This window comes from Pteronotus mesoamericanus, unplaced genomic scaffold (assembly GCF_021234165.1).
Source record: "Pteronotus mesoamericanus isolate MK-2021 breed Mesoamerican mustached bat unplaced genomic scaffold, CSHL_Meso_final contig_221, whole genome shotgun sequence".
NCBI lineage: Eukaryota > Metazoa > Chordata > Mammalia > Chiroptera > Mormoopidae > Pteronotus > Pteronotus mesoamericanus.
This window is the reverse complement of record NW_026555092.1, coordinates 5,906,113-6,019,954: the sequence shown is the minus strand read 5'-3', so window position 1 is coordinate 6,019,954 and position 113,842 is coordinate 5,906,113. Positions and strand designations below refer to the sequence as shown.

Below are 113,842 nucleotides of genomic sequence, written 5' to 3'. Positions count from 1 at the left end.
CATCCTGAGAATGGCTTTGGGCCCTAGATTACATTTGCTTTGGGCCCAAGAAGCAAGGCTGCCCAACAGTTTCGAAACTAGTCTGCTCCATTCCATTCTGCCTGTCCTGCTGCGGCTGGCCCCCTTCTCAGCATGGATTAAAGATCAGAGGGTACCTCCCAGACCCCCAAGAGAGGAGGTGGGGCAAGGAGAGGACTCTAAATGACACACCATTCCTTCTCCCCTCATCAGAACTGGCTCAGTCATGTTATCACCACTTTGAGCACCTGAGGGTCCCTTCTCTACCCTAGACCAAGCTCCAGCCTTCCCCAGTAATTTTTTTGCAACTCAATCTTATTTTCTTAGTCTCTGTTTTGTTTTGGGTTGTTTTTTTTTTTTTGAGATTTTATTTTTTATTTATTTTATTCTTAGAGAAGAGAAGGGAGGAAGAAAGAGGGAGAGAAACATCAATGCGTGGTTGCACCTTCTGTGCCCCCCACTGGGAATCTGGCCTGCAACTGGGGTATGTGCCCTACACTGGGAATTGAACCAGCAACCATTTGGTTTGCAGGCTGGTGCTCAATCCACTGAGCCACACCAGCTAGGGCTCTTAGTCTCTTTTTACTCATCTGTTAAATGGGGGTAATAATCCCTTCTCAGATGGTTTTCACTGCAATTCAATGAGATCCCTGCCGGTCTTTCATAAATATATATAAGCATTTGTATAAGCAACCTTGGAGTGTCCACCATGGGAGGGGTTACCGTGATGCCTGCTTTCTCCCTCAAGTCTCCTGAAATGGAAGGAGGGTAGCCAACAACATCCTCATCCCTTCCCATCCTGTTCCTGACTCCAACCAAGGATGTCTCTCTAGCCTCCACCTTCCCACCTCTCAGCAGTCCTCACCCCTGGAAGGCATCGAATTTAACTTTCTTTCTTTACTCTTCCAGCTTCGGAATTTCCTTCCTGTCTCTGCTCTCCTGTCTATAGCTCTGACTCTCCTTGACGCTGGTATTTCTGTCCAGCTCCCCTGTCAACTCAACCTGGACTCGGCTCCCCTCCCCAAATGAAATGTCCTCTTATTTCCACCTCTGTGAATAGCCCCCATGTCCTGGCCCCCAGGTCTCCTGCAGCTCCCTGCCAGGCACCAGACTTCTCTCTCTTCCCTCCAGGCTGGCACTTTCCTGCCTGTCCCTTATCTCCCTCTCCCTCCCACTGCCCAGGTCTCAGTCCCTGCTCAGTTCCTCCTCCCTGTCTCCTGGCTTCCACATCCAGCTCCTCTGGCCCTTAATTGCATAGCTATTAGAGGACCCTGTCAACACCCCACTTTGTCATACCTCAGCTTTGGAAGGTGCCAGTTGACAACCAGGGTAACCCTGGGACCCTTTAGCAAATCTGCTCCAAATCAGCCCAGCCTCCCTTAGACACTTCCACTGCCAGACGTCTCAGCACCTCCTAACAGTCTCCCCTCTTTTTGGGCTGTCCAACCCCTCAGCCCCAACCAGGACCCCACCTGTCTCAGACCGTCCTTAGAGCCCAGAGTTAGAATACAGACTCTGCTCCCTGTCCCCTCAGCACCCCTGGCCATCTCTGCTCCCTAGTCCTCCACGGCAGGATGCTTCCCCACCTGCCACCACCCTCGGCCGGTGGGGGAGGCTCAAAGTCTCTGCACCATGGCTAGGCTCTCGGCAGCTTTAAATGGCCAAGGAGCCCCAGACCTGGGTTAAAATTCCCTGGAGGGCCACATGGTCCATCATGGCCTTGGGTCAATGATCACCTGTGGAAGCCTCACTCCCTTAAACAGGGATGACAATAGCAGCCATCTAATAGGGCTGGCATCAGGGCAGCTCCCTTTTTCTGGTCTCAAACATCCCTGCTCTGGGTCACGGTCCCCCAGTCCTTTGGAGAAACAGCCCCTCCCCCCTTCCCCTCCCTGTGCTCAGCGAGGCCACCTTGTAGATTGTTCTGAGTGGGGGCTCCAGGGTCAAGCTGCTTCTGCCTCTGTGACCTGGTTCTACTTTTCCTACTTCTGTGACCTTAAGCAAGGCGGTTGACTTCTCTGTGCTTATTTCATTGGTAAATGGGAACAATACACTTACCTCATAGGGCTGTGGTGAGGGTAAACGAGGTAATGCTTTATGACGAGGCCTGGCACATAGTCAGCGCTCAGTAAGTGCTCGGTGATTTTCGTGGTGCCTGTGTATGTCCTGCTTTTGCAAGGCTAACTGAAAATCCTGCTAGGTAGAAGCAGGCTTTAAAAGTTTTTCTAGCCCTGGTCAGGGGGGCTTGGTTGGAATGCCATCCCACACACTGAAAGGTCACAGGATCGGTTCCATCAGGGCACATACTTTGTGTTATGGGTTCGGTCCCCAGTTGGGACACGTGTAGGAGGCAACTGATCGGTTTGTCTCTGTCACTTCCTCTCTCTCTAAAAATCAATGAATGTATCCTCAGGCAAGGGTTTTTATTTTTAAAATTTTATAAAGCCCAAACCAAAAAACCCCTTTTTCTATTTTGCCATGGTGGTCCTTTGTACTGGAACTCATACCTGCCCCCAACCAACTCTCAGATGGACCCCAATAGGCAAAAAAAAACTTTTCTTTTTTAAAAGAGAAACTTTTATGGAGTGGGGAGGGGAAAACTGCCCTGGAGAAGCTTCAGGCTTGGCAGCCACAGCACTGGGAGGGACGAGGTGATCCAGGGCTTGGAGGGCCGGCAGCCAGAGATGGCCTCGCAGTGAACACAACAGGCCCTCATGATCCAGAGGCCAAATCCTTTGCTAGTTCAATTTAGTGACACATGGTATAGGGCAAGGAAGTGCCTTTTAAGCTGGGCTTTGGGAAGAAAAGCTATGACTTGAAACGGTAGAAAGCACAGGACCAGAAGTGGGAGGTGCTGGAGAACAGGTGCTGCCATCTTGGGGAAGAGCAGAGCATGCGGAGCGGAGCGGGAGCGCGGAGAATGCGGGGTCCTGAAGGTCACAGAGAAGTGGAGGCGCGGGGATGGGAGGGCGGGGGGGTGGGGCGCAGAAAAGTGATAGGATCACTGGGATCTGCAGGAGGAGCTTGGCAATGTGACTTGATACACGCGGCAGGAGCCAGGGGCTAGGTGTCTCTCGGCTATTCCAAACTCTGGCCCCTCGGGCTGTGGTCGCTCAGCCCCAACTCCCAATCCTCCTGCCAGTCCTTCCCGGCAAGGAGTATGGGGCGGGGGGTCGGGGGGGGGCAGGATTTCAATATTCACATCCCTTGAAAAGAAAGCTTTGGGATGGTGAGTGCGGAATGGCAGCAACTTCCAGAGCGTGGGCCCAGGGCGGGACATACCTGAGGGACGCTCCCTCCCTGTAAGCTGGACACTGGATGAGGACTTAACCAGACCCCTGGCCAGGGGCAGAGGTACCCAAGGACACCAAGGAGAATGAGGTGAAGAGGCGAAGGGAGAACTGAAGAGAGAAAACAAGGACAAGGCACTGTCTGGAGTTAAAACTCTTTATCGTCCTGTCCAGGGACCCCACGCACAGGAATCTGTGGGGCAGGGGTGAGGGACAGCACAGGCCCTTCCCACAACGCGAAGGGAAGAGGGAGCCATGGTAGGTGGCAGGAAACAGCTCCCCTTCAGCTCCCTGACGGCACTGGCTGTTCTAATGGCCCCCACATGTCGGACCCAAGGGGCGCCATCTCCAGTGTGAGCCCCAAACCTGGGGCCGGGGCCAGGCTTAGTTTCTACTGCTCTCTGATCTACAGGGTGTCACACTGGACATGTCACTGTCACTCATCTCTCCAGCCTGGCTGGGGGAGCCCACGCCCCAAACTGCAGGGGGAGACGGGCCCAAGCACTCGAATGCCCTGGGAGGAGGGAGGAGATGCATGGCCTGAAGGGCCCCGGGAGACGGGGCACAAACTATCCCTAGTGCAGCTTCTGGCAAAAGGCGGCCTATCCAGCCCTACTGGACGATTCTAGAGGCCAGCGGTGAGGGCTCCAGGGCAGCTTAGCTTATGGAGACTTCCCCGTGTACCCCATCCACTCCAGGACCGTAGCCCCGACAGGAGGACCTGCTTCAAATGCGGTTCTGGCCCCTCTGATGGGTACACATGTCCTCCCCTCCCCCAGCAGGCGCTGAGTGGAGGCAGAGGGAGCCCCGCGGGCAGTGCAGGAGCAGCCCCACAGGGGGGAGACAAAGGCCTTTCCGACAGATGAACAAAGAGGGTCCTCAAGCACGGGGGGTCACAAGCCCGGGAAGAAGGGGACAGGGAACTTCCGTGTGACCAGTGAGACACAACATGCACATAAACACCCCCATTCCCTGCTCATCCTCAGCCCTATCCCATCCCACCAAGCCCAGACCCCTGGGTCAAAACCAGCAGCAGGCCCATCCCTGCCTTTTGGGGTGAGGAGAAAGAATCAGGAACCAAGAGGAATGGTGGGTCCAGGGCCATGAGGCAGCCATCACCGAAGGTTAAAGACCAGACTGGTGGTTAAGATGATGCCCAGGAGGAGGACGAAGGGTAGCCAGGTCTTCACGAAGGCTCCGACGCTGCCGGAGAAGAGAGAGGGGAGTGTGGGTGGGAAGGGCCTGGTGAGTGGGTGTGCCACCCAGAGTCCCATCCATCCAAACCCAGAAGGGGCTGATGCCCTGAGGAAGCTCCTGGAAGTCTCACCGCTGACTTGGTCAACCAAGGGACTGGGCTGGGCCTGGCGCCCGCTACGAGGACTGCCAACCATGGTCCTGGGCAGGAGCTAGTCCAGGCTCCTGGTGGAGATGGCACCTCTCTGAGTGGGTTACAGGAGACCTGCCCACCTTCTCTAGGCCTTACTGCTCTAGCCACAATCCCCGCAGTCTTTGGGGAGAGGTTTCCAGGAACTTGTCTGGACAGGGAAGCCAGGGTCAGCCAGAGTTAGTGGCTGGAGGCGGGGCTCAGGGTACACCACCAGCTCTGCCTCCGTCTCTGTGTGGCCACAGTTAAGGTCTTTTCAGGGGACTCTAAAAGCCCTTGACTATAAAAAGACCCCTAAGAGTCTCCTTTTCAGATGCTCTTAATGATGAGGGCAGCTAGAGAAAAGCTTGGAGAGGTGGCCTGGCTGCCCAGGGCATGCTGGCTGCCAAGTGGGCAAGTCACTCAACCTCTCTGAGCTGCCTTTACCTGTGAATTTGGACTAATGTCTTTGACCTAACAGGTCGTGAGGCTGTGGCTTCCAAGCTCCTCCCGGGCCACCACTGGGGCCCACCTGCCCAGAGGCCTGGGTCAGGTGCTGGGTGCTGGGAAGGGACCCTGTGGGACAGACACCCATCCCCTGTGAGGGTCTAGCTGTTCACTTGACTCGAGCACTGGGCTCTGTGCACTAAAGCGTCCTCGAGGACCCAGAATCATTATCCCTATTTTACCAAGAACAGCGGCAGCTGAGAGGCCAAGGCAGTTCTCTAAGATCTCACAATGAGCAAGTGACAAAGCTGGGCCTGGGACCCAGGCGAAGCTGAAGTTTAGCACAGCTACCTCTCTTTGCACCAAAAACTCAAGCTAGTTGTCCCAGGATGTTCACAGCTCCAAGCGGCATCTGCTTTGTCCCCGTGGGCTGAAAGGCTCCAGAAATGGCCCTGCTGGAATCCTTGGGAGAGCAGCCCCGGGGAGCGCGGCGGGTAGGCAGCTCACCTCACATACTTCCCATAGAGCAGGCAGAAGAAGCAGACAGTCACCATGTTCCAGTTGGTGCTGTTGTTGTAGCGCATCAGGTTCAGGGCCAACGCCACGTGCGAATGGCAGTTGTCACAGCAGAGATTGTGCTGGAGATGCAGGAAGGATGGGGTCAGACTGGGCTGTGGGGTGAACCCCCCCCACCAGTTCCCATTTTCAGGAGCGCCTGACCTACCATGCGGTGCTTGTACTCCTCAGAGGCGTCGTGCACAGCCGTGTCCCACGCATTGGGCCCGCTGGCGTACACCCGAGCAGGGTCCAACTTCCAGTACCTGAGGGGAGAGGGGGGTTCTGGGCACTAGCTCAGCTCCACCAGTGTTCCCTGATGCCCGCTCTGTGCAGGGCCCTGAGCTGGTTGCTGAAACTGCAGGGGTGAGCCAGGTCCAGGAAAGGAAAAGCCACGTCCAGGTCCATGTGACAGTGTGAGACGCCCAATGCCGTGTGGATCCTGGGGAGGATATGAACTAACTCAGCTGATGGTGTGAGAGGCTTTCCGAGGTGACACGGAGTCAAGTTTGAGGGAAGAGGGGTTAGCCGGGCACAGAACGGGGAATGGGCATTCCAGGCAGAGGGGACAGTTTGAACAGAGGAAGAGGCACAAAATTGTGCCGTGTGAAACAGAAATCACGAGAGGAACAGGGTGATGGGCCGTTGGAAGGTAAGGCTGGAGATACAGGTGGAACCATGGTGCAGGGGCCTTCAATGTCCCCCGTTTCCCCACGTGGGACGTTAGGGTGAGTGGGAGAGTGGCTGGTGGAGGAGCTAAAGCTCATAAATCTCAAGCTAGGTGAGACAAAGAGAGTGCTTGGTACAACACGGCCTAGAAAAGGGATTTTGGACTGGTGTGCTGCCGCAGGTACACCAGCCATAAGAATTTCCTTTTTTATCTTTGCTCAAGGGCAATTTTCTCATTGCTTTTAGACAGAGGAAGGGAGAGAGGGAAACATTGATTGGCTGCCTCCCATACATCTGCATCAGGGATCGTATGCTCCAGGACTAGGGATCGAATCTGCAACCTGGGTATGTGCCTCGACCGGGAATGGAACCAAAAGGTTGTGGGACAATACCCCAGTCAAGCCACACTGGCCAGGGCCAGCCACGAGAGTTTTTAAAACATGCAATACTTGACTACTTAGCCAGGGGCACTGATCTTTTTTCCCCTTAGACTGTGAAATAAAACAATGACAACAGCCAACACAACAATATCCATCCAGTGTGAATGAATAAAAAATAGACCTAGTTTTTGATCAGCTCGGCAAAAAATATATTTTTGGTGTGCCACAGAACTTTAGTAATTAGTTTATGTGTGCCGTGAGATGAAAAAGTTTCAAAATCAATGGCCTAGAGACAGGGAGCCAATGAGAAATCAACATGGCCCGGGTGGGGACGGCCCTGAAACAGAGGAAGCCAGACGGCTGCCTCTGCTGTGCGGGACACCAGCTCCTCCGCAGGCCCTGGCTCCTCTGGAACGCGGCCTGTGCAGCAGAGCCCCTGATGGCTGTTGAAAGCATACAGATGAGGGAGGCGTGTTCAGAGCCACACTGGAGATGGGCCCCCCAGGAGGGAAAAAATTAAGTCCAAAAATCCAAGCAAATGAGAAGTAGCTCCCAGAGGGCTTGAACTGCTTTTGTGCTCTCCAATTGCAACTTTCCAGAGGAGTTTCAAACAATTCCCCCCTTACACCTTCAATGGTGTGTTCGCTCCTTGAGGGGCAGGAGAAAGAGTCCAGGTTCTGGAGAGAGACAGACCTGGGCGTGAGTCTCAGCTCTGCCACTTCTGTGTGATCTTGACTAAGTCTCTTCCCTTTCCTCACCCTTCCAATGGAGCTGAAAACATGACCTTGCTGAGCTGAGGCAAGGCCTAGCTGGTCTGTGGATAAAAGACCCAGCCAGGAGGAACATGTCCCCAGGCTCAATCACAGGGGTGTTCATCACTTACTTGGCAGGCTTCCCAAAGGCCATGTTGTCTTCCTGTTGAGGGACAAGAGCAGAGGTCAGTGACTGGAAGACAGACCTGAGTTGGCGGTGGAAGTGCAGCAACTTCGCATGCCGGGAGGGCAAAAGTGGGGCCCTGCTCTGGGGCTGGCCCGGCCTGTTAGGCGCTAGCGGCGACTCATTCACGGGGAGAAGGCAGCACGGGGGGAGTGCACAGAGCACTGCACGCCAAGACCAAAGATCTGCCGTAACTGCCCCTTGCTGTGGCTTCCAGTTAATTCTCTCTCTCTGGGACTCCTTTTCCCCAAGTTCACCTAAAGATGTGGTCAACCTCCCATCTTTGATCACAGGCAGGCAACTTCCTCTGTGGTGTGAGAGGGCACCCTCTGACCTCCTGACCCGACAGTGGTGCCCACACAGAGAGCCCTTCTCTGCAGGTGCCAGTCTGACTGCATTCAGAGCAGGACAGTGAAGGGAGCTGGGGCTCAAGAGGCCTTCCATGAGGGAGGCACTTCGGCCAAGTCCTAGACGTGCCACATGAGATGTGTGGAGCTATGCAGAGACAGATTGTGGGTTCAGAATCTGCTGACAGCTGGTCAAAGATGAATTATCATAAAAATACGACAATGAAAGCAATGGATATGAAAGGCCTTTGTTGTGTGAAGGTGATCATAACTACTATTAATATAAACAGCTTGGTGCTACCCCACCCTTTCATTTCACCTTCTGATGAAACTGCAACCCCAAAGTAGGCAGGATGCTGCCTGCACATCTGGAACAAGCCCACCACACCCACCTTGGGCACAGTCCCTCCAAAAAGACCCGGGAACAGTTGATTCACTGTAGTAGGCCCACCCTCTCTTCTCCATGGCCACCCCCGGGGGACCATGTCAGTCTCCCCTGTGCCCCCACCTTGTGACTCCCACCTTCGGAAGGTCCAGAGATGTGGTTCCCGATGGTCTGACTCTCCACTCTTGCCTCTAACCCCTACCCATGTCTCGGTACCCAAAGGGTGGGCAAAGGGCTGGGTCAGTTACTTAAGAAACCTTCTGGCCACACTGCCCTCCTGGCCTGTCCTGGAGGCAAGAGAAGGGGTAAAGGGGTCAGACACTGGTGAGGAGCAGAGGCCCGGGGCCAGGGCTGCATGCTCTCTGCGTTCTTTTGGCTCTTGGAGAGACAGGAGGCTGCCTGCAGGCAAGACCGACAAACCTTCCACTTAAACCCTGGAACCGTCCAGAGTGGGGAGGAATGGGGACTCACCGAGACAAAGTAGGGGCCAGCGAAGTCCCGAATGATTCCTGTAGATGTGCAGATGCCCATGTGGCCAATGATGGGGAAAAACCACCTGTGAGGGAAAAAAAGACAGGGCAGGAACTGAGCCTAGAGACACCCAATCCAGTGTGAGAGCATGTGACTGGAACACTGTGTGATGAGTGTCAACTGGGTGGCTACAGGGGCTGGGGAAGCCAAGAAGAGGGGCACATGCAAATGAACAGCACAGTGGGATACCACCCACCTACACGGAATGGCTATAACTAAAAGGACAGTAACATCAAGTGGGCGAGGCCCTGGCTGGTGTGGCTCAGTGGGCTGAGCATCACCCCGCAAATGGAAAGGTTGCGGTTAGAATCCCAGTCAGGGCACATGACTGGGTTGCGGACTAGGTCCCCAGTTGGGGGTGCATGAGATAGATGTTTTTCTTCCTCTCTTCATCCCTTCCCCTCTATCTAAAAAATAAATAAAATCTTAAAAACAAAATCGGAACTCTCAATCACTGATAGTGAGAGTATAAATTGTTTCTATTTTGAAAAACCGGTAAGTGCAATACTGTATGCCTCAGCAATTCCACTTCAGAGTCTATGCCCAACAGAAGCAAATGTTCGGCCCTGGCTGGTCTGAGTGCCGGCCTGCAAACTAAAGAATCGCTGGTTCGATTCCCAGTCACGGCACATGCCTGGGTTGGGGGGCCACATCCCCAGTTGGGGGCATACAAGAGGTAATCACACATTGGTGTTTTTCTCCCTCTCTTTCTCCTTCCCTTCCCCCTCTTCTAAAAAAACAAAACAAACAAACAAAAAACATAAAAATAAATAAAATATTTTTTTAAGTTTTTTTAAAAAGGTGGGGAGGCATTTAAACCAAACTGTGGGTGGGGACTTGAGGTGGGGATAGTTTAGGGAAGGCTTCCCCGAGGAAATGATGAAGAAACTGTATGTGCAAAGGTAGAGATTACGAACTAAAAGTTCAAATTCTTAAAAGGGATGGGCATTTTAAAAAACCAAATCTCAGAGGGATCCCCATTTGCAAAACACAAAGGAATCCCAGATCTGTCTATAGTCTGAGAACCATGGCTCTTAGGGTCTAGGTGGTGGAGAGACTCATCCATTTGAAGGACTCACAGGGCCAGTGGCCAAGTGCTGGTCTCAAGGCTGCACCCTGTGAGGGAAGTGGCAGCAAAACCAAGGGGGATGCAGCTCAAGGAAGTGATTACGTGAGGCTGACGCAGTCAGTAAAGGCTTCACAGATGGGATGACTTTTCATTTTATCTGTGAAAGACTAGAATGTCAACAGGCAGAAAGCAAAACTCGGAAGCACCAGAGTGTAGCATGTGTCTGGAGAGTGGGCGGGAAGGAGAGTGGCCAGTTCAGAGGTTATTCTGGAAGACTGGCAAGAGATGATGGTGATCCTGACCGGAGTACTGTTGTTGGTAGTGAGAATCCGATGAATTCAAAGATCTTTAAAGAAAGACTGGATAGTTTTATGACTCTCTATAGGATACAGGTCTTCCAGGTCTGCAGCCAGAGCACCTGAGCGGATGGGGCCAGAGTGGTTTTTTGAGAACATAATTCGGATTCCATCATTCCTTTGCTTAACACCCATTAATGGCTTCCTATTACACTTACACTTGAAACTCCTTTCAACAGTTTGGTCCTGCTGATCACCTCATGCCTCTCTCTAGCTACACTGCCTGCCTCTGGTTCCTCAAATTCCTCAAGTAGATCAAGTCCTCCCACCTCAATGCTTATTTTGCATTTGTCTCTGCTGGGAACACTTTCTCCTGCCCTGAAGCTTCAGAGTGCTGGCTGTTTCTTACTGCTGACTGTAATTTTGGAGGTCTTCCCTGATCATGTCTTCTAGAATAGTCACACACAACCCCGGGCACCCTAAATCCCATTAATTTCTTTACAGTATCAACTTCTTTCTGAAATGATCTTTACTTACATGGTTACTGTCTCTCTCTTTCCACTAGTACATAAGCTGCAAAAGAGCAGGATGCTCTCTTTAATAGAGTAGTCCCCAAGTCAATGCCTGGCATGCAGCTGGAGCTAAGTATTCATTGACTAAATTATGAATGAATGAGTGCGCCACATTTAAGAGTAGAGTCAGGATCTGAAGTCACACATGGGTTGAGTCCTGACTTTGTTTTGAGCAAGTTGCTCATTCCCATCTCTGTCAGTGAGAGGTCACTAGTAATGATAATTACCTCAGTGGGCAGGGGGGTTCTGTGAGGATTACATGAGATATGCTTGCAAAGTGCTTATCATACTTCCTTGTACTTGGTAGTTACTCAATGTTGTTATCATGTGGTATTAAATAAATACATGCTATCTGACTGGCTGATTTGCATAGAGTAAGTTGCTGAAGAACCACAGGGTCTACAGGATGGACATGCAGAATTACGGGAACGTATTAATCATTTCTCTGGCTTTTCAGACTCTAACCTCAGGACCTCTCCGTCCCCCAATTCCTTTCATCTAGTTGGGGAGATCTGGTCCAGTACTCCATATACTATAGCTGTGCTGGCCTCTGGTGATGGGATTAAAAGTAAAGGCTGGAGACAGCAGCAGAGGCCTGGGCCCAGGGAAGCCGCAAAGAACAAACTCTCAAAGTATTTGCCAGTCTGGAAGCTTCATGAAGGTAAGCTCCACAGCTTTCTGTGCAGGCCTAGTACATATAGGTCCTCAATAACTATATATTGAAATGAATGAATGAATGAGTTACTAACCCTGGAGCTTCTATCTGGGAAGGTAGAATATCTCAGTGCAAAAAGCCTCATGCTGGCTTCTAAGTCTTTATTTTCTCATCTAAAATGGAGATGACAGTATCTATTTTCATTAGGTTGATGTAAGGACTGAATGAGATAGTGAATATAAAATGTTTGGCCCAGAACAAAGTAAGTATCCAATGTAAGCTGTTTTTATTAGTAATAGCTATTATCTGGCTTTTCATGCAGAATTATCAACATCTCTGAGGGAGCAGACAGATCTTTGGATTCAGCTGCCTCCTGTCCAATCCCCCATCCTAAGACAAACGACAGATCCCTGTGCCACATCTATTCCTAGTTCTGCACTCTAGGTCAGCAGTCATCACAATGTACTAAGATGGTAGTTCACCTGTCTTTCTCAGTCTCCCTACTGCTGGAGGGTGACTCTTTTTGTGGAAACATGAGCCCTTTGATGGGGCACTTTGGTTTACTCACCCTGGTTTTATGAACTCTGTACATACACCTGAACAGAAATGGGGTGGGAGCTCCTTCTGGCCCAGATGCCGGCCAATCATGATGCTTCCACCTCATGTTGCTACTAGCTCTCTAAATAGCAGGACTCCACACGTGTGTTTTTGTGAGCAGGAAAAAACAAACAAACAAAAACCAACAACAAAGAGATCTCAGAACAAGACAGGTTTTAGCAAAAGCAATATATTCCCTGATTATCCTCCCAGTTATTCATTCTTCCATTAACATTTTATTTTCTTCATTGCACTAATCACTATCAGAAATTCTCTTATTAGTTTACTTGTTTACTATCACCTTCCACCATGATTTAAACTTTGACAGCAAGAACCACATCTGCTGTATTCACCACTGCATATTCTTATCACCTAGAACTATCCTAGGCACATAGGGGTCACTTAGTAAGCGTGTTAAAAGAACATTAAATGAATTAGCCCTGGCTGGTGTGGCTCAGTGGATTGAGTGCTGGCCTGTGAACTGAAGGGTTGCCGGTTCAATTCCCAGTCAGGGCACAGGCCTGGGTTGCAGGCCAGGTCTTTGGTTGGGGGCATGTGAGGGGAAACGAATTGAACTATCTCTCACACTTCGATGTTTCTCTCTCTTTCTTTCTCTTGCCCTTCCCCTCTCTGAAAATAAATACAATCTTAAAAAAAAGAACATTAAATGACTTAATGAACACACTTTTTTCAATCCTCACCTGAGAATATGTTTATTTATTTTAGAGAGAGAGAGATGGGGGGGAGAAACACGGATGGGTTGCCTTTCTTTTATGTCTCAATTGGGGATTGAACCTGCAACATTTTGGTGTACAGGACGATGCTCCGACCAACTACCTGGCAAAGGCGACATTTTATTAAATATTTTATTTTTAAAGGACTCAGATTTGGATGTTCTAAAACAAGTACATAAGCATTTGAAAACACAAAAACAAAGTATTTTAATATAAGACAAAAAGTAAGGTCATTTTAGGATCTGCAACAGGTAGGGCCAAAAATGATCCCTTCTCCACACCAGTTGGCTGTTCTTGATAGAGGAAACAAATCTATCCTACCACGTGAGAGAGGATAGGATGTAGTCAAAGAGAGAAAGTTATGGAATCAGAAAACTGAGTTTGGGATGCCTCTGCTTAGTGGCGTGTGTCCCTGATCAAGATATTGAACGACTCAAGACTCTCAGCTTTCTCATCTGAGAAGATAATTTGTACTTTAGAAAGTAGCTGTGAGTCGCTTCCCGGCCTCTTGGCTAATATCAAGTGAAAGTAGCTGTGAAATTTAAAGAAAATGGGTGTGAAAGAGCTTGGCCAACTGTCCAGCACTGTGAGGAGTCGTTATTATCAGCTGTCAAGACTGAAGCACGAGGGTAAACCAGCTCTCCACAACCAGGGGTTCCTCGCTAAATGGCGGCAGCAATACCTGTTTTCTCTCCTGACAAAGGCTGATTGAAAGAACCTTTGTGAGGCAAACACCCTGGGACCTAAACTGAGATGGTGTGTAATCTCCAGTCTCATCTGTAACACGAAGGGCTGGACTCCCAGATCTCTGGGGGCCCTAACAATGTTACTATCTCAGGAATCTGTTTGGTCTCAACCGAACTCTTCCAGACCCAGCAGGATATGTCTTGCGTATAGGAAGTGATCAGCAAGCATTTGCTCAATGAATGAAGAAAATAGTGAATGAATGAAGATGTCTTCTGAGGCCGTGTTAGGGGCCCCTCTTCTATACGAGCTTCCCAGCCAGAGACCCTTTCCCGTCAGTCTACACTGTTTTTTTTTCCCTGACTAGACCGGTGCAATGAGGGCGGGGAGCGTGTCTCTTCGCCAGCAGAAACTGGCACTGCGCTGGGCAAGATCTGCGGGCCGGACCCAAAGGAAGGGGTAATTGTGGATCGGGGCAGGAGGCTGGCCCGGGGGCAGCCCGAGGTCGCCGCGCGGGCCCAAACTCTCCCAGTCCCCAGGCAGATACCAGAGGAAACTCACGTAAGCACAGGGATGGGCGTCCACACCACGCAGTAGGGGAAACGGCTCCGCTCCACGTCCATGGCGCCACCGCCAGAGCCGCTAAATTGCTTCTTGTCCGTCTCGGCCGCCGTCGGCGCCTCCACTTCCGCCATTCCGGGCGGGGGTGGTGGCGGCGGCAGCAGGAGCGGCGAAATCCCTTCCGCTTCCGCCACGCTGCGCACGCCCCGCTCCGGCCAGCTCCCTGCTCCGGAGCCGCTCTCCCCGTTGCGTCACTTCCGGAGGTGGGGTCCACTCGGCTTGCCCTTCCCTCCGGGAATTGGAGTCGCGTCCCTCTAGGCCCGGGCCGCCTGCACCACCTTTCCCACCCGCCCTCGGCGCTCGCCAGCCCCGCCCGCCAGCCCCTTGTGTTTGCTCCTCTGCAGCAGGGCTGCGGACGGGATGCCCTCAGGCAGCGTGCATTCTAGCGCAGGAGACTGACCAAGAACTCTGTAACTCAGTAAGCTGAGGTCTCGTTCCTAAAAGGTGTGATAACAGTCGCTATTTATTGAGCACTTCTTAGGTGCCACTTGACAAACGTTTTTAATCGCTATAAAGTGGTTAGACATGCGAATTTAGGTTTTCCCCCCAGGTTACAAGTAAGCAATTGAGGTTCAAGGGGTGGTGAGTGCCCGTGACTCAAACCCAAGTCTGTCTCCCTTGTCCTTTACATTCTGTGATCTCTCACGAGGCAGTGGTAGCACAAAGGACAAACTAAAACATTGTGCGTGGTGTGTGTGTGTAGAAGTACGGTAGACTTGCCTTAAGATATTTGAGCTTAGTCTTGATGTTTGCCAGGTGGCGTGGGGGTGGAGGGATACGTGCAGCCGTGCAGCCAAGCAGCCGGGCAGCCGAGCAGCCGTGCAAAGAAAGGACTTGGAGAGCACAGTGTGCAGGAGTGTGAATATCACCTTGGCTAGAGTAAATCACGAGCTTTAGATGCGATCCGATCCCTTCATAGTACAAATGGGAAAACTGAGGCTCGGGGAAATTACGTAATTGACTGAGATCACACGCAATCATTTAAAGCCAGGATCAAGTCTTGGATTTTTTGGACTTTTTAAAGGATGCCGAGATAGACGAAATAGAATATGCTGGGGTGACAAACGGAAATAGGGGAACAAGAAAACCGCAACTCAAAACCAGGTCAGAGGGAAATACGGACAAGTCCACTCAGGAAGGTGGGAGTTAGACCTTTTTTGGGAAGGTCTATCATTGAATTACCTTCCCTCAACGCCGATCTACAGAAAAGCTGCTCTCTTAACACCTAGTATTTTAATGCATTTTGAGGGGTATGTCTGTCCCTGTCATGGAACTTCAAGGTCCTTGATTTCAGTAGCTAGCGTAGTACATAACGCAGATTGCATGCCCACTAGGTGTTTATTGAATGATTGAACAGATGTTTTATAAAGGCCTCGTAGATAGCACAACTGAAAATGATTCTAACCCACTGAAAATTCTTTGGGCATGTTTGTGCCTCTCCTGTGACTCATGCGTAGTGTGTGATCCTTGAAGGGCAGCAACCAGCTATTAGCACAGGGTTTGGAAGAGATTAGATGTGCAGTGTTTGTTGAATGAATAAATTACATTCAATTCAATCACTATAGCCATCTAATCTCTTCTGAATCACAGGCTCTGAGGAAGGTCTATGCCTTAGACTTTACTTTACTATCACTGTCGACACATAATTCTAGCACAGGGCTTATGGGTGCCTTTTAAGCAGTTATTGTACGTATAGATGAATAAACAACCTAAGTCTTTCTTAGGGCCACCCACAGTTTTGGTAGTGCTAACAAGTACTGCATTTAATCTGACAATCTTCAGTGGCTTCCCACTGCATTTCAGATAAACACAAATCTCTTATCATGGTTTACAAGGCCCTGCGTCTAGACCATGCCCTTCTTTGTTCACTATACTATAGCTACCCTTGTCTTTTTTTCAGTTCCTCTCATGTGCCACCTTGTTTCATATCCAGAAACTTGGCACACACTGTTCTCCGCTGATTGAAATTCCCTCTGACCCCCAACACTTAAACTGGCTAGCTTCCATTCATCACATAGTAAATGTCACTTTCTCAGAGAACCCTTCCGCGCTCACCCAATCTAAATTAGAAAACCCCTGGCAATCTCCCTTGGGACAACCTGTTCTTTTCCCTCACAGCACTTTCGTAGCTGCTTACTATTGGACTCCCCCACTAAGCTGGAAACTCCTTTAGGGCAGAAACTCCCTGTTCACTTCTGTAAACCCAGTGCCTAGTAGGGTGTAGCACATAGCATTTACTTAATAAATATTTTATAACTTGAGTTAATGGCAAATACTTATAAGCTTGGTGTCACATGCTGACTACAGACAGTCTTAAGGGCAGGAACCTAGCTTATCACCTGCTACCCCTGGGTGCTCCAAGCTTTTTCAAGTGGCTCGTGGAGGTTGATAGGCACAATGCTCAGAAGTAGGGTCTGACCAGAAAGCCCTAGGTCCCTTCCCCAGAGCCTCCACCATTCTACCCTTGGCTTAGGCAGCTGCAGAGGCAGGCACATGAGGAAGGCCAGGTACCTAGGGGGAGAAGCCAGCTCCTTCTCTGACTCCTCTGGTGCCCCGACCCCAGGCTTGTTCCTCACCACAGCCCATCCACAGGGCCCCCTCTCACATGTACACATCACTTTGTTTCTCTCACCCACTGTAAAATCCTCCTTGGCTTATGCCCTTGCCTCCTCTGCTGCTGCCACCCCGATCACCCACAGACAGATGGGAAATCTCCATCAAAGACTAACACTTCCTTCCAGGCTCAGGATCACAGCAGGGTCCTGGAAGAAGCTCCTCTAACAGAGAGCTCAGGAAAGGATTGATAGGGCTCATAGCTACCCCTCCCCCCAACACACACCCCGACCTAAAATAGGAATGACCATCTGGATCCACTTATAGGGCAGGCTGGGGGAGGGAAGGAAGGCAGAGCTGGAACTGTCAAGCTGGGAAAGCTTGGAGGGTAAGATGTTGCTTGTCTGCAGGGTGAACTCAGGGCACGTCCTCTCTTGATGGAAGTCCCCTCAATTGGCCCCATGTACAAGTCCCCAGGGCTCACATACTACCTCCCTCAGGTCATTTCACTCCTCACTCTGGCATTCAAGGCCCCCCTGGTCTGGCCCCAAACTTCAGCCTTCTTTTCTAGCCTCATCTCTGTCTCCCTTGGGACCTGCTTGGAGTTAACCTCACTGGGATGTCTGCCTGTCAGAGAACGGAAACCCGCACTGCACACCTCACGCCTTTGCTCACTCTTCCTTCAGCAGAACGCCCTTCCCCTGTTCTCCTACACCACTTTCAAGGTTTCTGGCAAATGCTCCCTCTTTGCTCCCAGAGCACGGAGGCTGTTTCCACCTATTGAATATTCATGTGTGCTTGCATTAGCATTAGCTGTTTACATGTCTGTGTCCCCCAAGAGACTGTGAACTCCTTGAGAAGGGGACTGGCGGAATCTATTGGTTCATGTATTCAGCACAGCAACCGGCAGATAGGAAGTGCTCAGAGAATGTCACTGGAGCTATTTGTTGACCATAGGTGGCCTCCTTTAAGGCTCAGGGCAGAATAACCTCAATCAATAACCGGGGGAAGCAAGAATGAGCCAGGGGCAGCTGTGGCTGCAGGTTGGAGGAGCTGCTGGGCGACATGCAGTGTATGGGAGGGCAGCGTCCTCTCTTCTGCGGCCTTTCTGCTTCTGTTCCATTCATTACCTTCTCTGTTTCCTGGAGACTGGGATTCTCCCCATGAAACCCTAGACTGTCTCTAAGGATGTCTCCAAACCTTTCCGTGGTGGGGTGACGGCCACTTGAGAACATACCTTCTGACCCTTTAGACATCAGAGTTTACGACTTTCTTTTCCATTTCATTTTATAAGTAGACAAACTTACCCAAGATTATAGAAAGCATAGCTAGGGCTAGAATCTAAGTCTCCAACTCGCAGGTGGGCAGTAGCGCACCATGGTTAAACAAGGGAACTCACAAGTGCGCCAGCAAGCCGTGTTTGAGCCTCTGTCAGTGGTTGTCATACCTTAGGAAAGTCCCTGAACCTGTCAAGGCATCAGTTTCCTCACCTCTAAAATGGGAATGGTGATTCACATCTTATAGGGTTCTTGTAAGGTTTGCTAGACTACATCTGAACAGTTTTTGGCCCAAAATAAACACCCAATGTTAGCTACACGTTATCATTGACGTTGGTCAGTGGTCAGTTAAAACCACACGTCATCACTGTAGGACTCCTAACCATGTAAAAAGCACTTCAGTTGTGCATAATCTCACCATGATTTGGAGCCCCCTTACAATGTGGGGAAATAACTACAGCAGTACCGTAACACCCATTTTACCGATAAAGAAAACGGGCTCAAAGAGGTTCAGGAACTTTCTTGAGGTCTAAACATATATTAGACAGAGTGGAGTTCTGAACCTCCAACCTGGGCTGTCTTTGCTGGTAACCTCTTAATAGGGCCATTAATGAGTGGAGGATGCCAGCCTGAGATTTTGTAAATCACCGTAACATAGGTGTTAACTACAGCCTCATTAAGACTGGAACCTATTTTCTTTTAGTCCTCACCCGAGAACATGTCTGTTCATTGATCTCAGAGAGAGGGGAAGGAAAAGAGAAACATCAATCAGCTGCCTCACATACGTGCCTCGACTGGGTATTGAACCTGCAACCCAGGCATGTGCCCTGACCAGGAATCAAACCCATGACTTTTTGGTGTATGGGATGATGCTCTAACCAACTGAGCCATCCGGCTGGCCTATTTTCTTTGTAAAGATTTAATCTTTATTGTATTTTCTTCCATTACCATTTAGTCCCCTTATACTCTCCTCTCTCAGGCCAGGACCTATTTTCTGTATGTAAATAAGAAATGGCTTGGGAGCAGGAAGCAGAACAAGGCCAAACAACAGAGCACCCCCTGCCTGCCTCCGTGTCCATCGGAACGCCCCCTCCAGCCTGCCTCCCTTGCCAGACAGCGAGCCTGGTGCCCAGCAGTGCGCTTGACGGCACACGTATGGGCAAAGGACTCGGTTTCCAGTGAAATGCAACGTGCAGGGATCTTGCACAACCCCTATATTTGCTATTCCACATCTTCCGGATACTGTGGAGGTTCCCGGAGGGCAGGGACTAGTTTGTTGTGTGCATTTTCATTAAGCTATTGCCAGCCAGGCACATAGGAGGAGCTCAAAAAGTATCATGACATTAAATAAGAAAGTGATTTTTAAAGAACTGGACCAGGAATCAGCGATTAGGGATCCGGACCTGGGTTTGCTTCTAATCACTGGGGTCCTTAGGCAGCCCATCCCTTTTTCCTGCCCCTCTTTGGAACTTATTGTCCCAATTTGTACAATGTGGGCATTGGGCTAGATCAGTAACTCTCAGCTCTGGTGGTAATGGGACTCAATCTCAGGTGCTTATGGCAAGGGATGGATGCCTGAACCCCACCTCAGACTAATTAAAACAGAATTTTGGGTGGGGCATTGGTAGTTTTTGAAGCATCCTGGGTGATTCTGATGTGTAGTCAGAGCCAAGATCCTCTGAGCTAGATGATCTCTTCCTGCCCTCTAAGTTCTGCAACCACAGTTCAGCATGCTTCTAAGCACAAAAGCTGGCAGCAGACCTCTGGGGCTACACCTGCCCACCACACACAGGAGTCCCAATTCTAATGTGTTTTTGTTTTGCTGTGCACTCACTCTGTGGGCTTATCTGAGCCCCAGGCTATCAGCAGGACTGGTGAGAGCTCTGGATGAGTCACACGTGTGGAAGCACATTAAAAATGGAGCATCACGGATCTTTTTACTGTCTCTAGTTTTGCCTTTTCCAGAATGTCATATAGCTGGAATCCTACAATGTGGCTTTCAGACTGGCCTCCTTTCACTGAGCAATATGCATTTAAGGTTTCTCTGTGTCTCTGTGGCTTGCGAGCTCATTTCTTTTTATCAATGAACAATATTCCATTGTATGGCTGTACCACAGTTTATCCATCCATTTACGTTTTGAAGCACTTTTGGGTGCTTCCAGCTTTTGGCAATTACGAATGAAACTGCTGTAAGCATTCACGTAGGTTTTTGTATGGACCTGTTTTCAACTCATTTGGGTCAATACTAAGGAGAGTGATTTCTGGATCCTATGTAAGACTCTATTTCTCTGTAAGAACCTACCAAGCTGTCTTCCAAAGTGGCTATACCATTTTCCTTTCACACCAGCAATGAATGAGAGTTCCTGTTGCTCCACATCCTTGCTAGCATTTGGTGGTGTCAGTTTTTTTGGATTCTAGCCATCCTAAAGGTATGTCGTGGTATTTCATTGACTTATTTGTAACTTCCTAATGACATAATGCTGAATATCTTTTCATATATTAATCACCTGTATATCCTCTTTGGTGAGGTGTCCATTCAGATCTCTTACCCATTTTTTATATTGGGTTGTTTTCTTATCATTAAGAGTTCTTTGTATGTTTTGGATACAAGTCCTTTATCTGATGCATTTTGTAAGTATTTTCTGTCCTTGTCTTTTTCATTCTCTTAAGAGTGAATTCCTGGAGCAGTTTTTACAAGTCCAATTCAACAATTTTTTTTTCTTTCATGATTGTGCCTTTTATGTTGTATCTAGAAACTCGGTGCCAGACCAAAGGTCACCTAGATTTTCTCTGCTCTATTTCAGGTTTATGATCCATTTTGAGTACATTTTTGTGAATGGCGTAGTCAGTGTTTAGACCTTTTTTTTGGCATGTAGATATCCAGTTGTTCCAGCACTACTTGTTGAAAAGACTATCCTTTCTACATTAAATTGACTTTCTCCTTTGTTAAAGACCAGTTGAACCCTGGCTGGTGTGGCTCAGTTGCTGGCCAACCTGCAAACCAAAAGGTCACTGGTTTGATTCCCAGTTAGGGCACATGCCTGGGTTGCGGGCCAGGTCCCCAGTTTGGGGCATGTGAGAAGCAACCGATTGATGTATCTCTCACACATTGATGTTTTTCTCCTTCCTTCCCCCTTCCTTCTCTAAAAGTAAATAAAATCTTTAAAAAAAAATCAGTTGACTATATTTGTGTGGATCTACTTCTGGGATCTCCATTCATTCCAGTGGTTTACTTGTTTATTCCTTGCCAGGACCACACTATCTTGATTATTGAGGCTTATAAGTCTTGAGGTTGGGTAACAGTAATCCTCCAACTTTGTTCTTCATGTTGGCTGTTCTGGATCTTCTGTCTCTCCATATAAACTTAAAAGTCAGTTTGTCAATACTCACAAAGTAGCTTGCTGGGATTTAGATTGGGATTTCACTGAAGCTATAGACCAAGTTGGGAAGAAATGACATCTTAATAATATTGAGCCTTCCTATTTGTGTTCATGGAATATCTATTCACTTGGTGTTGATTTTTCTTGATTTCTTTCATCAGAGTTTTATAGTTTTCTTTATATAGATCTTGTACATATTTTGTTAAATTTATTCCTAAGTACTTTTTTTTTTTTTTAAAGGAAGGGATTGCTGATGAGGGCTGAATAGGTGGAGCACAGTGAAAGGTTCTGTATGACAGTGTAATGGTGGATACCTGACATCATGCACTTGCCAACCTGCACAGAACTGTACAATACAAAGTCTGAACCCTATTGTAAACTATAGACTTTAGTTAACAATAATGTACCAATATTGGCTCATTAATTTTAACAAATATACCATAAACTGCAAGATGTTAATAACAGGAGAAACTGAGCCAGGGAGAAAGGAGGTATCTGGGACTCTGTACTATCTGTTCAATTTTCTGTATGCCCAAAACTGCTCTAAAAAATAGTCTTATTAAAAAAATGAAAAGGAGTGCCAACTCCAAATGAAGGGGAGCCCCCCAGTGAAATCTTCCAGTGGCCCCTCCTTGCTTACAGGATGAAGCCTACAGTGTCTCACCAAGCACAGGGCACCCTCCACAATCTGACTGCCCCTTCAGTCCATGGGCTACCCCTCCCTCTGCAATGCAGCTGCACTGAATCCCTCAGGTTCCATGAGGGATTCTGGGACTTTGCATTACACTCTTGGCCTGGAACATTATCTTTCCCTTGCCTGGTCCGCAAATGTTTTGAAAAAGCTTCTGCAGACGTCGGTTTGGGAACACAGAGGAATGATACCAACCCACAGCACCTGCTTCCCAGCACCACATATTGTGCCTCTGGCAGGTCCTCTTTCCTGTCAGTCTCCTGTACTAAGCTGAGCATACCCTGCTGGCCCCAGCCTGGTTCTTTTCAAATGTGCAAAGAGAGTAACAAAATTTCAGTAGTGAAACTAGTGTTCCCCCAGTACTGAACCACAGTTCCCAAAGTGTGCATCAAGGTACCTTAGGGTGCCACATCAAAATCACAGGGGGCACAGTAGGATATTTTAAATTTGAGATATTCAACACCTGCTGACTGCTATGTTCCTTTGACTGTCATCTTTGAAAAGCTGGGTTTTTAGTGGTTGCTACGATGAAAAGCAAATAGAAGTCAATGTGCAACAGGAAATGAGGATGCTAGTTTCCAATCGGACTAGAAAGTTTGACATGTTTTTCAGTGCCCAACAAGCACACAGATCCTATTATTATAGTAACTTAAGAAACAATGGTATTGTTTACTCTCATTTATGTTATTTTTAAAATGATGACTGACATGGTAAGATAATTATTCTTATTGATTTGAGTTTAACTACTTAATAAATCAAATTGTGAGGTATTTCTTCTGGGTTAGGGGCTCCACGAATATAAGTACTGAGACACTAATGGTGGCGGCGGCAGGGGGGTGAGTGTTGTGAGCTGAGAAAGTCTGGGAACCCCTGGTCTAAGAAATCCTCTAACCAGGACACGTTAAAAAACAACATAACCACCCTGCACGCTGTGAAATCCATTTAGTGGGTTAAAACCACATTTTTTTCTCCTTAATAAAACAGAATGCTAAATGGAGCTCATTGCCTGTAACTGGGGTATTATTGTGTAAAACTTATGTTCATTATATACATACAAATAAGCACAGGTATCTTGGGTTACTATGTAAAATGTCTACATTTTTTGTTTGGGGTCTAATGTAAAAGTTTGGCCCTGACTGGTATGGCTTAGTGGGTTGGGCGTCGTCCTGCAAATCGAAAGGCCTCTGGTTTGATTCTTGGTCAGGGCACATGCCTGGGTTTCAGGCCAGGCCCCCAACTGGGGGTGTGCAAGAGGCAACCAGTTCATGTTTCTCTCCCTCTCTTTCCCCCTCCCTTCCCCTCTCTCTGAAAATACTGGTAAATAAAATCTTTTAAAAAAGTTTGAAGAGCCATTAAGACCCCAGCCTCCCTATTTTACAGATGAGAAAACAGCCCGGAGAGTGAGAGCTGACTATTGCAAATGACAGCCACCAGTGCCAGGCTCTGGACTCAGCCCTGCCAGGATGGGTGGCTGCCGCTCACAGGGGCCCTTCCAAGGCAAGCCCCATCTGCCTGGTAGAGGTGCGGTCACTCGAAGTCACACAGCCACAGAAGTGAGGGATCACGTACCCTCACTTCGGTGCCAAGACCCATTTGTACCCCACAAATGTCACCAGCCACACCTAGAACAAAAACGGTTTTAATCAATTGTGTCACCCTCACTCTCCTGGGAGCGGAGCAACAAAAGGCTCGGCTCCTGCCCCCAGAGGACAGTAAGGCTTATGTGTCTCTCCACACTGCAGGGCCGGGGCCGACAGGCAGGGCATGGGGCAGGGGAGGAGAGTGGGAAGCAGGAGACAGGAAATGGTGGGCAGCTGGAACACAGGAAAGCAAAGGGGCCCCAGGGCCCAGCCCCAATACTCCCGGCTCTCCCCTCCCTGGCTGGAGAAAGGTCATGGAGAAGAAACGGGGGAGCAAGTCCCAGCAGCAGGAGAAGCAGCAGCAGCTGTTTCCTTCGCCAATAAATATACTTCATTACCAAGCTAGAAGAGAGGGGTGGGAAGAGGGACGGGGTGGAGAGGAAGGGAGAGAAGCTGCCACCTGTGTTGCTGGGATTAAAGCAATGATGAGATGGTGCCAGACCCCCCACCACTATCCTCACCCCCCGCCCCCTTCGTGTCTTCTTAAAACTGTGAAAAAGCTTTTAACATGGCCCTCCTGTCTCCAGGGCTGCTCTGAAGCCTGACTGAGAGGAGGCACCTGGCAGAGACAGGGGCGGAAGGAGGGAGGGAGAAAAAGAAGGGAGGCTGCTTCTCCCCAGAGGCTGCAGCTGGAGGGCTGGAGCCAAGTAAGCACTGAGGGGAAGGAGGAGGGAGAGGGGAGGAAGGATGAACCAACTACCAGGAGCAGCTCCTGAGCTGAGAGCCAAGGAGGGAGAGAGGGAGGCTTGGTGAGTGGTGGGGTGACCGCTGCATCCAGTGTAAAGCTTGGGGCTGCTGAGGAGGGAGGGGAATGAGTTAGGGACTTTCCCATCTGAGTGGCTCAGGAGACTCACCCTCCTCCCCCCGAAGCAGCAGGGGACAGAGAAAAGCCATCACTTCTTTGGTCTTTGTGGCGGCTCTGCATGTGGGGTGGGAGGGAGGGCAGAAAGGGCAGAGGGGCCCTTAGCAGGGAGCGCCACCTCAGCAAGAGTAGGCCTGGCTGAGAGCTCTGGCAGAAAGGTCACAGTGAGGCCAGGAGCGCCTGAGAAAGGAGAGTGGCCGTAGTGTGGAAGGCCCGGCATGGGTGGGCAGGGTACAGTGTGGTGCCCCACCCTTGCCCGGGTCCTCGGGAAAGGCTGAGTCCCCAGAGGTGGACAGTGAGAGCAGGCGCAGTGGCCTGGCTTTGACCATTCCAGGGCTCTCATCCTTCTTTCTGCTTCCACCCTGACACAGTGGCTCTGGAGGGAGGGTGGGACCTATCCTTTTTCAGAACCTTCCCTGAAGACCTCGGGGGAGCTAGCCTTGCCAGTCAGGGAGCAAAAGTGGCAACAGGTCAAGGCTAGCCCTTACAGAGTGGAATTCCACTCCTCTTCCTGCTCCAACTGAAGGGGAGGGCGGTCCCTGAAGAGAGCTTCAGCCTTGCCTCCACACCAGAGGCAGGCCAGAGCCTTCCAGGGACCTGGAAGTGGGAGGCTGGGGGCATAGGGAGGGGCTCCCCCTCCTGCTCTTTTGCTCAGGGCTGGGGTCAGTCAAGGGCAATCTGCCCAAAAGTCTGAAAGCCAGCAAGTTGTAGCAACCCCCACCCCCAATGCCAAACTAACAAACAAAATGGGGGAAATAAAAAAATGGGGCGGGGGGGAAGACAAACCAAAACAGAACCCCCTGACCTCCTGCCCAGGACGGAGGGTCCAGCCAGCAGCAGGGGCTGGGGACCAGGGCTGGGGGTTCTAGCTGGGCCGGCACTGCACCTGGCCCTCGGAGCTGTCCTCGTCATCGGAGGCCCCTGCACCCCCGCTGCTCAGGCCGGTGATCCGGTAGCCCATGTTAAGCAGCATCACCTCCAACGGGTCTGCGTTCATGCGCCGCTGGTTGGCCTGGGAAGCGCCCTCCATGTCCTCCACAACTCTGCCTGTGAGGTCTTCACTCTGCAGAGGAGGAACGCAGACATCTGGGATATATGTACGGGGTGCACACACACACTGAGCTATACGTATGGAGGGGGATGTGCACACCACCTCTGTGAGTTCATACCGGTTTGTCCATATGAGTACATGGGTAGAAGGAACATACATATTGGGATACACACAGGTTGCCCCCCACTTCCCCACATACACCAGGATAGATGTGAGGACACCACATACCACAGGGGCTGTATGTGTGAGGTGGGCTCATGTGGGAGATGCACATGCTGGGACAGATATTGGGGGGGGAATACACACACCAGAAAATGATGGGGACATACCACATCAGGACCTGTACACAGGGGACCCATACATAGGCACACGTGAGGGAGGACACATACCAGCATATATTGGGTGCACATACTAGCTACCCGGTGTGGGGGGTGCAGATACAACTCTCCCCGCCCACCTCTTGGCTGTTGCCACTCCCAATAGCCCTTCCTTTATCCTTTTCCTCTCCCCTGAAGGGAGGGCCCTGTAGGCTCTCTCTCTAAAATCCGCAGCAAACTGACTTTGGAATTGGATACACCTTCTGTTTTGCCAGCTGGGAGGAGGGTGGAGGTGGGACAGAGGGCACTGGAAGCCTCATGCCAGCCCACCTGGCTACCCACCCTGGGAGTGGAAGGGAACATATTGTCCTAAGTGACACTTCACAGGCATTGCTTCCTTAATCCTGAAATCACCTTCTGAGGTGGTGCTGTCACTCCCATTCCAGTGTGGAGATGATAAAATCTGGTCAGAGATGGCTACGTCCTTCAGGCAGTGAGCGAAGGGACCAGGATTCAAACTTAGGCCCACCAGGCTCGCAAAGCCATCTGACTACTTCCGTGTGACGGAGTGAGAGGCCGCTGTGTATGAGGGGCAGGGTACCTAGGGAGCCTGAGGTCCTGTTCTCATGATGTGTGTTGGTCTGGTTCCCTCCCTGCCCTGCCCTTGATTACTGTGTCCTACATGTGACACACAGCTTCACAGCTTGCTCAAAGATATGGTCCTCAAAGGCAGAAGCCAACTCTTGTCCCTGAAACTGTCCACTGCATTTGGAACTGTAAGAACCCGAGGGTTCCCACCGTCACCTAGCCTTGGGCCCTCGTGTGAGGGCTCGTTTACCCTAGCAGCTTCTACCCTCTGTGGGACTCGTTTCCCTTCCCAACCGTCAAAGGCTCGGTCGGAGGCTCTGCACAGGGTCTGGCCCTCCCCTCCCCATCTGGTTTTGGCCAATGTTGTCTGCAGCCTCACCTCTGGCCGGGGATTCCAGAGCCGTACAACAGGGTCAATGCCGCTGGTGGCCAGGAAGCAGTAGCTGGGGTGCGGCTGCAGGCAGTTGACGATGGACTCATCCCCCTGGAGCACGCGGACTAGGTTGGTGGTCTCCTTTTCCCAGATGAAGAAGGAGCCATCGTCAGAGCCACTGACGATGTACTGAGCGTTGCTGGCGAGGGGAGGGGCAAAGGGCAGGGAGGTCAGGTGGGGTACTGTTCTGCAGCCTCAGGTAGAGGTTGTGTGGCTTAGGGCAATGGGGAGTAGGGAATTCTGTAGCTGCTCAGCCCCCCAAACTCCAAGGTCTTCACTTGACTCAGCACATGGTAGTCGTCTCCACACTGCAGAGCTATTTCACTGTTTTAACTGTTCTCTTAAACTCAGGGTCAGGGGCTGCCTGGGTCCCTCCAAGATACTGTCCCCCAAAGAACATCCTAAGCTCCTGAGTGCCAGGATCATATCTTGTATTTCTGGGAACACCCTTGTCTAAGCCTTCCTTTAGTAATCCTAGTCTTCCTGGATCAAGACCCCCAAATCCTACAGTGCATCTGCCCTCACACACCATGGACATTTGGGATTTAGGTAGAGAGATTTTTGGTCCATGTTCACGTGTGTTGCCTACTGGAAGAAAGTGCAACAGCTGCAAAGGAGAGTTGGGGGTAATCATGCCTGGGATGCAGGCTCTGTCCCTCAGTGCCTGGCTCACTGTTCTGAGCACATGATAGTTATGTCAAGATTGCCAGCCTCTGAGAGCCCTCACCTCATAACCCCCAGCAGAGGGAGGCTCCAAGCACCCAGATAAAAAAACCAAACTCTGCACATGGAGACAGAGGGAAGAGGAGGTAAGGAATGGAGGAACAGTCCAGGTTCCGCACTGGATGCTCTTATGAATGACCTCATTAGTCCTCATTACGGCTCCATGAGTAGGGGTGGTTAGTTTCATTTTATAGATGAAGAAACTGAGGCCCACAGAGGTGAAGCCATTTGTCCATGGTATAGAGGGAGAGCTGGGATTTGAAAGTTTTCTAGAAAAATTATGCCCTTGCCCTGGCTGGTGTGGCTCAGTAGATTGAGCACCAGCCCGTGAACCGAAGGGTTGACGGTTCAATTCCGTCAGGGCACATGCCTGGGTTGCGGGCCATGTCCCCAGTTCAGGGGGTGTGAGAGGCAACCTATCAATGTACCTCTCATGTTTCTCTACCTCTCTTTCTCCCTGCTTTCCCCTCTCTCTAAAAGTAAATAAATAAAATCTTTAAGAAAAATTATGCCCTCACGCCCCCCCAACTTCCTGCTGCCCAAACAGGCTGTGCCCTGCTCCTCTTCAAGGCCTCGGACCTGCCAAAGAAATTGGCCTCCTTAATATCCGTGGTCGTGTTGCAGTGGCCACAGTAGCGGAACTGATAGTCGTAGCTTCGCTCCCGCAGCACCATCTCATCTTCTGAGATGGAGTCCTTGCGGCTTGTGCTGCGGAGGCGGACTGGGCCGCCACCACCACCAGCTCCCTTCTTCTCCTCTGGGGGCAGAGAGCAAAGAAAGGTGAGAGTCCAGTCCTTCTCTTCCCTCCCCCGGCCCTTAGTCCTGTTTTCAGCCCAAGCCCTAGCAATGTAGGTTTCCTGCTTCAACCCCTACCCTGGAAAACTGGAAACGACTGTGGGAGAGAAGCATCTTTGGATCCAGTCCTTGAGGATATTCAAGAAGAGACCTCTGATGCCAGGAGGGCCTTGGCACAGGTCCCTGAATAATGTCTGCAAGCCCCAAGGATGCAGAGACCTAAGGTCTGTTTCTGTGGAGGTGAGAGGCAGGGAGGGGAGGGCAAAGCACTACCAAGAAAGCTTGAGGGCGTGATTTTTCTAAACAGATCCACAGCTCTGAAGGCAGTGAAGTCCAACTCCTTCCTCTCTGGAAGACAAGTTACCATGGATCCCAGCTGAGGCTCTGATGTAAGGTTAAGGGCCTTGGGTAAAATCACACCAGTTTTTTCAGTGCCTTAGAAGTGCCTTGTTTCTGCCTGCTTCAGGGCCTTTGCACATGCTGGTCCCTATGGTAGGAACTATTCACCTCCCACAGCTACACTTTGTATCTCTTCTTCTTTCTCATCCTTGAGATCTCAGCTTAAATGTCTCTTCCTCAAGAACCCCACGCTGCCATCAAGCCCTCCCCCATATACCTGTCTGTAACATCTGTTCCCCATTACACTCATCACACTCTGTTTCTCCCTCATCATTTGGTTCCTTCACTAGGCTGTAAACTCCATGAATACAGAAATCCCGCCTGACCTGTTCCAGCTGTATTCCCAGGACCCGGCACAGTGCCTGGTACATGGTAGATGCTTGGTAACTTCAAACAAACGAATCACTGGCATGCTCTCTGTGCAGGTAAGGCAGCAGGTTCACAGAAGCTGCACTTTATCCAAGGTTACCACATGGCAGAACTGAGACTGGAACCCAGGGCTCCACGTCCTGCACCCAAGGCATTTCTATTGCGCTCTGCTGCTGTCTCTCCTACAAGTGTGCCAATGGCAACAAGCACAACTGCCAGCTGCTGTCCTCTATTCAGATGGGCAAGGCCCTGCCTATGAGGGGGCGAGAACACCCTGTAAGCCACATGGCCTAACTGGGCTCAGCTTACTGTTATCGTGAGTCCCAGGGACTATACCAGGTACTCTCAATAGGTTGTTGCTAATCCTCAATAGAAACTGAATGGGAGGTTCTATCCTTCCTTTTCTGAACGGGAAAGTGACTGTCTCAAGGTCACATGGTTTCAGACACAGCATCTCAATTCAGGCCTCTCTAATCCAAGTACCGTGTCCTCTCCAGAATGTCGTGTAGCACCTCATATAGGAAGAGTGACAGCAACCCCCCCACTCACCACTATCATTTTTGGAGAAGAGGGCGGCTGTGATGTCACGGCCCAATGCATCGCAAGCGCTGCTGTGGGCCTGCTCCGGGAACTTCCCTTTGAAGTCATCCAGGCACTCCAGGGCCTCAGCCACATACTTGAGCTCAAAGAGGCAGCGGGCTAGGCGGAAGTGTGCCTTCAGATGGCAAGGATTTAGGGAGATGGCCTTGAGACAGTCCCTCAGGGCATCGTAGTGGTCACCATCCCTGGATAAGGTAAGAGAGCGTGGCTTGGAAGTGTGGTCACATGACAAGCGGAGTCATCCCCACTCAGTCCCTGCTTGCTGTGGCCACCGCAGCCCACCTCTGACAGATCTTCTCAGAGCAGGGGTACTTGGGGGATGAAGACGGTCTTGGCTCAGCCCAGGTCTTGCTTCCCAAGAGATAGAATATGTTAAGGAGGTAAGCCAGAAACTCTGAGATCTTGGGGGTGGGGGTGGAAGTGGGTGTGTGGCAAAAACCTGTGTAAGGTTGCCCTCTGCTGGACATAGAACGCAACTGCATACCCGTTCACCCCAGGCACCCGCAGCTCTGCAGCAGAAGGCCTGGCATCTTGCCAGTCTCAGCTCCCCAAACCCTCCTTCTCTCTTCCTCCATTCACCTCCTCAGATCCCCCTGACTACCCTTCAAAGCCATGTCTGAGGGAAGGGGCCCTCAGGACAGTTCTGTGGTCTGGGGAAGCCAGAAGTGCCAGGCTGGAGACTCAGGGTCTGACCAGCAGGCAGCAAGCCCTCAGCCAGACCCCGCTCTGTCCTGGCTGACTGATCCACAGCAGCTGTGGCCTCTACCTCCTGGGGCTAGAGGATGGGGCCTGACAGACTGGCAGAGTCAGCTCTCTGGAAGCTGATGGTGGGGGTGGGTCACGGCATGCACACCAGGAGCTCCCAATCTTCCCCGCTCACTCCTCCAACCTCCTGAAGCACAGATGAAGGGAGGTGGAATGTCTCTTTCTGGGCGGGGGGAGCGGGGGGGGCAAGTGTGAAGGGGTCAAAGGAGAATCCCCTCCTCCTCCTGCCCTGTGCCAAAATATAAGGTATACTCCCCCAGCACCAAAGGAGAGCCAGACGGGTCACAGGAGCCACTTCTCCTTTGGGAGCTATTGGGTTTATTTTCCCCTCTTGGCCTAAGACCCAACTACAACAAGAAGCACTCCCAGAGCTGGTGGCCCCTCCACCAAGGCACAGCTCGCAACCCCCCGGCACTGGGCTAAAGCAGGCCCAACATGGGACATGTCCTCCTGACCCTCCTCTCCTCCAGCACTCAGAGGGAGCATCCAGCCCTTGCGGCAGCCATGCTCAGACCAAGAAAAAGCAGCTTTGCCAGCGTGGGGGCAGGCAGGAGACAGAGTGCTTTCATGGCATGGTCAGTGTCAGAACGAGTGGCTGTGATGAAGGAGCAGGCGCTGTTTGGAAACCCAATTACCGCCTGCAAGGTGCCCCTCCGAGCTCCTGGGGAGAGCCAGACCAAAGACCAGCCAGGAGCCAGAGGGTGACAACTCCCACTGCATCCAGGAGCAGATGGCAGCCCTGGGGAGACTGGCTTGGGACAGAATGTGACATTCTAGGGGTCACTGGCAGGCATGTGGGAATGACAAGAGAGCAGGCTGGCCCCAGGGCTCACCCATCCAGACTTACTGCCAGATCAATCTCCCTGAAAGGACATCCCTCTCTCGCTCAAAACTCTTCAGTAGCTGCCCATCATCCACTGAATCAAGGCCAAAACGCTGCCACCGCTCTGCATTCCAAGTCCTTCCCAGGCCGGCCCCAGGCTACCTCACAGACTCATCTCCTGCCAGTCCCTTCCCGAACCCTCTGCTCCAGCCAAATGGATTTGTTGTTCTGCAAACAAGCTCTTCAGTCAGTCCCCCACCCCCATGCCTTTGTTCATAGCATTTCATCTCCCTGGGAATGTCCTTCTCCCATAGTCCCCTCCTCCCTTTCATCTCCTTGTCTAAGCCTGCCCACACTTAAAGCCTATTTAGCACATCTTCCTGATGCTTTCCTGGTTGATCCCAGCTAAAGCGACCCAACTTTTCTTTGAATGGTCAGCACTTCACCTGATTATTCAAAAAGACCTACTGCTTCCTGCTTCTTTGATGATGGGTCATATCCATGTTTTTGTCCCAGGTTCAGAGGCTGAGAGCTCTGGAGCACAAGAACTCAAGGGTGACAGAATTTTGTGTCCCTAGTACCTAGCGCATGGTAGGAGCTCAGAGGATATGTCGAGGGCACTCATGGGTTGGGAATTTATCAGCCTCTTTTAGCAAGACTGCGGGAGTGAAACAGCTCTCAGGCTACAGCCTGGATGAGGACACCCAGCTGCTGGGACAGAGGTGAAACACCTCAGGATGGCCCCCAAACCGCCATCTCCTGGGTCTGGCTGCCATCTGAGCCCTTGGCAAACTCCCTACGCCTGAGTGAAGGCCTGTGGGGGTAGCATCTTCCCAAACCCCCATCTACCATCCTGCTGGCTTGGGTGGGTTTCTTAAGCTTCCCTCTCTGGCCTGCCTAGTTGCAGCCAGACGATGGCACACCAGCTGGCCTGTCTGTCTGGGCAGAGCCGACGGATGCCAGACGGAGCAGAAATGGCTGTGGGCCCAGCTCTATCCATCTCTAGTCCTGGCCCTGGCTGGGGGATGGGGGCCTGCCTGTCTGCTTGCCTGCTGGTGCTGCAGGCAGAAGGGCTGGGGGCCCTGGGCTCCCCAAAGATAAAGAGTTCTTCAGGATATGGACCTTCTCCTTTACCACCAGCCACTACAACCCAGCACGACCCACAGTCAGCTTCAGATTATGCGGCATCTTGTTTATACTTGATCCAAAGGGTCTAAGAGCACAAAAAAAGCATTCCCCAAGGTCAGGGGGCTGCAGAATCATTTCAAACAAATACTAACTGAATTCACCAAATGCCTCATTTCCATCTAGGAAGATTCCACTGCTCCTTCAAAGTCCAACTCAAGGCCCGACTCTCCAACAGTTGTGGTTAACTATTCTCTCAATTCCTACTGCTCCAGTGGCCACAGCACTTAATAACAAAGCACTATGTTAAAGCTACTTGTGCACATTTGCGACTTAGCTGTGAGCTTCCCCGGTGCTTGAGACGTCCTGACTAACGGGTCAGGTGCCTGCCCACCACCAGCCTAGAGGGTGGGAGGAGAGGCCTGGCCTAAGAAGCTCTAAGAGGCTGCAGGATGTTATTACCACCTTCCCTGGATGCCTCAGCAACATGGCTCCGTCAGACCCACTGTCTTCATCCCTCGCCCTGCCCCAAACCCACTCACCACTTGCGCTTCATGTAGGCAGCAGCTCGGTTCCCGTAGAGCATGGCATTGTGAGGGGCCCTCTGCACAGCCTTGCTGTAAAGCTGAATGGCCTGGGTCCACTGCTGGCAGGCAAAAGCCTCATTGGCTTGCTGTTTCACACGCTCCAGGTATGGGGGCAGCTCTACCTGGGGGCTATGGGGGAAGCAGAGCCAAGTCAGGCCAGCCAAAGGTCAGAGCAGCCCCTCAGGGAAGTCTGTAGCCTTGTCTGAGGGTCACCCAGGTTTTATTGGCCCCTGGGATCTGCACTGTCATCTAGAAGAGGATATCAGTCCTATCCTTGGGTCTAAGTTACCATGATAGGTAATGGATTCAATTCAGATACCTCTGAGCCAGTAAAAAAAAACAAAAAACAAGAGAGGCAGAAATGAAGCTGGCCTGCACAGGGTTAAAGCAATTCTTAACCAAACTCCTGGGCATGATAGTAGCTGACACCACCTGCCTCCATGTTGAGCTCAACCTTGTGACAACCCAAGTCCCTCCCATGGATCTCTCTAGAGAGAATTCTGTTTCTCTCAAGGGCTAGATGATTTGAACACCTCTGTACCAAAAGCCCAGCACAGGGCCTGGCAGAGAATAGAGGCCAAAAGATGCTATGCGATGGAGAAAAATACAGTGGGAGAGGCCCATCTGCATGGAACTCCTTTAATTTTTTTTTTAATCCTCACCTGAGGACATGCCCACTGGCTTTAGAGTAGGGAAGGGAAAGGGAGGGAGGGAGAGAGAGGGAAAGAAACATCGATGTGAGAGAAAAACATCAATCGCTTGCCTCTCACATGTGCCCTGATTAGAGATCGAATTCACAATCTAGGCATGTACCCTGACTGGGGAATCGAACCTGGGACCTTTTGGTGTACTGGACAATGCTCCAACCAAATGAGCCACGCCAGGGAGGGCTGGAACCCAGTTAGGAGGGAGCTCAGTGATAAAAGGCATTTAGCCTTTGGGTCCTGACCACAGCTTCCCGTCCAAGGGACCAGAGCTTCAGTCTGAGCATGACTGGAGTCCTACCAAGTAGGAGTGGCATTGAGATGACTAATCACCCTCCAGAGAACTCTTTGCCCCAGTCCCCTGACTCTGGCATATATGTCTGGGTGGGGGGTTGGGAGGAAGGTTTACAAGACATGCCCCTTCCTCTAGTCCACAAGATGTAATTGGGGCTGGGAAGGTTGGACAAGGGAGGCTGGCCTCACCTGACATGTCCCCTACTCTCTGGCAGCCGGAAGCCATTACTGTGAAGGTGCAGGCCATTGGACACGCCGTTAGACACACCGTTGGTAGACATCTTGCCATTCTGAACTTCTGGCCGGGGATGGGGAGAAAAGAACAGCGACAACTCAGGGAGAGGTCCTCATATCTCCTCGGCAGCCCTCCAGCTTCCATCACAGGGTCCGATGGTTCTATTGTGAGGCCATTCTCCCAGGGTAAGATCCATTCCCAGAAAGCAAGTCTAGCAGACCAGGCAGGCAAGGGCATAAAGAAAAGCCTGTGCACCCTCTGCTGGCTGAATAAGGACATAGTTTCACTTGGCATTACTCTTAGCTGAAGTTAGGGGTAAGGGTGAGAATTGGGGATGAGGAGGTGCCTAAACCAAATTTAGGCTCCAGTAAGAAGTCAATGAAGAGATTGATCCAGGATGAGAAGGAAAGGGCAACTACTTCAGGTCCTCAGGAGCCAACCTATGGAAATACACTGCTTTTTCAGAGGGAATTGAAAAGAGCTGGGGCGCAAATCCCTTTGACAGTTCTCTGTGACCTACGGTTATTTTCTTTTTTTTTTTAAATTGGACAGGCAGTGTATTTCAGAGAATCTACTCATTTTGGAGGATCACAGCCACAGCCCAAGGTAAGGGGCGGGTTTCTCAGCAGAGGTTGCACACACTCAAGCTCCCCAGCAGATACCCTGAAGGACACCTTAAGGGAAAACTTACCCCCTGAGGAGTGGCATTTTCTAGGCAAGAGGAAGGTGTATGGCCGCTGCTTGTAAGTCAGGTCAAACAAATAGACCTAGAGTGGAGGGATCAAGAGAGGGGAGCTGTGAAGTAAGCATGTGGCTGAGCGAGGCCTGCGTGGCTCTCAGGAACATGGTGAGTGTTGAGCAGGGAACCGTCGAATGAGGCCAGGAGGGGTTTCTATGGAACAAACCTCAGGCAGGAAAATCCTCCCAGTTCCTGCTGGAGAGACTGTCATTAATAGGAATCACATGTTTAAGCTGAAAAGGTCCTCAGAGGTCACAAAGCAAAATGCCTCACTTTACAGAGGGGAAAACTGAAGCCTCAGAGAAGAGAAGCAATTTACCTAAAATAACACTGCTAGTTACTTCCCTCAGTAAATATTATCTATTATTACTTAACATTTATTAAATTCCAACTTTGCTCCAGAAACTCTGTTTAGTGTTTTATGTGACTTATCTCATTTCATCCTAGAAACCATCCCATGAAGAGGTACTATTGTATTTTCATCATCTCCTTACAAATGAAGAAAGGCACACTCAGAGTTTAATTTTTCCAGGGCTGTAAAAGCAGCATGTGACACAGCCCAGACCCCAGACCAAGTCTGTCTGGTTCTGAACCATTCTGCTAGACTGTCTCTCCATTCTTCCTTTTGCTGCCTTTAGGCCAGATGATGGTTCACGATCTGAAGCCAGAGCCCTATTCTGAACTCAAGTGCTCACCTATTCTCCATCCCATTTCTTTTGTACAAACTCAACCTTACCTTGTAATGTCATCAACTCTTTCACTTGCTGTGTATTCCCTGTTAGCCTGGGATGAGTCATATTTTGCATTTGTCTCCCTCATGTTTATGAAAATGCTAGTCCCAGAGTATGTGCTCAGTGAGTATTGGTAAAATAAATGAGTTTAGGTAAAGCTTGAGAACATGCACACAGAAGGTTCAGCAACCTGCCATTATCAAAGAACACTTCCCAAAGCTGGCCCCAAACCAGAGCCTGGCTTCATGCCTGAACCCCAGGATCTCTCCTAAGAAAATAGCAGATGAAGAAACCAAGGTTCAGAAAAATGAGGACAGTTGTTCAAAGTCACAGGACACAGCTAGTAAACAGAAGCTCAGCATTTAAGATAGGTCTGTCAGTTCTAAGAGTCATGCTCAAGAAAGAGACCAGACCAGGGCACCTCTGTGGGAATTTCAGTGGTGCCATGTCACTCCCACATTTCACTATAATGTCATTTAAAATAAGGCTTCTTATCTGCATCACGGCAGTGGACGTGAGGGATGCAGCCCCGTCTGCTGATCTGGGGTAGTGGTGGGGCAGAGCCAACTTGGTCAGTCATACATACCTGCTCCCCTCCCATGTTGACCAGCAGCTCTGTGCCATTGGGGCTGAAGGTCACATAGGTGGCAACCAGCACTCTCAGACGATTGTTGTAGTCAGGCAGCTTCACGGGCAGATGACCTGCAGGAACAGCCCAGTAACCCTAGTGTGAGGCTCCCAGGACCCCCAAAAAGGGAAGTCAGTCATATCAATGATGATTGCAATCATCTTCATTATAAAAACAGCTATAAGCGTTGAGCCCTTACAATAGGTGCTGGGCCAACTGCTTTAAATGCTTTATCTCATTTAGTCATTACTACCCTATTTTATAGAAATTAAGACTCATTAAGGGTTAGTAATTTGCCAAAGGTCACATGATGGCCGGTTAATGGCACTCAGGATTAAAGCCCAGGTATGTCTGACTCTTAAAACCCTTGCTCCTGACCACTGTGCCACACCACCTCCCTGCACTGCCCCAGACAATGCCAGCGCCCAGCCAAGAGTTTGGGGCCAGAGCTGGGCTGAGCCCTACCTGCTACGTAATACTGGGCTGCACCATCCGGAAGGGGCTTCTGCCGATCACAGAAGGTGTGCACGCCTGCTGAAGGGCTCTGCTTCATGCTCTTTCTGGTGGAAAGGCAAACTGTATAGGTTACAAGGCCTAGCACTACCGCTGTCTAGATCATACCACGTTCCCTAGAGGAGAACCTAAGTTTGTATCCCTGAGAGATTCAGTAGGTACCGCTCTTCTTTACCTCAGCAACCCCAAAGGTCCACCAACTAGACAGCTGTGGACACATTCACTGCTTAACAAATAGGTCTTGCCAAGTGTCTTGGTCCTCATGACCACCCCATTATCCTCAATTTACAGATGAGGAAGCTAAGGATCAAGTTTTAATCCAAGTCATGTAGTGTGTGAGGAGCAACAGTGGTCACCCAGACCCATGAAAGTGAGCGGGTAAGACGTTCCTACACCTGCCCCGAGAGTCCATTAAAACACAGGCTGGCAGAGTCACTCAGGTCTGGGACTTCCGTGGAGGTTCTAGTATATTCTACTTTTGTTTTTTGTTCTTTTTTTAAAGAACAAAATAAAATTACATGCACAAAAAGAAATTTATGTACAAGATCATTATAACTATACAAACACTCACAGTAAAAGAACAAGCAGAAAATATTATACACAGTGATTTCTTTCAGGTGACGGATTATGGATAATTTTTAAATTATACTTTTCATATTTCTAAAACAAGCATAAATTAAAGTCTTTAAAGATACCACAAAAATGTAAAAAACCACCTCAAAAAGAAGAGGGCACAGCAATGAGGGAAAGCGGCAGCAGGTTCCCAGGAACTTTCCTGCAGGAGGCTGAGCTGTTCATACCTGTGGTTATGGATCATGCGAATGTCGTAAAGCCTCACAAAGGGCCCACTGGCCCCTACCGCCAGACAGTTGTTGTCCTGGGGGTTGACAGTGAGGCACTTGGCCTCCACCAGCTGGCCACAATACTCTGTCAGGTCAATCAGCACTTCTGAGTGTTTGCTGTTTTCCCGAAGGTCATACTGGCTGTGAGAGAGGACAGAGTTAGGGGACTGGGGGCTGGGTGCCTGTGTGGAAGGCAGGGAAGAAACCAAGGCCTTGTTATACAAGGTGATTGGGAGGGGCTCTGGACCTGTTTGTAAATACTAAAAATGTGAAAAACCACTCTCATTTCTTGAGTGCCCACTGTGTGCCAGGCCTCTGTAGCAGGCTTCTCACATGGTTTTATTCTAATATAACTCCTTAAAATAAATACTACTATCCCTTTTTTTAAATTAAAAAAAAAATAGATGTCAGTATATTGCTACTAAATACTATTACTACTGATTACTAACACTTGGTTGGAAATTGCTTCATGTCCAGTATTGTCCCTAAGTGTTGCACATGTATTATCTAATTAAGTCCTTACACCATCCCTAGGTACCATTAGAACACTGAGGTTCAAGGAAGTTAAATAATCTGCCCGGGACAACACTGCTAGTAAGTGCAGAGCTGGGATAGCTTCCTAAGACTGCTCCGCTCCATAATTCATTTTCTTTCTTTCTTTTCTTTTCTTTCTTTCCTTTCTTTCTTTCTCTTTCTTTCTTTCTTTTTCTTTCTTTCTTTTTTATTTTCTTTCTTTCTTTCTTTCTTTCTTTCTTTCTTTCTTTCTTTCTTTCTTTCTTCCTATTTTCTTCCTTTCCTTTCTTTTTTCTTTCTTTCTTATTTATCTATCATCTATCTATCATGACCCACAAAAGCCTTCCTAACCTAGTTTTTAAAAAAATATTTTATTTATTTATTCTTAGAGAGAGGGAAAGGGAGGGAGAGAGAGAGGGAGAGAAACTTCGATGTGAGAGAGACATCAATTGGTTTGCCTCTCACATGTCCCCAACTGGGGACCTGGCCTGTGCCCTGACTGAGAATCGAACTGGTAACCTTTTGGTTCACAGGTTGGTACTCAATCCAGCCAGAGCCAGTTTTTGTTTTTTTTTTAAATATATCTTTTTGAGTTTTATTCTGCTACTTAATTCTAATTCGTATTGTAAATCTAGTTTCTTGTAGGAAATGAAGTCTGGAGGTGATAAACAAGAGAATCTGAAGATTATCTAAGAGTTGCCTAGAAACACCAAGTGCCAAGAAAAGCCCAAGAGTCCCATCCAGGTGGCAAAGGTCATGCCAAACGTCCACCTGGCAGCAGCACACACCCACAGCTGCAGCCTGGTGAGCATTTTTGCTGCCAATACACAGGCACATGCAGAGTGGGAAGGACATCACCCTGTGCTCACCTACCTGTTGCCTAGACATTTGCAGTGATCTCTTCATTGTTTGCCTTATCTTTCTTTTTTTTTTTTTTTAAGAGCAAGAGAAGGGGAGGGAGAAAGAGAGGGAGAGAAATATTGATCGGTTGCTGTGCCCCAACTGGGACTGACCCAGCAACCCTGGCATGTGTCCTGACTGGGAATCAAACCTGCAACCTTTTGCTTTGCAGGACAATGCCCAACCAACTGAGCCACACTGGTCAGGGCTCACTGTGTCTTTCTAAGTTCACTCTCCAGCTCAAAATTGCAGTGATTCTTCAATATTTTTTGGCATGAATGTACATAGTTTACTTTTCCCAGATGCCTCAGTCTGGTTTTCAAGACCTGATTTCACAGCCCTCTCCAACATTGTTCCTCAGTTTTCTAAATGTGGGTCAATTACAACTACAGAACTCTTTATCTTGTACATGCCATGTTTACCGCTGCCTTCTCAAACTTTGCTCAAGCTGAAAGTTCACTCTGCTTTACCTTGCCCACCCAAATCCTGTCTATTCTGGAAGGCCAGTTTGTGTTTACCTTCTACTAGGACACATTCCCTGATTGTACCTGCACCTAAGTGCTTAGGCTTCTATCCAAGGTCCTTGATGCTCAGCTTCTCCCTGCTGCCCTGATGCAGTCTGCTGAGTCAAAGTTAACAAGTGCAATGTAGAGTTAGACTTGCTGCTAACCAAGTATTTTCTGTCTTCTAAGTACAGCAGGTCCTCAAATAACATCTTTTCATCGTTTCATGTTGTCTCATTATAACATGATGAGATGTGTGGGAACTTAACTCTTGTTTATATCAATTAGCCTATGGTAAATTTGGTTTTGTTACATGTTGTTTCACTTATCATCACAGAACCTACTGATGTTAAGTGCGGACTTACTGTACTATGCTGAGGTTTTACTGGCACTGTATGTTTCAATGCTCAGAGCAACAAGGGAGATATTATGGTAATTCCCATTTTATAGATGAGGAAACTGAGGTTCAGGGGTGAAATAACTTGCCCCAGTCAAACATGGAGTAACAGAAGTAAGATTTGACCCCAGGTCTCTTTGACTTTAGTGCCCTGCTTCTAATTGTTATGGTACAGTTTATACATGATTTAGATACCTCTCCTAAAGGATCTTAAGGGAGGCAGTTAAGGCAGGTTGGGGAGATAAGGAAAAAGTTTTAAGGTCTTATCTGAAGATAGGAGTTAAAGAAGGGCAATGAGACCATTTTAGGATGAAGGGAAGTAGAGGCAAATGTGTCATAATACTGGCCAACGGGAAAGGGGACAGTTCACTTTACCACTTCTAGATGACTCTCCCCCTTACAAGCATATGTCCACTGACCACTGTTCAAGAGAAATGTATCAAGTGCCTCTATGTGCCAGACACTGTCCTTGGCTCTAGGGACACAACCTAATGACAAGACAGACATGGAGCTACTCAGAGATTTACTACTCAATGAGGGAATACAGAAAAAAAGGAACCGACAAGTAAATAAAACAACTACAGATGACGACTAGGGTTTTAGAAAATACAATAGGGTGCTGAGACAAAGAATAATGGGGGAGGGGTCTACTTTAGGATGGTTAGAGAAGGTACTTCTGAGGAGGTGACGCTTAAATAGACTCCCTAGAGTAAGAAAGAGAGTTATACACCAAAAGAGCTGGGTACACAGAAAACCAGATAGAGGGAACAACAGTGTGAAAGCCCAGAGGAGGCAGACTCTGCACCTGTGGTGGTGGGCGGCCAGAAGGCCTGCATGTAGTACAGGAAGGGGAAAAGAATGGGGAAGGTGAGAGGAGGGGAAGCAAATGTTCCCAGCTGAGCTTGTCCACAGGCACCTGCTCTGAGCAGACTAATGAGGCTGGAACTCTGATGGTGGGAAGGAGTCAGGCCTGTGGAAGCAAGTGGTATGGGAAGGTGGGAGGGAGAAACCAACATGCAGTGGGAGGCACAGGCCCCATCGATTCTTCAGGCCCTTACCGGATAAGCCCATCCTCAGCAGCACTCCAGAAAGTGTTGGGCCACATGGGTGCCGTGGCAATGCGTTTCACACGGTTTGTGTGGTCTCCAAACATGTGGATCGTTTCCTTTACAGTCAGGTCGTGGACATGCACTTTGGAGTCAGCTGCCCCCGTGATCAAGATGCGATCCCCAGCATGAGGCAGGAACTGCTCCGGAGAGATTGAAGGAGAGGTTGGCAGGTGGTGGATGTAGGGTTGGCCACAGGAGGGGACTGGCCTGGATGTTAGCGCCCTCTTTCCCTCTCCGTATCAGGTAAGAAAATGTGCCCGTCCAAGACGACCCACCAAGAAAACTTCAGACTTTGAACATTAGCCCTCAGGCCTAAAGGTCAAAATCGGGGCATACAACTTTGCCAGAATAGTACTGACTTATGCCAAACGCACTACCTTAGGAAACTTTTTCCATTGATTCTTTCATAGGTAAGAGCCGAGTGAATGATAATCATAGCTGTTACCATTTACTAAGCATTTACCATGTGCTAGACAACAGGGCAGGTGATTTATCTTATTGATCGTTAAAATAACCCCATTAAAAACTGAGGTGTGGCACTGACATTCAGCAGGACTGTGTTCAAACTCAAGTCTGTCTGACTCTCATAAGTTGTATTGCTTCATGACCACAAGTGAATAACCTGGGGGTTAACAAATTAGTCTTAAAATGAAAAGAACTTTCAGTGCTTTAAGGGAGTCGGTGTTTTAAACTGGTTCAAGTATTTCTGGAGAACAATCTGGCAATAAGTAGCAAAGATAAAAACTATTTCTATCTTTTGACCCCAAACTTTTTGCTACTTCTGCAAAATAATTCTATAAGAAAAAAGGGACCTGTACAGAAATGTTTAGAGCAACCTTGTTATAATGGCAAATGCTGGAAAAGGTTCAAATGTCAGACCTATGGAAGGGCTGAGCACCAAGCAGCCATTAAAAAAACAAGAACCCCACCATTCTTATGAGGTTGAGCACAAAATACTCTAGGTGACAAAACAGGTGCAAACGCAGTCTAAATAATTTTTAAGAAGTTATGCTGTTCTATCACCTAGTTTTGAGGAAGAAAAATATATGGGTATGGTGTTGAGTTCTTCTGTTCTTTCTTGAGTTCAAAAGATTAAATTATTATTACTTTTTTTCTGACTTTAATAGTTTCTTGCAACCCACAACAAAGCTGAACAAGTGCTGGGGGAAAGCATTACTCTGTATTTAAATAACTCAAGTCCTACCCGACTTAAATGCTCACACAAAAGCAACAATGCACTTTTCTCACATATGCTTCTCTAATGGTTCACTAAGAAAAGGACTAGAAGAAATAGACGGAATTTAGTAATTTTTAGGGACAACTAACAGTCTTCAAATCGGTCTGGAAACAGCATGTACTCCACGCACGAAGGAACAACCCTTGGGAAGAACTTGTGGCTACCGCCACTTGTTATGCACCATAACTGCCACCAGGGGGAGCTTGTGGGTTAAACAGAGTAGTGGGAAAAGTTTACAGTTGTATGTGAAAATTTATTCTTCTATTAATTATTGTATTATTTTCCATATGAACAACTGTAAACCTATTTTTGTCCACCAGCAGAGAGAAGAGCCCCTTTCCACACTTTTTTTTTTTCAACAGAAGAAGAGGCTAGGTGAATATAACTGCCTTGCTCAAGGTCTTTCTATTACTTAGTGAGCATCAAGGCCATTGTCAAATTGTCATCTCTGAACTCAGTGTTTTGTGCTCTATGATGCCAAAATGATGGCTTAAGTCCCTTCCAAAGATCTGACCCTGCAGACTCAAAATGGATCTAACACTTTTCAGGGGCAAAAAGCAGTCTGTTTGCTATGCAAGAGGTGAATGAACATTTTTCTGTCTGTAAAATAGCAGAAACTCCTCTAGGACTGGTCCCTGGGACAGAAGCTGAGAATCACAGTTTGGGAAAGAGGTAGGGTTTAGGGAAATAAGTAGATTTTGAGCTCTTGGATCTGCTTTCTTCTGGTATCCTGTAATTCCTCTTGATATTAATTAGGAAAATATTTCTTAGGTTAGTGAGGCTTTCCAAAGGACGACCTTATTCTCACATATATCCATTAAAGAATATCATAGCTTGGAAAGATCCTTAAAGGTCACTTATTCCAACTTAAATGTGGCAGATAAAGTTCCCAGCAAGCAGAATACCTCAGTGTTAGGTACATTTGCTATATCCTCAGAGGGCCCAATTCTACCTTTTTCAAATTGCTCTACGCATTAGACAGTTCTTTCCTTCATCAGGCCTACATTGCTTCTGTGGACTTATAGCCACATGTCCTAGGTCTGTTCTCTGGGATCAAAAGGGTCAAGTTTCATGCCACTTCCACATAATAGGTCTTCCGGGGTCTGAAGACACTTACAAGTCCCTTTCCCATCTCTTCTCAGCTCAACTCCCCTCCGCCAACAAATCAGCAGACCCATTTCCTACAAAAGGTAGAACAGCTAAAAGCACTTGTGCCAGGCAACATCAACCCTGTGGATTGTTACTTCCTTTTTAAAAATTAAAGGATTTATTCACTCATTTCTTCATGAATTTGAGGGATTTTCCTTAGCTACTACCTTTCTACAGATGAGCAAATGGGCTAACAGTAGTTAGATGACTTGCCTAGTTCACACGGCCTCCAAGAGGCAGATAAGGGAGTCACACAGGTCTTCTTTCTATCTATATTCATGCTCAGAACCGTACCTCCCACCATCACCACTCACATAAATATAAATACACCTAGAGCTTGCCTCTTGGCTCTAAGGGAGGAAGTAGAATATGGAAAAGAGATGGGGTTTCAGGAATCACCATTAGATGCTCAGATCACAAAGGTGTATGTCGTGACCCCAAGGGTACACGGGACATATACACATGCAAACACAACCATGTGCACAGCCCAGTCATCCCGTTCACTTGCTCTGTGGCTTATCCTGCTCACCTTGACAGAGAAGATATTTGCAGTGTGTCCTGTGTGCATGGAGAGCAGCTTCTTGTGGTGCAGCGGGTCCCATACAATCGTGTGCTGGTCATCGGAACCAGAGGCCAGCAAGCTGCAAATAAGAGTGAGGGGTCCTGACCTCTCCTCGAGTTTGCAGGCAATTCTCCCCTAGCCCACATTCCAAGATAATTAGGAATTAGGCAACTTAAATAACAGTGTATGTTATAGAACTCAAGGCTATCTTGCAAACATTGGATGATTCTCTTCTATTTGTCCTGAGAATTTACTGTTATTCCTTGAACTTTGCCTTAGTTTATAAAAAAAAGAGTGTTTGGATGGTCATCCCATCTTCTATCTATCTGAGCTTCACTATGTAACTATGTGTTGATAATGATGGACTAAACTAAAGTACGTAGCAGAGAGCAGCAGCCTCTTTTCCTTTGGGTCCATTCTTTTCCTTAGATTTAGGAAGAGGACCTCCCAGCCTCCCCACACCCTTTCTCTAACACCCCCTAGGCGCTCTAACTCATACTTACTCTCCTTTCTCATTCCACTCCAGACAGTTGACACATCCTGAGTGACCCTGGGGGAGCAAATGGAAAGGGACAAGAAGAGAGCCAGTTAGAGGTTCTCATGGGGAACTCAACACCAAGAAGTGGAACTCAACAGGTAAACTAACCTTTCCATCATCAATGTTTTCCAAGTGCATGTGAGTGACCAGAATTGAATTAAACTGCCTGGCACCTTACAATATATAAAGTACTTTGATTTTCATGATTTTGCTTGATACTGAATACCCCTGAGTCATAAAGGGCAGGTTTCATTGATTCCATTTCGCAGAAAAGTAAAATGAAGTTCAGATCGTGAGTAATAGAAGTGGATCCAAACAAATTTATGTCCCTGTCGTTAGAAGGGACATTTCAACAGTTCCTTCAAGGGAAAGCCCCTTGACCACAGGAAATTTGCCCAGAGAAGCATCTGATCCAAGGGCAACCAATTAACTAGAAGGCTAACTTTCATTCATTTGGCATATACTTAATTTATTGAAGTCACTACATGCCAGGTACTGTTCAGATGCTGCGGGTTCAGCAGCATACAAATCAAAGTCCCTGATCTTTTGGAGCTTACTTCCGGTAGATGGAGCCTTATATAGTAAGGTACATTAGGCCAGTGTCTTGAGCTTGGGGATTTGAATTAAGAAAAACGGAGAGTGAGGCAGTTAAGAGATGCTGAAGTTGAAGGCATGCACAGAGAGAAACCATGGCAAAGCGAGAATCACGAGGAAACAGAATCCATGAAAAGCAAAAGGTATGAAGTGGCATAAACAAGTCTTACATGAAAGGAGAAAACAAGTCACTAGGCATTCCTACCTACAGTTCTTTCTATGCTCTCACCCCTTCTCTTTCCTAATGTCACCCTAATTTTTGTTTAATTATTCCCCTGCCCAAATTAGGCTATGTGTTTCAGGAAGGGTAAATCCATTGTTCTTTCCACAGTGATAGGTTCAGAAACTTAGGCCTACACCAAACTGGACATGACATTCACTTGGGCACAGGAATCGGCTCAGAAATGAGCCTGTGACCCCAATCAGATGCAAGGTGGACAGCTGCTGGGAACTTCTGGGAGAGGAGTTTTCTGATTCTCAGGAGAGAGCCTAAGAAAGAGATGTCTTTCTTCCTCTGGATGCTGGGAATACTGATGTGACCCCTCGAACTGCCACCATGAGGGAAGCCAACCTGAGAGTATAAGTGACATAGACAGGAAAGCCAAGCCCAGGGTATCATAGAAAAATGGATCCCAAGTGACCAGAGTAACCGACCCAGATGCCTACTCTACTCCTGGACTTCCACTTAAGTAAGCCAATCAGTACATTACTGTTTAAGGGCACGTGATTGTGTTGTTCCTTGTGGCCCAAAATTTCCTAATTGATAAACTCAACTCATTCTTCAGGTTTCAGTTCACAGGCAGTTCCTTCAAGATGCCTTTCCTGTCATGTACATTTGAGAGGGAGGCATACCCTTCCTGTGGCTCTGTGTTGACATGGAGTTTCTCCACCAGACTGAGCCTTGAGAAAACAGGCTTTTGTGCATTGTGTTCACTGCACATCCAAGGCCAGGGACAGTCCCTGGCACATATCTGTTGCATAAATGAACAAGTAAGTCCAGTGGGACTAATGGAAATAATGAAGAGATAAAAACAACTCTTAACTCCCTATCGTTCAAAAAAGGCCTTTCATCTGCTTCTCCTTCCCTCTTACCCTTTGTTCAATAAAGATTTTCATCTAGGCTGAACCTCATTTCTTTCCAGATTCCGCACTTACAAAGGTTACAGACACATTTACTCTGTTCAGACTTGTCAGGGCACTTGCTGACCTGAGTCCTCTCACTTTCCCATGACACTTGGTTGAAACCCCTCCCGTGGCTTTGGTCACTCCTTCTGGGTCAGAATCATTTCTGTCCTTGGCCCTTTCATTTTTTCACAGGGCTGTAAATTACTTGTGCTTGGAGGTCATATTGTCAGTTTGCAATTTCCCAGAGTACCAAGGGCCTTGAGAGACTGCTGCTAACTGAGGGCTTACAAAGAGCTAGGCACAGTGCCAAGCACTTGTGGTAGGCAGAACAATGGACACTACAGATAGCCATGTCCTGATCCTCTGGAACCTATGAATATATTAGGTGGCAAAATGGACTTTGCAGATGCGATTAAGGTTAAGGTCCTTGAGATTGGAAGATTATCCCAGAATATTCAAGTGGGCCCAATATAATCATACGAATCCTTAAAATGAGAGCTTTCTTGGCTGCAGAGAATAGAGAGATGTAGGTGTGAAAGGGACTTGACCTGCTGGCTTTGAAGATGGAAAAAGGGGTCATGAGCCTAGAAATGCAGCAGCCTCTACATTCTGGGAACTGCAACATAGCCCTGTCAGGACTTTGCTTTCAGCCTGGCGAGACCTCTGTTAGACTTGTGATCTACAGAACTGTAAGATAATAAATTTGTGTTGTTTTAAGCCACTAAGTTTGTGATAATTTGTTACAGCACCAATAGGAAACTAATATAGCACTCTACATCCATTATCTTGTTTAAGAAACAGGTATCATTACTCATTTCATGGATAAGAAAAACAATGTTCAGAGAGGGTAGGTAACCTGCTGTGATACTGTGATTTATAATAAGAAATATATATTTGGTCTTCATTCCCATTACTGGCACAAAGCTCCTATGCTCTTGGAATTTCCTAAGTAATAAGAGTGGTAAAGGTGTCTTGATATTCATAACAAACCCCTTTCAAACACACCTGAGCTTACTAGTAAATTAATTTTTGGAAAGCACCAAAGGATGGGAGCTGGTTGCTAAGGGAACCAACCACGTAACTGTTGGGTTGAAACTTTCAGCTCTATCCCCCTGACCTCCAGGGAGGTTGAACAGATCACCAATAGCTAATGATTTAATCAGTCATGCCTATGTAATGAGTCCTCTATAAAAACCCAAAAGGACAGGGTTCGGAGAGCTTCTGGATTGAAAAACCCATGGAGGTCTGGGGAGACTGGCATGCTCTGAGAGGGCATGGACGCTCTGTGCTCCTCACAAACCTTTCCCTAGGCATCTCTTCTATGTGGCTGTTCTTGAATTATATCCTTTTATAATAAAATGGTAGCCTAGTAAATAAAATCAGTAATTACCTGCTGTACTGCTTTTGATCCATGGTTGGGAGTCTGTGGATGTGGAAAGTGGACTGTATGGCACTGATCTACACCATTTTATATAGGGAACTTGAGCATCCACGGATTTCTGCACCTGTGGGGGTCCTGAAACCGATCCCCTGCAGATACTGAGGGTAGTTAAATCTTTGGGAATCAAAAGTTAAACACAGACTTTCAACTGCGTGAGGGGTTGGCACCCTTAACCCATTGTGTTGTTGAAGGGTCAACTGTATTGACAAATATACTAATAAAGGGCTTCATAAGTTAGGACATGTGTTTGGGAAGCTACTTTACAAGAAAGAGTGTTTAAGAGAAGTTATTTTAGCCTTGATAAGTAAGACTGGGTAAGATATAAGTACACAACTTATAATTATGTTGAAGAATACAATGTCTATGACATATCAGAATTAAAAAGTAGGGGAAAAGGAGGGGATAAAACCTCAAATTTTTAAGGAATTGAGAGGAAGAACTGTTTAGAGATGGCTCCTAGAGAGGAACAGACCTCTGCATGCCTCTCTGGGACCCTAGAAATGTTTGCACTTAGGATGAGTCTTGCACACCAGGGACCTGAAGAAAACAGAGTGCAACAGAGAAAGATCCTGCAATAAAAGCTCCAAATCTCATTTAAATTCCAAATTCCAACCTAACTCTTAGTTTCTGCTTAACTTTATTAAATATTCATTATAATTACTATATATTATAGGTCCCTATACTTTGCTAGGTAGCATGGTGTACGGGGGGGGAGAAGGAGGCAAAGAGAAGCATTTTATCATAGTAGGTGCATAACGATGATAAAAAGCAAATGGACTTTTAGGTGGTTCTATTACTCCTTTTAAATTCTTTACAGACCATGTACCCAGTATAGCCTTTGTCCCCACCTCAGAATTCTACTGCTAGGTAGAATACTAGATATTAATATATATGATCTCATTATTACTCCCTTTTCACAAATAAAACCAAGTCTCAGATAATAAATAACTTATCCAAGGTCACACAAATGGTAAGTATTAGAGCCCAGATGGGAACCAAGGTCAATATGGCTCCAAAGTCTTCGGCTGTGTTGAACTACATCAAATGTCACCCATTTCCCACCTGTATTAACAAGAGATCTCATTGCTACCATCACCTTAGAAAACTGTTTGTTAGTTTTATACAAAGTTAAGCTTGTATCTACCCTATGATTCAGTAATTCTATTACTAGGTGTTTACTCGAGGGAAATGAAAACATTTGTCCACACAAAAACTGTTTAAAAATATCCTTAGATACCTTATTTTTAAAAGCCCCAAACTGGAAATTATCCAAATGGTCATCAACAGGAGAATGGATAAATAAAATGTAGTACATCCATACAGCAAATCACTACTCATCAATTAAAAAGAACAAACTATAAATACGTACAACATAGATGAAAATCAAAAAACATGCTAGGCAAAAAAAGCTGCACAAACACAAATATATACTATAGAAACCTATTTGCCTGAAGTATAAGAACAGAGAAAACTGCCCTGGCTGGTGTGGCTCAGCGGATTGAGCGCTGGCCTGCGAACCAAAGGGTCGCTGGTTTGATTTTCAGTCTAGGGCACATGCTGGGTTGCAGGCCAAGTCCCCAGTATGGGGCGCATGAGACAAAACCACACATTGATGTTTCTGTCCCTCTCTAAAAATAAATAAAATCTTAAAAAAAAAAAAAAAAAAGAACAGATAAAACTAATCTAAGGAGACAGAAGCCAAAAAGTAGTTACTCTGAGGTAGGAAGGTTGACTGTAAGGGTACCATGGGAACTTTCTAGAGAGATGGAAGTATTTTCTATCTTATTGTGAGTGGTAGTTACATAAGTGTCAAAACTCATCTAACTCACTACTTGAGACACATGCACTTTATTTTTTAAAAAGATTTTATTCATTTATTTTTAGAGAAGGGAAGGGAGTAGAGAGAGGGAGAGAAAAATCAATGTGTGGTTGCCTCACATGCACTCCCTACTGGGGAGCTGGCCTGCAACCTGGGCATATGCCCTAGCCTGGGAATTGAACCAGTGACCCTTTGGTTTGCACGCTGGCACTCAATACACTGAGCCACACCAGCCAGGGCACACCTTATTTTTACATAAATCACAGCAGAGAGAGAAATAAAGGTAATAATAGCAATAGTAGTAGTTAACAGATACTAGGCACTTCCTCACCATGTACAGGGACAATACTGTACCCTTCGTATATGCTTTTATTTATTTTTTTCATATATGCTTTTAGTTAAATCTTTATGACTACTTTGTGATGGAAATGCCATTACTATTTTCATTTTTCAGGTAAGGAAAATGTTAATACCCCATATTGTATAAACGGTATAGCCAGAATGTGAACCCATGTCTGCTAGATTCTAGAACTTGGCTCTTAATCATGATGTCATATCCTACCTTTTTAAATTCTGAGCTGTCTCTCTTAATATTTACATCCCTGTTATGTGCCTGCCAGTATTGTACTGGGCTCAGAGAGTAAGTCAGGCAGACACATCTCCAGTCTTCACAGAACTGATGAGGTTTTCTCCTCCTCTTCTCCAAACCTGTAACATTTGCCTTTCCCCCACATTATTATGATCTTCTCATATACATCACTTCAAGTGGCTACGGAATAGTCCTCCAAAGGTTAAACCATATTTATTTCTACCTTTAGTGTTGTACATTTTGGCAAGTTGATGTATTTTAAAAGTCCAGTGGGAATAAAACAGTTACAGATGACTGAGCAGCCCTGACTAGGCACAATATCATGGTCTTTTGCATTTGACTGGAAATACATAAAATCTGTGTTGAAACTTCAGGTATATCCCACCCTATTCAGGAGCTCAGATGAGTAGTTATGGTATGGAAAGTGTATTAAAATGGGAAACATTAATATGATTTAGCAGACAATAATCTATCAAAATGTGGGATGCACAGGGGTAAATTTATAAGTCATTCTTGCTAGGGGAAAAAGGTGTGACGCACTGCATTAAAGGAACGAAAAAAGGGAAGCAAAGAGCTAGGAAGTCTGCAAATCAATTGTGTATCCTGGTATAACCAAAAGAACTAGAAATCCTTTTGTCCAAATTTACTTTTTACAAGAGAAAACTGAGATGAGGCTGGTGAGGGGCAGAACTGTAAAGTGAAAAAGATGTCTGGGTTCAGCTCTGGCTTGGACTCTTCCTTGGTATGTGGGTAGTCACTTAGGATTCCCAGAGCTTCAAATTTTTCATTTGGAAATGGGGACGGTGATAATGTCGACAGGACAAGATCACTGCAAAGATCAAATGATGTAATGTATGCAAGGGGGCTAGCACACTTTGGAAAATGCTGGCTCCCTGGAACTAGTCCTCAGGTATCTTCTTTCGCCAGCCTGTGTATGGTTCTTCCAGATCCCACTCTCAAAGACCCCTCCCACATGGCTAGGGTACTCACGAAGGGTATACATCTTGAACAAATGTATTCCTTCCTGTTTACTTACTTTTTCAAAAGGGTAATTTCTACAGCTATTAAATTGCTTTCCTAAGTTCTGGCTAAACAGACAATTCATTTATTCAATACCCATTATGTATAAGGTACTGGGAGAAAAAATAAATAGTAGGATAAACAAAGACAGGCCTATGTCTATGGCAACATGAAACAAAGTTCTACCATAACAGAGGAAGGAAAGAGGTATCCTAGAAGAAGATAGGAATGTCAGGCTTTAGGAAAAACTTAAAGGACCTTGGAGAACATTATCTGGCTGGCAGACCAATTCTGTGACCCCATTTGCATACATGTAAGTACCCTCTTTTAACTGCAACCCAATCATATAGACATTTAACTTACCCACTGACTTCAGACCTAAACCCTTGTACAATGAAATTCTACTTAAAATGTCAAAGAGCATGAGAGAGATATTCAGTGGAGCCTCCACAGAAATGCCAACCAGGAAAGATAGGAAGCAGGTCCTTAACAGCGTGAATATGAGTCTGAACAAGCAAGGTTTAGATGAAAATCCAGGAAGCATTAACTGAGTACCTACTAAAACGTCAGGGTAAGTACTAAGCTCTCATATGCATCAAGTCATTTAAACTTCACAATACATGTTTATTTCCATATGTTAAGATTATATAGGTATATTATTATTATAACAGAATGGAGAGTCCTGAAAGCAAACAAAACTCTTGAGAATTCTTCATTTACTCTCTATTCAATTAAGGATCAGATACTTATCATAAAGGCAGAGTGATCTAAATGATCAGGACATGTCCCTAAAATCTTTCCTTTTGCTGCTGCTTTAATTTACTTCAATGGTTTCTCAAATTTACTGTGCCTAAGAATTACTATATGGAATAGTAATAAGAAAAACTAAAACTTAGCTCACTATGTGTCAAGCCCTGTCCTCTTCACATAATTATCCTTGAAAATCTGTTAAATTGTCCATAAAGTACAGTAAATGTGATTTCATGTGTATAAGCTGTGTTTCCTTGAGCAAGTTTTTTAACCTCTCTGTGCCTTAGGTTCTACATCTGTGAAAAAAGAGATACCATGTGTAACCTCATTGGGTGGTTGTAGGAAATGAATCAATATTTGTAAAGCTCTTCAGTCACTTTGATTGTTGTGTGGCAGAATTGGAAATCAAATCCAAATCTGTTCTTTCTACTTCACCGTGGTCATTCAAGACTTAAAGCACAGCCTGATGTGAACTAAGATTGCTGGGGAAGGAAAAAATCCTCCTAGAAGTCATAAAAAGAGGTGATTTAAAACATATTTCAACTTCTATGTTTTACCTAAAAAATCTAAGTATAGTGGGACAAGTCAACAACCATAATTCATATTAGAAGGTATTTCCTTACACTGAGCCTGTATCTGCTATCTATCCTTGAGAAGCCCATTTATTCATTCAATCTTTTTCTTTGAGCAACTACTATATGCTGGGCACTCTAATGCATGCAAAGGCTATCATGTTAAATAGGACACAGAACATATGAATCAATATGAGTTCAGAAAGGAAATAAACCATAGTAATGGGATATACTTTAGATACAGTGGTTAGGGAAAGCCACTCTGATGAAGTGATCTTTGAAATAAAATTTGCACACTGAGAAAGAGCAAGCAACAAAAATCATTAGGAAAAGCATGCTACGCATAGGGAAGAACAAGCACTAAGGTAGAAATAGGCTTGGTATGCTGAAGAAACAGAATGAAGGCCGTTGTGGCTAGAGCATAGTGATAAAGGCGGAAGACTAAGGCAAAATGAGCTCAGGGAGGTGAGTAGAGACCAGATTCTAAGGGTGTCTTATAGGCCATAGCAAGAACCTTCATGAGGCCAGGAATTGTGTTGGTCTTATTCATTGCTGTATTCATCCCCCAGAGTCTAGAACATGGTTGGTATATCGTAGGTGCTCACTATTTACTTGAACATATGACTGAATTAAGGAATGACTCCTAGTTCTGCCCTGGTGCTTCAGAGCATGAATTTATTCCATCATCTAAAGCAGGGGCTGGCATTTTTCTGTAAAGAGACAGACAGTAAATATTTTAGGCTTTGCAGGCCATATGGACTCTTTACAATTACTCAATTCTGCTCCTGAATCATTAAGACAGCCACAGACAATACATTAATGAGTGTGGCTGTGTTCCAATAAAGTTGTGTTTATAAAAATAGGTGGCAATGTTTTCAACCTAATCATTATAAAAATCCCATCTGCCTTCTCTGCAGAAATTCACAAACTGACCCTAAAACTCGTATGTAAATGCAAGGGACCAGAATAGCCAAAACAATCCTGAAAAAGAAAAACAAAGTTGGAAGACTCAGACTCCCCCAATTTTGAAGCTTACTACAAAAGCTACAGTAATCAAAACAGCACTGTACCGACATAAGGACAAACATTTAGATAAATGGAATAAAGTTGAGAGCTCCTAAGTATATCCTTACATTTATGGTCAACTGATTTCCAACAAGAGTTCCAAGAAAACTCAATGGGGGAAAGAATAGTCTTTTCAACAAATGGTGCTGGGACAACTGGATTTCCACATGCAAAGGAATGAAGTACTGATTCATGCCACATCATGGATGAATCTTAAAAACATCATGCTAGCCCTGGCTGGTGAGGCTCAGTGGACTGAAGGCTGGCCTGCAAACTGAAAGGTCGCTGGTTTGATTCCCAGTCAGGGCACATGCCTGGGTTGCAGGCCAGGTCCCCAGTTGGGGGCATGCAGGAGGCAACCAATCAATGTTTCTCTCACATATCAACATTTCTCTCTGTCTTTCTTCCTCCCTTCCCCTCTCTCTGAAAATAAAAATATTAAACAAACCAACAGTTTTATAAAAAACAGTGCTTACAGCTCTTTTTGAATTTGTCTAGTAGGTTTTCCTGTCTTTACCAGAAGACCCTTTAAAAAATAAAACAAAATAAAAAACCATCATGCTAAGTGAAAGAAGCCAGATACATAAAAGCCACGTATTGTATGATTCCATTTATATGAACTGTTCAGAACAGGAAAATTCAGAGACAAAAAGAGATTAGCGATTGCAGTAGGGGATAGGGAGTGACTGCTAATATGGGTAAAGGATTTCTTTTGGGGATGATGAAATGTCTGGAATTAGATAGTGGTGATGGTCCTACAACTTTGGGTTTATATAAAAACCAATGAATTGCACAATTAAATAAAATAAAAAATAAACTTGAAAAATAAGCCAACAGTGCTGACTGGTGTGGTTCAGTTGGTTGGGCATCAATCCACAAAGCGAAAGGTCACCAGTTTGATTCCCAGTCATGGCACATGTCTGGGTTGTGGCTTCGGTCTTCTCCGGAGAGGGTCCCTACAAGAGACAACCAATCCATATTTCCTTCTCACATCAATGTTCCCTCCCTTTCGTTCTCTCTCCCTCTCTAAAAATAAATTTTAAAAAATCTAAAAAAATAAACTAAAGAAGCCAACAAACAGGTGGCAGGCTGGATTTGGCCTGCAGGCCATAATTTGATCCCTGATTTAAAGGACAGTCGTTTATATCTCTCACAAAGTAAGATTTTCCCTCTATCTTTTTCTTTGAGAGTGATTATTCAGTAAACTTGGTATCTAATTTACTTCTCTAAACTAACATTGTAAAAAAAAAATCTTCCACAAGTCTTTGTTAGAATCAGTTTATGCTCTATCTTTTAGGAGCACATTACACTGCAAAATTGCCCTGCTCTAGCAACTATATTAAAAAATAAACCAATCTAGTTTAATATGACTTGTTTCTAGTGAATTTTTATTCAAATTATATTATAAACAAAAGCAATCAAGCCAGGTCATGAAGGTGAGATATATAATATTTGCAACTTGTTTAAGGAAAATATTAAGAAAACAAATAAGGTAAGAGAATAAATTCACCAAACCAAGGACTATTTGTTGAGCCCTTTAAAAAAGTAGACACATGACTGAAGTAACAAGAATTAGAATTATGGAGCCAGACAGGCCTGATACAAATATTAATCTTCTACCATTTATTGACCTTGGAAATGCTCGGTTTTACTCTCCTTATTTGAAAAGTGAGGTTCTTTTCCTCACAGTAGAGCAGGAAGAAAGCCTAGGATACAGCCATAAAGAAGACCAACATAAGGGCCAGGTGGACAAAGAGTATGCAAAGGGTATCAAGAAATTAACTAGAGGAGTAGGGAGGAAAACAGAGAGGGTGATGCCTCAGAACCCAGATGAAGAAAATTTCATTGAGGAAGTGCCCGGTATTACCAAATACTGTTGGGTCTGGCATGATAAGGACTAAGAAGTGTCCACTGATTTAGGGCAAGAGCCATTTTTGTGGTGTGTGGTGCAGAAAAACAGAAGTGGGTTGAGGAAATGCAGTTATGTGCCACATAATGATGTTTCAGTTGATGATGAACCACATATGAGACAGTGATATAACATATGGCCTAGGTGTGTAGTGTGTTGTACCATCTAGGTTTGTGTAAGCATACCCTGAGATGTTGCACAATGACAAAATCACCTAATGACACATTTCTCAGAATGTATCCCTGTCATTAAGCAGAGCATGACTGTCCTGGGAAGTGAGGAAGCAGAAATACTGAGTATAGACTACTTTCTCAGTCTGGCTATGAAGAGTTAGAGAAAGAGAAGCTATAGCTTGATTTGGACTTGGCATCAAGGAAGGATTTTCTGAAGCTCGAGCATGTTTAATCCTAAGGGGAAAAAATCAGTAGAGAAAGGGAAAGTTAAAGATACAGGAAAGCTAAAAGATCCCTGGGGTTGGGGTTATGTCAGATGAATGTTGCAAGACAATGACTAGTAATGAATCATGGAGTTTTTGGGGGATAGGAAAGGAAATAAAGATATGAGGTAGCACGTAAGGAGAGAAGAGAGAAGCTGAATGACTTGGAAGACTTGCTGAGGACAAAGAGTCATTGAGGCATGATAGGTATATACACTTTTTATTCACTTACCAATATATCTTGGAAATCACTCATATCAGTTCATAGCATTCTTTTTCACAGCTGCATAGCACTTTATTGTGTAGATGAACCAAGATTTATTCAATGAATTTCCCATGTATAGATTCTTAAGAGTTGTTTCTAATAGTTTGAGATTACAGCAATACCATAATGAATAATCTTGTGCATATGTATTTTATTATTGCTGTATCTTCAGGGTAAAACTTAGAAGCAGGAGTGCTGGCCAAAGAGTAAATGTATATGTGGTTTTGTTAGATATTACTAAATTTCCGTCCTTGGGAATTACGCCATTTTGCCTTCCCAGCAGCAATGCAAGAGTCTGTTTCTCCACAACTCACCAACAGAGTGTATGGTTAAGCTTTTGAATTTTTTAATCCTTCTGACAGATGAAAAATGGCATCTCAACATAGCTTTAAGTTACACTTCTCTTATGGGTTAAACTGAATCTCTTTTCCATATGTTTAAAGGCTATTTTAATATAATTTTTGTTAGTTTTGGTATAACAAAGGAGGGAAAGTAAGAACTTATATATGTACCTGCCTATTTTTGCAAACAAGCACAGAATGGATAAGTAGACACTAATGGAGCTCTAGGGGGTGGAAGGCATAGAGCAAAGGGTAGAGAAAGGAGTAACCTTTTTCTAGACCTTTTTGTAGAGCTTTTATTTTTAGGACAAAGTTGAGGTTTTGAACATTCAAAAAGTAAAATTAAATCAACAAAGATGGGGAGGAGATGCCAACTGACCCAAGTAATTTTTGAACACAATATTATTATTATACACACACATTCTTCAACTGTGCATATTTTAAAGACAGAATAAACTTTAAGGAAATCTTGATTGGACTCTAGTTAGCAGATCTGTCATTTGTAGTGAACTGCTGTAGCAATTCTGTAACTATTTTGTGTATTTGTAAAATTGAGCAAATGAGTAACTCCATCAGTGTTGTTGGGATAAATATATCAATGTGAATATATAATAAATATATATAATATTGACATAATAGCTATATCAATGTTGTGTCTTCTCACTGTGGAAGAAGGGAAATTCAAATATGTACTAGGGCCCTGGCTTGTGTGGCTCAGTGGATTGAGTGTTGGCTTGTGAACAAAAAGGTCGCCAGTTCAATTTTAGGTCAGGGCACACACCTGGGTTGCAAGCCAGGTCCCTGGGTAGGGATGTGCAAGAGGCAACTGATCAATGTATCTGTCGTGCATCGCTGTTTCCCTCCCTCTCTTTCTCCCTCCCTTCCCCTCTCTCTAAAAATAAGAAGAAGATATCACTTAAAAACAAGGGAAAGGCGAAGAACTCTGAGATATTAGATTGGAATAAACAATATCAGTCTGAACTTTATGAATAAATATATATTATTTCCAGCTCTGTCCTTTGAAAGGGTACAGAAGCAATGATACCAATAGCTATGAGGTATTTAGATGCCGTTCCCCACTAAATACCATTTCCCACTAAAAAGAACCAAGGATTCTTGGAGAAATAAGTGATTCCAGGTCTGGGACAGGAAGTATACAGAATGAACCTACAACAACTTGTGCATAAAATAAACAGAGATACAAAAAGAAAAAGATAAGAACATAATCGTAAGGACACAGGAGCCAGCTTCATGCTACTGGCCAAAGCCATGAACATCAGGATGATAGCAAATTAAAACCCACCAAATAAAAAATATCACAGATTTCTCTAGGGTGGGGTGAGGAGAAAAGCACTTCATTCTAGTAGACTGCCAATCACTAAATGAAGAAATTATAGAGTTGGAAAATGACCATTTTATAACCATTACTACATCATACCAGTAATTGATACAGGCAAGAACAATCAATCAGTGCCCTGACTGGTGTGGCTCAGTTCTCAGTTGGTTGGGTGTCATTCTGCAGAGTGAAAGGTTGTAGGTTCGATTCCCAGTCAGGGTACATGCCTGCGTTGTGGGTTTGATACCCAGACGGGGAGCATATGAAAGGCAACCAGTCGATGTTTCTCTCCCACACTATTCTCTCCCTCTCTTTTCAATGTTTCTCTCCCTCTTTCTCCCTCCCTTCCCCTCTCTCTAAAAATAAATAAATAAAGTCATTTAAAAAAATTATTGTCAATGAGTGATTGAAACCATTGGGTGCAATTTGATGGAGGACAGAATATTTGCACAATGCAAAAGTATTTCCTCACAGATAAAGAGAAAAATAGCAGTATTTCAGTGGATAAACCTGGTAGATGTCACCTTAACCAAGACAGACAGACATGATATGCTACCTGATACTGTGCACTTAGGAGGACATAAGATCACTTAGATAGTATTTCTGTCAAAATGCATTGCCTGAACCTAATCATGAGGAAATTATCAGACAAATCCAAACTGAGAGACTCTTCTCCAAAACAGTGAATACAGTCTTCAAAAATGTCAATGTCATAAAAAAACAGGCTGAGAACGGTTCCAGATTAAAGGCAACTAAAAAGAAAATGACAACTAAATGCAGTGTGTGATCCTGGATTAAATCCTGAATCAGGAAAATCAAACAGATATTATCAGAACAGTGGGTGAAATTTGAATATGGACTGTGTATTAAATAATAGTATTGTATGAGTGCCTGAGTTTGATAAATGTGCTCTGATTAAATTTAAAAAATAAAAGAATGATCTTGTTCTTAGAAATACACACTGGTGTAAAGTAGGTACAGGGTCTTCAAGTCTGTAACTTATTCTCAAATGGTTCAGGAAAAAAAGTGCATTTGTGTGTGTTAGCAGGGAGGGATAGAGACAGGGAGAGCGCAAATGTGGCAATGTTAACGATAATGAATTCGGGGAAAGGTTTATATGGGTATTTTTGTACTATTCTTGCATATTTCTTATATGTTTGAAATTGTTTCAAAATAGAAAGTTAAACATATTAATGAAGAAAATACAAAAAACGTTATAGTGGCAGCAATTGAGTAAAAGAGCCAGAGGGAGGTCAAGATTAGAGGATTGAAATTTAATATTAATTAGAATTAATTCTGAGATGTTCTGGTATGTAGTTCAAATTACTTCTCCGCATTTCTTGGACATCTTGGCTGAGTGTTCTGTGTCACCCTATAGTTATATGCGTGAGCTCGTTTTGTCTCAGTGTGTTTTCTTCTCAGAACTGGACAGGAGCCAAATATCCTAGAGTTCCAGTTTGTGGCCTACAGTCCTCCCCTTTGTGGGGGACACCTGCTTTCATTTTTGGTTGCATCACTAGGATCTTTCAAATCTACCTTAAAGTCTTGATCACATTTTGATTCATTTTATTTCTTTTATTTCTTTCACTTGTGGGATTTCTTGTCACCCTATATACTCCCCAAAGGCAATCACAACTCACTTTCATTGTTCCAATCTATATGCTGCTCAGTGTTCCCAAATCAACATCTCCAATGTGTACCTCTATCCTAAGCTCAGACCCAAGTATTTCAACTACCTATCAAGACAATACTAGATAACACATGGTCTACAGCTTCAGAACACCCATAATCAAGCTCATTTTCCCTCTTAAACCTATTCCTTCTCTAGGGTTCCCTAACTCAGCAAATGATACTACCATTTTCCCTGCCAAGCAAGCCAGAAACTTGACCTTCATCTTGACTCTCTTTTCCTAACTTTCTACAGTCAGTCATCAAGAATTCTGTTAATTCTACCTCTTAAATGTATTTAAAATTCACTAACCTCTCTCCATCCAAATTACCATTATTTTAGTTCACGCGATCTACCACCTCTTCTTGAATCATTGCTATCGTCTCTTAACTGGTCTGGCTGGCCCCAGTTTAGACTGTGGAAATCTTCATTTTAAAGCCAAGATTTTTTTTTTTTAAAAGCTTAACTCTGAGCATATTGCTCCCATGATAAAAACCATTCAATGGCTCTCCACTGCCCTTAAGATAAATAAAGTTCACAGTCTTAAACATAGCTTACAACATCCTTTATTATGAACATCCCACCAATACTCACTTCGCTAACCTCATCTGTCATCCTTCTTCCATTTCTACTCTGTGACCATCTCTTCTTTTAAACTGATTATCCTTTATTCTCTCTTGCATCACTCAGATACTTTTTCCCCAGCCTACAATTTCTTCTCTATGCCTGCTCCCATATCTAGCTAGTTCCTCCCAACCATCTTTCGGGTATCAACCTAGACTACAATTGTCTTCAGAAGTTGAGCTAAGATCTCTCCAGCCAATCAGGTTTCATTCATTTGTGAAATTTCACAGAATTATGATGGACACATGGGGGAGAAGAGACTGGGACTGGGGAGACAATAAATATTTGTTCAGCATTATGTTTGATGTAAGAGTAAAGGAATTTGATAGGAGTATAAATTGGTACAAGCTCTGTGAAAGGCTTTTTTGGCAATATTTATCAAAATCATAGAGCCATATACCCTCTGACCTACTAATTCCACTCATATGTATTTTTCTGATATATCCACAGTGCCAAATGATGTTGCAAGGAATAATACTGTACAAAAAAAATATTGTAAGTAATCTACATGTCCATCACCAGGGACAGTTTAAATAAATTATGGTATATTCACACAACAGAATATTCTGAAGCCATGAAAGAATTAGAAATTACAAGTATCTTTATATACTTATATGATAAAATCATAAAAGTATATTTTTAAATTCAAAAAGGTAGAAAGCAGTAAATATGTTAGGCTCAAATTTGTGAGAAAAGGTGAGAATTTTATGCATAAAAGTGTGCTGGAAAGATACTAAAGCTGATTATATTAGTTGATTTCCAGGGAAGTAAATTAGGTGGCTGGGAAAAAGAGTAGGAAGGAGATGACTTTTTAAATGTTTAATATTAGAACCATATGAGCCCTTGCCGAAGTGGCAAAAGGCAAAAAAAGGTTCCTGGTCTGATTCCTGGTAAGGGCACATGCCTGGGTTGAAGTTCAATCCCCTGTCAAGGAGCATGTGAGAGGCAACCCCAATCAATGTTTCTCACATTGGTATTTCTCTCCCTCTCTTTCTCTCTCCCTACTCCTCTCTGAAAATAAATAAATATTTAAAAAATTAGGACCACCATGGCTGGTGTGGCTCAATGGATTGAGCGCCAGCCTGTGAACCAAAGGGTCACTGGTTCGATTCCCAGTCAGAGCACATGTCTGTGTTGCGGGCCAGGTCCCCAGTTGGGGAGCGCATGAGAGGCAACCACATATTGATGTTTCTCTCCCTCCCTTCCTCTCTATCTAAAAATAAATAAATAAAATCTTTTTTAAAAAACTGACTTTATAAAAAAATAAAAAATAAAAGTAAATAAAATCTAAAAAAATTAGAACCATATGAATGTTTACCTAATCAAAAGTAAGTACATGAAAAAGGAAAGGGCCTAACAGACACCAAGTTAAAGGAAAAAAAAATGTTTAAGGAGCATTACTCGTGTCATCCATTCAAAAATCCAGGTCAAAGAAGAGAGGATAAAAAGTCTTTTTGATTCAGGTACAATGAGCAGTTTTAGATTATGATTTAGTTTAAATATGTAAATTGCCAAGACTTCAAAATGCCAAGGGCAATTTCTTCATATAAAAAAGAAAAGAATGCATGGGATTGATGTACTTCTTGATATAGAACTTCCTTAGGAAAAAAGAGCTAGGAACCAAATAATTAGAGACCTAAAGATGAATGGAAACTGGTCAGATGAAAACTGGTGGACAGAAAACCAGAAGACAGCAACTTTCAGGAAAGAAGTATGAAAATTAAACATTAGCTTAGGAAAGTAGTTTTTCAAAGGCTTAGGTAACTATTAGGATGAGTACAATGAAAAGAATATATAAAAAATAAAGTTATCCAAATTAACTTGCATGCTTTTTAAATAGACACCTTTGTGGGTACAAATTCTACCAATATACAGAAGAGGTAACAAGATACCAGAGGCTGGCTAAACTCTGAATTTTAAAGTAACTCAAAATGGAAGCTAGAAAGTCAAACAGTATAAATCATGACAGATTATTAAGATGGACGGTAAAGAAATAGTATTATTGAATAGGGATAAACTTAAAACAGCTAACTCTCATATAAAAAAATCAAAAAAGCCAATCAGCCCTGGCTAGTGTTGTTCAGTGGACTGAGTGCAGGACTTTGAACCAAAAGGTCACTGGTTTGATTCCCAGTCAGGGCACATGCCTGGGCTGCGGGCCAGGTCCCCAGTTGGGGGTGTGCGAGAGGCAACTGATCGATGTATCTCTCACACATTGATGTTTCTCTCCCTCTCTTTCTTCCTCCCTTCCTCTCTCTCTCTAAAAAAGTAAATAAACTCTTTAAAATTAAAAAAAAATTTAAAATTTCCTTTAAAAAAAAGCCAATCAAACCAGTAAGGTTTTAGTGAGCATCTACTAAGTGTTCAGTACTATGTCCCATGAATTCTCTTTAAGTTTCCTTTTGCATTTTTCAAAAGCATGCATAGTAGTAAATTAGGAAATCTAGGAAAAAAGTTTCCTCCAGATAATAAAGAAAAAAAAAATTATAATCAATAATCACAAAAAGGCAGGAGCTTTTATTATTGATTTTACCTCTTCTATTCCTATCCCTAATCACCATTAATAACCTCTTCTTAATGCCAAAAATCAACTGTTGTTAAGCAACATGGGGTCCATATGTGACAATGGGTAGAAAATAAAACAAGGAAAGAAAATGACTGTAAAGTATTTTAAAATGCTAGATGCCATCAAATCAGCACCAGAGGACTGGGACCTTAGGAAACTTTAAAAGCATTCTATAAATAACAAGAATAATTGCAGCTTATATTTGAGTGCTATATACCATAGATTTTACAATATGCTGGGCCCTGTGCTAAGTACTTTACATAAATTAACTTACTTATTCCTCCTCATGAACCTAAAAGACAAACAGAATACAAATATAATATATAATTTTAGAGATGAGAAAGTGGGTACTAGAAGTTAAAGGACTTTTAATGACATTTTTATTACTACTTGGAGGAAGTCACAAAAATGTATCCTCCCTACCCTCAAACTAGGAAAGAGGGAAATAAGATAGCCTTTTGAGAAGTAAGATTGTAAAAATCAGTACTGTTGAGATTTCCCTCTTCCTTGGTCTCCATACCATGTTCTCCCACCTCTATGCCTATTCCTTCTGTCTCCTGTGGGTTGAAGGAGAGAAGAAATAGGTAAAACAGGCAATCTCTAAATGTTCAAACACCTTGGTTCTTGGTTGTGGACCCTCCTCTCTCCTCCTACTTTCTCCCCAGGTAATATTCTCCAATCATCCCATTTCATGGCATTATAAACCAGTAGTCCTCAAGCTTTTTGGTCTCAAGACCTCTTCACACTTGTAAAAATTATTGAGGCCCTAAACAGGTGGCTCAGTTGGTTGGAACATCGTCCCATGCACCAGAGAGTTGAAGGTTTGATCTCTGGTCAGGGCACATGCCTGGGTTACGGGTTTGATCCCTGATCAGGACCCTTGCTAGAGGCAGCCAATCGATGTTTCTCTCTCTCTTTTCCTCTCTCTCTGGTATCAGTGAGCACATCCTAGGGTGAGGGTTTGTATTTATTTTTAAAACCCCTTTCCACTTAAAAAAGATTACTGAGGATCCCCCCCAAAACTTTTATTTGTATGGATATCTATAGATATTTACCATATTAGAAGTGAGAACTGAAATATTTCATATTATCAATTTCATTTAAAAATACTAATAAAATGGTAAGTTAACACAGTTTAAATGAAAAGTAACTATATTTTCCAAAACAAAAGAATTTAATAAGACGACTAGAATTACTTTACATTTTGCAAAACTCTTTCATGTCTAGTTTAGTGGAAGATAACTGGGTTTTCATGCCTACTTTTGTATTTAATCTATTGCAATATGTTATTTTCGCTGAAGTACATAAAGAAAATTCAGCCTAATAAAGGTAAGTGGTTGGATTAGGGAAGGGTATTTCAATAGCCTTTTCAGATAATTGTAGATATCTTTAACACTATATCAAAACTCCACAATGGCTTCTTTTTTATATTTTATTTATTTATTTATTTATTTATTATTTAGAGAGAGGGGAAGGAAGAGAGGGAGAGAAACATCGATTTGCAAAAAAAACATCAACTGGTTGCCTCTTGCATGCCCCCACCTGGGAACCTGGCCCACAACCCAGGCATGTGCCCTGACTGGGAACAACCTTTCAGTTCACAAGCTGGCGTTCAACCCACTGAACCACATCAACCAGGGCGGTAATGTTTTCTTAAAGTTACAATGTGGAATCTGAAACCACATAAATTAACTATTGTTATCTTGCTACATTAAAGTACATGGGTCTGTTTCACATTACATATGTGTCCTTCATGCGTGTGTGATTTTGTTACATCATATCTTGCTCATTTTCAAGACAGTGACTCATGGCCTGCTCATGTTCTCTCTGGAGTATGCCTGTGTCCTTTTCCTTCTTCTTCCAGAAGCATACATTTACACTCTTTCTCCTAAGCTTCAAGTGCCCTTCTTTTGCCTCTAATTTGTTTCCTGAGCACATGCATCCCAGCTGGCTCACTTAGTCTATCTCTGTGACTTTCTAAATAAACTTTCTCTCTGATTTGAAAAACAAACAAACAAAAAAAAAAAGTGACTCACTTCAAATGTTAACATTCATTACACAGTGGTGTTAACATTTGTTAATATCACCACAGCTCTTACCAAGAAAGTCTTTTAAGTATCGAGAAGCTATCAAGCTTATGGTGGCAGATACGCGTTTTCATACATATAAACTTAAAAAGTTCAAATATTATCCTTGGCAACAAATATAATCAGTTGCTTTTTTTGAAGTGACAGCTTATTTTACTTATTCTTAAGAAAATGTCTGTCACATTATCCACATTTGAATAACCATAGTTTTCATCTATTATTCTTTCAGGTGGTTAGTTGAGCTTGCAACTCAAAAAACTGCACAAGTGCTTTTCCTCAAGACAACCATCATAGTTCAGCATGCAGCAGCATTACTTTATGGGCACATCCTATCCCACAGTACAGAATAGTAAAAAGATATGTATGTAACGGTTGAAGTTTAATAAAATTAGTAACTTTTATTGCTTCACATCAAGAACACTTTTTGTTTGTTTGTCTGTTGTTGTTGTTACTTCTTGTGCATGAGGTAAAGAATTCAATGACAGTTTGATGCTATGTCTTAGTATTACTATGACGGTAGTTTAAGCCCACGGATTTCTTTGGAAGAGTCATGGGGATTCCCCAGGGATCTGCAGACCACACTTTGAGAACTGCTATTATAGACTATCTATGTGTCAATGATCCTCCATTTTTATCCGTCATTGTCTCTCTCCTGATCCCAGACCTCCTGTACCCTGTAAAAAAGACAGATGTGTGCTCACATCAAAGGTCAAGTCCCCTGCTTAAACTCTGAATCCTATCCCTACCAGTCTTCCCCAGGACTTGCTCCTTCATTTATTCTGTCCTTTTCCTATATCAGCAATCCCTTCCTCTCTCATCAACATACAAACATGCTCTAGCATTTCTTCCCATTCTTAACAAGTCTCTCCTTTAGGGGATCCCACTGACCCTCCAGCTACTCCCATTTCTTCCTTTTTTTTTAAAGTATATTTTATTGATTATGCTATTACAGTTGTCCCAATTTTTCTCCCCCTTCACCTGGTACCCCTCCTTCCCTCACCCTCCTAGTTCATGTCCATGGGTTGAGCATATAAGTTCTTAGGCTTCTCCATTTCCTATACTATTCTTAACATTCCCCTTGTCTATTTTGTATCTATCAATTATGTTTCTTAATCCCTGTACCTTTATCCCCATTCTCCCTCTTCCCCCTCCCCGCTGATAACCCTCCATGTGATCTCCATTTCTATGATTTTGTTCCTGTTCTAGTTATTTGCTTAGCTTGTTTGTTTTTTTTTTTAGATTCAGTTGTTGATAGTTGTGAGTTTATTGTCATTTTACTGTTCATAGTTTTGATCTTCTTCTTTTTCTTAAATAAGTGCCTTTCACATTTCATACAATAAGGACTTAGTGATGAAAAACTCCTTTAGCTTTACCTTGTCTGGGAAGTACTTTATCTGCCCTTCAATTCCAAATGATAGCTTTGCTAGATAGAGTAATCTTGGTTGTAGGTCCTCGATTTTCATTACTTTGAATACTTCTTGCCTGCAAAGTTTCTTTTGAGAAATCAGCTGACAGTCTTATGGGAACTCCTTTGCAGGTAACTCTTCTTTTCTCTTGCTGTCTTTTAAGATTTTTCTCTTTCTCTTTAACCTTTGTCATTTTAATTATGATGTGTCTGGGTGTTGCCCTCTGTGGGTCCAACTTGTTTGGGACTCTCTGTGCTTCCTGGACTTGTATGTCTATTTCCTTCACCAAATTAGGGAAGTTTTCTTTCATTATTTTTTCAAGTAAGTTTTCAACTTTTTGCTCTTCCTCTTCTCCTTTGGGCATTTGTATGATTTGGGTGTTGGCACATTTGGAGATGTCCCAAGTCTTCTCAATCTCTCCTTGTTTTTCTGAATTCTTGTTTCTTCATTCTGTACTGGTTGACTGTTTATTTTTCCCTTATGCTTCAAATCATTGATTTGAACCCCAACTTCCTTCCTTTCACTGTTGGTTCCCTGTGGATTTTTCTTTATTTTACTTTGCATAGGCTTCATTTTTTTCCCTTATGCATTTGCTGTACTCAATGAAATCTCTAAGCATCTTTTTCACCAGTATTTTGAACTCTGCATCTGATAGGTTGTCTATCTCCATTTCACTTAGTTCTTTTTCTAGAGTCTTGCTCTTTCATTTTCACAATACTTCTTTGTCTCTTCAATTTAGCATCCTCCCTGTGTTTGTTTCTGTGTATTGGGTAGACTTCTTTGACTCCATTGTGGCATACCTGTTGTTTGTTGTAAGGGGCAGAGCCTTAGGTATTCGTCAGATGGTGCTGTATGTGGAAGAGGGGTCTGAGAATGAACAATGCTGCTTGCTCAGCTTTTGCCCATTTTCCAGTTACTTCCCCCACTTCCCAAATGCGACTGGTGCCCATCCAGCTGCTGTCCCAGTGCAGAATCACAGAGTGAGTGGGTCTGCCAACATTCTAGGGCTGTGGGGGTCCTTTAAAGGGACTCTCCTGAGACCAGCAGTTTCTTCCACTGCCCAATCCCCTCTGGTTTTTATAGCCACAAGCTACAAGGCTTTATTTTCCCACCACTAGAACCCTGGTCTGCGTAGTCTGGCCTTAGGCTGTGAAGGTTCGTTCCCCAAGTGACCATCCCAGTGTTTACCCACCACAGGTGAATGTGAAATCACCTGTTCCACTGGCCACAGCCAGCTGCCACCACTGCTGCCTCACCACTGCCACCATACTGTGTCCTCACCAGCTGGTGCCCCATCTTTGTCCCTCCTGTCCATCTGGATGAATATTTCTCCTTTAAATCCTTGGCTGTTGGACTTTCATACAGTTTGATTTTCTGGCAGTTCTGGTTGTATTTTTTTGTGTGTGTTTTTTAAAAGAATTTATTTATTTATTTTTAGAGAGGGGGAGGAAGGGAGAAAGAGAGAGAAACATCAGTGTGTGGTTGCCTCTTACTTGCCCCCAACAGGCAACCTGGCCTGCAACCCAGGCATGTGTTCTAGACTGGGAATCGAACTGCCGATTCTTTGGTTCACAGGCTGGCACTCAAGCCACTGAGCCACACCAGCTAGGCTGGGTGTATTTTGTTTTGAGATTAGTTGTGATCCTTCTTATGATTGTGTGAGGAGGCAAAGTTTGTCTACCTGTGCCTCCATCCTGGCTGGAAGTCGACTACTACCCCGTTTCTCTGTTTCCTTTTGTAAACAAAGTTGTTTAAGAATTGTCTACATAACTCAATAAAGCTGGGGGGCTGGGGAATGACTTTGAAGGGAGGAAGCAAGGGGAATAAAAAAGGTGACATTCTTCTCCTGTCTCCTGAAATGACTCCCTGTTGGTTAAAACCAACCAGAAGATAGAGAACAAAAGAGAACACTGGTATATCTGTGCAAGTCAGCTGCCCAGGTAGTAAGCTGAAGAAAGGTAAAAAGTAGCTGTATAGTGGCAAGAGAAGATAACTTTTAAAGTTTACTCTTTTTACTGCTTACATCCTATCATTCCTTTCATCGGGGAAAAAGGTTTGTCATAAATAAACAAAAACAAATTTCCATTACTCTCTAAAACAAGAAAAATAAAAAAGAGAATTGTCTACACTCATTGCTGTTTCTTCACTTTCAATCACTCCTCGACCCCCCAATACAGCATCTATTCCCAACACTCCAATAAAACTGCTTTAGTCAAGGCCATAGTCACTGTTTCCCGCCCGCCCCCCCCCCCCCATCTTACTCAACCTTCAAAAGCACTGAGTACAAATGAACACTCCTTTCTTGACATACTTTCATTATTTGGCCTTTACACTCTCCTGGCTTTGTTTCCTTTTTTCTTCACTGACTACTCTTTCTTATTTAGCTTTAAAAAAAATCTCCTTAGCTTGTAATAAACTTCTGAAAGCTGGAGTGCTTCAGAGATGGACCCTATTTCTCTAAGGCTCCAAGGACATTTGAGGTCCTCAGATTTTTCCCTAGAGTCCAGGGCTCTCTCCCATTTAGTACTGCCTACCTGGTATCGCCACAAAGTTATCCGACGGGCTTCCAAACTTAACATGTCCAACCCCTGATACTCTCTCAAACCTATTTTTTCTCTGTCTTCTTTCCAAATGCTCTCACTTCTCTAAGTCTCATAAGAGGCAAAGCTGATATTTAAACTAGGTCCCCCCAATCCCAACCCCATCTAAACCTGTGTATTTCCCTTCTATGCACTGCTACTACAGGTCTTGGGCAAGGTGGCCTTTAGGCAAGTGTAAATTGAAACAGTTCACCTTAACGTATTTATTTTTGAGTTCCAGACCTTGGGAAACAATAGATGGGATCCTGTTTTGTAGTCACAGAAGTTTCCAAGTCTATTCTGGACCAAGTTATCAAGCCAGGAAGAGATGGTAAAGATAAAATGGGTTGGGTGGAGGCACAGCTAAAATGAGAAGCCCAACCAGCCAGAAGTCACTGTCTATTCATTCAGCCTCCACCAGAGCAGGGTTTCTCATTCTTGACATTATTGGCATTTGGGGCTGTATAACACTTTGTGGCACTTTCTTTTTGTTCTGTGTACTGTAGGATGTTTAGCAGCATCTTGAGCCTCTATCCACTAGATGCCAGCAGTACCATTCTAGTTTTGACAACCAAAATTATTTCTGGCCACTGTCAAATGTCCCTTTGGAGATAAAAATCTTCTATGTCCTGCCCCCAACTGCACTTCCAGGGATGCACTTTGAGTTATGTTCTGAAGGAAACATGAACAGAAACTTTTTAAAAAAGAATAAATAATAAAATATTCCCTAGCTGGTGTGGCTCAGTGGATTGAGCACCTTGCCTTCGAACCAAAAGATCAATTGTTTGATTCCCCACGAGGGCACATGCCAGCGTTGCAGGGCAGCTCATACTAAAAGGCAACCAATCACTATTTCTCTCTTCCTCCTACTCCCTCCCTTCCCTTCTCTCTCTAAAGAAATACACACACACACACACATACACATATAAAATATATAAAAAAATGTGTTTTCAAATAATTTAGAGATATGGGAAGACTATCATAATATGAAAATATAAAAGTGTTTATTAAACTGTGTAAATTGTACAAGCCCCATTTTGTAGGGAAAAAAATAGATAAGCATGGACAAAAATTGGACGATTTAAGAATAATAATTGTTACTTTATTGAATTAGCCTATTATGCTATTATCCAGGCACTGTGATAAGTGCTTCACACAAATCTTATAATTTAATCATCACAACAATTCTCAGTTATTGCTCTATTTTACCAATTAGGAAACTAGAGGTAACTTGCACATGGCTATATTGCTGTGGAGAACATAGGTCTTGAAAACAAATTCATGAAGCTCCAATGCCCATCTCTTAACCAGTACTCTGCTTAATACACAAAGGTAGTACACCAAACGTTAGCAGTGTTTATCTCTAGGTGGTAAAATTAAAAGTGATTTTGTTTTCTTCTCTATATCTTTCTGTCTATTCTATATTTTCTACTATGATAATTATTACTTCTATAATCAGAAAAAAATGTTAAGTAAAAGTTGTGAAGACTACTTGATAATATGGAGAAAATAATTATTATATGTTAACTTAAAAAATTCACTGTAAAGTATGATTACAATTATGTAAAAATATGTAGGAAAAACAAAGTATATGCCCTGGCTGGTGGATTGAGTACCAGCCTGTGAACCTAAAGGTCGCCAATTTGATTCCCAGTAAGGGCACATGTGTGGGTTGCAGGCCAGGTCCCCAGTTGGGGGTGTGCAAGAGGAAACCAATCTGTGTATCTCTTGCACATCAATGTTCCTCTCCCTTTCCTTCTCCCTTCCTTCCAAAAATAAATAAATAAAATCTTTAAAACACAAACAAACAAAAAACCCCCCAAAGTATATGAAATGTTAATAGTAATTGTATTACGGAGATGGGACTAAGAAGTAATTTTTACTTATCTTTTTCCATGTTACTATTAATGTAGCTTTATAATGGGTAAAATTTTATAATGAAAAGAAAGCAATAATAATCACCTATAATTTCACTACCTTGAGATAACACTGTTAACATTCAATAAATTTCTTTCTAGTCTTTTTCTAAGACCAGAATGATATGAACACTAACCTGAAGGAACTGAAGAGAATTCTCACCCAACCTGCAAATAACACTAAGTTAGATAACACAGTTAAAAACTGGATTCAGCCGTGGCTGGTATGGCTCAGTGGATTGAGTGCCGGCCTAAGAACCAAAGGGTTGCTGGTTCGATTCCCAGTCAGGGCACATGTCTGGGTCGTGGGCTACTTCCCCAGTAAGGGGTGCACAAGAGGCAATCACACACTGATGTTTCTCTCCCTCTCTTTCTCCCTCCCTTCCGCTCTGTCTAAAAAAAAATAAAATATATAAAATCTTAAAAAAAAAAGTTGGATTCAAAACATGATTTTGAGGAAGAAAAGAGAATGGAACTAACATTATGGAGTGTCTCTGTGAGACACAATGAAAAAGCAGAACTTCTGGACTGAAGGCCTGCCTCACTATGAACTGGATGGGACAACAATAAACAAGGTGCTTGGTCTTTCTAAACTTTTTTGTTTTGGTAATAACTATTCCCTACCTACCTCCCCAAAGCATTTCTTAGAAGCTAAAATGAGAAAACAAGTGTATATGTAGGAAAACACTTTGTAAACTCTAAATTCCTGTATAAAGGTAAGAAACTTTATTGTCCTAAGCCAACAGTAAAAAACAGTGATAAACAATTCAACAAATTTTTCCAAGCACAAAGCAAATAATTTCTGTGTGACCATGTAAATAACTAATCTTGACTCAGATTTACCTACCTAATAAAACTGCTGGATAGAAGAGATAATCTTTAGGTATGACTTGTAGAGAAAAACTTGTTTATGAGTTGAATAATGCCAAGAGGAGCCTCTGCAGGCAAAGAAAGGAAAGCCAGCCATCTGCATCTAGGGAAGCAAACTGGATCTCTTACCTGCAGCTCTGCTTCTAGGCCCAGCCGTCTGATAAAGGGGTCAGTGACGTGGTAGCGCCTCTCAAAGCTCAGGGCACCCCGCTCCTGGTAAACAGAAGCAAATGCACAGTTTCGTTGATTTAACTCAACATGATTTACTATGTGCCTATTACATATCCAGCACTGTGATGGGCACCACAGGAGTTAAGATAGCAAGTAATCAGCTTGTGGGAGCTTGCACTACACTTGGGCAGAAATGAGAGAATAATAGAAGAGAGTATGTAAGTACTAAATTGTGCTTGCTGGGTTACAAAAAAAAAGGCAAAAAAAAATTTTAAAAGTAAAGAAAATATTGGAAACAACAAATAGGGAACATTTTCATATTAGCTTGGGGAGGATGGGCATCCTCTTTAGGACACATATTGTGTGAGATATGTGAAGGAAAAATAACTTGCATGGCCCCTCCAACTCTATGATTCTGTGCCTCTAGAAAAATGTCCTTGCCCTTGAGGGGCACTAGTCTAAAGAAATCACAACTACCCTTCCCCGCCCCTCAAATGGGCAAAGCCCCAAAATATTCAGGGATGCAGAGAAAAATATGAAACACAGACTAACATGCACAAATACACGGTTCATGGAGAGGCATACACTCAATCCTTCTGGATGGTGACCACAGCTTAGGCTATATGCCACTTATTTTTAAAATGCTTTTAGAATTTAACCTTTTCAAAGAACTTTCTCATGTTCTTTTGGATTTCTTCTTGAGATCAGCCAGCCTGCAGGCAGGCAGACATTATAATTTAACAGCCTGCAGGGAGACAGATATTATCATTTAACAACAGAAAACTGAAGCACAAGGCAGTAAAAAAACTAAAGTCTTCCAGGTAATTAATTAGGGCAGAGGTGAGGTAAAGCTTCTAACCCCAGCTTAGGGTTCTTACTAGAGAAGCACATCATGTCTTGATTGAATCTCTTCTATTAAACCCCTGTGCTCCTTTACTGAGGGTTTCTCTGACAAAGCCTGGACTACGTCACTAAACGAACTTGACTGCCAGTCATCCATTCATCTCACAGTAATGGAGTGTCTTCTATGTACATCCTGCAGAGGACTGGTACAGGCTTCTGTTACATGTTCAACTTAGCACCTGGAGCAACATGAAGCTACATTTACTCCTGCTACAACCCTCCCCCCACATACTTACCCATGTGCCCGAGTACGTACACACATGAATGTGCACACATATGCACAACATACTGATGGCTCCCCTCTTTTACCGTCCTCCACTTATCTCGGCAGTCCAGGTACAAGCACTTAAGACAAAGGAGTCTCCATCAATTTCACATTCTTGAGTAAAAGAATATGGGAGTCAAGAGACACTGATTCATACCCAGAGTCTGTTGCTAATTAGCTTTGTGACTTTGGGCAAGTCACCACTCTAGACCTCAGCTTCTTTGGCTGTAAAGTAAACCTACGGGGAAGAAAGGACCTCATGCTCTGGTTCAGAGGCCTGGGTTGCTTACCTTGATCTGCCTGCGGATGAGGTCTCTCGTTATGTTGACTTTTGCCATCTTCTCTTAATAGATTCAACAGAAGGAAGCTATATAAAGATCTTCAGGACCCTTGAGCATTCCAGCAAAGCCCAGGTCCGCGTGACACACATTTAATTACCTGGGGGAAAAAATGATCAAACCTTGGGGGATGAAATAAGGTGGGTGTGGAGCCTTGATTTTATGGCTAAAACAGCCTACCAGCCCCTCCGAGTGAACTGGCTAAAGCCTGTGATTTATGACAAGGTGAGCTGGCCCCGCTCTACAGTGTTGAAGAACCTCCAAAGGGTCAAAGGCATAGGGGAAGAGGGAGGCAATGACTCACAGCCACAGAAAGTACTGGAACAAACAATGAATAAGTCGTGTATGCTTCACCAGAAAATGGGGGGTTGGATATGAGTATAAAGGTAGATAGATGCATATCCTGAAAATAAAAACATCATACACAGCAAGAGTCAGGTTTCATTTGCTTGTATGCATCTGTGGTAACCTGTCTGAAACTTTTAATTATGCTTCAAATACCTGATCCTCAGCTTGGCTCTCATCAAAATCAAATCAGTACTATAGACAGAACACACAACCCTCTAACAGATTCACAGAATCAAAGAGTGGACAGGAGATGTAATGGGACCATGTCCAATATCCAATCTGATAAAGAAATCCCTCTTCAATATCCTGATAGGTGTAAGACCTCTTCAAGCAACCTGTTCCTGTTTTACAACTCTGATGGCTAGAAAGACCTAGTAATCTCATTTCTGATAATTTACTACAACTCAAAATATAAGAAATAAAAAGTTCCACACCCAAGTATAGTCATCACAGATTTTGTAAAAGCCAAAAAATTTTTGCTTTTACAAGTTTCTAACAATTAAGAAAGGGTTCAATAACGTATATCCATGTTATATTATGCAGCATTACAAATGCTACCTGTGAAAGAAAAGTGATTACATCACATCTAATGCTTACATAATAACATGAGGCTCTTTCAATAAATATTACCAGTTATATTTTTTTCTTAAAGAAAGATTTAATTTATTTTTAGAGAGGGGAAGGGAGGGAAAAAGAGAGGGAGAGAAATATCAATGTGTAGTTGCCTCTCATGTGCCCCCTACTAGGGATCCGGCCTGCAACCCAGGCATGTGTCCTACACTGGGAATGAAACCAGAGACGCTTTGATTCTCAGGCAGGCATTCAATCCACTGAGCCACACCAGCCAAGGTATTTTCTTTTCTTTTCTTTTTTTCCTTTCTGTTGCCATCTCTCTCTCTTGTAAACTTTTTCTTATGGAAAACTTAAAGCATAAACAAACTAAACTAGAATAAGAAGTATAATGATTTGCCAAATGCCCATCACCAGCTTTAGTAATTATAAATACCTAGCTGATGTTTTACCTATACTCCATCCACGATCCCCCAGAAGGATTATTTTAAATCAATTCTCAAACACATTTCATCCATGTATATCTCTATGAAATAAGGAGTTTTAAAAAAGTAACCATAATGCCATTATCACACCTAAATAATTAACAATATTTCATTGGTAACATTAATCAATGTTCAAATTTCCCCGCTTGCTCAAAAATGTCTTTTTACAGTGGTTGTGTTTGAATTAGGACCCAAATAACACCCACACATAGTGTTTGTCTCTTAAATCCCTTGCAATCTATGACAATTCTTCCTTCCTCTTCATTTTTTTCTGTCACTTATTTGCTGGAGAAATCACGTCACTTGGTCTGGAGAATTTCGCACATTTTGGATCTACCCGATTGCATATCTATGGGTTCCTTTAACATGTTTCTCTATCCCCTGTATTTCCTGTAAACTGGAATGGTAGGATGCAGGTTCAGTTTTTTGGCAAGAATACTCATAGTTGATGCTGTGTACTTTCTATTACATCACATCAGTAGTTATATACCATCCTTTGCCCCTATTTTTTGTGATGACAATTGTATTTTAAAAAGGAAATACAGGGTATGCAAATGTAGGTTTACAGTTTTTTGTATGGAAAATAATACAATAGTTAATATTATGGACTTGATATAGTCTAGGAATTGTGCTAAGTGCTTTATATTTATTCATTCAAGAAATGAGTACAAGAAGCTTCTGTTATATGCCAGCGACTATTCCAGGCCCAGGGAATACAGCAGTAACTAAAATGGGCAAGTTCCTACTTTCATGGTATTTACATTCTATTGGGGAGAGACAGATAATAAACAATAATACAAATAAAATAAGAATATATACAGTAGTGAAAAGTGCTACGATAAAAACAAACAAGTTGATATGAGAGTGATTGATGGGCTACTTTTAGACTGGAGGTCAAAGAAATGCAGTGCACATTTGTGGAGTTTTCTGACTGCTCAGCATTTGAGCCCCTTCCTATATTTTGTTAATTTCCCTGACTCTGGTTGGGGGCAGAGTACCCTCCCACTGTGAAGTGAAAATGGTGGAAACTAAGATTCTCTTTCATAGGCTCCCTTGAAACTATGAGGGGGGACCCAAAAAAACCCAGAATTTATAAAAAATTGTGTCTTTATTCTTACATGGTTAAACTTCAGTCACCTTCAAAGTACTCTCCATTTGATGCAATATACCTACTGAGACATTTTTTCCACAGCACAGTTAAAAAAAAATGTTCAAATACCTTTGTGTCCATTTTCGCGCCACCACTTCCCCCTGCCCACCCACCTCCACCTCCCACCCTCAATCCTTCCCCGCTTTGGCTTTGTTCATGGGTCCTTTATACATGTTCCTTGAATTGACCCTTCTCTTTCTTTTCCCCGTTACCACCCCCCCTCCTTCCCTCTTGTTACTGTTGGTTTTTCTTTCTATGTTGCTGGTTATATTCTCCTTGCTTGTTTGTTTTGTTGATTAGGTTCCACTTACAGGTGAGATCACATGGTATTTGTCTTTCACCCCCTGGTTTATTTCACTTATCATAATGCTCTCCAGTTCCATCCATGCTGTCACGAGGGGTAGTAGCTCTTTCCTTTTGCTGCGTAGTATTCCACTGTGTAAACGTACCATAGTTTTTTGATCCACTCATTTACTGATGGGCACTTAGGTTGCTTCCTGCACCTCGCTATTGTAAATTGTGATGCTATGAACACTGGGGTGCATAGGTTCTTTTAAATTGGTGTTTTGGGATTCTTAGGGTATAATCCCAGCAGTGGAATCACTGGATCAAAAGGCAGTTCCATTTTTAGCTTTCTGAGGAAATTCCATACTCTTTTCCACTGTGGCTGCACCAGTCTGCACTCCCACCAACAGTGCACTAGGGTTCCCTTTTCTCCACAACCTCACCAGCACTTGTTTGTTGATTTGTTTATGATGGCCATTCTGAGCAGTGTGAAGTGGTATCTCATTGTGGTTTTAATTTGCATTTCTCTGATGGCTAGTGATAATGAGCACCTTTTCATATGTCTCTGAGCCCTGTTTTTATGTCCTCCTCGGAGAAGTGTCTGTTCAGGTCCTTTGCCCATTTTTTAATTGGATTGTTTGTCTTCCTGGAGTGGAGTCATGTGAGTTCTTTATTTATTTTGGAGATTAAACCTCTGTCCGAGATATCACTGGCAAATACATTTTCCCATACAGCTGGTTCCCTTTTCATTTTGCTGATGTTTTCTTTAACCGTGCAAAGCTTCTTACTTTGATGAAGTCCCATTTGTTTATTCTTTCCTTTATGTCTCTCGCTCTAGGGGAGATAACAGTGAAAATACTCCTGCATGGGATATCCGAGAGTTTCCTATGTTCTCCTCTAGGACTTTTATGGTGTTGCAACTTATATTTAAGTCTTTTATCCATCTTGAGTTTATTTTTGTGTATGGTGTAAGTTCATGGTCGAATTTCAATTTTTTGCATGTAGTTGTCCAGCTCTCCCAACACCATTTGTTGAAGAGGCTATTTTTATTCCATTTTATGCTTCTGCCCCCTTTGTCAAATATTAATTAACCATAGAAACATGGGTTTATTTCTGGGCTCTCTATTCTATTCCATTGATCTATGTGTCTGTTCTTAAGCCAGTACCAGACTGTTTTGATTACACTGGCCTTGTAGTGTAGTTTATGGTCAGGTGTTGTGATCCCTCCTACTTTGTTCCTCTTTCTCAAAATTGCTGTGGCTATCAAAACAGTTTTTGAACTCATCAATTTTGGTTCATTTTAGAGTTTCTGCTGCTTTTTGTTTCACCTCTTCCACATTGGCGAAATGTTTCCCTTTGAGGACTTTTTTCATTGGGGAAACAAAAAAGAGTCGCTTGGGGTGAGATCAGGTGAATAGGGAGGGTGGAGCATGGGGGTCATGCCATTTTTGGTTAAAAAATGCTGAACACTCAGCGCGGTGTGGACAGGTGTCCTTGTAAATCACCCATCATGAACACTATATAACACACTATAGAAGTCTTCAAAAAGAATTCACTGAAGCCGAACGCAGCCCCTCACAACAATACCAGCTGGTACACTGATGAAAATGGGTTCCTAGAACACTCACCTAGTAGGGGAAGCCTGTACTAAAAGGCCCCATCCTCCAGAAGATAATTCCGGGTTTTTTGGGGGTCCCTCCTCGTAGAGTGTGTGAACATGCCCTGGCTATGCCAACCTGACACGTCAGCCCCAAATCTCAATTAGGATCTGGTGTCAAAGAGTGAGAGGACACAGAGAGTCCATGCTGGCAGCAAGGGGAAGCTATAATGGCCATGAAGGTGCAGCTGGCTGGCTGCAGTAGCATAAGCTATGTAAGAGGTAGCAGTGACCTCATGGACTGGTTCTAGAAATGATTTTGACTCTGGATCCTGGCTGCTACCCAGTTTCCTTTGTTTTAGCTCACTCTTCAAGGCTGGCTTTGTGGCCTTCCATGATGTTTTGTGACTGTCCCTAATATCCTTTCAATAATCAGCCAGAGTTGGTTTCTGTTGCTTACAACTACAAATCCTACCTGATACAGAGAGGCTCTGTGAAAAGATGACTTTTAAGCTAAAACATGAATGACAAGAAGTCACAAAGACCTAGGGGAGGACCCTTCTGAACAGAGAGAACTAGTGCTAAAGCCATGGAGGAAGAGGGGCTCAAAAAGCTTGTATGGTAGATGCTATTACTATTATTTTACAGATGATGAAATAGAGTAATAGACATGAAACAATTTTCACAATGCAACACAGCTAATAAACTGGAACTGGAATGCCAACCCAGAATTGTATGCACACTCTTAACCACTATGATATGTAATTTCCTAGAATAGTGATCATTATGAGAATCTAACAAAAGAGCCAACTAAATTGTCACTAGTCATTCATTAATTTTCTTAAAACATTAACCGAGAATTGATTATCCCGAGAATTGATTATCAAGTATCAAGCACCATGCTAGACATGTGGGAGTACTAAGATGAAAGACATAATACATATAACTAAGCAAAGAGTCAAAGGCAAGGGACTTTAGCTAAGATTGGTGTGTGGCTTGGAAATACTAAAAGGAACAACAGGAGGAGCCCTAGCCACGTGGCTCAGTTGAAGCATTGCCCCCATATGCCAAAAGGTTGTGGGGTTTGGTTCCCACTCACGGCACATGCCTAGGCTGCAGGTTCAATCCCCAGTCAGGGTGCTTATGGTAAATAACCAATTGATGTTTCTCTCTCTCACAGAGCTGTTTCTTTCTCCCTCTCCTTCTCCTTCTTTCTCTCTACCCCTCTTCCTCTCTAAAATCAATTAAAAAAAATATCCTCAGGTGAGGATTAAAAAAATAAAAGGAACAACAGGAAGAGAAAGCAGAGAAACCAGACAAGCAAAAAAAAAAATACTATAATGCAGGTAAATGGTAAAATGGAAACTGGAATTTTAAAATGAAATGGAATTCATTAAAATGGAATTTTAAAATAATATTAGACTAATATGCAGAGGTTTCAAAAACCAAACATTAAGCCCTGACTAGTGTGGCTCCTTTGGTTGGGCGTCGTCCCGAAAAACTAAAGACTGCTGGTTCAATTTCCAGTCAGGGCACATGCCTAAATTGCAGGTTCAGTCCCTGGTCAGGGCACACATGAGAGGCAACCAATCAATGCTTCTCTCTCACATGGATGTTTCTTTCCCTCCCTTACCCTCTCCCTAAACATAAATAAAATCTTTTTTTAAAAAACATAAAATTGAATAACTCAGTTGGCATTTTGGTGAACATTTATGTTCCCATCCTAAGAAGAAACTGCTCATTCTGGGGCACAGCCCACCTCCCCTCTCAAGGAAACAGGGATCCACTACCTTTCCACAGACTTTAACAGGCAGACAAGCACAAATGGAAATATTTCTAAGTAGGGATTATTTAAAAGGTTAACATCAGGAAAGAAATACCTCAAATCTACCAAGAAACATAACTAGTTTCATACTTCAGTCCAAAAGTCTCTCAAATACAAATAATCAGATCAATAAATGGTTATTTGAATATGAGATTTAATCATGGCCGAATTTTAAAAGCATTATTTTAAGGCTCTGAAACAGTCAATTCTACATAGTAAAGAACTCATAGATATGGAATGATATGAATGAATGACTTGGAATTGACAAAAGGAAGTTTTATATACATGATTAAACACTAAAAAGGACTAAATCAAGGGGATTTCAATCTCAGGTGCAGCAAAGTACATAATGTTCAGTTCTGTCAAGAGGCAAAAAGACTGAAATAAGTGACTTCAAGTATCAAAAAAATGTAATTTTCAGTGCCTCCTCTGCCAAATACTGCACTAGACTTTGAAAATATAACAAAGAACAAAGACCCTTCTTTTGAAGAGCACACAATACAGTTGTCATTAATTGAATATCAATGGCACCAAGGCTATTGTAATCAGAGCTCCATAGAGGGACTGAAAAAGGCTAATTTAATTGAATGACTGAAATTAATAACTAGGACAGTAAATTCAGAAGTAACAACACGGAATAATATATTAAATCTTGTTTATATTGATTTATTCCTAAATCTTAGAAGAAAGTACAAAAATGATCATGGGAGAACTAAACATGACAGTAGTGCAAAAAAAAAAACTTGGAAATCACTAATGAAAACTGAGGACTTTAACACACCACAAGCAACTTTAAATGTATATTCTTCATTCTAAGAATAGCACAGTTAACTGGATATACCCTTATTTAAACACTTAGAGCTCTAATAACATTGATAGTTAATATTGATAACATGAAAACTCAACAAAAACTTTCTCTAGCTAGAGTAAAATGGTTTAAGAATGGCATCTGCTGTTATTTAGGATATTGCAGGCCGGCTCTAGTTGATACTCAGTGAAAAGGACAAAGGAAAAAGCCAGTTTCCAGGAGCTGGGAATATGAAAATATGAAAATACCTAAGGCACAAAGGAAAACATATGACATAATGTTATAAAGAAAATATGAACTGCAATGCACATGTTACACCTCCCAAAAGGCATTCTGTTACTGGAGCTCCATGTCGCACGGTCACATGTCACCAGTTAACCTCATCTCTTCCACAAACTTTTAACTTAGCCTCCTGGGAAACTTTCTTTCATGGACATCTCTCTGCTGTTATAAGGGAAAACTAATAAGAAAATAAAAATCACCCTGGCTGATGCGACTCAGTGGATTGAGCACCACCCTGCAAACCAAAGAGTCGCCAGTTTGATTCCCAGTCAGGGCACATGCCTGGGTTGTGGGCCAGGTCCCCAGTGGGGGGCATGCAAGAGGCAACCACACATTTATGTTTCTCTCCCTCTCTTTTCTCCCTCCCTTCCCCTCTCTCCCTAAAAATAAAATAAAATCTTTAAAAAAATAGAAATTCCAATTAACAGCTCAATTTGGAGGAATTAATTTAATTCATAATGCAAAGGGTACTATAATAGCCTGAGGTCAAACAGACTTTGGAAAAAAGTACACTTGGCAAAGAATACTCATGTGGATGGAACCAGAGATTGAATGGTAATATCCAAACAAACCTATCTGAGGTGTGCCATGCCCTGTCTTGGGCTCTGGATAATGTGGCAGAAAAACAGACTTAAAATTCTTAGGCCTGAATTCCAGCCCCATTGTTAAGCCAATTAGTACATTCTCAGACAAGTTACTTAACCCTTCTGAGTTTCAATTCTCTCATTTGTAAAATGGAGATGCTAACTATTTCAATGGGTTGTTTTGAGGAATAAATGATGAAATATATGAAAGTTCAAAATAGTACCTGTATCATAGTAGGTGTTCAACAGATGTTAGCTAAATCTGAATTCTCTTAAGATCTGATATAGTTAGATAGCTCCTGTTATCTATCTTCAGTGGCATCCTTTATAGCTTTTCTCCCTTACTTCCTTCCCTACCAGAGAAATAAAGCTGGCATTGGAGATTCCATTGTAGGATGCTAGGGTACAGAGAGTAGGATGTCTTTATTACCTCTGCTAACTTTGATGCAAGATCAGGAGGGAAAAAAAGGGACTTTGTTGAAAACAAGGGAATTCCATACAAAAATATGCACAAATTGTATCCATAATAGCTAAAAGGTGGAAACAACCCAAATGTCCATCAGTTGATGAATGGATAAACAAAATGTGGTATATCCATACAACAGAATATTATTTGGCCATAAAAAGGAATGAAGTACAAAGGCATGCTATATCATGGATGAACCTTGAAGACATTATGCTAAGTGAAGAAGCTCATATTAGCATATAATTTCATTTATATGAAATATCCAGCATAGGCAAATCTATAGAGATAGAGAAGATGATCTCTGGTGTCTTAGGGCTATAGGAGATGGAAGATAGAGGGGTCATAGCTAAAGAATACGTTTTCTTTAAAAAAAAAAAAAAATTGAAGTGAGCCCTAGCTGGGCAGCTCAGTTGGTTGGACAGTTGTTCTCAGCACCAAAAGGCAACGGGTTCAATCCCTGGTCAGGGCACATACCTAGGTTGCAGGTTCGATCCCAGGTGGGGTGCATACAAGAGGCAACTGATACATGTTTCTTCCACATCAATGTTTCTCCACCCCTCCTCAAAATCAATAAACATATCCTCAGGCAAGGATTAAAAAAAAAAATCAAGATCCTTCTTTCCCTCTCCCACAATACCTTGCACTCTTTCTTTCCAACTTGGACTGGTATAATAGCTCCCACAAAGAAGGGTGGCGAGAAGGACCGTTCTGACATCAACGAGGTAGTGACCAGAGAGTACACCATTAACATCCACAAGTGCGTCCATGGGATGGGTTTCAAAATGCATGCCCCTTGGACACTCAAAGAGATCTGGAAATTTGCCATGAAGGAGCTCCAGATGTGCTCACTGGCACCAGGTTCGACAAAGCCCTTTAAACCAAAGGAATAAGGCATGGCCCATACCGTATCCAGGTGCAGTTGTCCAGAAAATGTAATGAGGATGAAGACTGACCAAACAAGCTCTAAACACTAGTGACCTATGAACCTGTCGCTACTTTCAAAATCTACAAATAGTTAATGCGGATGAGAACTAATTGTTGATTGTTGAATAAAGTTATAAAGTTGCCAACAACAAAAAAAAAGGAAGTGAAATTTATATAAAACTAATCATTTTAAAGTGTACAATTCAGTGGTATTTAGTACATTCACAATGAAAGTGTACAATTCAGTGGTATTTAGTACATTCACAATGTTATGCAATCATCACCTCTAGCTACTTCCAAAACATTTTCATCACCCAAAAAGAAAACCCCACACCCATTAAGCAGTCAGCTCCTATTCCCTCTCCCCTCTAGCACCTGGCAACTACCAATTTGCTTTACATATCTATGAACTTACCCATCCTGGGTTTTTCATATGAATGGAATACTACATTATGTGACCTTTTGTGTCTGGCTTCTTTCACTTAGCTTAATGTTTTACATTCATCCATGTTGTAGCATCTATCAGCACTTCATTCTTTTTTATGCCTGAGTTAGTATTGCTCTGCCATATTGTATTTATCTATTCATCTGTTGGCTGTTGTGAATAGTTCTGCTATGCATATTCGTGTACAAATATCTGTCTGAATACCTGTTTTCAATTCTTTTGGATATATACTAGGAGTGCAATTGCTGGGTCATATGACAATTCTACATTTAACTTTTTGAGGAATGGCCAAACTGATTTCCACAGCAGCTGTACCATTTTATAGTCTCACCAGCAATGTACAAGGGTTCTAATTTCTCCATAGCCTCACCAGCACTTGCCTTCTTTCTTTTTTTTTTCTTTTTTTTTTTTTTTAATTATAGCCACCCTAGTGGGTATTAAGTGGTATTTCACTGTGGTTTGGGGTTTCTTTTTGAGGTGATAAATGATGTTCTAAAACTGACCATGGTGCCTTGGCCGGGTGGGTCAGTTGGTTGGAGTGTCATCTCATATACTGAAAAGAAGGAAAAAAATGGTTGTGGGTTTGATCTTTGATCTGCTGGGGCGCATATGGGAGACAAACAATTGGTGTTTCTGTTTCTCTCTCTCCCCCCCCCCTTCCTTTCTCTAAAATCAATGAAACATATCCTTGAGGATTAAAAAAAATTAAAACTGATGGTGGTAATTGTTGTACATATCTGTGAGTATACTAAAAACCACTAAATTACATATATACTTTAAATAGGTGAATTGTATGATATGTGAATTATATCCCAATAGTTATTATATTAAAAAAGGAACTACTGACATAGGCAAAAATATGGATGAATCTCACAGATTCTGAGCAATAGAAGCCAGACATTAAAAAGTACATACTGTATGATTCCTTTTATAAGAAGTTCTAGAACAGGCAAAACTGTTATAAAAATAAATCAGAAGCGTTACCTGGAGGCATGGAGGCTGACAAGGAAAGGGCACCAGGGAATTTTCTAGAATAATAAAAAAGTTCTATATATTGATGGGAGTATGGTTACATGGGTATTAAAAGGATGAGTTACATGGGTATATCCATTTGTCAAAATTGTACAATCAGGATTAGTCCATTTTAATGTTTGTAAATTTTACCTAAAAAATGGAAGGGATGGGTAGAAAGCAGGGGAGGTATAGAGGAAACAAGAATGGCAGAATTTTAACAGTTATTGAAATAGGATGAAGAATGCATAGAGGTTCCTTATTCTATTCTGTTTTCTTTGTATATTTAGAATTCTAATAAAGTCCTTTTAAAAATCTTTCTTTCCTAGTATAGTCATTCAAAACATGGGAGACTGATCAATGAAATGGACAACCATTAAACATACATAGTTGAAAAATCAGGTTCAAGATATATATATAGCCATCCCAGCCTTGGTGGAAAAAAAAAGACAAACCAAAACATATACATACCTATAAAGCTATAAGAAGATATGCACCAAAACTGTGAGCACTCTGGTAGGACAACAGGTAATTTTTTTTCTCTCTGTTCCTCTGTATTTTCCAAGTATTCTATTTTACATATTTACTACTTATATAATAATATAGAAAAAGCTGTTAGGAACCAGCTTGGGACTGAAAAAAACTTGAGTTTGAATCTGCCTCTACTATACACTAGGTTGTGTGATATTGAGCAAAACCATTTAGCTTTGAGATCCTAGGTTTTTGTTTGTTTTTTTAACCTGCCATGTAGGTATATATAATGATATCTATCTCATAGGGTTATTGGGAACATTAATGAGATAATACACTGTAAAACACTTAGTACAATATTGGATATGTGGTAAGTGCTCAAGAAACACTGGATATTTCTTCACTGTTACATGTAGATAATAGTACCTACCTTAGTGCTGTTGTGAGAATTACATGGGATAACTACATAATTTACTAAGTGTGAGTGACAATTTTATTTCCACTAAGAAAAAAAATTGTTTGTTAAGAAAGCCTCCTCTCAAAAAGTTAAACATAGACTTAGTTACCGTATGAACCAGAAATTCCACTCCTAGATATATACCCAAAAGAAATGAAAACATATGTCCACATGAAAACCTGCACATGAATTTTCATAGCAACATTGTTTAGTATTGTATAGTAGCCCAAAAAGTAGAAACAACCTAAATGTCCATCCATGCATATAAAATGTGGTCTATCCATATAATGGAATATTATTCAGACATAAAATGGAACAAAGTTCTGACTCATGTTACAACCTAGATGAAACATCATGTTAAGTGAAAGAAGCCAGTCGCAAAAGAAATATATTGTATGAATTCTTTTATAGTAAATGTCAAGAATAGGAAAAGCTATAGAAAGAGAAAGTAGACCAGTAGCTACCTAGGGTTCAGGGAGAAGATGTGTGTCATTGGGGTAGAGACGGTGATAGCTAAAGGATATGGGTTTCTTTGGGGGTCAGTTGATGAAAATGTTCTGGAATTAGAGAGTGGTGATGGTTGCACAGCTCTGTAAATACATTAAAAACTGTAGAATTGTATACATTAAAAGCCTAAATTTTACTTTCACTTATTTGTGAATTATATTCAATTATAAAGACGTTCCCAAACCCTTTCTTCTTTTCTCTACCTCAAAATCACAACTTATGACAATTTAGTCCTCACCCTTTCCTTTCCTTGTCTGTCTCCTATGTTGAACTGTAGTTATTTATGTGGCTTCTCTTTCTTAAAATACTAAAAACATCCTGAGGGCCAGTTCTTCATCTGATTCACCTACAGATCCTCCCAGGCTTCTAAGGAGTGATGTGGGCTTAATACATGCTAATAAATACTTGCTGAATGAATTATAGCATGACTACCATACATATATATGGTGTTTTATACCTTCCAGAGTATTTTGTTCATGCTTTTAATGTGAACTTTACAATAATCCTGTGAGGAAGTTTGAAAGCTATTATCATCCCCATTTAACAAGGAAGAGCTGAAGCACAATGCTATGTGGTACTGAGGAAGAAGTACTGGACTGGAATCTACAGTTTTGTGCTCCAGACCAGGCTCTGCCTCTAACTGGCTGTATGACAGACCCTCAATGAGGCATTTCACTGTGTCCTATTTCCTCATCTGTAGAATTAGAGGTAGACTCTGAAATGAGCTATAAAACCCCTTTCAATGCCACTATCCTGTAATTCTAAGGACACACTGCCAGGGAGCAGTAGAGTGGAAGTGGAATCCAAGTCATCTATATTCTCTTTCCTCTGGACATGCTGTTTCCCACTGCAGGGAGTTGCCCCCAGCAGGAGTGACAACTGACCCCTTTTTAACATTCTGAATTATGCAAAAGATATATGCAAGTTTCCTTCCATTCTACTTGTGGTAGTTTTCCTATTGGAGCAATCCTACGGAAAAGGGGGAAAAAAGCACTTCCAAAGCATAAAGGTCATTGGAAGTAGCATAATAAAAGAGGCTGTGGAGTTGACAGACTTAAGGTTCAAATCCTAGTTCCGCCACCTACTTCCTGTGTGACAGCATTTCTAAGTGTTGGTTTCCTAATTTGTAAAACAGGGATAACAGCCCTGGCTGGTGTGGCTCAGTGGATTGAGCGCCAGCCTGTGAACCAAAGGGTCTCTGGTTTGATTCCCAGTCAGGGCACATGTCTGAGTAGCGGGCCAGGTCCCCACTAGGGGTGCATGAGAGGCAACCATACATTGATGCTTCTCTCCCTCTTTCTCTCTCCCTTCCCCTCTATCTAAAAATAAATAAATAAATAAAACCGCGGGGGGGGGGGCGGAGCGCGGGCAGAAACAAACCACAGGGATAATAGTGCCTTCCTTTGCAGAGTGATAAGGAATGGAAGAGCCAAGTAAAATACCTGCCACTGAACTCGGTAAATATTTATAGAACATTCTAAGCATTTCACAAATGTTATTTTACAACTACTCATAACCACGCTACAAGACAGGTACTATTATTATCCTCATGTTACAGATGAAGGATCTGAGGCATAGAGAAGTTAATTTGCCCAAAATGGGGAGTCAAACTAGATGGTTTAATTGCAGGACCCACACTATTGGCCATTAAAAAAAATAGTTACCGGCCCTGGCTGGTGTTGCTCAGTGGACTGGGCACTGGCCTGCGAACTGAAAGGTCGCAGGTTCGGTTCCCAACCAGGGCACATGCCTGGGCTGCGGGCTGGGTGCCCAGTTGAGGGTACAGGAGAGGCAACCCAGTCGGTTGATATTTCTTTCACGCTTTGATGTTCATTTCTTTCTCTTTCTCCCTCCCTTCCTCTTTCTCTAAAAATAAATAAAATCTTTTTTAAAAATACAGTTACTATTGCCCTGGATGGTGTGGCTCAGTGGATTGAGTGCCGGCCTATGAACCAAAGTGTTGCCGGTTAGATTCCCAATCAGGGCACATGCCAGGGTTATGGGCCAGGTTCCCAGTGGGGTGCGTGCGAGAGGCAACCACACATTGATGCTTCTCTCCCTCTCTTTCTCCCTTCCTTCTTCTCTCTCTAAAAATAAATAAAATCTTTTTTTAAAAAAAAGTTACTATAACTATCTGTAATCAGTAGTCGTGCATAAAAGAAATTTTGCCTCCTCCCACTTGTTAGGGTTAAGCTGAAGAATCACAATCACCTTGACTCTGCTGGTCTCAAACACAAATTTGAAGAGTGCATTTCAGTGTCATGGACTAAGTTGGCACAAGGAGAGCATCTGGAAAAGGTGTGTTTGGTAGGACAGGCCCAACAGCAAAGCATCTTTAGAAAAGTTCTTTGCCATTTTCGAAGCTCCGGGCTCAAACAAGTCCATATGGGGCCCACAGAAGCTTTCTCTGTGAAAGTCTAAGACATCCTTTACTTTGTGGGAAACTCTAAATGGAAACTAACCTTGATGTCTTCTCTGCCTGAACAGGTTCTGTTTTGCCATTTGAGCCTTGTGAAAAATAATTTCCTTGATGTTTTCAGAAGTTTGCTTTTCAGGGATCATAGTTAATTTACCTGCCGTTTCCTAGGGCCACAATTATCTTATGGTAGTGGAAGGGAACAAAAAGAGAAAAGGGAAGGAGCATATTTTGATAATGCTGCCTTCCCTTACTGTATTTAAGAGCATCTGCGGTCTTGAATTTTGCATTTAGCTTGCATCTCTCCGAATCCTGCCACAATTCAAAGGACTGCTCATAAGGAAGCCTTGGAGTTTCATCCTCTAACTTTACTCCTATCAGAACGGCCAAAGAATTAAGTTAATGAATTTGGAAGTGCTTCCTTCTAACTCAGTTGCAGCTGTGTTACATATGGATGTCCAACTCAAGAGGGAACAGGTAAGTAAGTTATCAGCACCCAAACACTCAGGCCTCAACGATGAAGTTACCTGACCAGAAATGCCTCACTCCTATTCTGAGAAAGGTTCTCTAAAAGGTTCTGAGATAAGCACAGTTTTATGCTTTTTGAAAACAGAATCTGGAGGTTATGAACAAGGTCCTGATCCTAATACAGTGCCTCCAGAGAGCCCTTATAAAGCTACCTAGGCAAGATCTGATCCTGTTCTGCCCCACCCCAACCCCCCAAAATGGGGTTAATACCTCCCCAGATGGCTATAGGGAAGATTAAGGGTTATCATTCTTGGCTGCTAGCTCTGTCACAGCTCTAGCAGTTGTGACATTGTTCATCCTAAAATAATACATTAAATCTAAAAATGCAAAGAGCAATCCCTGAATCTGACTCTACAGTAGGGTGAGAATTTTCTTTCTACAAGACTTCTGGCACCGCCTCCTATATTCCAACCTGTTGGCTGAATCCTCCTCTTATTCAGGCCTCAAGTTTTTAAGGTATTAGTCACTAATGCCACAAAGCCCTTCAAGGAGTCAGCAGCTATTACTAAGAGCACAAAGAATGAACCCCAGAGCTCTCAGGGTTTCAGTCAGGTACGAATTCATCCTGAAAAAACCAAACTGGTACTCCTTTGCCCCCATGCCTGGACTCTTGAGGGCAACCACTGAGGTCTAGTGAAAAGCATATGTTGTATCATTTAGTCCTCATGAATTCATTATTAAAGTGGATGCTGTCACAAGTCTCATTTCACCAAGAAAACGGTAGCTCAGAGAGGACATGTGATTTACCCTAGGTCACACAGCTAAGAAAGTGCTGACAAAGGCTCAAATATCAGCCCTACTACCACTAGCTGTGTAACCTGCAGCATATTTTAAAATTTTCTGGAACCTCTGTTTTCTCATTTGTGAGATGGGGATAACGATAATACCTACCTCCTAGGGGATTTATAAGAATTAAATGAGATATTATAGGAAAAAGTGTCTAGCAAGTGCCTGACACAAATTAAGTATTGTATTAAACATGTGTTAGTTTTCTACAGATCAAAATGACAGGATTTTGATGTAATTTTAACAGAATTTCAAATACTAAAAGATCACTTAGTCCAACTACCTACATGAACTCCTCTACCACACCCCTGATAAGAAGTGGCAATGGCTCTGCTTGAATACCTCCAATAATGGGTAACTCACTCCCTCACTAGGCAGCCCATTTTGGTTTTGGAAAGCCAAATTCTCTCCTATCAAACTGTCTACCCTCTTGGAATTTCCATCCTTTGATCCTAGTGCTGCCTTCCAGAATCACACAGAGAAAGTCCAGTTCCCTTTCCACATGACAGTTCTTCAGGTATTTGAAGGCAGGTATCACGTTACCCCTGGCTTTTAGCTTTGGTCTTTTCAGCTCTTCTTCATGTATCACAGTACCAGAAAAGACAGACCTGGGTTTAAATTCTGATCCTTTCCCTTACTAGCTGTGTGACCTTAAGCAAGTTATTTAACATCTCTGAACCTGTATCTTCATATGTGTAATACAGAAAATTATTTTCACCTCAGAGGACAGTCATAAGGGTTAAATTAGATAAAGGAAGAATGCTACTTAGGACAGAGCCGAAGATACAGCAGTCACTTTTTAGGATGTATGTCAATTAGTATATATCTCGCAAGGTAAATTAGTCAGAATTACACGTAACACCAAGGGACTGGTTTCTGATGGCAATTGCCAGGGCCTGGGTTTCTAAAGAGCTTTCTGAAAGAAAGCACAGCTTAGGAGTTATGTGGGCCATCTGCAATGGCAGCCCAAAGACACAGTGGAGAATCTGGAAGTTGAGGATGAAAGAAGAAAGAAAATAGGATGTATTATTAAACCAGTGACCCAAAAGAAAAGGTAGTTATCACCATATTATATGTTGTCTACTACTTCTCTGAGACCCAGAACTTCACATTTGGGCCACATTTCCTAATTCAAAAGGGAGAGAAGAAAATAAAAATAATTAAAGTTCTGGGTCTTCCTAGTAGTTGGCCCCTCAAGATCCACAGATGTTTATTCAAGATCTTCAGTTGTATCCTTCAAGATCCTGAAGTTCAGGTGTGTGGAAATACCTTATAGAAGATGTCCCATGAGTCAATACTGAGTTCCTTTCAGCTGGAAAAACTGTCAGCTGTATGACAACTCTAATAAAACTCCAAACTGGCAAAATTGTAAATATTAATACTATCACAATAGTATACACATACTCTCTTTCCTTCAGTAATCCCAAGGGAAGGAGTCCCAGGCAGAAATACAGATTGTTGTTCAATCGTTCTGCAGCACTGACCCCAAATCAAGATGTGACTTGAACATAAGTGCCCCCAAATAGGTCAAAAGAAGGAAGGATAACAAGACTCCAGAACTAAAGCAGCATGATCATAAACCATGGCAGAAAAGGCCATTTCCCACCTGCCAATGAAATACAACGATCTGCAATGATGAAATTCATTGTTAGTCTCAGACTTAGGACAGCAGAGCCCTAAGTCACTCCTTGGTCTGTCACAGAAGATCTATCAAGATTCAATTCAATCTCTTTAAAAATATAAGAATTATGCCCTGACCGGTGTGGCTCAGTTGGTTGGGCATCCTCCCACAAGCGAAAGGTCTTTCAATTCCCAGTCAGGGCACATGCCTGGGCTGCAGGTTCAGTCCTGGTTGGGGCGTGTATGAGAGGCAACTGATCGATGATGCACTCTCATATTGATGTTTCTCTCCCGCCCTGCCCCTTTCTCTAAAAATAAACAAAATATTTTTTAAAAATCCGAAAGAATCCTTTTAAAATATATATATATATTATATGAATTACAAAGAAGATGAAAAAAGTCAGAACTCAAACCAGACTTAGCCTTAAGTAGTTCCTTCACCTAGTAAACAGACTGACCACTCAAGAAGAATTGTAAGATACAGAAAAGCTTAGTGCAGGCCACGGGGAACACCTGTGGCCTAGGTGGGGTCTTCATAATGACTCTACGTCAAGATGTGCCCTCAGATTAGTTTTATTCTCAAACTGTTTCAGGCTTTGTTAAAAGAAAACTTAACTGTCACTTAACCCTGATCATCAACCCCATCCTTGGGAAGCCTTGTCAGGTTTGTAAACTCACAAACTTGAGAGGAAAACTTTAAAGTTGCTCCGCCACTACCTTAGGAAGCTAAAGAAAGTCACAGAAGAAAAGAGGGGAAATATTCAAATAAGGCTGTTAGACATTAGTCATAAATCCCCATACCTCTTTTCTATAGGCCCTGTTAGTACACCTGCAGAGGAGAGCCGGAGGGCGCTAAGCAAATACAATCTGGCCGACAAGGGGGCGTCCCACTGAACTTTCAGTAACAAGAATCGGATCTTGCAGGTTTCAAAAACTCTCTTCTACTCCAGACTTCCTATTTACTCTTTTAAGTGACTACTGAATAGCCCTGTCCGAAGTAAAGGCCCTTTGTACCGGCGATACAGTCGCCTGGTGGAAATACCTTGGCAGAGTTCAGTTTGGTGCCCGAGATGGGTCACGGAAGGCATGTGTGGCTGCCAGAAGCCTGGACACAGACACACAGACGAGACAGAGGAGAGGGGGAGAGAGAGAGGGAAAGAGGGGAGGGAGAAAGAAGGGGAGAAAGGTGGAGAAGAGAGAGAAGGGAAGAGGAAAGGAGAGGAGAGGAAAGAGAGAAGGAAACTAAGAGAACAGATCAGGTAAACGTTGCCCTCCCGGCACTTTCACCTGCTCCATTTTTCCTGAGAAGCGCGCCAGATCAGATGTCAAACAAAAACTCCGCAAAAAAGTCCCGGGATGGGATGACTTCCACCTCTTCCACGGCAGAGGCTCCCTGGACTCCCAGAGCCTTTCCCTCGACGTCCCGGCCAGCCGTTCGTGACCACCCCACCCCCGGGCCCACTCTGCCCTCCGCCCCGGAGGCCTGAACCCGGCTCGGGACACCCCAGAGCCCCGAGGTGGGCGAGCTCAGGCCGCTGGGCCGACAGGGCTGGGGCCGGCCGAGAGGGAGCGGCCCGTGTGCCGGGGCTCTGCGAGCCAGTCCTCGCCTCCGCGGCCGCAGAGGGCTGGGGCCGGCGGCTACCCGTACCTGTCAGGCCTCTTCCCAGGACCGGCGGCGGCGTAACTTCAGGAGCCCATGTCCGCCGGGGGGCCCGGCCCCTCTCCCGGGAGGGGGGGCGCGGATCCCCGGGAGGGGGCTGGTGGTTTCAGGCAGCTCTAGCCCCTTCCCATGCTCTCCGCCCGGCGCCTGGCCGGGGCCGGACAGCGCCTCCGTCCGCCCCTGCGCACCGTCTCACACCCGCGCTCACACACACTCACACTCCCTCGCGCGCTCTCACACACGCACTCCCCTCCCTCCTGCTCTGTTTATCTCCTCCAGCTGTCTGGGGACCCAGGAGAAGCCCCGCACCGCGCCTGCGCCACGCAGTCTCCGCCCCCGCCCTGCACCTCCCAGCCGGCCGCTACGCTACGGAGACAGCGCCCGGCCGATTCCAGAATGGCGAGCCAGGTTCCCCAACTACTCGCGCCCGGTCAACGTCTGCTCCCGGCGGCGCCTACTAACATGCTAGTGGGGGAGCCCCGCACCGCCGCGACCAATCCGCTTTGCCGCTCGTCCGACCGGCAGCCAGTGGGCGGGAAAGCAAGACTAAGTCCTGGGGCATCCTGGGAGTCGTAGTTTTTCTCTGCGAAAGAGTTCCTGAAGAGTGGGCCCACCCCATCCAGTTGCTATTAGTTACCCAGACGCACCTCCCACCCTACATCCTCATAAAATGCTCCCTCAAGTCGCTTCTGTGACAAACCTAACACTCATCCCTGGCTCCCCAGAGCCCAACACAGTCTCCCAAGAGCCTCTTCATGACTTCCTCAGAGCCCCAGAATTGCGGGACCCTCAGGCTAGGGCCCCAGGGTTCCCCAGAGCCAGGCTCAACATACTCCTTCCTGCTCTGGGGGGCTGCACATTCCTCACTCTTGTCTCCCGGGCCTGAAGGAAAAGAATAAAAAGGAGTGGCCTGGAGGGGAGCCAGCTACGCTCACTCTGGGAACCCTTAGGCTGATGGAAGAGACAAAGATATATCTAGGACTGGTGGAGGTACTGCTGTTCCCACCTCTGATGAAGAGAAGCATTTTCGCCCTTTTTATCTCCTTTCTAAGGAAGTTCCCAAGGTGACAAAGGGGGCATTATGCTTAACTTTAGAAGGCAGAGACCAGGCCCCACCCATGAAGAGCCTCAAGTCAGAAAAGGAAGACAGTGTTGTCTTCTGAGAATGGAAACCTGTCACTCACTTAGAAGGTGCAATTTGTCGTATAATAACAATACTTTGCTTTTATTGAGTATTTCCAATGTCAGCACTGTATTGAGTACAGTTCCTTCGATAGGTACTCTTACTATCTGTGTTTTGCAGCAGATGAAGCTGAGGCATAAAGAGGTTAAAAACAACTTGCCCCGGGTCACATAGCTGATAAGGAACCAAGTAGACATTTAAACCCAGATCTGCCTGACTCTGGAGTCTGAGCTCTTGTTTTCTGTTTACCTTTTTTTATTGTATTTTTTCCATTACCATTTAATCCCCTTATACCCGCCTCCTAGCCTGAGGTTTTGAACACTACCTGTCCCTCAAGTGAGAACCAAGCAGCACCCACCCTCAGGAAGAACTGAATATACAGTCATGTGATACTTAATGATAGGGATATATATTAAGAAATGTGTTGTTAGCTGATTTTATGTATATATATTTATATAAATTTATATATAGCTATATAGCTATATATATTAGGAATATATATTAAGAAATGTGTTGTTAGCTGATTTTATCATTGTTCAAACATTACAAACCTAGTTGGTGTAGCCTACATACCTAGGCCATATGGTATAGCCTTTTGCTCCTAGGCTACAAGCCTGTACAGCATATTATTATACAAAACAACATGAGATTAAATCAAGCACAAGAGAAAATAATTCAATCAAGAGACATGGTAAACTTGAGATGTATGAGGCTACTACTACCAGAGCAACATGATATACTGTTTCATAGCAAACTTTTTTTATAAATAGAAAAAGTACACTGTTAAATAATAAAAAGTTTAGTATAGTAAATACATAAACATGTGACAGTTTATTATCAAGTGTTATGCACTATACATAAAACTGTATGTGCTATATTTTTATATTACCAGTAGTGCAATAGGTTTGTTTACATCAGCATCACCACAAACTCATGAGGAGTGTACTGTGCTACAAGGTTACTGCCGGCTATGACTTCACTAGGCAATAGGAATTATTCAGCAACATTAAAATCTTATGGGACCACCATCACATATGGGATCAATTGTTAAACATCATTATGTGGCTCATGACTGTCCATATTTAGTATTTATAGTATTTGTCCCATGTTTATCGTTCCATGAGTTGCTTGTTTTTTTCTTTTGTCTTCCTGAGAGGTGAGTGTTCACTTCCTCCCAGTGCATCCTGAACAGGGCAGCCAGGAGTCGGGCCTGCAGGATAAGGTGGAGCTCCTGCAGGTCCTGAAGTGAGGGCTGCAGCAGGTTGGTGGCCACAGTGGCCTCTGAGGCTATCTACGAATTCTCTTGATGGCAAATGATGTGCAGGTTCGTACATTAGTGGGGGAAGAAATATGAACAAATACTATGAAGACAACAAGCAGTTTTTTTGTCTTTGTGGATGGGTTATATATACTCCTGAAAAGAATGGCAAAAACACATTCTTTGATGTGGATGGAAGTGTGGTGTCCCCTGAATGGTATCATTGGCTTCGTTGTATAACTGGTGATCCTCTAACAACAAAACTACCTACTGCTCGTAAATTCATTAGGACAAACCATAAATTCAACATGAGTGGCATTCCAGAACAATATGTACCTTGTTCTACCACTAGAAAAAGCATTCAGGAATGGGTCTCCTCTTCAACACCTTACAAGTAAAGACAATAAAGAACAACTTAAACATGTAAAACATGGGGCTTTTCATGTAATTGCATTTATACTACTTTCTGTTAACTTGATTAAAAAGAAGATTATGAATTAGTTTACAGGTCCCAAAGGGTAATTTCTCCCTATTTGAATGAGTAAGAACCTACCCTGTTGAAAGTAGCTTTGTGAAATGCCTTTCTTCTGAAAACGTTGTGGGCCATCTCTCCCCGACATATGTCCCACTGGATATAACAAATCGTAAACTTTGGGACTAGAAGAAAGCTTTGAGATGATCTATCCATAGCTCAGGTTCAGCTGAAACCCTGGTTATGGTCACTGGGTCAACTGAATACTAGCTAACATTTATTGAATATTTACCACAGGAGATAAGTGCTTATCAGTGAATTAAGTAATACTCTCACAAATCACATAGCTACAGAGTGGTACGGTTGGTATAAAAATCCAGATTATTTGAACCAACAGCCTCAATTTTAAACCCTCATCCTATGCTGGCATTGCCATAGAGGATCTTAGAAATACCAACAAAGAAGTGTGGGTGAGGTTTCTGTGACTACTAGAACACTCTTTGGCATAGAGCAGACACAGTAAATATTTGTTGTCAGAATGAAATTTTGTTGGTAAGGAGTAGATGACAGGAAGGGAAAGAATATTAATAATAGCTGCAGCTACTATTTATTGATTATTATCTACCAGGAATTCACTTCTTCTTTCATGAACTCTCTTTCCCTTTTCTACATATAATAAATTATGCTTATATGATATATGTGTACATACATGTATCTATGCACACAGATATACTTTCACACACTAACTTATTTGATCTTCACAACTACCCTGTGAGTTAGGTATTATTCTCGCAGAGACTCACAGGAAGGTTAAGTTCAGAATCAGACACCCCTCCCAGCCACAGGTGTTTTCAGGTCAATTTTTTTTAATTATCTTTTTTTTTTTTTTTTTTAAGATTTTAGACTGGTGTATCTCTCCACACCATGCCCCTCTCCTTTCTTGAAGAGTAAATAAAATCTTTACTCTCTACAAAATAAATAAATACAAATTTTAAAAGATTTATCTATTTATTTTTAGAGAGAGGGGAAGGGAGGGAGAAAGAGAGGGAGATAAGCATCAATGTATGGTTGCTTCTCATGTGTCCCCAACTGGGGACCTGACCTGCAACCCAGGCATGTGCGCTGACTGGGAATCCAACTGGTGAGCCTTTGGTTCGCAGGGCAGCACTCAGTCCACTGAGCTGCACCATCCAGGGCTATTGTTGCATCAATTTAAGAGAGAACTTTCTAACCAATAGAGATGGGTTACTTTGGAAGGTTGTGAGTTCTCTTTCTTTGGTAATATTCAGGAATAGGATGTACAATCATCCATCTAGGACACTGTAGAAGCAATTATTGTATTGTGTAGATATTTAATTAAGTGACACATTCCAATATTCTCTGATTTGGTTTTTAGAAGCAGGTTCGATCCTGGTCAGGGCACATGCAAGTGTCAACCAATGAGTGCATAAATAAGTGGAACAACAAATCGATGTTTCTTTCTCTTTCTCACTCTCTCCTCCTCCCTTCCTCTCTTTCTCTAAAACATCACTAAAGCCCTGGCTGGCATGGCTCAGTGGACTGAGCACTGGCCTGTGAACTGGAAGATTGTAGGTTCGATGCCCAGTCAGGGCACATGCCAGGGTTTTGGGCCAGTTCCCCATGTGGAGGTATGTAAGAGGCAACTGATCGATGTTTCCCTCCCTCTCTTTCTCCTTCCTTTCCCCTCTCTCTAAAAATAAATGAATAAAATCTTTAAAATAAATAAAAAAATAAAACATCACCATTACTATCTGTACTTTCCTGAGTGTTTGAAATAGTTTACAATTAAATGGTTTTAAAATTCTTAAAGGTTAAATGATGGGACAAAAATCCATTTTGACACAGGCCTGTCTAAAAGTTAAATGTCCATACTTGTACTGTAGTAATTATTATCATACAAGAATCTCACCATTAAAACAAACAAACAAACAAAAAACAAGGACTACCTCCTTTCTTTTCTTTTTTCTTTTTTTTTTTTTTAGAGTTTGTGGTTGCGAAGCCTTTGGGAGTACGGTCCAGGTCACTGTCAGAAAAGGTTGAGACCCACTGAATTCAGTTAGTCCCTTCTTTTTACCAAGGAGAAAACTGTGGCCTAGAACAATTTGGTGACTTGTCTGAAGTCACAAATTGCTAGGGGCCTGCTTCTCTGTCCAGTCTAACTGGTCCATCAAGAGTATCCAAATTCATGTTAAACACACAGCACCTGTGAGCAGCTGTTACCTCTACTTGGAATCACTCTCTAAGTCCAATTTGTCTTATGGAGCTTCTGTTCCTTCTCTAAAACATGATTTAGTTAGACTAGAAAAGAATTAGCCAATCTCATTCCCCAACCTTGGGTCTGAAATTTAGAGTCAAGTGGGCCTTAATCTGCTATCTACTCAGCACCCTCAGTTTTCTGTTCAGCCCTTCCTAGGAAAACCTGTTCTCTGTCTCACAGGACAACATGTTTTCTTATTTGCACTTCTCTGATAATTAGGCAATTCTTAATAATAAAGATCTTACACTTATTTGTCTCAACTTTGTTCTCTGTGGCAAAATAAATTTGTATATTAAATGAGGCGATATTTGTGAACTATAAAGGTCTGAGTCAATTTGGTGAGAGGTAGCAGGAGTGATAGTCATAATGATCCCTTTTGCCCTTAAAAAACTTCAGATAATGACATACAGAGGGCCCAGAGACATATGAAAGGATGCTCAGCATCACTACCCATCAGAGATGCAAATTAAAACCACCATGAGATACCTCTTCACACCAGTCAGAATGGCCATCATAAACAAATCAACAAACAACAAGTGCTTGTGAGGTTGTGGAGAAAAGGGGACCCTAGTGCACTGTTGGTGGGAATGCAGGCTGGTGCAGCCACTGGGGAAAGCAGTGTGGAATTTCCTCAAAAAGGTAAAAATGGAACTGCCTTTTGATCCAGTGATTCCACTGCTGGGATTATGCCCTGAGAATCCCAAAACACTAATTCAAAAGAACCTGTGCACCCCAATGTTCATAGCAGCACAATTTACAATAGCCAAGTGTTGGAAGCAACTTAAGTGTCCAACAGTAAATGAGTGGATCAGAAAACTGTGATACATTTACACTAATGCAATACTATGCAGCAGAAAGAAAGAAAGAGCTACTACCATTCACGACAGCATGGATGAAACTGGAGAGCACTAATATAAATGAAATAAACCAGGGGGTGAAAGACAAATACCATATGATCTCACCTATAAGTGGAACCTAATCAACAAAACAAGCAAGCAAGGAAAATATAACCAACGACATTGAAATAAACAACAAACCAATAATAACCAGAGGGGAGGGGGATAAAGGGGGAAAGAAGGGGAAAGGTCATCAAGGAACATGTATAATTGATCCATGGGCAAAGCCAAAGTAGGGAAGGATTGAGGATGGGGCAGGGGAAAGTGGTGGTGGGAAAATGGAGACAACTGCACTTGAACAACAATAAAAAAAAAACCCCAAAACTTCAGATAATGAATACATCTCTCATACCCCCACTGTGTCTTCTCTTTCCTAAATGAAAGGTCTCTATTTCCTTTCAATCACACTAAAAAAGGGGCAAAAATTGCCACTAGAGGCAATATTCAAGAGATTATGGCAAGGAATCCTATGGCATTTCCGAAAGAAGCATTTTGAAAATGTCTACACAGTGATGGCCCCACCAGAATAGTTAGTAGATTAGTTAAGATTGTTTTCAGTTGCAAGTCATATATAACCTGACCAGTAGTGGCTTTAACACATGAGGTTGAGTTTCCTTACATAATTAGAAGTCCTGAGGTAGATGATTGTTGTAATGTAATTCATTTCTTTTTTTTTTTTTTTCCTGCTCCAGCATTCCTTAGTTTTTCTCTGCAGTAACAAAATGGTTTCTGCAGCACCAAGCATCAAATCTGTGTTCAAGGCATGAAGAATAGGGCAGGGGAAGCAGCTCTAGCTGCCTTTTACCAAGAAAGCAAAGCTTTTTAAAAGCCCCTCAATGGATTTCTGCTTATATCTTACCAGCCAGAACTGTGTCTTGTAACCACTTATAAGGTAGGTCTGGAAGAGTCTAAAAAGTGATTATTTAGCATTTCCAGCCTCTGTATTGCCAGAGGGGACCAAGGAAAAGAAGTCTATGAATAGACATTGGATTAGCCAACCAGGAGTAATCTTACATAGTTTTTGGCAGAACTCGGAGTCCAGGGGCCAAACTCAGTTTTACTCAGTGGTGTCAGAGTTCCCAGTATCAATAAAAATCAGGAAAATGACTTCTGCTATTCAAGCTCACAAAAAACAAATCAAATAGAATCCCAATACTTTAATGTGTAATGGAGGATAGTTGTTAACCTTGCAGACAATAGAGCAAAGTTTCTTTCCCAAGGAGTAAGTAAGTGCATCCAGGTGCTGAAAAGCCAAGATTCTGTGACCTGTTGGATGAGCAGGTTATTTAGCCTCTTTACGCCTCTGTCAATAGAGTATACCATATGCCACCATCTACTTGACAAGAGTTTTAAGGAGAAACCAGCAGTATGCATGTGGAACACAATGAAACTATTAAATTCAAATTTCAAAAGCCAGTAAATCAGAGGACTAACACTGTGAAACTTCAAGACTTACTATAAAGCTATAATAATCAAGACAAGGTGGTATTGGTGAAATAGACAAATAGATCAATGGAACAGAATAGAGAACCCAGAAATAGATCCATTCAAATGCAGTCAACGGACTATATTTCACTATCATTTACAAAGGAGCAAAGACTATTCAGTGGAGAAAGGATAGTCTTTTCAACAAATAGAACTGGAACAATTGAATATAATATCCAAAAATATGAATCCTAATCTACCTTTGTAACATACATAAGAATTAACTCAAAATGGATCATAAACTTCAATGTAATGCCTAACACTGCAAGCTTCTAGGGGAAAATGAAAGAGAAAAGTTTTACAACTTTGAGTTAGGCAATCATTTCTTAGATATGGCAACAAAGCATGATCCATAATGAAAAGCATGATAAGTTGGACTTCATAAAAATTAAGAACTTTTGTTCTTATAAAGTTACTGTGACATGAATAGACAAGTCACAGATAAAGAAAATATTTGCTATTCACATATCTGGTAAAGCACTCTTCTTGAAAACATATAAAGGAGATATATAAATAACTCTAGAAGCCCAAATTGCTGGACACTGTGCTCGGTGCTGGTGGGTGCAGTAGTGGATGAGACCGACACAGGTTACAGCCCCATGCAGAAGACTAAGGTGAAGATTTAAAAAGGAAAGGCAATGTAGCACAAATAGCCCCAGGGTAGGGGAAGAATGAGGAATGACAGTGGCTCATAAGAGCCTTCCTAACCTAGTTTTGATACATGAACAAAGGGTTACCCAAGACTGACATTTGAACTCAGGCTTCCCAGGAAGATCCACAATATAAACATATTATTTTAGTTGACTCACACAAACCAATTTTGTCTTTTCACAAAAATTTTCCAAACCCTTGCTACTTAAAATGTGCTATGGGATCAGTAACATTAGTATCAACAAAGAGTTTGTTAGAAATATAGGTTCATAAACTTCACCAGACCTACTGAATCAGCACTGCATTTAAGCTGGGTATTTATAGAATGTTTAAGACAAACTGTTCTAAGGTACCTTGATTACAGAAACTGTGATTTTTGGACTTCATTCATTCCTTAGTCAACTTCATGAAGGGAAGACTTTTTTTCCATCTTATTTTCATCTGCTCATATATGGTTAAAAACTCAGGCTGAGAGCTGGGAAACCTTATGCATTTAATCCTATACCTTCCAATGCTCTCACAGAAGATCCATAGAATACTAAAGCAGGAAGAATGAGCCAATACTGTCTACTAGAACTACCTGTGATAATGGAAATGTTCTATATCTCTGCTGTCCAGTATCATAGGCACTGTTTACAACTATCTATTGAACACTCGAAATGTGTCTGGTGTAACTGAGAACTGAATTTTAAATTTTAGTGAAGGCCCTGGCCCAGTAACTCAGTTGGTCAGAGTGTTGTCCTGATACACCAAGGTTTGGGTTCAGTCCTGGTCAGGACACATAAAAGAATCAACCAATGAATGCATAAATAAGTGGAACAACAAATTGCTCTCTCTCATATCAATAAGTAAAAATAATAAATAACAAATAAATAAATAGCCATGTGTGGTTACTATATTGACATCACAGATCTAGATTAATCCTCTAATCTATGGACATAAAGGTTGAGGCTCAACAAAATGTCAGTGAATTCAGTAAGATCACACGGTGAGTGGAGATGGGCATCTACGTGTGATTTGATGAGCATTAAAGGTGAAGCGCACTGAACTTAGAAACAGACAGACCTAGGTCTCTGGTACTGATTCACCCATGATGCTGAGCAACTTGGATAACTTCTTGGGCCTCACATCTCTTCTGTAAAAAGGGGCGTTTACTTTACCATTTGCTTGCTCTAAAATCCCTTCTAATAATTCGTGTTGAATAGTTCTAATTGGGTAATTTGTGTGTCGCCTTATATAGTGCCACCTAGTGGTGAACTGTGAAGCCTACATCTCCTCCTCCTGGATCAAATTCTTGGGAGAATGGAAACTTGTGAGTTTACCACTTGCTTACTGTGAGTGATTTGGCCATCAGATCTCACTCCCATCTACTGTCCTCACAAAGACGTAGGCAGCGGTTCAAATGTGGACACTGCTAGATGTCCCAGGGTTTTTACTGATTTTCTCTCACTGTTTGCATCTATAGGACCAACGCTGTGGGGTTGTGCTCTTGGTGGAGTTGTACTTAATTTACATGTCAAAAGTCTTCTGTCCTGCACTGGCTGGTGTGGCTCAGTGGATTGAGCACCAGCCTGTAAACTGAAAGGTCGGAAAGCTTGGAAAGCTCACCGGTTTGATTCCTAGTCAGGGCACGTGCTTGGCTTGCATGCCAGGTCCCCCGACTGGAGGTGTGTGAGAGGCAATGGATTGATATATCTCTAGCATATGGCTGCTTCTCTCCTCTTTCTCCCTCCCTTCCTTTCTCTCTAAAAGTAAATAAATAAAATCTTTTTAAAAATTAAAAAAAAAAAAAAAAGTCCTCGCTGGTGTGGCTCAGTGTATTGAACATTGGCCTGCTAACCAAAATGTCACAGGTTTGATTCCCAGGCAGGGCACATGCCTGGGTTATGGGCCAAGTCCCCTGGTTGGGGGCGTGTGAGAGGCAACCGACAGATGTGTATCTCACACATTGATGTTTATCTTCCTCTCTTTCTCCCTCACTTCCCCCTTCTTTAAAAGTAAATAAATAAAATCTCAAAAAAAAAAAAAAAAAAAGAATTGACAAAAAGCCTCCTGTCCCTGTCTATGTCTGGTCCATAGCATGGAAGTCACCTCCTCTGCCAAGCCCCTAGTTTCATTTTTTTCCTCTTTGTCTCAGCATAGTTCAGCTGATGACCAAGAGCCAACAGGTGGAAAGTCATAAGCTCCTTTCCACCGAAAGGGGACAGTGCTAGATTCTCAAGTCCCCTGTCCCAAGGTCATAACAGCTCTGTGACCTTGGACAAGTTATTTAATTTTTCTCAGCCTCAGTTTTCATAGTGGAGGTAAAAATACCTATCTCACCCTGACTGATGTGGCTCAGCTGGTTAGGTGTTCTCCTGCACAGTAAAAGGTTGCCAGTTCAATTCCCAGTCAGGGCACATGCCTGAGTTGCGGGCCTGGTCCCCCAGGTTGGGGCACCTGCAAGAGACAACTGATCAATGTTTCTCTCCTTCTCTTTCTCCCTCCCTTCCCCTCTCCATAAAAATAAATACATAAAATCTTTTGAAAATATCTATCTCTTGGACAGTTTTGAGAATTATAAATAATATGTAAAATACTTAGTGTGTAATAGGTGATTAATAAATGGTAGTTGGTTATATTCACAGTAATAGTGTATACCTATTTGCTCAGCAGCCATGTCTAAACTCTAGGGGATGCAGAAGAGCTATAGAAGACATATCAGCTGGCTTCTGCACTGGTTGTAAGCAGCAGGCTACTACAGCGGAGCCAGAGCAGATAATTGGGGCAGGCTATAATTAAGTTCAAAATGTGACGGTCATGGCCTGTGAGTGCTACAGAGCACAGTGCCAAGAAAGATAATAACCATCCTCACGTCTACATAACACTTCAGTGTTTACATTGTCCATTAACATCTGTAATTTTACTTGTAACAACCCTGAGGTGAATCTTAAAGTTATCATCTCCATTTTACAGAGGGAACTGATGCTCTCAGAGGCAAAGTGACATGCCCAAGATTGCACTAGGAGGTGGCAAAGGTGGGACATGAGCTAGGGGCATCCTGACGCAGAGGTGGCCTTTTTTTCCCTACCCCAGATTTTCTGAATGAGTCAGGGCTTGAGTTGGGTCTTGAAGGGCAAGAGGTACTGGAGAAGCAATGGAGCCTTTTCAAGCAGTGATACCCATCAGGGATGCAATGAAAAAGAATGGAAAATTAGGCCAGGTGACAACCGGGATCCCTCTGAGCGGGGAGAAAGTCCTGATTCTATACACTAAGGATTCCTAACCCAGTCTGGTGGGATGCATGAGGCCGGAGGGCTCCCTGCAAAAAGTGGTATCTAGTCTAAGACCAGAATAATGAGCATTTGGCCAGAGCGCTCAAGAAAAAGAAATATCATGAGCACATTTGAAGACATGAGCACAGTTCAATCAGGCAGGAGCAGAGTGTGGTTAAAAGTGAGGCTGTGGCCACATAGGGAAGGGCCTTGTAAGCCACATTAAGAGCTTAGACTTTATATCAGGCAACTGAAAACTCAGTGGGGTGTCTACCCAGACTTTGAGCTTTAGACCAACCACTCTGATTGCAATGTGGAGACTGAATGGCAGGGGCCAGGCTGAAGGCAAAGACTGATGATGATGAGGCTGATGCTGCAAGCCAGGCAGGAAAGGAGGGCTGCCTGGTAGAGGGAACACAGCAAGGACTGGGAAACATGGCAGATTTGGGAGACATTTTAAGAGGCAGAAATGGACTGGAGCTGATTAACTGAAACTGGGGGATTCTTTCTTTCCAGAAAGAAAGGAGTTGAGGATGACTTCTGGTTTCCGGCTGGAGCAGCTGCGTAGGTGGCTGTGTCCATCCAGAGGTAGAGAAGATGAGGGAGAAACAGTCTCTGAAGGGAGAGCAAAGGAGTGAGTCTTCTAAGGCTGAGAGGGATTTAGCAGCTGATGGGGGTTACGGGGTAAAGTACTCTTAGTGAAAGAAAGTAGAGTTTCCCCTTTTTATTCATTCAACACATTAGGGACCTATTCTGTGTCAGATGCTAGGATTACAGCAGTGAACCAAACAGACTAGGTCCTTTTTCTCCTGGAGTTTAGGATCTAGTAGGTGGAAATACACAATAAACAGAAAAATAAATAGTTTAAATTTGTGTGTCAGTGGGTGCATGGGGTTCAAACCCATGTTTTTCAAGGATCAAGTGTATATAAATATGTCAAGATATGGCAGGTACTATGAAGACAAATGAGACACAGTAAAACACTGTGTGTGATAGAGGCTGCTCTTTGGATATGGGGTGATCAGGGAAGGCTTCTCTGATTTTTAGGCAGAGATCCAAATGACGTGAAAGAATAATATGGGAGGACACCCTTCTTTGGCAAAACAAGGGCAAGTCTTCAAGGTGAAAGGTTCTCTGCAGGCCGGGGCCACTCAGGCCATGGCACGGGGTGAGGTCAGAAACGGGAGCTGGATACCCAGTAAAAAACCTGGATTTCACCATAAAATCATTTCTTTTTCCCCTCAAAGGTGAAATTCCCCCAAGTCATTTTTTGAGTCCACACTTCTAAAGACTTGAACTGGCCTTGTTCTCTCCCAGATTTGCCCCTCTCTGGCTGCATAACTTTTGACTTGCCACTTACTTTCTCTGAGGCTGTGTTCTCATCTATAAAAGGGGTATATTAGTACAGAGTTGCTGTTGAGAAATTGCTCAACAATGTTAGTCTTTTCTTTTCCCCATGGAAGGATAAAACATACAGAATGAAGAAAACCCGTTTAGTCAAGGTGTGAGACTCTGATACATTCTAGCATTGAACTCTCATTGCTAGACTGCTGGTAGGAAAAGTGTACACCATGCATTCCTTCACCTCCTTTTTTTCTCCCCTCTTCCTTCCCCCAGCTCCTGACTTGGGTGTATTTGTGTTTCCAAGCAGGCCTGCTGAAGAGAGATTGATAGTGGACAATTTTCGTAGAGTCTTGATACCCTAGGTTTGGTCTTGAAGTCTCCTCTTCTTCTGCTCCCAAGTCCTCTTCCCCCATCAACAGACTGCTTACATTTCATTATCGGAGGAAGGAATGAGCAGACGGGGTGTAGTAGAAGAAGTGGCTCAACCTGGAGGAGGTTGATTTTTACATAAACTTTACCCTTTAACTCCTTGCTAGTGGGTATCTGTGCTGGGTGGGCTGCTACAGCCCTTACCACGTGTTACATGTTCTGATTCTAAATGTTGAGCCTCTGAAGACCACTGATCCAGGATGGGGTGTGGGTGGCAAGGTGGGCAGTGTAGGTGATCATCTTGTGCTAGTGATTTAGATTCATGCCAGAGCTTGGCATCTACAGGCAAAGAAGGAAGAGCACGTGGAAGGAAAGGGCTGGAAGCTGAACTGGGTGACCTTGGCTGAATCACTGTGTAATCAGCCACACCCTTGCTTAATAGCCTTCAAAGGCTATTGCCACAGGATAAAGTCCCATAGGCTTAACCTAGCTCTAACCTACAATTTCTGTTAGGTCTGCTACTCTGCTCCACCCCTTGCCCAAGCTTCCTGCAATGCAGCCTCATTAGAGGCCTCAACTTGGAATAGCAAGAGTTCCTTTCTTTTTGGATGCCTTTCTCCCCTGGGTTTCATATATCTTATCTTGTGGGGGGAAAAAAGAGGGGGGGAGGGTTCTTTGGAAAGTAACTTCACAGGATGATCTGATCATAAATTCCTAACTGGGCAGGTCATGGTGGCAAGTCATGCCCCAGGCATACAATTTGTTAAGTTCAAGGTTTACCTTTGCCTCAAGTAAGCCCAGTCCATTGTTCTTGTGCATCTAGGTCAACACACTGTTGAAATACCAGAAGAAATACCCCTCAAAGACAAAAGGAATGAAAAAAAAAAGCCCTTTGAAAGGGGTATTAATTCTCAAGAGAACATAAAATCTTCTAAAGTGTCCAGTAATCCAGTTGCCACCATGCTCTCTCCAATATTACTTAATTTGAAATACATAAAAGAAGTTGCAAAACTGTTATTCTCTGGAGCATTTGAAATCTTGCTCCCTTGCAGATTGGCTCAAATATACTCATAAAAATTCTCTGCAAGTTTGGACATTTCTTGTGTTGAAAATACACACACACAGGATATATAAAAAATAAGCTTTTACCCTGACTGGTGTGACTCAGTGGATTGGGTAATGTCCCAAAAACTGAAAGGTTTGCTGGTTGGGTTCCTGGTCAGGGCACATGCCTGGGTTGAGGGTTCGGTCCCCAGTTGGGGAACATGAAGCAACTAATTGATATTTCTCTCTCACATCGATGTTTCTGGGGTTTTTTTTCTTTTGTTTAGATTTTACTTATTTGTTTTTAGAGAAAGGGGAAAGGAGGGAGAAGAAGAGGAGAGAAACATCGATGTACAGTAGAAAATGGCACTGGCTTTGTCCTTTCATGTTTGTCAATGCGAAGAAATCAATGTTTGTATGTTATCATCATCTGAACTCAGGCTAATTCAGATTTCACTAGATTTTTCACTAATGTCCTTTTTCTGTTCCAGGATTCTGTCTAGGATGTTCCATTTCATTTAGTCCTCATGTCTCTTAGTCACCTCTGGTCTGGGGCAATTTCTTTCCTTGTTCCTATGATCTTGATAGTCTTTTTTTTTTTTTTTTTTTTTTAAACACCTTGATAGCCTTGAGGAGCACTGGTCACCTATTTTACAGAATGTCCCTAATTTGGATTTATCTGATATTTTCCTCCTGACTAGACCAGGGTTATGGGTTTAGGGGAAGAAGAGCACAGGTTCTATCAGGGGCACATGCTACTCACATGGCTTATTACCGGTGATGTACATCTCAATCACTCGGTGATATTTGCCAGGTTTCTCCACTGCAAAGTTACCCCACCCACTCTCACTCTCTATATCCTTCCTCTTCCCCCTCCCCTTCTGCCCCTTCCATACCCTGTTCTTTTTTTCACAATTTTTTAAAGTATACTTTATTGATTATGCTGTTACAATTGTCCCATTTTTTCCCTCCCTTTTATCCTCCTCTGCCTTGGACCCCCTCACTCCAGCATTCCCCTGCTTAGTTCGTGTCTGTGGGTCATACATATTAAGTTTTTTGGCTTTTCCATTTTCTATACTATTCTTAACCTCTCACTGTCTATTTTGTACCTACCAATTATGCTTCGTATCCCCTGTACCTTTCCCCCCCATTCTCCCCCTCCCCCTCCCCACTAATAACTCTTCATGTGATCTCCGTTTCTGTGATTCTGTTCTTGTTCTAGATGTTTGCTTAGTTTGTTTTTTTAGGTTCAGTTGTTGAGAGTTGTGAGTTTGTTGTCATTTTACTGTTCATAGTTTTTGATCTTCTTTTAGATAAGTCCCTTTAACATTTCATATAAGGGCTTGGTGATGATGAACTCCTTTAACTTTTCCTTATCTGAGAAGCACTTTATCTGCCCTTCCATTCTAAATGATAGCTTTTGCTGGATAGAGTAATCTTGGATGTAAGTCATTGCCTTTCATGACTTTGAACACTTCTTTCTGGCCCATTTTTTTACTGCAAGGTTTCTTTTGAGAAATCAGCTGATAGTCTTATGGGCATTCCTTTGTAGGTAACTCTCTCTTTTTCTCTTGCTGCTTTTAAGATTCTCCTTATCTTTAATCTGGGCATTTTAATTATGATGTGTTTTAGTGAATTCCTCCTTGGATCCAACTTATTTGGGACTCTCTAAGCTTCCTGGACCTGCATGTATAAACTGGGGAGGTCCTTTGCCAGACTGGGGAAGTTTTCTTTCATTATTTTTTCAAATATGTTTTCAATTTCTTGCTCTTCCTCTTCTCCTCCTGACACCCCTATGATTCAGATGTTGAAACATTTAAAGTTGTCCCTCCTCATATTTTTGAATGCTTGTTTCTTCATTCTGTTCTGGTTGAATGTTTATTTCTTCCTTTTGTTCCAGGTTGTTGATTTGAGCCCCAGTTTCCTTCCCTTCATTGTTGCTTCTCTGTATATTTTCCTTTACTTCACTTTACATAGCCTTCACTTTTCCCTCCATTTTGCAACCATACTTGACCATTTCTGTGAGCATCCTTATTACCAGTGTTTTGAACTCTGCACCTGACAGGCGGGCTATCTCCTCTTTGCTTAGTTCTTTTTCTGGAGTTTTGACCTGTTCTTTCATTTGGGCCATATTTCTTTGTCTCAGTGCACATGTTATGTTGTAAGGGGCCAAACCCTTAGGTATTCGCCTGGGTGGGCAACCCACTTCGATGAGTTGAGGCACTGTAGGGGGAAGGGGTCAGAGAGGGAAAAATGCTGATTGCTCGCCTCTCGCCCTGCTTTCAGTCACTTCCCCCACTTCCCACAAGCAGATTGTGCCCTTTTCAGGTTCTGCCCTGGTACTGATTCCTGGGTGGGTGGGTTTGTGTATGTTTTAAGATCCTGTGGGCCCCTCTGACAGACTCTTCTGTGAGACAGGGAGTTTCTCCTGCTGCTGCAACCCCCACAGATTTTTATAGCCAGAGGTTTCAAATCTTTAGTTTCCTGTACTATTACCCCTGGCTGTGCAGTCTTTCTCATTCCCTAGTTGTTCCTCCCAGCTTATCCGCACATGAATATGGGACTGCTAGGTCTGCCAGCCACTGCCTTGCCGTTTGTTTTCTCCACCCCAGCTTCCTGTCTCTGCCCCTCCTACCAGTCTGGATGAATGTTTCTTCTTTAAATCCTTGGTTGTTGGACTTCCATGCAGTCCAATTTTCTGGGAGTTCTGGGTGTTTTTTGTTAAGTTGGTTGTTATCCTTTTTCTGGTTGTGTGAGTAAGTGAAGCGTATCTACCTACACCTCCATCTTGGCGGGAACCCATCCATACCCTATTATTAAAACAAGTCACCAAGCCCATCCCACTCTCAAGGGGTAGGGAGTGGGATTAAGCTCCACTTCCTCCAATGGAGAGCAACTACATAAATTATTTGGAGTTTTTTAAAAGATTTGCTTCTTCTCCCCCATTTGTTTATTTATATCAATATGGACTCATATACATATACAGGGTCCAGCAAAAGTAACGCTTGCTTGAGTGTTGTTGGTAGGGTACGTGAATGTCTTGCACAAGATGGAAAGTAATTTGATCAAATGTCATATGGTGTGCTTGAGTGTGATATTGTTATGTTATGGAATTACATGCTTATGATTTTGTAATGAAAAAGGGGCATTATTTGTGCCAGACTCTGTATTTTATTTTTTGGGTTATAATCCTATAACCGAGCAAACCAGGGTCTGTCCACATGTTGTCTTGATGCATGAACCAACAATAAGTGTTGAAGGAAACAGGTTTTATTTACAACCCCTGGGGAGCTGGGAGCATTCCTCCTTGGAGCCCTGTTCTCCCATGAGACCCAACACTTCCCTTGCTCCCCACCAGGCTACAAGCCAAAAACACGCCCAAAAGTTCCTCATGTCCCTATCTGTTCTTAAGCTAGCTGCACAAACAGTTCTCCATTCCCTCTGGAAGGTACACTTGTGGGTTTCAGAGTCGCCATCCTCTCGCAGCAGTTCTCTCATTCAGGATCTAGGGTACGTTGTCCTCAGCCTCCTTGTTATAGTCCAAGAAAATCATGTGCCATGTTACACTGGATCATGGCAGAGTCTAGGGAGGCACACGTCCCAAGAGAGTAGCTTCTCTGTATATCCTTTAGAGAAGCCAAAGTCTACAGTATCAGCATTCCCGGTCACAGATGAGTTGAAGCATCTCCCTTGAATCTTGGTGGCTAGGCAGGTTTCCACACAGCTCCATCAGCTTTGCCTGGACACTGGCCAACTCTGTCAGCTCTCTCCTTACACCCTTTCCTCAGCCTGCATGGCTGCTGCTTCTACACTACATCCCACATCGCTGTGTCTCCTCATGGCTTCCTCTTCCTTACTACACCTGGCTACATGGTGGAATCCTGACTCCTGGCTGGCATGGCTCCTACCTGACACACCAGCCCTCATGGCCGAATCTTCACTACAAACTGCATAGCTGCTTGCTGCTTCCTCTCTCAGACCTTGAGGCCAAATCGCCTTCTCTCTCAGCCCACCCTTGTTTTTAAATGCTGAACCAGAACTTCCTATGTGACCTCATATCCGTCTCCTCCGACGATGTGTTACTTTTTCAGTTCCCCCCTATCTTTTACCTTCTTTCTGCTGCTCTCTTTAGTCAGGGCAGGAGATCTTAGTGCCGCTTGGACATTGGCCTCCCCTGGCTGTGTCAGGAGTCACCCAATGCTCTCAGAGTTATGTGCTCCTTTTGCCTGGGGCAGCAGCACAGCTATCGACTTGCCATTTGTTATGCAAAGTATCTGAAGCTATATCATTCACTCCTCCTTCCTCCAATCCAGGTTTGTGGGGAATATTTTCTGGGACCCCCTCTCTGCACCCTGTTACAATCCAATATTATGTTATGTATTTTCTTGCTCAAATTGTCCCAGTTTTGACCATTCATTGGGAGCTCTTTCAAGTTGACTCTTGTGTCCCTTTGCCATGCCTCCATTTTTTTAATTTTCTGAGTACTTCCTTACTTTCTGGCACTACAAGGTGCTCTGGTCTCATCTTGTCTTTTCCCTTCTCCAGCCTTAGAACGAGACACTTCTTCAAAGATCTCTGATTTTTTTAATAGGAGAGCAGCTTTTAGAAACCAAAATCTGGATGTTGGATCATCGCTTATTGCTATTGCTATGGGGAGTAAAACCTATGTTTTTTAAATCATGAAATATATATTCAGAAGAGTACGTCAAAGATATAAATGCAGTTTATTTTTTATTTCTTCCCATTTGTTAATTTCTTTTATATATATATTTTTGATTATGCTATTACAGTTGTCCCATTTTTTCTCCCCTTTATTCCCTCTTCCCTGCACCCCATCTTCCACCAACATTCTCCCCCCCCTTAGTTCATGTCTGTGGGTCATACATACAAGTTCTTTGGCTTCTCCATTTCCAATACTATTCTTAACCTCCCCCTGTCTATTTTGTACTTACTATTTATGCTTCTTATTCCCTGGACCTTTTTCCTCATTCTCCCCCATCCCCTCCTCTCTGATCTCCATTTCTGTGATTCTGTTCCTGTTCTAGAAGTTTGCTTAGTTTGTTTTTTATTTTGTTTTAGGTTCAGTTGTTGATAGTTGTGAGTTTGTTGTCATTTTGCTGTTCATAGTTTTTGATCTTTTTTTTAGGTAAGTCCCTTTAACATTTCATATATTGAGGGCTTGATGATGATGAACGTCTTTAACTTGATCTTATCTGGGAAGCACTTTATTTGCTCTTCCATTCTAAATGATAGCTTTGCTGGATAGAGTAATTTTGGATGTAGGTCCTTGCCTTTCATGACTTTGAATACTTCTTTCCAGCCCCTTCTTGCCTGCAAAGTTTCTTTTGAGAAATCAGCTGATAGTCTTATAGGCACTCCTTTGTAGGTAACTCTCTCCTTTTCTCTTGCTGCTTTGATGATTCTTTCCTTATCTTTAATCTGGGCATTTTAATTATGATGTGTCTTGGTGAATTCCTCCTTGGATCCATCTTGTTTGGGACTGTCTAAGCTTCCTGGACTTGCATGTCTATTTCCTTTGCCAGACCGGGGAAGTTTTCTTTCATTATTTTTTCTTGCTCTTCCCCTTCTCCTTCTGGCACTCCTATGATTCAGATGTCAGAATGTTTAAAGTTGTCGTAGAGGTTCCTAAGTTTCTCCTCATGTTTTTGAATTCTTATTTCTTCATTCTGTTCTGGTTGAATGTTTATTTCTTCCTTTTGTTCCAGGTTGTTGATTTGAGTCCCAGTTTCCTTCCTTTTACTGTTGCTTCCCTGTATATTTTTCTTTATTTCACTTTATATAGCCTTTACTTTTCCCTCCGTTTTGCAACCATACTTGACCATTTCTGTGAGTATCCTTATTACTAGTGTTTTGAACTGTGCATCTGATAATTTGGCTCTCTCTTCATTGTTTAGTTCTATTTTTGGAGCTTTGACCTGTTCTTTCATTTGGGCCATATTTCTTTTGTTTGGTGTGCATGTTACTTTGGAAGGGGCGGAGCCTTAGGTATTCGCCAGGTCCCTGTGTTGTGACTGTATGTGGGGGAGGGGTCCGAGAGGGAAAAATGCCACTTGCTTGTCTATTGCCCCACTTTCAGTCACATCCTCCCCCCCCCTCCCCCGCCGCTACCCACAAGGAGGTCAGGCTCTTCTGGTGCTGATTCCCAAGTGGGTGGGTTTGTGTACATTCTAGGGACCTGTGGGTCTCTCCAGTGAACTCTCCTGTGAGGCTGGGGAGTTTCTCCTGCTGCTGCAATCCTCACAGGTTTTTAGAGCCAGAGGCTTTGAGGATTTCTTTTCCTGCACTGGAACCCTGGGTTGTGCAGTCTGTCTTGACCCCCAGCTATTCCTCCCAGTTTATCTGTGTGCAAATGTGGGACTGCCTGATATGCCAGCTGCTGCCTTGCCCACCTGGTCCTCCAGCCGCAGCTTTGATGTGTGTCCTCTCCACCCCAGCTGCCTGTCTCTGTCCCTCCTACAGGTCTGAATATTTCTTCTTTAACTCCTTGGTTGTTGGACTTCTATACAGTTTGATTTTCTGGCAGCTGGTTATTTTTTGTTTTTAAATTTGTTGTTGTCCTTCTTTTGGTTGTGCAAGGAGGCAAAGTTTATCTACCTAGGCCTCCGTCTTGGCTGGAAGTCCTAAATGCAATTTAAAGAATAATTATAAACTGAACATAATTAATATGTTTTTAGCATTATGTTCATTTCTTTGTGTCTTCCTCCTGACACTTTTCTCTGATCTGCAAGGCCAGCATTGAGTGCCCCTCATATGAGCACTCATAGTACCAAATACTTATTCCTATCCTGATTCTGTATTAATATATGTCCATGGTAAACAAGTTGGAAGATGCAAATGTTTAAATAAGAATCAAGTCAGCATTTCTACAACCCAAGGGAAAACTTTCTAACTACCAGATTGGTCTGAGGATGTAATGGTTCCTTCTAGATCTGCGCTTTCACTAGCCACCTCGAGCCATTGAGACATGAAATGTGGCTGGTCTGAA

At 43.6% G+C, this 113,842-nt stretch overlaps 2 protein-coding genes, 1 non-coding gene and 1 pseudogene across 4 annotated transcripts; 2 read left to right on the top strand and 2 right to left on the bottom strand.

Moving 5' to 3' along the window:
* Positions 1-3,458: 3,458 nt before the first annotated feature.
* TMEM222 (transmembrane protein 222) lies at positions 3,459-18,699 on the bottom strand. Its single transcript, XM_054572197.1, has 7 exons — positions 18,690-18,699; positions 14,090-14,312; positions 8,862-8,946; positions 7,606-7,637; positions 5,843-5,939; positions 5,626-5,756; positions 3,459-4,511 (listed from the first exon to the last, which is right to left on the bottom strand). Exons 1-7 carry the CDS (start codon positions 18,697-18,699, stop codon positions 4,424-4,426), a joined length of 666 nt encoding a protein of 221 aa, XP_054428172.1. The 3' UTR covers positions 3,459-4,423.
* Positions 18,700-23,672: 4,973 nt separating this feature from the next.
* WDTC1 (WD and tetratricopeptide repeats 1) lies at positions 23,673-92,897 on the bottom strand. Of its 2 annotated transcripts, none has more exons than XM_054571809.1 (16): positions 92,591-92,897; positions 73,330-73,477; positions 71,830-71,913; positions 44,687-44,733; positions 44,151-44,262; positions 41,185-41,372; positions 37,772-37,954; positions 36,924-37,018; positions 36,417-36,532; positions 35,052-35,127; positions 34,315-34,423; positions 33,083-33,256; positions 29,777-30,012; positions 28,244-28,421; positions 26,888-27,080; positions 23,673-25,615 (listed from the first exon to the last, which is right to left on the bottom strand). In XM_054571809.1, exons 2-16 carry the CDS (start codon positions 73,375-73,377, stop codon positions 25,418-25,420), a joined length of 2,037 nt encoding a protein of 678 aa, XP_054427784.1. In that variant the 5' UTR covers positions 73,378-73,477; positions 92,591-92,897; the 3' UTR covers positions 23,673-25,417. The 2 variants fall into 2 exon arrangements, with proteins under 2 accessions (XP_054427784.1, XP_054427786.1); XM_054571811.1 differs by having other exon boundaries at positions 34,315-34,420.
* LOC129069535 (U7 small nuclear RNA) lies at positions 54,163-54,225 on the top strand. Its single transcript, XR_008529030.1, has one exon. It is a non-coding gene; the product is annotated as a U7 small nuclear RNA (small nuclear RNA).
* A 167-nt stretch (positions 92,898-93,064) lies between the features above and the next one.
* LOC129069448 (NADH dehydrogenase [ubiquinone] 1 alpha subcomplex subunit 12-like) lies at positions 93,065-95,441 on the top strand (annotated as a pseudogene).
* Positions 95,442-113,842: the final 18,401 nt, after the last annotated feature.

Bases quoted from the DNA above. Each gene is read 5' to 3' on its own strand.
- TMEM222 (XM_054572197.1), bottom strand. The intron at 7,638-8,861 runs GTGAGTCCCCAT...GTCCCTCAACAG, and splicing joins CTGGCCCCTACTTTGTCTCG to GAAGACAACATGGCCTTTGG. The intron at 5,940-7,605 runs GTAAGTGATGAA...CTCTCCCCTCAG, and splicing joins GCCTTTGGGAAGCCTGCCAA to GTACTGGAAGTTGGACCCTG.
- WDTC1 (XM_054571809.1), bottom strand. From the start codon at position 73,377: ATGGCAAAAGTCAACATAACGAGAGACCTCATCCGCAGGCAGATCAAG. The intron at 34,424-35,051 runs GTAAGTTTTCCC...ATCCCCGGCCAG, and splicing joins AAAATGCCACTCCTCAGGGG to AAGTTCAGAATGGCAAGATG. The intron at 33,257-34,314 runs GTGAGGCCAGCC...CTTCCCCCATAG, and splicing joins GAGAGTAGGGGACATGTCAG to CCCCCAGGTAGAGCTGCCCC.